General features: G+C 32.0%; 2 protein-coding genes and 1 long non-coding RNA gene across 4 annotated transcripts in view; 2 read left to right on the forward strand and 1 right to left on the reverse strand.

Moving 5' to 3' along the window:
* Positions 1–1605, forward strand: part of LOC143055575 (uncharacterized) — a 3476-nt gene extending 1871 nt beyond the window's left edge. Inside the window, exon 3 of the long non-coding RNA XR_012972093.1 lies at positions 1258–1605. This is a non-coding gene — a long non-coding RNA (uncharacterized LOC143055575). The remainder of the gene's footprint in view (positions 1–1257) is intronic.
* Positions 1606–25218: 23613 nt separating this feature from the next.
* On the forward strand, positions 25219–81297 carry LOC143054332 (uncharacterized). Its single transcript, XM_076227312.1, has 14 exons — positions 25219–25563; positions 35940–36032; positions 40314–40414; positions 44290–44335; positions 48313–48395; positions 50662–50713; positions 57104–57208; positions 60007–60145; positions 62353–62505; positions 63250–63383; positions 69575–69701; positions 74716–74828; positions 79850–79966; positions 81109–81297. Exons 2-14 carry the CDS (start codon positions 35979–35981, stop codon positions 81148–81150), a joined length of 1266 nt encoding a protein of 421 aa, XP_076083427.1. The 5' UTR covers positions 25219–25563; positions 35940–35978; the 3' UTR covers positions 81151–81297.
* A 15327-nt stretch (positions 81298–96624) lies between these two features.
* On the reverse strand, positions 96625–104590 carry LOC143055579 (uncharacterized). Of its 2 annotated transcripts, none has more exons than XM_076228734.1 (5): positions 104526–104590; positions 102971–103045; positions 101918–102031; positions 99615–99659; positions 96625–97104 (listed from the first exon to the last, which is right to left on the reverse strand). In XM_076228734.1, exons 1-5 carry the CDS (start codon positions 104530–104532, stop codon positions 96737–96739), a joined length of 609 nt encoding a protein of 202 aa, XP_076084849.1. In that variant the 5' UTR covers positions 104533–104590; the 3' UTR covers positions 96625–96736. The 2 variants fall into 2 exon arrangements, with proteins under 2 accessions (XP_076084849.1, XP_076084848.1); XM_076228733.1 differs by having other exon boundaries at positions 99591–99659.
* Between the last annotated feature and the right edge of the window lie 39589 nt (positions 104591–144179).

Consider the following 144179-nt stretch of genomic DNA (forward strand, 5'->3'; position numbering starts at 1 on the left):
ATTCAAAATAATCATGTTACATGAAAACGTTTTGTCCTATAATATATATTAATATATATATATAATATAATATTGGTAACAAGAAAAGAGAAAAGTTTTCTCAGATATGTATGAATAACTTTAGTTCAGAACAAATGTAGCTATTACAAATAGTAGCACAATAATACAGTAATGCAATGAAGTAACTGGACAGTCAATTTCCAACCTGCAATGAATTGAATATACAACACTTTAGCTTAAGAAAGAACTTTGTGCTGCCATGGTACCTGACCTATATTTGTGAAATATTCTTTGTATTCTTCCCGAATATCACGAGCCTTAGATGGACTGTGGTATCCTCCCCTTGCCATTGGTGGCATTAAATTGTTAATTTCAATATTGTCAGTTTCTTGTAATCCTAAGAAACTTTCAGGTCTTAAATAATTGTGCAAATCACAACATGCCATGACCACATGTGTTATTTTTTCAGGTGATAATAAAATAGGGGCACGCATTACCCTGAAACGATTGCAAAGTATACCGAATGCGTTTTCCACAATGCGTCGAGCTCTGGACAAACGATAATTAAAAAATTTCCGCGAATCATCAAGTCCTCCTCGTTGGGGATAAGGCCTCATGATATTTTCTTTTAATGGGAATGCCTCATCAGCAACAAAAACATATGGTGTTGGTTTATTTCGGCTTGGTAATGGTGTTGGTTCAGGAATGTTCAAGTCATTGCACTCTAAAGCCTGGTTCAATGAACAATTTTGGAAAGTACCCCCATCACTGGTTCTGTCATTGGTTCCAACATCTACGTAAATAAACATGTAGCTTGCGTCAACAGCTGCCATAAGTACTACACTGTTTGTATTCTTATAGTTGTAGAAGTACGACCCGCTATTATTTGGGGCTTGGATATTCACATGTTTTCCATCAACCGCACCCAAGCAGTTAGGGAAATTCCATTTCTCATTGAAATCTTTTGAAATAGTTAACCATTTATGTGAAGATGATGGAACCTATAAAACAAGACAAAAACAAGAATGACTGGTAATGATTGAAATTGAAGGACCATATGAAGAGTGGTCTCATTGGCAATCATAACACATTTTTTTTTATATTATAGGATTAAACACATTTTTTCTAGAAGTTATTGATGTGTAAACTGGGGCGATTAACTCACAAACTGAATAAAAAGTCCGAAGTTGAACGAATATAACAATAACTTACTAGTACCATAACTATTTTATTTACAATTAACTTTTCTATTTTCAGAACTTAACATTATTGAACGACAATACTGAAGTGTTGGAGGATTCCGACGTTAGCCCGTCACCCAGAAAGGCCAAACAAACAACTTGCGATGGGAAAAAAGTTAAAGTTAAGCTTGAAGACCAATTGATGTTCAAAGCCATTGAAAGCTTAAGTTCTACTGGAGAAGAAGAGACAGAGGACTATTGTTTCGGAAAGTTGGTTGGGAAATCACTCTCGGCAATGCCTAACACACGGACAAAGATGATGTTAAAACATAAGATACAAAATCTTATGTACGAGACACAGTTAATGTTTATGCCAGAGATTCCAAACAACCAACTTTATCAAAACCCGTCGTCCTTCAATTTCAATAATTACCAGTCATTTGTCAATGAAGCACCTTTCCCAACTTTAATCAACAATACTCCATCTAAAACACAACAACCACAGTATCAGGCACTTGCCAATCAAACTCCTCCAGGAAGTCTTTTTAACCAACAGTTTCAGTACCAACGACCGTACCAACCTTCCAGTTGCTACACGAGTGGTGAAACGAATGACATCAGTGAACAAAACGTATATACGGAACTTTAAATATTAGCTTTTGAAATTCATGTTTTTTGATCATTTTTGTTTTCTTAAATTTTGCCTTTAGCTGAAATATCAAGACTTTAGTCTTCAAAATGTACATGAAGTTTAGTAAAAAATGTGTAATTATTGTATGGTAAAGGATTAGCTGTCAAGAGATATTTTTCTTGTAAATGATAATTTCCAATATTGTATTAAGTAGCAGTATCAAAAAATTGTAAGACCAAAACTGACCATAAAATTAGAATTGTTCATATTTTAAATTATAGAAAATTACAAAAAATTAGTACACATCTATTTCATACAAATACAAACATTTTATTGGCACAAACACAATTACAATAATTGGCAAAGGCCCATATTACAGTGCATTACAACAATGAATACAGCATACATTTACGAGTATTTAAATATGTTATAAATAAGAAGCTAAAATATCGTTTCTATACATCAGACATTTATGTATATAAGAACTAGTCACTTTCAGGACTTTTAAAGAATTACTATTAATACGCCTATTAATATTTAGCTGATTTTCACTACAACATGTAGGAAGTATATTTAATATCTTATTTTTAAAGTTAAATCTATAGTTTGAAAAAAATTCACATTTCAGTAAAAAGTGATTTTCATCTTCTACCTCACCTGATTTACATACATTACAAACTCGTTCGTCGGTGGCTAAACCTAGATATCGCCCCTTTTCAATAGCAAGATTGTGTGCACTCAATCTAATTTTACACAGAGATGACCTTTCTAATCTATTACTTAGAACATCAACATAAGAACTACGCTGCTTTGAATTATGAAATTGTTGGTAAAATTTTAGTTTTGATGAATCATGAATTTTTGATGATTGATCCTGTGTGCACTGATCAATTACTCGTTGTTTAATACTTGGTAGATATTGTTTAATAGAAAAGTTTCCCCCAGCTAGGTTTGAAAATCCTAGATTGTTAAAAATAGAATAAAGTTTCTTTGTCCAGGGGTTATTTTTTTCAGTTGCCAGACAAACTTTGGATATAAGTGCCTTTTCAGACCTTAAAATATGATCATAAAACTTAATACAAGAAAATGATATTTTTGAGCATAACGGTAGCCTGCAAAGTTCAGCTCTACAAGCAGCATTAATTGCTTTACAATGAACACCTAGAATTTCTTTTATGAATTTCATATGGAATTTTTCCAAAATGGAATTGTCTCCCGAATTATCAAAAACACCCCAAATCTCACTACAATACAGCAATATGGGGCTTACTAATGAATCAAATAATTTTTCTAAAAGTTTACAAGGATTATCCAATCCAATTGTTTTTTTAATCTTAAAACATGCTTTCCTAGCTTTTTCCATTAGTAAGGATACAGCTAAGTTAAAGTTGCCATTACACTTTAACATTATTCCCAAGTAGCAATATTTGGAGACAGTTTGTATGACATTATCATTATAAAAAAACTCATTTAGATATGTTTTACCATTAGAGTTAAAAACTAAAACCTTTGATTTTTGAACATTAACCTGTAGCTTCCAATTTGAGCAATATGTACTAAGAGTATTGAGACTGGCTTGCAAACCAGTTTTGCTTTCTGATAGTAATACAATATCATCAGCATATAATAAACAATTTACAGACAAATCACCAACTCTAACTGGTTCACAGCTACCATTGAATAAATCTTTTACAACATCATCAATAAAAATATTAAAAAGTGTGGGGCTTAAAACATCCCCTTGTTTAACACCTCGCTCTGAAGTGAATGCAGTACTAAGACCATTTGAAAATTTAATTCTAGTGGTAGTATTTTCATACATTGCAGAAAAAATTTTAAAAAGCTTTTTAGGTAAACCTGATTTTAAAAGTTTATAAAATAAGCCTACTCTCCATATGGTATCAAAGGCTTTACGTAGGTCTATGAAAGCAGCAAATACTTTCTTCTTTTTACTTTTATAGTGATCAATAATGGTTTTTAAAGAAAATATGTGATCAGCAGTTCTACAATTTTGTTTAAATCCTATTTGATATTGACTGATGAGAGATATGTTATTAACAAATTTCAGTAATCTTGAATGAATGACTCTATTAAAAAGTTTTCCCAAGTTAGAAGTGATAGAAATGCCCCTATAATTGCCAGGGTCCATTTTGCTTCCAGATTTGTGTAAAAGGACTAGGAAACTATCATTCCATTTAGATGGGAATTGGCCAATATTTAGAATAAAATTAAACAGCTTTGTGAGAGGATTTAAAATAGCCTGACCTCCATATTTAAGCATTTCATTTGATACCAAATCCATTGCAGTACTTTTCCCATTTTTAAGAGCTTTGATAGACTTAATTATTTCATCTGTAGTGATATCTACGTCTAAAATGTTATTAGATGGATCATTATCTATATTATCTTTTAATTGCTGGAAATGTTCCATTATGGTTTTATGGAAACTACTACAGTTATCATCACTTTTGTTTAACTTTTTAAAGAATTGAACAAAATTGTCATGAGGTATGTCCTGAAAGGAGTCAGCATTGTCATGCATCTTATCCAACTTATTTAACATTGCCCAAAATGATTTTGGATTCTTTTCAATATTATCATTTATATCCTTACAAATTTTTTGTTTATACATTTTTTGTTCATGTTTACAAAGTCTTCTGAATTTTGATCTATATGTATAATATAATTTCCTATATTGTCCATTGAGTGGATTTTTATAAACTAGTTTCTCATAGCTTTTAACTGTATTTCTTAAGTCAGTACAGGAATGTGAAAACCATGGTTTCCTGTTTGATTTTTTCATTTTTTGTAAGGGCTTTTTATTTATGAATTTAGCTGATTGTTTAGCACAGTCTAGTAAAATTGAATTAAATGACTCGGTAATCGAGTCACTGTCATTAAAGCTTTTGGCTATAAAGTTTGCCAATTTATTTTTAAACATTTGACTTTGTATATTTTCTGTGTATGAAGCAATTGCTTCATCAGTCCAAAGAAATTTACCCGGCAAAGAGTCTAGTATATATAAAACCAATACCAACACCACCTAATTGCAGACCGGGGAATAAAAGTGTAATGAAATATTTCGGTGCAGTTTTTAAATATTTTTTTTACGGAAGCAGTTATAGTCCGCAATATCAAAGAAAGGATATATCCAAACATACACTTGTCAAAAACTAAGAAACAATAATTGATTGTAGTTCTTCATCTCAAAAGCTAATGATGTTTTCATAATAGAGCTAAGAATATTGTCTTCTAGTCAGTGTTAGTGATCATTTTACATTTCAAACTGCTATTATGAAAAGTGGGGAAAACAAACTGTCCCAATTAAGTCAGGAGCTTCGTATTCAGTGGTTGTCGTTTGTTGATTTATAACATGTGTGTTTTTCGCTCATTTTTTGTACATAGATTAGGCCATTAGTTTTCTTGTTTGTTTAACATTTGTCATTTCGCGGTCTTTTATAGCTGACTATGCGGTATGGGCTTTTCTTGGTACACCATAGAGGTCTACGATTTTAAGTATAAAAATACAGAACGATTCTTCGTAACTGTTTCAAGCTTCCATAAATATTGCCAAAAAAACAGGCAATTGACGGTCTTCCACGAGACAAAAAAAGTCATAATGTCGAAAGAATAGCATTGTTTATGCCATTACAAATTAATAAATAAACGAAGGAAAATATTTTATTCAGAAAAACTTATTCCGTTTTATTTTTATGATACTCGACATGATATTTGTTCAATTATCAAGCAAAAAGCACTTGTTCGAATCTGTTCAAAATCGGATGGAAAAACGTATCGTGTAAACAGAACGCTATACGATTTACCTGAGCGTCGGTATAAAATCGGATGGAAAATCGGATGGAAAATCGTACCGTGTAAACGCACCTTAAGACTAAGTTATCAATCAGTACACATTAAACATCCAATGGATTTAGTGTAAAGACGTCATAAACAGTCAGCTGAGAAAAACATAAGAATGTTCAATCAAGTTTAATTTTTAAACGACCGCAAAAAATATTTTGCGTCGTATATTGATGCTATCATGTCGGATTTACCTCCCTTACACTACTTCAAAATTATGTATAAAGAAAAGTTAGGTTTTGGCCTAATTGCAAATGAGAAGGTGGTAGTAGTTTTCCATTATTTTTTTCTCAAATTTCTCAAATTCCAATTTTTATTTGAAGTTTGAAAAAGAAATCTTTAATCGCACATTATTGCGAAATATATTTGTAAGATCTTTACATTTATTTGTGTCATAAACTTATATTATGTCAAAAATGTTATCACAATCCAAATTCAGAGCTGTATCAAACTTGAATGTAGTGTCCATACTTGCCCCAACTGTTCAGGGTTGTACTTCTGTGGTCGTATAAAGCTACGCCCTGCGGAGCACCTGGTTAAAAGATACATGCACAAGTGATAGTCCGGATCAATAAACTGAAGGTTACAGAGAACTATGTTATCTGGAAAAACGATTGGTTGAGGTATGTTTTGGTCAAGCTGCAAAATTTTATAAATATTCAGGACATTAAAATCAACCATGTAGTTTTACCCTGATTATATTTAGTTGGATTCATAATGTGCTATCTTAACAGTAACCCTTCCCTACTCAAGTCGTTACTCTTCCTCAAAATGCCGAATGCTGAACAGAAAACTGCAATATGTAATAAATAAAGTTTTCAGTCCGGTCGAGGAGACCACACAACCGACTGAACTAGAATGGGCATTACAGGGAACTGACGTTATTCGAATTGACTCATTACAGAAAGTTTTAAGTTATAAAAAACGAACTGCTCTCTTGAATATAACATAGGCAATAAAGGTAATCAAACAGCTGATTGTCCTGGATATAGCGAACATCCTTGGTGGTTTCGTGGTAGCTTGTTTGTCTTGAGTGCAGGAGATCGTGAGTTCAAACTACGACCGGTTCATTCCAACGACATAAAAACTGATATTTGCTGCTTCTCCGCTTAGCAAGCGACATTAAGGATCATTAAGGAGTATGAGCAAAGACTATGGGGGGATTTGGTTTGGAACACTGGCTTCGAATAATATTATAAGTCTTACAATTTCGTATAATTATTTGCTGTATTCTTCTCAGAGCAGAGACAGGTTGGCTCGGTATCAGAATAATAAGTTTGTGTATCGTGTCATGTTTCTTGCTTAACGTTACCGTGTGAATAAGCTGCCCTAAGATATTCCTCGCCGTGTTGTATAATATTGTTGTGCACGGCAGATGATTTGTTGATTCAGTATTGACCAGTATTGCTTGCTTAACGTCTAATGAACATTATTTTATACGTATGCAGGAAAGTTTTAAAACAACTAATTAATATGCAATAGGTAGGCTCTACAATTTAGGCAGACCGTGATGAATGGCGGGTAATTTAAACAGCAATTTGAATTTAAGGTACATATACTTGAAAGGAGAAGACATTTTGCCTGACAATATGATATTGACATACATAGTATGATTGTTTGGCATCATAGATATTCATGTGTGGTTGATCTCATTGAATCACCATATATATAGGATTGGATACTCTTAACGGAATTTATATTTGGGACTTTTCCTTAAAAAAAATGTGTTTTGATTAATGTGACAAAACAAACTTCCGAAACTATAATGGATCATTAAGCAGAAGCGTCTCAAACTTCGTACTACTACCAAGCAGGATGAATAAGCACAAATATTTCGGGAGGAGGTTGTTTAAATACGTATTTCTTTAAGTCCAACTGAAATATTTAACCAGATATAAGGTCTCTTTAAAAGGCATGTTAAAGGGACATGACAATTTCAATTCATTTCATGTTATATGAAAGCTAATCCGTTGTCACATTTACCAGTATTGAGTCCAAAAATTTAGATATCGTATGTAACGATTATAAAAACAAAATTAAGGAAATATAAAATTCCTAAATCGTCCAGTTTTTTATACGACCGCAATTTTTTGGGGGATCGTATAATGGTATGATGTCGTCGTCTGCGTCGTCGTCTGCGTTCTGCGTCGTCGTCTTTGTCTGTGTCATCCGAAGACACATTTGATTTCCGGACAATAACTTTAGTTGACCGTAAATAGATCTCTTAAGACTTTGAAATCTAATGAGAAGGTTCAATACCACAAAAGGAAGGTTGGGATTGATTTTGGGGATGATGGTCCCACCGATTTAGGAATAAAGAGCCCCAAAACAAGCATTTATTTTTTACTTTCAGGATAATAATTTCTGTATAAGTATTTCAATGCTCTGATATTGTACCACAATGTTTAATACCAAAAGTAAAAGGTATGGATTCATTTTGGATTCTACGGTGTCAACAGTTTATGAGTTAAGGGCCCAATAGGGGCCAACACAAGTAGTTTTTTAGTTTCTGGACTATAACTTGTGTGTAAGTGAATGGATCTCTCTGACATTGTACCACAAAGTAAGGCTGTGATAGAGTTTGGGGGTTGTTGTCCAATTCATACAGGAATAAGGCGCCATAAAAGGGCCAACAACAAGCATTTTTCTAGATTCCAGACAATAACTTGTGTTTAAGTGTATGGATCTCTCTGAAATTGTACTACAAGGTTACATACTACAAAGGAAAGGCTGGGATCGAGTGTTGGGGTTATTTTTAAAGGGGGAGGGGTCAAAAAGTTTCGGGGTTTCAATTCTTTTAATGGGTTTAATTTTATTTTTTTTAATTTTTCAACGTTCAAATTTTTGAAAAGTTTCAAGAAGACATCTTTAATTGCACAGTACTGACCAATTGGTTTGTAAGACCTTGACATTTGTTTTGTGTCAGAAACATGTATTATGTCAAAAATAAGCATCTGTGCATTTTCTGAGTGTTTCCATAAACAGTGGTAGATTTTAGTCAATACACGATTATTAAAGTGAGAAATAACTGTGATATTTTGAGAAAAAAATAAGTTTTGATTTTAGATACAAAAGCCAAAAGAGGAAAATGATATCAAAGGGACATAGAAACTCATCAGTCAAAAATAAACTGACAACGCTTCGGCTAAAAAAAGAGAAAATTACGATCAATAGACAAACAATAGAACACAAGACACAACATAGAAAAACTAAAGACTAAGCAATACGAATCCCACCAAAAACTGGGTGAGATCTCAGGTTCCCCGTAAGGGATATCAGATCCTGCTACAAATTTGCTGTCATAAAATCAAGCTGGCAGATAGTACTGGAATTCTTTAACATTAATTGACAAATAATAAGAAACGATACACGCTATGCTCGAGTAGGCAATAGCTCTAGTTTGGCCTCGAGCGTCACTGAAGAGACAATCAATGCGCATCTGTAGCAGAACAAATTGTACTATAAAAAAGAAGATGTGGTATGATTGCCAATGAGACAACCGTCCACAAGAGACCAAAATGACACAGACATCAACAACTATAAGCCACCATACGGCCTTCAACAATGAGCAAAGCCCATACCGCATAGCCAGCTATAAAAGGCCCCGATAAGACAATGTAAAACAATACAAACGAGAAAACTAACGGCCTTATTTATATAAAAAAAGATGAACGAAAAACAAATATGTTTGTTTTATAAATTGAAAATAAAACTGAAAACAAAAACTGTTTGTTTTATAAATTGAAAATATTCAAAACATTGTCCCTTGCACAATACCTTTTGCTTGCACATGCTCTCATAAATTGTGTAGATGTTTTTTTTTTGAGGAAAAGTAATTGACAATCAAATTCAATAACTTTTACTTTCGTATTTAGTCGGTATACATATTCGAATAGATATGTTTGTGACCATTCTACTCACTCTGTTCCTACAACCCCTAGGATTAAAAACAGAATTTTCGAAATTTCCTCCGCAAAACATAATAAAAATGTTAGCAAACACGAACCACTATAAAAACAAATTCAATATATGTTTTAAATTGTGTTTTTACAGCTCTTGATCATATACAAAGTAATATCTAGTATATTTTAGGATTAAAACAGCAAAGCTATGTGAAAAAACGGATGTCCAACGTTACATTTATGAAAAATTGTTTTTTAATTAACTCTCATGCATAGTCACTGATCCTATTTCTTATTCTCTGATCTTCGTGAAGCTCAGCAGGATCAACGACATGTGTCGGTTTTTTGTGGCGTTGAAGTCGTTTCTTTGACAAATTTCATTTTAATCGGTGGCTGCATATCAAGCTGGAATAAGAAAAATGTCCAACGAAGTTTTTCGTTAACTCAACGACTGAAAGTGAATATTAATATGAACAATTGTTTATTTAAAAACGAACGACAAATCTATGTGTACCCAATTCAAATCACGTTATCATCTTTATCAATGGATTCAAAAGGTCATCGTCATCGCAACACAATAAATAAATACGTATACACGAAAAATAATTGTGAAAAGAATCGACTATTTACGACAACCAATAACTAAACTCAAAATTGATGAACTTTTTCACAACCTGATTATACAACTGTACCAATGGAATAACAAGTAAGAAATACTATTACAGACGTTGCGCACGGTATTGGTGTCTCTTTTTAAAATTACGATAGATAGCCGGTTATTCCGATTCAAGCTCATCCTGTTCAATAAAAATCGATGTTCTGCATATCATTTTAAAAGAAATCCATAACTTAAGAAAGATAATTTTGCGCTTTGAAAATTACATGTATGTAATGAAAAAAAGCTCATTTCGATGCCTACAGTGACGTCATTTTAAGGGTGCCGCGCTGTTACAATATTGATTTGTGTGCGTCTTTGAAATCTCAGTGTGCATGATGCATTAGTTAGTAGAATATATATTACTAAATGAATAGAGTCACATTTTCTTCTTTCACATTAAATCCACGAATATTTTTTTATACTAGTGTAGTGTATTATGTTGTTCATTTCAAGATCTTTTGGGGGTAATTGGGGTTAAAATCCATTAATATAATTAGTTCGGATCGAATGTCCTCAACGACGTTCGGCTCTGAAATTTACGTACAATCTGTTCTGTACCACCGTTGTACAGGTATTTTCCTCTGATATATATATAAAGTAGCACTCCCACCTGGGATATATGGGTTTAATAGTAAAATCAAATATTTAAACTGGTATTAACAGTGTGGTCATAATGTACATGTATGCGCAGCAGTCAAACCGACAAAATGTGTTTGATACGAAAACATATGACGTACGAAAACATATGACACGACGATAAACAAGGAAGTCATAAAATTACATGTGTAATTCATTTCACCAACCAAAATAATTATGAAAAAAGCCGAATTACCACAACCACCAACAACTTAATTTGCTAAATTTGATGAAAATTAACGTGGCTGATATACTTTAATAATACAGGAACATCAAGTAAGACTTAATTGTAGTAGTAAGATATAAGTTCCCATAATGTTCATCATAATGAGTGTACACGTGTAAGTTGCTCCAAACGTGTACATATATATACATGTATGTATGATATGTTAGGATCTAGATGGGGTTTACCTATTAAAGAATTATGGGCAAAATACTTTGTTTTGGATGTTGGATTGCTGTCGCATCTGCATAATTTGTGCCTGCAGATCTGGATCGACTTTGTTACATGACTGTGACTTGCAGGTCTAACTGTTGAACAATATTTTATTCAGACAAGGCTGCAGATGAGGACATTTGTTTTTTTACCATCACATCTTGCATAGGACATTTTGTGCAAAAATAAATGTGTGGTAGATTTTATTTTGAGGAATCACTTTTAAGAATGTAATCTTGTGTGTTGTGTTGAATTGTATTACAGATCATACAATAAATGCCATTGAGTATAATAAGAATGTAAAAAAATGAGACCATCAGACGATCTGGGGAATCAAAATTTAAACCCTTAAAACTCGAAATTTTGACTTTTTTAAATTAAAAATTCGACTAATTAGATGTTGAAATTTCGACTATAAGAAACTAGATATTTCTACTTTCCTCAATAGTTCCACTTTGAAAAAGTCATTGATTGTAGTAAATTGACATGATTGAGATATATATTCATATAACTATTCATACCAAACTTGAATAACTTTAAGACAGAACAATCTTGATTTTCTGTAACATGTATTATATTCTTAATATATTTAAAAGTAAACGTACAACTTGCGGATCAAGGCAGTCCGGCCAGCTGACATTTATTTTGCCATACTCTTTTCACAAATTTTAATACTCTATTTACATGTTTTTTACCTAATCACAGAGTCCAAAGACATTCATTACCAAATAAATCATAACAGACACCTTTCATGCACCTAACTATCAGTCTTGTCACCTGTTCTATATGAAGAGGGGTAACTCAAATATATATTTACTTGAATATAATAATGACATATAATTAGTAATACTTATTTTTGCCTGAACCATTGGGTTCGGTTCAGGCTTCAGAATATTGGCGAGATTCGAAATTTAATATCCGGATGCTATGTGAAAAAGAAACAATGCGCATGTCTTGGAGGGAAAAAAATATTTGCATTTAAAAAAATTTAAAATAAAAATAATGACATGTCTTAAAAAAATAAATCACTTACTTAGTTTCATTAAGTAGCCGCATTTGAACATAAAAAAAATGCTATTTAAAGCAGTACCCCTTTCTGAAAACAGGCAAAATTTGGAAATCAGTCATGTCTATCAAAAGATCTTTAAATCTCATTTTAGTCTATCTTTATGAATGTTTTCTTATTCTTTTGATACTGTGAAGCAAGAAGAGTATTCTTATTTATTATTTTTATTGTTTTCCTTCTGTTTGATTGAAGCACATTCAATAGTTTACCCCTCCCCTTTTTTTCAATGAAATCTACCCAAGTGAGCCTCTTGTTTAAGTCAAAATTATTTTTTTTTTACCAAAAACGTTTTCATATTAAAGAATTTGCTACAATACAACTATCTGAACACAAGAAAGACCATATCTTTCTCTTTTTTGACTATGCTGGTCTTTAAACATGCCTACTATATCATGTTTTTTAGACTGTTCTTGACACAGCAATGCATATAAAATTGAAAGAAAATTCAAGAATAAAACAAATTGAAATTAAACTTGGTGTATTTGGTAAGAATATTGACTATTTGTCGCACCTAATCACAAAAATCCTTGTCAAGAAGTGGTCATTTTATACATATTCTACGTAAATGTCAACAATTGAGCCATAAAAATATTAACCATAAAGAAAAATATTACTTTTGTATGTAGCTGTCTCTTAAACTTTGCACTAATTTTCAATAAAACTGTGCAACTACAATTTTCATCTCAAGAAGAAGATTCCATTGAAAAAAAATCTCTTCTATATAAAATTGTGTTCTTTTTAATTGAAAATCATGTATGTAATACCATAAAAATCTCAATTTGGCTCAAACTGTTGTGCTTTGTAAATATATAAATATTTTTGAATAGTGTCAAGTGTAAAAAAAAGCCTAATTATTACATAATTTCATTTTTTTCAGTGTAACTTGATACCCCAAGATTATTTTCTCTTCAAAAGTCCTTAAATCATGATGTTTTATCATTCTGGGCACACAAAAGTCCACATGAGCTACTTCCTTGCAGTGAACATCTGAAATAAAATACCTTATGTAGGTTGAAGTCTTGTAATTGACAACTCCATAGGCTTACATGCAAAACAGCTGATCTTTAAAAATAAAAAAAAATAAAAAATACTACATAGAAAAAAATTCATGTTCATATCATGTAAGAACTAATGTGTAATTTGTGATTTAATCGAAAAAAGTGGGTCTTGCCACGAAGAATAAAAAGTTACGTAAACCTAAGGTCAAAACATTTTTTTTTCTACTTTCTGTTTGCCACTTTTACTAGGCCGCACCACTTCCAGTAAACATGATATCCTTTCACTTGCCTGGATTGATATCCCCAAAATATGCAAGATTGTTTTTTAAAGTCTATATATATATGTTTCAATTCAGCATAAACCCATAATCAAACAGACAAAATTGAGTTCAGAAAAAAATGCAATACAAAGAGTTTCAGACCTGATTTATAACCTTTTCAGTGTTGCGAGAGCTTAAGTATAAATGAAAAGGTTTTTTGACGGAAAAATTGAGTTCAGAAAAAAATTCAGAAGAAAATGCACTATTTGGTTTCCCTCCATGTTTTGACATGCACTGGAAACTGGAGTTGTAATACAAGACTGGTACCTAAACACATGTTATAGTAATCTTCGTCGCTAATATATTTGATTTTGTCGTCTGCATTTATTAAAAACATATACAGAACTAGTATCTCAATTGTTTGTAAAACAATTGAAAGGTCTTTCCTGTAAAATTGATGTTTTCGTAATGTACTTTGTACGACCTTTCGTTTTATATTCGACAAGCATACCTTCTGAAACTTTTCTCTTTTAACATTTAATGACCTCATCCGGCTACATTTTTGAGATTGGAAGTATGATATATGTAACATAAAGTAGATGAGCTTTCATTTGATATGCGACAACGCCTTGTTCTAGAAAGTTTGATTTTTGCACTTAATAACCCTATCCAACTAATTTTTGGAGGTCAGGAATTTGATATTTCAAATGTACACATCATGACCTTTCATTTGATATACAACAACCCTATCTTAAAAGAAAATTTATTTTTTGCACTCAATAACCCCATCCAACCCATTTTTTGGGAGACGTCAATTTGAAATTTGAAATGTACGCTTTATGTTCTTTCATTTGATATGCGACAACCTTACCATCTGAGAAATTTGAATGTTTGCACTAAATGACCCCACCCGTCCCCCTGGGATGAAAAGGGGGTTTAAAATTTTCATTTTTAAGTACAGTTTATTAAGACCTTCAATTTGATATATCAGATGACCCCATTTGACAAAGTGCAAATAATGATGCAATATCAACTATATAAATAGAACTTATGCAACTTACAAAGTCAATGCAAAACTTGAAAATTTCAAATTGATTTTTTGGTGTTTTTTTCCATGGAATCTTTTTGGTATTTGGTCAAACATATAACTATGTTAACCTCTTCAATTTCTAAAACGTTTTAAGTGGTAAGCTCTTGTTGATTCAGAAATACATGTCTCCGCTCGCAAAACTTCAAACTGCATTATCTCTAAAACGACAATAGATATCTCAAAACTGTTAAATGATAAATGATCTACAGTTGAAGGACAACATTATAGAAAAATAATTGGGACAATTTCAAAGTTCACCAAGGTCATAATTAATCATCAAATATATGATGCAATACCAAACTTGAGAACCGGAAGTCGTAGAGACATGGGACTATCACCATTCAACCCAACACCACTTGACCTTTCAAATATCACAAGGTCAAGGTCATAGTATAATGTGAAGGTCAAGGTGAAATTTCATCATGACCTGACATTGATCTCAAATTGAAGGTCTTGAACTACTGATCATCTTTGCAGTTTATAGTAGGTTGATATCTGTTACCTTTAAAAAGATATACACACAATACTATACTTTTAAGAATCATCCCGTCGTAACTTTTGAACAGATAGTCGGACTCTTTTGAGCTCAGTATATAAAATGTAGAGCTCGTCGAGAGGAACAGTTTATATGCTGTAAGTATGCAGCAAACTCTTATCGTTTTCTTAATATGAAAGCTTGAAATTGCAGCGTAATTTTTTTTTGCACTCAGTGACCTTTGACCTTGGATGCAAATAAAGGTCACATGAACTGAAGATTATTGGTGTAGGTCCCAAGTCTTTACGACTTCCGGTTCTCGAGATACAAATTTTCAAAAATTGTGTATATTTTTTCAAGGGAAATAACTACTTATAAGGGTTAACAACAAAATGATTGTATGTGTTAATTAACATTGCCATCTGGTCTTGTACATGTTGCCGTTTTCAAATGGATTCTATCTTGAATACTTTTTGAGAAAAATGTAAAAGAAAGAAATTGCTTCAAGGGGACATAACTCTCATAGGAAATGATGAAATCCTTAGCAGCCTCATATGGTAACACATCATGATGAGATCTAACTATTGTCCAAATAAGGTCATGATATCTTCAAAAACAACGAGGGGGGGGCCATGTCGAAAAAAACCAATAAAAGGGAGATAACTTCTAAAGGGGATGATGAAATCCTACACAGCCTCATCTGGTAATACTTCATGATGAGGTCTACCGATGGTCCATATTTGGTCTTGATAACTCAAATAGAAACGAGGGGAGGCCATGTCAAACAAATGCTGGATGAAAAAAAAAAAAAAAAAAAAACTAGTATCTCAATTGTTTGTAAAACAATTGAAAGGTCTTTCCTGTAAAAGTGATGTTTTCGTAATGTACCTTGTACGACCTTTCGTTTGATATACGACAAGCATACCTTCTGAAACTTTTCGCTTTTTACTCTTAATGACCTCATTCGCCTACATTTTTGAGATCGGAAGTATGATATATGTAACACAGGGTAGATGAGTTTTCATTTGAAATGCGACAACGCCGTGTTCTAAAAAGTTTTATTATTGCACTTAATAACCCCATCCAACCAATTTTTGGAGGTTGGGAATTCGATATTTCAAATGTTCACATCATGACCTTTCATTTGATATACAACAAACCTATCGTAAAGAAAATTTATTTTTTGCACTCAATGACCCCATCTAACAAATTTTCGAGAGACGTCAATTTGAAATGTGAAATGTACGCTTTATGTTCTTTCATTTGATATGCGACAACCTTACCATCTAAGAAGTTTGAATTTTTGCACTAAATGACCCCACCCTTCCACCTGGGATGAAAAGAGGTTTAAAATTTTCGTTTTTAAGTAGAGTTTATTGAGACCTTCAATTTGATATATCAGATGACCCCATTTGACAAAGTGCAAAAAATGATGTAATATCAATTATATAAATAGCAGTTATGAAACTTACAAAGTCAATGCAAAACATGAAAATTTCGAAATGATTTTTTTGGTGTTTTTTTCAATGGAATGTTTTTGGTATTTGGTCAAAGATATAACTATGTTAACTTCTTCAATTTCTAAAACATTTTAAGGGGTAAGCTGTTGTTGATTCAGAAATACATGCTACCGCTCGCAAAACTTCAAATTGCATTATCTCTAAAACGACAATAGATATCTCAAATCTGTTAAATGATAAATGATCTACAGTTGAAGGACAACATTATAGGAAAAGAATTGGGACATTTTCAAAGTTCACCAAGGTCACAATTAATCATCAAATATATGATGCAATACCAAACTTAAGAACCGGAAGTCGTAGAGACATGGGACTACCACTATTCAACTCAGGACCACTTGACCTTTCAAATATCACAAGGTCAAGGTCATAGTATACTGTGAAGGTCAAGGTGAAATTTCATCATGACCTGACATTGACCTCAAATTGAAGGTCTTGAATTAATGATCATCTTTGCACTTTATAGTAGGTTGATATCTGTTACATTTAAAAAGATATACACACAATACTATATTTTTAAGAATCATCCCGTTGTAACTTGTGAACAGACTGTCGGACAATTTTGGGCTTATTGTATAAAATGTAGAGCTCGTCGAGAAGAACATTTTATGCGCTGTATGTATGCAGCAAAGTCTTATCGTTTTCCTAATATGTAAGCTTGAAATTGCAGCGTAATTTTTTTTATGCACTCGGTGACCTTTGACCTTAGGTGCATATTAAAGGTCATATGAATTCAAGATTATTGGTGAAGGTTCCAAGTCTCTATGACTTCTGGTTCTCGAAATAGAACTTTTCAAAAAATATTTATAATTTTTAAAGGAGAATAACTCCTTATAAGGCTTAGTAACAAATTAATTGTTTATGTTTATAAACATTGCCATTTGTTCTTGTATATCTTGCCGTTTTCAAATCGATTCTATCTCTAATACTTTTAAAGAAAAATACAAATAAAAGAAATTGCTTCAAGGGGATATAACTCTCAAAGGGGATGATGAAATCCTATGCAGCCTCATATGGTAATACATCATGATAATATCTACCTATTGTCTAAATAAGGTCATGATATCTTTTAAAACATTTAGGGGGGGCCATGTTGAAAAAAATCAGTAAAAGGGAGATAACTTCTCAAGGGGATGATGAAATCCTACAAAAGTTCATCTGGTAAAAGTTCATGATGAGGTCTATCGATGGTTCAAATTTGGTATTGATAACTCCAATAGAAGCGGTAGGAGGGCGTGCCAAACAAATGCTGGAAGGAAAAAAAAAAGAAAAAAAAACATTAGAAAAACAATAAGGTCTTTCCTCGGGAAGAGGAAAGACCTTAATAAGGTCTTTCCTCGCGGAGAGGAAAGACCTTAAATATGTAACACAGGGTAGATGAGCTTTCATTTGATATGCGACAACGCCATGTTCTAAAAAGTTTGATTTTTGCACTTAATAACCCCATCAAACCAATTTTTGGAGGTTGGGAATTTGATAGTTCAAATGTACACATCATGACCTTTCATTTGATATACAATAACCCTATCGTAAAAGAAATTTGTTTTTTGCACTCAATGACCCCATCCAACCAATTTTTTGGGGACGTCAATTTGAAATTTGAAATGTACGCTTTATGATCTTTCATTTGATATGCGACAACCTTACCATCTGAGAAATTTGAATTTTTGCACTAAATGACCCCACCCCTCCACCGGGGATGAAAAAGAGGTTTAAATTTTTCATTTTTAAGAAGAGTTTATTGAGACCTTCAATTTGATATATCAGATGACCCAATTTGACAAAGTGCCAAAAATGATGCAATATCAACGATATAAATAGAAGTTATGAAACTTACAAAGTCAATGTAAAACATGAAAATTTCAAAATGATTTTTTGGTGTTTTTTTCCATGGAATGTTTTTGGTATTTGTTCAAACATATGACTATGTCAACCTCTTCAATTTCTAAAACATTTTAAGTGGTAAGCTCTTGATGATTCAGAAATACATGCCGCCGCTCGAAAAACTTAAAACTGCATTACGTCTAAAACGACAGTAGATATCTCAAATCTGTTAAATGATAAATGATCTACAGTTGAAGGACAACATTATAGAGAAAGGATTGGGACAATTTCAAGGTTCACCAAGGTCACAATTAATCATCAAATATATGATGCAATACAAAACTTGAGAACCGGAAGTCGTAGAGACATGGGACTATCACCATTCAACTTAAGACCACTTGACCTTTAAAATATCACAAGGTCAAGGTCATAGTATAATGTGAAGGTCAAGGTGAAATTTCATCATGACCTGACATTGACCTCAAATTGAAGGTCTTGAACTACTGATCATCTTTGCAGTTTATAGTAGGTTGATATCTGTTACCTTTAAAAAGATATACACAAAATACTATACTTTTAAGAATCATCCCGTCGTAACTTTTGAACAGACAGTCGGACATTTTTGGACTTATCATATAAAATGTAGAGCTCGTCGAGAGGAACATTTTATACGCTGTATGTATGCAGTAAAGTCTTATCGTTTTCCTAATATGTAAGCTTGAAATTGCAGCGTAATTTTTTTTTGCACTCAGTGACCTTTGACCTTGACTGCATATTAAAGGTCACATGAATTAAATATTATTGGTGAAGGTCCCAAGTCTCTACGACTTCTGGTTCTCGAAATACAATTTTTCTAAAATTATGTACAATTTTCAAGGGGAATAACTCCTTATAAGGGTTAATAACAAAATGATTGTACATCTTCATTAATATTGCCATCTGTTCTTGTACATGTTGCCGTTTTCAAATCGATTCTATCTCTTATACTTTTTGAGAAAAATGCAAAGGAAAGAAATTGTTTCAAGGGGATATAACTCTCATAAGGGATGATGAAATCCTATTCAGTCTCACATGGTAATACATCATCATGAGATCTACATTATGTCCAATTAAAGTCATGATATCTTTAAAACCAACGAGGGAGGGCCATGTTGAAAAAAATCAATAAAAGGGAGATAACTCCCAAAGGGGATGATGAAATCCTTAACAGGATCATTTGGTAATACATCTTGGTGAGATCTAGCGATGGTCCATATTTGGTCTTAATAACTTCAACAGAAACAAGAGGCGGGCATGTCAAAAAAATGTTGGAAGAAAAAAAAAAAAAAAAAAAAAAAAAGAAAAAGAAACTAGTATCTCAATTGTTTGTAAAACAATTGAAAGGTCTTTCCTGTAAAAGTGATGTTTTCGTAATGTACTTTGTACGACCTTTCGTTTGATATACGACAAGCATACCTTCTGAAACTTTTCGCTGTTTACAATCCGCCTACATTTTTGTGATCGGAAGTATGATATATGTAACACAGGGTAGATGAGCTTTCATTTGATATGCGAGAACGCCATGTTCTAGAAAGTTTGATTTTTGCACTTAATAACCCCATCCAACCAATTTTTGGAGGTTGGGAATTTGATATTTCAAATGTACACATCATAACCTTTCATTTGATATACAACAACCCTATCGTAAAAGAAAATTTATTTTTTGCACTCAATGACCCCATTCAACCAATTTTTGGGGGACGTCAATTTGAAATTTGAAATGTACGCTTGATGTTCTTTCATTTGATATGCGACAACCTTACCATCTGAGAAATTTGAATTTTTGCACTAAATGACCCCACCCTTCCACTTGGGATGAAAAAGAGGTTTAAAATTTTCATTTTTAAGTAGAGTTTATTGAGACCTTCAATTTGATATATCAGATGACCCTATTTCACAAAGTGCCAAAAATGATGCAATATCAACGATATAAATAGAAGTTATGAAACTTACAAAGTCGATGCAAAACATGAAAATTTCAAAATGATTTTTTGGTGTTTTTTTCAATGGAATCTTTTTGGTATTTGATCAAACATATAACTATGTTAATGTTTTCAATTTCTTAAACATTTTAAGTGGTAAGCTGTTGCTGATTCAGAAATATATGCCGCGGCTCGCAAAATTTCAAACTGCATTATCTCTGAAACGACAATAGATATCTCAAATCTGTTAAATGGTAAATGATCTGCAGTTAAAGGACAACATTATAGAAAAAGAATTGGGACAATTTCAAAGTTCACCAAGGTCACAATTAATCATCAAATATATGATGCAATACCAAACTTGAGAACCGGAAGTCGTTGAGACATGGGACTATCACCATTCAACTCAGGACTACTTGACCTTTCAAATATCACAAGTTCAAGGTCATAGTATAATGTGAAGGTCAAGGTGAAATTTCATCATGACCTGGCATTGACCTCAAATTGAAGGTCTTGAATTACTGATCATCTTTGCAGTTTATAGTAGGTTGATATCTGTTACCTTTAAAAAGATATACACAAAATACTATACTTTTAAGAATCATCTCGTTGTAACTTTTGAACAGACGGTCGGACATTTTTGGGCTTATTATATAAAATGTAGAGCTCGTCGAGAGGAACATTTTATACGCTGTATGTATGCAGCAAAGTCTTATCGTTTTCCTAATATGTAAGCTTGAAATTGCAGCGTAATTTTATTTTGCACTCTGTGACCTTTGACCTTGGGTGCATATTAAAGGTCACATGAATTAAAGATTATTGGTGAAGGTCCCAAGTCTCTACAACTTCCGGTTCTGGAAATACAATTTTTCTAAAATTGTACACAATTTTTCAAGGGTAATAACTCCTTATAAGGGTTAATAACAAAATAATTGTATATGTTCATTAACATTGCCATCTGTTCCTGTACATGTTGCCGTTTTCAAATCAATTCTATCTCTAATACTTTTTGAGAAAAATGCAAAGGAAAGAAATTGCTTCAAGGGGATATAACTCTCATAGGGAACGATGAAATCCTATTCAACCTCATATGGTAATACATTATGATAAGATCTAACTATTGTCCAAATAAGGTAATGATATCTTGAAAAACAACGAGAGGGGGCCATGTTGAAAAAAACTAATAAAAGGGAGATAACTTATAAAGGGGATGATGAAATCCTTAACAGGGTCATCTGGTTATACCTCATGATGAGGTTTATCGATGGTCCATGTTTGGTCTTGATAACTTCAAAAGAAACATAGGGAGGCCATGCCAAAAAAATGTTGGAAGAAAAAAAAGAAAAAAAAGAAAAAACATTAGAAAAACAATAAGGTCTTTCCTCACGTAGGGGAAAGACCTTAAAAAAACACTAGTATCTCAATTGTTTGTAAAACAATTGAAAGGTCTTTCCTGTAAAAGTGATGTTTTCGTATTGTACTTTGTACGACCTTTCGTTTGATATACGACAAGCACACCTTCTGAAACTTTTCGCTTTTTACACTTAATGACCTCATCCGTCTACATTTTTGAGATCGGAATTATGATATATGGAACAGAGTAGATGAGCTTTCGTTTGATATGCGACAACACCATGTTCTTCAAAGTTTGATTTTTGCACTTAATAACCCTATCCAACAAATTTTTGGAGGTCGGGAATTTGATATTTCAAATGTACACATCATGACCTTTCATTTGATATACAACAACCCTACCTTAAAAGAACATTTATTTTTTGCACTCAATGACCCCATCCAACCCATTTTTGGGAGACGTCAATTTGAAATTTGAAATGTACGCTTTATGTTCTTTCATTTGATATGCGACAACCTTACCATCTGAGAAATTTGAATGTTTGCACTAAATGACCCCACCCGTCCCCCTGGGATGAAAAGGGGGTTTAAAATTTTCATTTTTAAGTAGAGTTTATTAAGACCTTCAATTTGATATATCAGATGACCCCATTTGACAAAGTGCAAATAATGATGCAATATCAATTATATAAATAGAAGTTATGAAACTTACAAAGTCAATGCAAAACTTGAAAATTTCAAATTGATTTTTTGGTGTTTTTTTCCATGGAATGTTTTTGGTATTTAGTCAAACATATAACTATGTCAACCTCTTCAATTTCTAAAACATTTTAAGTGGTAATCTCTTGATGATTCAGAAATACATGCCTCCGCTCGAAAAACTTCAAACTGCATTATCTCTAAAACGACAATAGATATCTCAAATCTGTTAAATGATTTTTTTTCAAGGGAAATAACTCCTTATAAGGGTTAACAACAAAATGATTGTATATGTTAATTAACATTGCCATCTGGTCCTGTACATGTTGCCGTTTTCAAATCGATTCTATCTTGAATACTTTTTGAGAAAAATGTAAAAGAAAGAAATTGCTTCAAGGGGACATAACTCTCATAGGGAATGATGAAATCCTTAGCAGCCTCATATGGTAACACATCATGATGAGATCTAACTATTGTCCAAATAAGGTCATGATATCTTCAAAAACAACGAGGGGGGGCCATGTCGAAAAAAACCAATAAAAGGGAGATAACTTCTAAATGGGATGATGAAATCCTACACAGCCTCATCTGGTAATACTTCATGATGAGGTCTACCGATGGTCCATATTTGGTCTTGATAACTCCAATAGAAACAAGGGGAGGCCATGTTAAACAAATGCTGGATGAAAAAAAAAAAACAAAAAAAAAATATGGAACAGAGTAGATGAGCTTTCATTTGATATGCGACAACACCATGTTCTAGAAAGTTTGATTTTTGCACTTAATAACCCTATCCAAGTAATTTTTGGAGGTCGGGAATTTGATATTTCAAATGTACACATCCTGACCTTTCATTTGATATACAACAACCCTACCTTAAAAGAACATTTATTTTTTGCACTCAACGACCCCATCCAACCTAGTTTTGGGAGACGTCAATTTGAAATTTGAAATGTACGCTTTATGTTCTTTCATTTGATATGCGACAACCTTACCATCTGAGAAATTTGAATGTTTGCACTAAATGACCCCACCCGTCCCCCTGGGATGAAAAGGGGGTTTAAAATTTTCATTTTTAAGTACAGTTTGTTAAGACCTTCAATTTGATATATCAGATGACCCCATTTGACAAAGTGCAAATAATGATGCAATATCAACTATATAAATAGAAGTTATGAAACTTACAAAGTCAATGCAAAACTTGAAAATTTCAAATTGATTTTTTTTGGTGTTTTTTTCAATGGAATGTTTTTGGTATTTAGTCAAACATATAACTATGTTAACCTCTTCAATTTCTAAAACATTTTAAGTGGTAAGCTCTTGATGATTCAGAAATACATGCCTCCGCTAGCAAAACTTCAAACTGCATTATCTCTAAAACGACAATAGATATCTCAAATCTGTTAAATGATAAATGATCTACAGTTGAAGGACAACATTATAGAAAAAGAATTTGGACAATTTCAAAGTTCACCAAGGTCACAATTAATCATCAAATAAATGATGCAATACAAAACTTGAGAACCGGAAGTCGTAGAGACATGGGACTATCACCATTCAACTCAGGACCACTTGACCTTTCAAATATCACAAGGTCAAAGTCATAGTATAATGTGAAGGTCAAGGTGAAATTTCATCATGACCTGACATTGACCTGAAATTGAAGGTCTTGAACTACTGATCATCTTTGCAGTTTATAGTAGGTTGATATCTGTTACCTTTAAAAAGATATACACACAATACTATACTTTTAAGAATCATCCCGTCGTAACTTTTGAACAGACAGTCGGACTCTTTTGAGCTCGAGTATAAAATGTAGAGCTCGTCGAGAGGAACATTTTATACGCTGTAAGTATGCAGCAAACTCTTATCGTTTTCTTAATATGAAAGCTTGAAATTGCAGCGTAATTTTTTTTTGCACTCGGTGACCTTTGACCTTGGGTGCAAATTAAAGGTCACATGAATTTAAGATTATTGGTGTAGGTCCCAAGTCTTTACGACTTCCGGTTCTCGAGATACAATTTTTCAAAAATTGTGTATATTTTTTCAAGGGAAATAACTCCTTATAAGGGTTAACAACAAAATGATTGTATATGTTTATTATCATTGCCATCTGGTCTTGTACATGTTGCCGTTTTCAAATCGATTCTATCTTGAATACTTTTTGAGAAAAATGTAAAAGAATGAAATTGCTTCAAGGGGACGTAACTCTCATAGAGAATGATGAAATGCTTAGCAGCCTCATATGGTAACACATCATGATGAGATCTAACTTTTGTCCAAATAAGGTCATGATATCTTTAAAAACAACGACGGGGGGCCATGTCGAAAAAAAAACAATAAAAGAGAGATAACTTCTAAAGGGGATGATGAAATCCTACACAGCCTCATCTGGTAATACTTCATGATGAGGTCTACCGATGGTCCATATTTGGTCTTGATAACTCCAATAGAAACGAGGGGAGGCCATGTCAAACAAATGCTGGATGAAAAAAAAAAAAAAAAAAAAAAAAAAAAAAAAAAAACAGGAGAAAAACAATAAGGTCTTTCCTCGCGGAGAGGAAAGACCTTAATTAGAAAAACAATAAGGTCTTTCCCATGTAGGGGAAAGACCTTAACTAGCGTGTAGAAACAAATAGGTTGCATCAAGTAATTTTAACTAGGTGCGCCACTTTGTTTAAAGTTTGTGTAAACATGAGGTACTACATGGGTTAAATATAGAATTAAATAAATGTCGGATATTTATAATTTTGTTGAAACGCTAGTATGTTGTTTGATGATATAATGAAAAAATCAAAAAGTCATTTTTGATTTAGTTGTTGTCTGTTAATTATGATTACGGATGCGTTGATTTATTTCTTTATTCGATATTAATATTACCTTTTGGCGTCTCGTGACAGAATTTTGGAATGATTTCCAGTTCGCATCTATGATTATGATCAGTTGCCGACACAAGTTGACACAAGACAAAAGTCACAAAAATAGCAAATCACAGATCTACATATATTCAAGGTGAGTTTATTATTCGCAGATACATTGAGATCTAGATTAATATTTGCACGTGAACATTTGTAATGTTTTCTTTCGTTTTAGGATGATTTAAGTTTTAGAAATGCAGGTGCGCAATGCACAGCGATCACATTTTACACATAAGCGTTTGCATTTTTAAGCAGTAATAATTTATATACATCAGTTTCTAATAGAGGAGAATAAGTTTAATGCCAAAAGACTTAAAACTAATTTCCGATATTGACTCTAAACTTCACTTTGATATCCCGGGGGGGGGGGGGGGGGGGGGGGGCCACTTCAAACTTTTTTGGGTAGGGGTGAGCAACTGAGACATCAAGTACCCCACCCTTTTCATATATTTTGTTTATCAAAAATATATACCTTGTCATATATTAATGAACAAAAAACAGACCTATAGATATATTTGGATATTTTTCATCTTCTGATACATTAGAGTTTACAAAAATTTTGAGGTCCCGCTCATTTTACGTTTTTGTTTAGAAGTAACGCAGTCGCAATAATCACACATTGCTTTTCCAATAAATTCTTCACTCTTCTTTTTGCCAGTGCTATTTGCCCCTTTTATAACTTTAATTATGAAGAAATTTCAATTTGAAAAGACAATAGATAATGTTTTATCAGATAATTGTAATAACACTTCAAATAGTATCACTTTTACTGAGTTTACATTAATTAAAAACTGATTTGTCGTTCCCTCTTGAAGGACACTGAAACTATGCTATGGAATTTCTTCTAATGTTTCATGTATGCAATAAAGGCAACAGTAGTATACCGCTGTTCAAAACTCATAAATCCATGGACAAAAAACAAAATCGGGGTAACAAACTAAAACTGAGGGAAACGCATTAAATATAAGAGGAGAACAACGACACAACACCGAAACGGACCAAGCAACAGACAAAACACCACGAGAATAAACCTTTCAATGTTAATGAGGTGGAAATGTCAAAATGATTGGATTTATTGCTCCTATATCTAACCTCAGTGGAAATACCACATTGAATAAATATAGTTTAATTGGTTTGACAAATAGCTGATGCATTTACTACTGTGGTTTAACCGCATTAAAAATAAACAGGAACATTTGATTAGTTTCAGATACTTATAATATATATCCAGCAAGTGATAATATCAACCTATTGATATATTTAATCTGAATTTCTCACCCTTTTCATATATCATGAAGCATGAAATAGTGACCTATTCCAGCGGCTCATCCCTACCAGTCATTACATAGGAAGTGCCCCCCCCCCCCCCCCCCCCCCCCCGAGTTTGATATAAGTATGAATGAAAAGATTAAAAAAGAAAAGAAATTTAAGGCAAGTTAGTCTTCCATCTGAAAACAAAATTAATGAAACGAGCACTACAATGCATGTAAATGAGGATGAAGATGTATTACCATTTCTTTTATGAAAATATAGGTAGAATAGAGAGAGATAATACCAATTATTCTAAAGAAACGGTATTGGAAATTGATCATCGAAAATATCAAGATCCTGTGTATAGGTATAAGATAGAATCTGTTCCAAAGTTTGTTATAACAAATTGAAAAATAATATTTTGCCTTCTACAAGTGTGCATGGAAACAGAGTAGATCCCTGTAATATACCCTCATGTTTGAAAGAGCTAACATTTATGGAAAAAAAGTTAATTAGTAAAATTGCAATTGAAGAGTCCCTTTTTATTTTACACAATCAGACATTGAATGTGTCTTCTACACATTAGGAAAGCTCGTTTATTTCTGGATAGCAAAGCTTTGCTATTAGTTGTCCTTGTACACTATAAAAAAGCTTAGATTCCACTTTTTTCTTGTAAAATATAGCTTCAGTAAAATATTGTTATTTTACAAATATTTTACTTTTACAATCATTGGTAGTCTTAAAACTATGGTTGTATATTGTATCCTTAATGTTAATACTGTAATGTTAAGTTTATGATTAATCAATACTGCAATGCTAAGTTAATGATTAATCATAGTTGTACAAGTTTTGTAAAAGCAACAAATATCATCCTTTACACTATCTAGATTTTATATTCTTAATAGTTCATACACATTTTGGAAACATCCTGCAATAGTTACAAAACTTTAATACTTTTAAAAAATGTATATTTTTTATTTCAGAAATATTGGGCAATAGACCACTTTCGAGTTCATCCGTCACCGGCAAAAACTCGTCAATTATGCACGCCTTTATGACGTCATTTATCAGATAGAGGGGGTCGCCTGTATCCCTGCACTATTTACGTTCATCAAGCGTCTTAGTGATCGTCTTTGTGCAGGATAAACTAGAAATAATGGTTGCTCTGTAGGTACTTACTGACAATTCCCTAATGACAGCAGTGTTGATTGTCAATTTTGAGAATTCAATTTGCCGAATAATTCGTACAATATAGAATTATAGTTTTCCAACCACTCGCTCAACATTGGAAGGGAAGTGACGACGCCCCTAAACGCACAAATGACGGTGATAAAGGCGCGTATAACTGACGAGTTTTTTCCGGTGACGGATGAACTCGAAAGTGGTCTATTGTGGAGTCCCTTTTAAATATTATTCATTTTTTTGTATATATGTTTGTGCTATATCAATAGTTTAGAAAATAGTTCTTTTATAGAATTAGATAAATTATATACTATATCTGTACTCGACTGTACTGATTTTTACTCGGCCAGTCTGAATTGGTCTGACTTTTACTTGACATTACTCGACCCCAGTCTGAACCAGACTTGACTGTACTGAATCATACTTCACCCTTATCTGTGCCGTTGAAAATTGTCTGAACTATTACTCGACCATTCTGAAACAGTCTTAAACCATTCTCGACCTGTACTCGACCTATTTTTCCAGTCTAAACCATACTTAACCAAAGGTCTGAACAATAATACTCGACCAGTCTGAACCATACTAGACAAAAAAAACTCTACTTTTTTAACTGTTAAAATTATTTTCTTTTTAACTGACATATATAACAACAGCCAACAAAATTTATAAATTTTTAAACCTTATATTAGAAAAATATCTATGTTTATATTAAGGAAAAAAACTCATATTTTATATAATTTATATCAAAAAGGGATAACATTAAAGAAATAAATAAAATTGTTTTCTGATTAGTGGTGAAAAATATACATGATATAGTATAACCTCTGCTTGGGGACAGACTTATAAATAAGACCACACCTGGTCAGAGGTATTAATTTAAAATTCAAAATACCATTGATTCAAAATTTCAACATCCTGTTTAAATTAAATAAGAAGGCCTTTCGAATATACACGTATGTACTAGATAAGTAATACACGAATTTAAGAAAATAGGGCTGTCTTTTTACCTGTAAAACACACTGAGGTTATTATACCATATTTAAGTGCTTTATGTGTGCCATGTTAATTTTACAAAAAATACTTAAATAAATTGAAATAAATTGTTACTGTTACTTTGGCATACATTTCCTTTTTTTCAAGGATTGCTATGGAAATTCTATTATTATGATTATATTAAATTCTTTGTTTAATAAAACAAAACCATTAAGGATTTTTTTTTAATTTATTAAGTTGTTTTATATACTATTTTTTTTGTATATTAATAAAGAACATTCATTGCAGTATTAACCTAACTCAACTCGCACAGTAAATCTATTCTAGGCTTAAGTAAATGGTGAAAATAGTCCAGTTATGATAAAATACTTTTGACATATTCATAAAATTTTGAATAAGTCACAATTTATTTTTTAGATAATTTGATCAGCTTGTTTTTTTTCTTCATATTTTAAAAGTTGAAATATATTATTACGTAAGTGTTGATTGATATTGTGCTGAAGTTATATTATGATTGATTATTGTGAAATGTTAATTTCAATACTGTATTGATTACATTTTTAATTTTAAGTTAATGTTCAAATTTCATTTTAATCAAAAATATTTCCTAAATTGACAAAATTCAGTTGCTAGATACAAAGAATATGTATAGGTTGGTTAAGACATGGTCGAGTACGGTTTAGACTAGGTCGAGTACAGTTCAGACTAGGTCGAGCATGGTTCAGACTCGTTTAAAATGGTTAAGTACTGGTCAAGTACCTATTCAGACTGTCAAGTATGGTTCAGACTATAGTCGAGTATTATCAAGTAAATTTCAGACCAATTCAGACTGGTCGAGTAAAAATCAGTACAGTCGAGTTCAGATATAGGCCATTTCAGACTTTTAATGGTTTATAGTGGGAACGTCATCGTTGTCATCAATTCACAAGTCATCGTTACAGAATTATACGACTTTTCGAACTTTCCTTTTCCCATTTTACTTTCTCTCCTCTTTGTTCACCTTTGAAAGCTAGTATTATATTGTATAAACTGTTTATTTTATATGCATGTTCATTTAATTATACTATTGTTGTAACTTTAAATTGTATTATGGAGAAGACGTCATAAGTATGATTTACTTGTGTCTTATCCATTTTGTTTTAATCCAGCAAATAAAATATGTTTAAGCTAAACATTATATTTTAAAAAGTAAGAATAATTTCGGTTTTTTTTATTGGCATCTTTAATTTAATTACAACATTGACTTGATGTATAAGTCTTAGATTTCTTTTTAGATTTTAAAAATAAAATTTTACAGTATTCCTGTCTTATTTTTATCATCCTCTTGCAGCTTATACCCTATTCCACAGCTAGCCAAAATCACACTGACTTTTTTAACCCCTTGTCAATGCGCTTCCATCCCTTCGTAACTATTCTTTTCAACACCCTAGAGTGAATATCAGGCAAAGGACAATAGGACTTGGACAATTTAGGGGTTAGTGGTTGTACATTTATGTAAACACTCTGCAGTCAATATCCCTTAAATTTAGACCAAACTTGATACATTGCAAATATATATCAAGATCTTGACAACTATCGATTTTCGAGGCAAAGGTCAAAGTAACATTATCACTAAGGCAATTTAGAGGTTGTACGTTCTTGTGAAAACACTATAGTCCATATGCTTACATTTATATTGAATTTGTCCTTACTTGGTTAATATATATATATAAATGTAGCGAATTGGACACTTATTGATATTCAAAGTCACAATTGGACTTCCAAGATTTTAGAGTGTCTTAATGTGCATATGTTAAGGGGATTTACTGCATTGTACATTGCCCTTATTGCATCATGCTTTACTTCTTACAAATACGCCTTTTGGCAGTGTTTTTTTTTCAATTAAGATCAAATATTTGGATTCATTTCAATGATATTTTACACAAAGGAAAGAATTGTAAAGATATGTACAAACAAAAATATAATGATGGTTTGGCTGCAAAGAGAGATAATTGGACTGATACCGTGACCTTGTAAGAGCAACTCTTACAAAACATGACACTTCATACATATAAATTGAATAAAATATCTTTAAAGAGAGAAAGTTGAACTTAAACTTCCTGATTAACGCACCTTAATGACTACATGGATTGTAAATGATGTAAATAAAGCAGAAAGCACTCAATAATCTCTTAAGGGAAAAAATGAATTGTGCCTCAAGCTTTATATCTATAACAAACGTCATTGTCTGATAGCAGAAAAAGCTGGTTCAGGTATTGCTTTTTGAAAGAAAGCAACTTGTTTTATAATCTCGGAAAGACTCTGAAGATACTGGAACTCCACAGCCGCCTAATGATAACGATATAAATCATATAATTAAGGGTTGAGATATAACATGAAACTAAGCACATGTTCTATACTATAACGACATTTGACTACTAGTATAAACTAATCTGTCAATGCTATATCACTAAGATTCATTTATATACTTTAAAGACGTTTTGATATAATATTGAGCTACCTTTTCATACTCTTCTGTCATTTTACTTTGCCACAAAGATATCCTTTTATACTATGAAGACATCTTGATAAAATATGGACCTACAATAAAACTTAAATGAAAAAGGTTAAAATTTCACCAAAATGTATACAGACCTTGAGACCATCACCACATAGAACTGATAACTGTTAACTGGACAAGGAACGACAGGTGGAAACTGTTCCCTCCTTTTTGAATGTATAAAGTTCATAACACTGAATCGAAAAATCTAAATTTCACCAAAATATACAGATCAATAGACATCATAACAAACAACTGTGTAAAGTTTAAAGTTAATCAAGCAAGGCATTCTCAAAAAATGGTGCGACATGTTTCCCACGGACAGAAGGATGGACGGACATTTGTATACCACAACACGTCCCAACAGATATGTCATATAAAGAGGAATACATTTTGCTGTTAAGGAAAAAAGGAATATATTTTGCTGTTAAGGAAAAAAGGAATATATTTTGCTGTTAAGGAAAAAAAGGATATAGCATTTCTCTATCTGGAGAAATCATTCCTACCAATACATCTTATCGCTATTTGTCCGCCATTACTGGATATCACACAGGTTCCCGTAAAACTTTGACGTCATGAAACAAAATATCTGACCCACAATGGAAAAGTGATTGTTGTATGCGTCAAAAGTTCAAGCGGCCGGGTCAGGCGGTATTAGCGATAAGGTGTATTAACCACTTCCTCCTTGATAATCTTTAAATTTGAGAAAAACTTGAGGTACATGAACAAACTGGACCCATTTGGCAGTTCCTAACAAAATATATAAACGTGAAAGATTAAAAAAAACATATACAAAGTTTAGCCATGTGGTCCAATTTGGTCACCGGACACATTTTCAAACGAAAAATTAAAAAAAATTAAAAAATCTACTTTCCCGCTTTCTACCATTGATTTTGATTTTATTTCGAATGTATTGATATCAATGATCAAAGGACTGAAATTTAAAAAATATTTATATTTGGTTATATTTTGACCTAGATCAACATCTAAATTTTATTATTTGCTGAAAAACATTATTTGAGTACGAAGAATTTTCACCCACTTTGTCAAATTGAGACAAAGGTTACTTTTTTGGGCCACTAGTATGCCATATTTATGTGTTTAATCAGCCGATTCTCACATTTTCGGCAATATAAGTTGGCATTTAATATAATAACAACTCCTGGAAAGTAAATTGTTGAATACATCAACGAATAAGTGGAGCGCAATATGATATGGCTGTCTTCCCCTGGAAATATCTTTTTATCCCCGGCTTGGAATATTTCGATTGGTTAACGCACTTCTTAACAAAACCCATAGCTCCTGGGTCTTGATAACCCAGATAGTCTTGATAACCCGGATACCCGGACGTTGCTATCCAATACCATGGGGGACGACGCACGTTTTCCTTAGTTGCATGGCTGTTCTTTGTGAAATATAGAGTTCTGTAGATTATTCATGTTGTTTGTAATTAAATATTTAATCAACTAACGACTTTATCTGATTTTGTCGATCATTTGCTCTCATTTGAGCAAATGCATCACTTGGCTTTGTCTATGAATGGGAAAACTGACCTAGCTTTGACTATCTGTGATGTCACTCTCACAACATTGAGCCCCAAATTCGACCCATTCAAGTTTCTCTGTTTCCGTATTAAAAACGTCTTATATATTGACCACCTGTAGGGTTCTGCCAATGGTAGTACGCAACACTCCGTAAAAGTTATGTCAAATTCCTAAATTTCAATAAAAGATTTTTAGAAAATGAAAAAAGCGTTGCTTTCAAGTAAAACTTTGTGGTCGAATTTATCTAAAAATCGCCATATTTGGACTAAGACATGCAACAAATTCGTTAACTACGTTCATATTCGTACATATGGATATTGTAACTTTCTTCAGTGCCTTGTTCACCCTAAGGCTACGCCTCAGGGTGTACTTTGCTACTTCAGGGTCTAAAATTATCCATATCTACGGATACGCAACTCCGTATTTTCGTAAGGGTTATTTCAAAGAAGCTACATCATTTCATTTTACAAACAGGTAGATTGAAGGTGTTATTTCTAATAACAATACACACTTTTTAAAAATGTCCTGTACCAAGTCAGGAAAATGGCCATTGTTATTATACCCCCGCTTTGAAAAAGGGGGGTATACTGTTTTACCTCTGTCTGTCCGTCCGTCCATCAGTCAGTCCGTCCCATGAATATTTTTCTTCGCATTTTTCTCAGGAACTACAATACAAGGATTTCTGAAATTTGGTTTCAGGGTTTATCTAAGTCAGCTATACCGTGTGATCGTTTTCAGATTGATCACTTGAAAACTTCCTGTTTACCGAACACTTGTATGATTTTACACATGATAGCCAAGTTGAAAATTTTCGTCACTCTTTTCTCAGGAACTACAATACAAGGATTTCTGAAATTTGGTTTCAGGATTTATATAAGTCACCTATACCGTGTGATGCGTTTTCAGATTCATCACTCGACAACTTCCTGTTTACCGAACACTTGCATATTTTTACACTATTTATTTTTTCGTCGCATTTTTCTCAGGAACTACAATACAAGGATTGATGCAATTTGGTTTCAGGGTTTATCTAAGTCAGCTATACCGTGTGATGCGTTTTAAGAATGATCACTTGAAAACTTCCTGTTAACCGAACACTTGTATGATTTTACACATGATAGCCAAGTTGAAAATTTTGTCACTCTTTTCTCAGGAACTACAATACAAGGATTTCTGAAATTTGGTTTCAGGATTTATATAAGTCACCTATACCGTGTGATGCGTTTTCAGATTCATCACTCGACAACTTCCTGTTTACCGAACACTTGCATATTTTTACACTATTTATTTTTTCGTCGCATTTTTCTCAGGAACTACAATACAAGGATTGATGAAATTTGGTTTCAGGGTTTATCTAAGTCAGCTATACCGTGTGATGCGTTTTCAGATTGATCACTTGAAAACTTCCTGTTAACCGAACACTTGTATGATTTTACACATGATAGACAAGTTGAAAATTTTCATCACACTTTTCTCAGGAACTACAATACAAGGATTTTTGAAATTTGGTTTCAGGATTTATATAAGTCAGCTATACCGTGTGATGCGTTTTCAGATTCATCACTCGACAACTTCCTGTTTACCGAACACTGGCATATTTTTACACTATTTATATTATCCACTTGCGGCGGGGGTATCATCAGTGAGCAGTAGCTCGCAGTTTCACTTGTATTATAGTTTGTTTCTGTGTGTGTTACATTTTAACGTTGCGCGGTTGTTTTTTCTTTTCTCTTATTTTTTAATGTAAATTCACATTGCGATAAGACGTGTCACGGTACTTGTCTATCCCAAATTCATCTATTTGGTTTGGTGTTATATTTGTTATTCTGGGATTTTGTCTCATGCTCGGTCCGTTTCTGTGTGTGTTACATTTTAGTGTTATGTCGTTGTTCTCCCCTTATATTAATGCGTTTCCCTCGGTTTTAATTTGTTATCCCGATTTTGTTTTTTGTCCATGGGTTTATGAGTTTTGAACAGTGATATACTACTGTTGCCTTTGTTTCTGATTGAGTCCCTTAAATAGTCCCAAACTAGAGATTACAGACACCATATATTATGCTGCTTCGTCGATCAGCCTCTATTTTGACATACCCTGAATTTGACTACATATGTATTCTCAATAACATAGTCTATAACAAACGAGATGTTTGAAATCTTAAATCTATAATGTTCTCACTTTAGCAGAAACATACAAACTTCAACAGCGTAGGGAGAATACATTTCTCAATTCAAATGATTTTCACGAGCTTGCAGCTGCTACTCAAATTTTGTAAAAACATCAGTGTTAGGGCTTAAAAAAAAAGATATGAGCCATCAGAATGCTTGATTTAAAGTTTCGAGCATGATTTTTGTGCTCCGAGCACTGAGCAAAGTTTTATGACTTCAACCCCAGGTTATGGAAATTTGACAAAAGAAAGTCTCGTCGTATTTCTCAAAATTTGCGAAAAAATTAACAATCATTGGATAGTACCAAGGCCCAATACAAGATGGTTTCAATCATTATTTTACATCAGCTGTTATGTATGCTTATATTAATCTCGGCTTTACAGCACGATTTATATAAAATTTTCTACACAATTGTTTCTTGCATTTTGTGTAACAGAATATATAGTTTCATCCCGCTGAGTCATTTGGGAATTCATATATTCAAAATTTTGGAGTGTACGTATAAACCTCACTGTAAACGGTTTAGTTCTACGACTTCAATGGTCAATATTTGCAGACGCGTAAAGAATTAAAACTAAATGAATACTTATTTTTGTCTCTTTAGTATGAACTACAGGGAAAGTGATTATAAATCAATTGCCCACACCAGGTTTAAAATCTCAATCAATTTAAATAAGAAAAAAATAAATAAAACAAAAGTAACAAGTAACGAGAAAGAAACTTAAATAGTAGACACTGGTTCCATTTGTCGATTTTAATAAAGAGAACACTTTTATTTTATTTTTTATTTCTTAGAGAAAAAAATGAAGAGCGTAATACTATGATACACTTAAGATGGAAGTGGATGACTTAGAAATTGATTTGTCCATACGTATTACAGATTCAAAGGTAATTGTATATCGTGTCATTCAGTATGAATTGATGCAATTAACAGAATGTTTTAATTTATGCAATTAACAAAATGAATTGATATTAGCAATAGCTGAATTATTTGCCCAAAATATTTGATTTTTTTTAAATCAACTAATATATCAAAGAGAAGACCATTTGGTCATTTTAAGGGTCAAGAAAGTTGTTTTAATACGACCGCAAAAATTGATATTTTTTTGGTCGTATATTGATATCACGTTGGTGTCGTCGTCTGCATCGTCGTCGTCGTCGTCATCCGAAGACATTTGGTTTTCGCACTATAAATTAAGTATCAGTAAATAGAAATCTATGCAATTTTAACACAAGGTTGATGAGCACAAAAGGAAGTTTGGGATTGATTTTGGGAGTTTTGGTCTCAACAGTTTAGGAATTAGGGATCAAAAAGGGCCCTTATAAGCATTTTCTTTGATTTCGCACAATAACTCTAGTTAATATGTTGTAAATAGAAATCTATGAAATTTTGACAGAAGGTATGACCACAAAAGGAAGGTTGTGATTGATTTTGGGAGTTTTGGTTCCAACAGTTTAGGAATAAGGGACCAAAAAAGGGACAAAATAAGAATTATTCTTGGTTTTCGCACGATAACTTCAGTATAATTAAATAGAAATCAATGAAATTTAAACACAAGGTTTTTGACCATAAAAGGAAGGTTGGGATTGATTTTGGGAGTTTTGGTGCCTACATGTTAGGAATAAGGTGCACAAAGGGTCCAAAATTAGACTTTGTTTGATTTCATCAAAAATTGAATAAGGCCACACTTAAAAATATTTTGGTTTGCCCAAACCCTACCCAAAGGTGGAGACAGTGGGTAGGTAGGTAGGCATTTTCTTTTTTTTTCTTCAAAAAGAGAAATTGTAGTATCAAATGTTTATTAGTCTTCATGCCTATTTTATTAAAAAAAAAACTTCTTCAAATCAGGACATACAAGAATTTGAGTAGGCAGCTTTTTTCTGGGTTGGTAGCGTTTGGGCAAACAAACCTATTTTTTATTATGGCCTAATTGGGGTTCTTTGATATGCCGAATCTAACTGTGTATGTAGATTCTTAATTTTTGGTCCCGTTTTTAAATTGGTCTACATTAAAGTCCAAAGGGTCCAAAATTAAACTTGGATTGATTTTAACAAAAATTGAATCCTAGGGCTTCTTTGATGTGCTAAATCTTAAAATGTACTTAGATTTTTTTATTATTTGCCCAGTTTTCAAGTTGGTCAAATCGGGGTCCAAAATTACACTTTGTTTTTCATCATAAAATGAATAATTGGGGTTCTTTGATATGCCAAATCTAACTGTGTATGTAGATTCTTAATTTTTTGTCCCGTTTTCAAATTGGTCTACATTAAAGTCCAAAGGGTCCAAAATTAAACTAAGATGGATTTTAACACAAATTTAATTCGTGGGCTTCTTTGATGTGCTGAATCTAAACATGTACTTAGATTTTTTTATTATGTGCCCAGTTTTCAAGTTGGTCCAAATCAGGATCCAAAATTATTATATTATATTTAGAAGTGTGCAATAGCAAGAATTTTTCACTTGCACAGTATTGCGCAATAGCAATAAATATCTAATTGCACAATATTGCGCAATAGCAAGAAATTTTAAATTGGTGTTATCTTTCTTTCATGTCTTTGTCCAGAATAGTAGTTGAATCAATTTAAATCATTGTTTTATACAATATACAGTGTATATTCACTTTTACTACCAACTGATAAATTAAAACAATATTAAACATTCAGTGATAACAAGCACTTTTTTTACATTTTAATATTTTATGATGTATTTAAATGAGTAGTTATTGTTGCAAACCCCATTAGAAATTTTGAGTTGAGATCAGTTTTGGTATAAGGGAAAGGGGGATGTGAAAAACAAATTGGGGGGGGGGGTTCAATTTTTCTCATTTCAGATTTCATAAATAAAAAGAAAATTTCTTCAAACATGTTTTGGAGAGGATTAATATTCAACAGCACAGTGAATTGCTCAAAGGCAAAACAAAAAATTAAGTTCATTAGAACACATTAATGCTGTGTCAGAATTTTTTGCTGTGTCAACTATTTAATCACAATCCAAATTTAGAGCGGAATCCACCTTGAATGTTGTGTCCATACTTGCCCCAACCGTCAAGGTTCAACCTCTGCGGTCGTATAAAGCTACGCCCTGCGGAGCATCTGGTTTTACTGTTTGATTTCAATATATTGTACATGCTATGTTTTAATACACTGCACACTTTTTTTCTTTGTTTCTATTTCATGCTTCACGTGACTCAAAAAAGCACATATGAAAAACCAATTCTAGAACAATATCGGGATTCTCTAGTTTTGAGTTTAGCACATCGGTACAGTTCAAATTTTGCTATGTCAAAATTATCTCTCCATTCCGCCATTTCATTTGTACAATTGTAGAAATGAAAGCCATAGTAGGGATGAAGTGCTGCCAATTTAGCTCTTGTAAACAGATAAATTTATCCACATAGCACCATAACGATCCTTGTATGTCAGTCGTATTTTAAAAGACAAATGTATCTACTAGCTAATGAGCATCAGTTCATGTTATTGTGTGATCGGTTGTCAGGTGGAATTTTCGAAAATTCGTAAATATTAAAAACAATGCTTATTAAATAATTCTGACTTGGTACAGGCATTTTCTTATGTCGAAAATATAGGGTTAAACCAGAGTTTAATAGCTAGTTAAACCTCTCGAGTGTATGACAGTCTCATAAAATTCAATTGTATTGACAAGTGGTCAATTGGTAACTGCGAGTACTCTAACATGTTTTACCTATTCTGTGTACCACTCGCGTTTTTGTTGGGGTTTTTTATGCCTCTTGTTGATCTGGTGAGTGTAGTCTGTTTTTCGCAACTTTAATACAGCGTTATCGTTCGGGTCATACTTCCCTGTCTCTGTAAAAAAAAAAGCATAGCATGGTGTCACTACTGTTTCGGAGTAAGCTTTTTAAGCTGACAGTTGTTATTACGTGAAGCTGTGACATCACTGATCCTTTGAGAGGGACAAACATGTTTTACCTCGCGATATTTTCTATTTGTCTGCTGCAAGTTGAGCGCTTGTAGTTCAGTGGTTGCATACGGTATATCATTTTGTATTCATTGTTTTTATATAAATCACGCCGTTAGTTTCTCGGTTGGAGGTTTTACTGTTTCCTGATCGGGCGCTAAATAGCTTACCATACAGTATTAGTTTTTCACTCGTGTCTGAATGCAGTACGATGAATTATAATTGCCTACATTCATGAAATGTGACAATCATATCTCATCTTCTTATTTTTATATTCAAAATGTCTGAAAATAGGTAAAAAAAATATTAAAATGTGGTCTGTACTCCTCTTAAGGATGTATTCTTCTGACATTTCAGTCTCGTTCAGTCTCGTTGAAATCTCGTTCTTGAATTATTTCCAAAACATGTGATAGAAGTGGAAAATATCAATGAATTTTAAAAATATTATAAGCAAACATAAATCTGTGAAAAAATTGTGTATTTACAATGAATGGTTTTTGCGTAATCCAGTTTTCAAATTTTACGACCAATCAAGTCAGTATTTTAAGCCAAAATTTTGAGAAAATGGGTGAGGGATACAAAAAATGATTTTACAAGAATCATGTACATCCCATATCATTTTGGTCTTTTCAAATTTCTTAGATATGTCTTTTTTCATTCATTTATAACAAAAAAGTTGAAATAATATGCATTTTGTTCTTAAAACTGAGAAAAATCACAAAAATACAAAATTGACAGCATGGTAAATTTTACACAAAAAAGCGTCAAAATATGATAAAACTTTCTTATATTAACACCTACCTATAGTTTTTGTAAGTAAAATTTATTCAGATTGGTCCACTTCATCTTTATAGAGAGTATAAGAAAAAGTTTAATTGTGGAATTGTGATTTTTTTCATGATAATAGCCCAAAAATAGGTAAAAATCGATGAAAAATGGGAAAATCATCAAAATTGGGCATCTTCAAAGGGCCATAGCAAAAAAAAAAGTGCACCACCATATGATTTTTTCTTCACCAATTATTTTGTTACAGTCTTATAAACCCAAAAATCAGGTTAAGAAAAAAAGTTTAATTCTAGAAATTTTTGGCTCCTCAGAGGTGTACATCCTTAAAATGCATGTTAAATAAACACCTTATAGAATGCATGTTGAGACTTCGACTATTTTTTCCTAAAAACTGTTATATTACCATATTTTATTTTGTTTTGTTTAGAACATTTTTTTTTAAACAGGAGAGCTCATTGTGGTTTGTTTTTGTGAGCAGTAAACACAAAATTTCAGAATTTCGAGAGATTCTAGAAAAAAAAGAAAGGAATGTTGTGTTCGTCGACAGGTATGTATTATTACAAATAACAGACAGTACAACTGACCTGTTTAATTTATACAAAACCCGACGGAAACGATCTCACAACACTGTTTACTTGACGAATATTTCAGGAAAACAGTATGTATAAAAAAGAAATGATGATTTGTAATGAGACAACTCTTTACAGAGACCAAATGGCACAGAAATTAACATTGGTGTCTACCGGAGTTACATTTTATATTTCTAGCCTAAATGAAAAGTGTAATATTTTGTAATCAGTTAAGATGTGAGCCAAAATTATTGCATGCCAAAATTATGCATGCCAAAGTTACTGCAAGCCCCCTCGTACTTTTTTCCTAAAACATAACTACTTTATTTTTGGTCCCAAGACCATTGATTTACGGAGGATATTGGTAAAATTATGATCTCTTTGCGTCCGTCCGTTTGTCTGTTCTTCGGTCTAAATCACATCAAACTTATAGACTTTTCGACCGAAATCTTTCATACTTAGTACTTTTGTTTTGTTGTCATTTACAGTTGACCATATTGTACCAACATTTTTTTGGACTAATTTTACGGGCAAAATGAGATTTTGGTCATTTGTGGAGTTTTAACATTTTTATCTGATTAACGCAACCTTTTTAGACCTGACTGAACACTCTCATACGTGATTAGCTTGTTTTCCATCATGCGAGGTTGACCACATTTTACTGCCGTTTGATATGATCGACATTACTCGAGTGATAATTTAATTAACTATTTTACAACAGTGACAAGTTGTGGACGCAAATCCTCTCAGCCAGTTGGACATAAATATCTTTTATTATATACTTAGTAGTAAATACAGATAAACTGTAGGTGTAATGCAATCATTGACAAGCGTGCTGTATCAGCCACCCGTGATGATATCGATATCAGCACGGTTGCAAAGGCTTTATCACACCCTTAATCTGTATGACGTCACGTCATCGATTGCAGTCAGTCACTGGCACTGTTACAAAGGCTTTATCAAATCTAATCTGTATGACGTCATGTCAAACTTATAATATTTTTGACGTCATTTCGAACCTCCTTATCTGTATGACTTCATGTCACATAAAAAAAAACATCTACTTGAGGTATATGTATATATGATAAAGTGTATATGATATGGCTTTTCCAATATCACACATCGTATCAACCCTCAACCAATATAATCATTCGAACAGAGCTCTTGTGATTATAGTGGTCTCTCGGATTGATACGGATGCGATATTGAAAAAAAAATATGATATTCTCTATATACGAAATAGGATCGTTTGCCATATCATACCGTAGTTCTCATTCGAACATTTACACGGGAGTAATGTGATTGTGATTTTTTGTACCTTTTGCACGATATTTAATTTCTCTGAATACAAATCCTCTGACACCATTTATCAGTAATGTCAATTGGTTGTTGTTTTGTTTAGTCATTATGTGTTTTGCAATACATTATAATTACATTAGATGTATGTTTCATTATAATACGTTATTCTGATTTGGTAACTGCTAATCGCGTGTTATTCCTTTAGCAATTGTATTCCACAATAAAACTTATCAATAAGGATAACACGAGGTCCCACAATAAAATGCACAGACGAATTCAATATAAAAAAGTTGACAAAATTCGTGTTTTCATGATTCTAGCTAAAACAAAATGGAATTATAAGTGTTGAATGCTTCTTTTTGTATCATCATACGGTTGTACGGTTGATCGAGCGCACATATTTAGAATGAAGTGCTTCCGCGCTTCTTACAAAATGTACTTTGGTCAACTCTTTTACACCCCAATGAAGTTACAAAAGGAGGCATTCAATTCTTAAATAACTTTATTTTGTTCTAACAATTTTGTGGTATTTATGAAACATCAAGATACATAATTTAGTTTCTCATTTATCCAGAGAAGGCGAAAGAAATCTCGTTATGGGTTACAACCGTGCATTCATTCAAATTATAAATTGTTGATTTATTTCGATGAATGAATTGATTTTTCTTAATAATTTTGTACCATATGATAAAGCTAAGAGGATATACATGGCAAAATCCGTATCATATGTCGAATCATCTCGAGACATTGCAAAAATAAGATTGGTGTCATTATCGCCAAATTTTCATTTTTTCCATTATTATGTTTTTTTGGTCCCAGTTTTACAATCAATTTAACCGTCGATTACAAGATTTGGAACCTAGACACTTTAGACTGGCGAAATTCTACACACGCACGTGTATTTAAAAACATTAAATGGGGATCTTTAATGATGACCTGATAGAAATATAGACCGCGATAATTTTTCATTTATCTTTGAAATACAATAGACTATTTTCATAACAACGACTTTTGACTCAGGATTATATAATTTTTTTGATCATTGCCTTTTCTGTGGTTTCACATCCTAGATCAACCAAAATAAGTTAAAACAAACATATAGTTAGTGTGATTTGAGGAGAACGCTTACCGTTTTCCAATATTTTTTTTCATTAAACAAAATAGAAAGCACTTAATTTTTTAAACAAAAATGTACCGCGGGTATAAATCACTTGTTGTCCTAATAAAGGATTCGCTTTATTTTTCTATATTATCTTATACTTAATAGAAAAGGGGGAAAAAAATGGGGTCACCGTTCATTAACGCTCACAATCTGCCTTTTTTAAATTACTTTTTTTGTTGAACTAATAGGAGAAATAGAGGTAAATATCGATATATAAAAAAAGAACTAAATTACAGAAATCACTTAAATTTTACAATAGTTTAGATTAAATACAGCTTATTTGAAAATGGAAATAAAACATATAGGTCACCTATGAGTTAAAAAAGATATTTCAATTTTAATGTAAAAAAATTTGGCAGTTTTACACCAAAGGGAGTTAATTTGTACCTTTTTTAATGTTTTATACATTTCAAAGGTCATCTGGGGCCAAAATGAATTGATTTTTATTAATAATTTTTTACTATATGATAAAGCGAAAGTAACAACTAATAGAGTAATACAAAATGTGTAATATAAAAAAAAAAAAAAATTTAATGAAATGTTTATACCCTCGAGCCTCATTAAAAGATTGAGTTTACTTTTTTTTACTTTCTCGACTTGGTATCATAATATGCTAGAAATACGACAATCTAGTACGCAATTGACGTTTACGAAATCCCGTAGTGATCACATCATTCATATCGGAAGCTTTGTTAAGGATGTACTTAGGTGAGGTTTTGGCATTTGTGTTAAATGTTCGGAATCCTTATTTTTTGACTATATGATACAAGGTAAAATATTTAGCCTAATAACACCCATTTATCTTTATACAAGACTTAAAAGCTCATGAAAGGTCATGTGCCAAATTCCAAGCAAGTTCTTCATTTATTTTCTTTTGATTTGAGACCTAAATAATACAAATGCAAATATAAGGTAAAAGTCCGAGTCAGCCTTTTCCTACCACATTTCAAAAATCAAAAACATGTGTATCTCGAAACGGAGCTCCATGATCTATCAATATTTTTATCTAATTGTGTTTCATAACTAATGCTCTTCCGATTAAAAGTATCAATTTTGATTTCTTGATTTTTTTTTAATTTCAATTAATTACATCATGGCCTTAAGTAGATTAAATATATATGCATACATCTACGTCTTTAAATGTCTGACGAATAGTTGTCTAATTGTAACTCGTACCACATCTTCTGATTTTGTCAATCTTATAAAAAGACCCAGTTATACAAACTTCATATTCATCACAAAATATGCTTTTGTCACTATTATCCAAACAATTCTATATTTGTTTTGTATGAATCAAATGAGTAACTAATATAAGATGCCAAAGTAATGAAAAAATGATATTTAACAAACGTTTGATCTGTATTTCAATGTATGAATTTTTAACATTAATAGCGAAGAGTTGGATTCACTGAAAGACAATAATCACAGACCATGGGACGTAAGTACCTTTTATTCATATACGTTTAGTTTGATATCTCATTACTTACAAAACACTACAATTTACTAAATAAGAAAAATCTTTCCAAAGATCATAACTCTTTGTGGGTCAACAAATCTTATAGATATTACACGATTCGTCAAAGACCTAACGGATTGTCAAATGCATTGACGAATTTTGCCAAGCTAGTAAATTGATAAATTGATAAGAAATATTGGTATCTTTCGTTTAAACTTAAGACTGTTTTACAGTCGCAATGTAGAATATGCAAGTTTTGGAATATGCATGATCAGCAATTAAATAGGATAAAAAAAGACTGATCTTAAAATATCAAGGATTTATTCGGGGTTCGTGTAACTTTGTTTTTCATTTTCTATGTAGTGTTTTGTTGACTGGAAATTTTTTTCTCGTCTTGCTCTTAGAATCAGTATTTTCATCTGTTGACACCCATGGTCTGTCATGTCAGTTATTCGTTTGTCATGTCTATATTCGCTTCTGAAACTATAGAAGCCAGATGAGACCAAATTTGGCCACAAGAATCATAAGGGGTAAATAGTCGATGGTCCTGTCTGGAAGCTGACATGTCCAAATAGGCTTACAAAAGATCAGAGTCATTACATAAAATTGACAATAGAAATTGGGAATATGCCAAAGAGACAACAACCCGACCATAGAACAGACAACACCAGAAGGTCACAAATATGTCTTCAAAGCAGCGAGAAACTTTTACATCCAGAGACATCCAGCGGCATCCTTCAGCTGGCCCCTTAAGAAATATATATATATACTAGTTCAGTAATAATAGACGTCATACTGAATTCTAAATTATACACAAGAAACTTAGAAATTAGAAATAATACAAGACTAACAAAGACCAGTGGCTCCTGATATGGGACAGCCACAAAAATGCGCACAAATGCGGCAGGGTAAATCAAGTTTATGAGATTTCAACGCTCCCCCTATACTTTTAGAAAATGTTGAAAAGTACACGTTTACAATACGCATATTAAAATTCAGTTCAAGAGAAGTACAGCAATGTTTTTGTTGTAAACTTGAAACCCGCTACAGATAGAGAAAATCTAATATGGGCAGATTAATCTAGTTTCAATATTGTTAATTATCTTACATCCTATACATTTTTAGGAATATGATTGGTTAAAAGTGTCCGCATGGAGACTTTGTATATTTCATATTAGGTTAGCAGGGAGACGGGGCTTACTTCATACTGTTAGTAGTGGTGTTACGTCCCTTTATATTCCATATTAGGTTAAAAGGGAGACAGGGTTCATTTCATACACGGTTAGTAGTGGTGTTACGTCCCTTTATAAAAACAAAACGACACAGAGAAAAAATCTTAAAGAATAACAGACGAAGAAATTGATGATTAAGATTGAAATAAATTCATAAAACACATTTAAACCTAACACATTTTTATTGTGGGTATATGTCTTTGTAGGATCAAGGGAAGTAGTTTCTAAATGCAACCAGTATTAAAGACTTGCTCATCTTGATAGGTCACTAGTCTAAATTTCACACGTTAAGATAGTTGGTAAAATACATTCGTTACATAGTGTGCTAGGGACGTAATACTGTATAAATGGGTCGCACCCCATATGGAATTTGCTGACCCTATATATACCGTATTAGGTCACTAGTACACTATGTAACTAATAAAATTGTACAATGACTCATTCTAGGACCCATTGTTCTTAAATGACTACAATATTTTCACCATGCAGGTTTTTCGAAGGAATAATCCGGTCATAAAATAGTGAAGCACTTTATCATTCATTTATATTATATAAATTATCAAAATTTTGAAACGATTTAGGAAACTGAATGTGACATGGATATCAACATTTCAGGTTTCATATTATGTCTCAATAATACATAAATACTGCTGTTCAATAGTCTTAAACCAACGTAGGAATTCAAGTAATCCAATAATACTAGATATATATATTCCATTTAAAGATTTTAATTGTTCGAGTACTTTTTAGCATATCCATAATGCGTCTCAAATTGAGGAAATCAAAAGTTGTGTGTAAACAAATAATCCCTGTGTAGTGATATTTGACATGTTTCTATATTAACAAGCGATTGAGCTTAACCATTTGTGTGGATTTGAAAAGTTGAATTTTAAAAACTATGGAGTTATCAAATGTATTCAAAGTATTGAATTATAGAACTTATTGTGTAAAAAGGGATTTTTTACCAAGAGGAGCTGCATCACGAAAGAATTTTCGGGTTATTCTTATTTCCGGGAAAATGAATGACACTTCGTCAGGAATATGACAGTTCTTGTCTATTCGTTTTTGATGCGTTTTGTTCTTTGATTTTGCCATGTGATTATGGACTTTCCGTATTGATTTTCCTCTGAGTTCAGTATTTTTGTGATTTCACTTTTTTCGTACCGCGTTAATTTAACCACATATGTGAAAATGTCTCAGCTTCGTAAAGCGTCATCATACATATCAAAGATATTGACTGAGATTGGGAAAAATCGTTACCATTTAGCCTATGGAAAATCTATTGCCTATATCGCCCCACCTGCAACAGAAAAAGAGAATCAATTTGCAGTTATTTTAACATTCTTTGCAATGTTGCAATTGGATTGAAACTTTGCTTGATGAAATGCCGCTATTTAAGAGGCATACAACAGATCGAACACACGCTTCAAGAAACCTCTTTCTAAACTGTTCACCTCAAATTTATCTGAATTTTTTTCGTATGCTAGTATACAACATTTTGCTTCTCTAACCTGTATGCATGTTCACCCCATTATCAACTCAAAGCTAGTCCAACTGTGATCCATGTTGATATATAACTCAACGTATCAGTCCAAAACAGAGCAGGGACCATTTTTATATCATGTAAAATGACACAAAACAGTCATAGATCAATTCATCCAATTTTTCTAAATGATCTACTACAAACTTATACAAATCATAGGACTAACTTTCGCATAGAAATAGACATTTGATAGACAAATAAACATACTCTGTAGTTAATAAGGTTAAGAGGACATGGCAAGATTTACAAACAAGTCATATGGTCGAAATGGTTAAACTACTCCTTATACAAATTATTTCCCTGTCTTCAAGAATAGCATTTCGGTGCAGCTAAGATAACCCCCGGTGTTCAATGGGATTTATATTGCTGAGTCTGCCAATGCATTGTCATTGTTTTTTCTTTTGATTTAAAGTTTAACTGTTTCTTTAGTACCTTTCGCTTCTCTTTTTCACCAACTTTTTTTATTGTTTTTTAAGGTTTTTTTGCAATGACCAAGAGAGAAAAACTAAAGGAGTAGGTTCAGTAAGACCCCTTTTTGTCCCCAAAATATAGCAGTTTTACAAAATTGTGATAATGTAATCATGAAGCTATTTATTGGAAAGTAGAATGATTCTGCTACATAAATATGGGCTGTTTTAGACAATACAATGTACATATATTGAGTTCTAGCATCATAAAGTCATGTTAAAGTACTGAAATCTTCACAAAATTAGCATTTTAGTTTAATTTTAGACGGTTTCTGTCTAAAATTAAAGTGGCCGCATTCGTGTTCATTCATAATATTGAAATGCAAGTTGTATTTGACGATAATATAAAATATATCTAAAGGTTGAGCATGAACACGGTGGCGGCCACTTTCATTTTTGACAAAAACCACCTGAAAAGTGACGTTTTTTGGCAAATTTGATAGATTTTTCATATTTAAGCTTGAATCGGAGCGTTTTTAATGACTTAATCAGTTAAAATCTTTCACAAAAACTAATTAAATCAATTGAAATAGACACGTAAGTGTTTAAAAATGGTCTAAAATATTTCGTCAGATGAACTTAAAAAATTGAGGCCAAAATCGGCCCTTACCGGACCTACTCCTTTGTAGAACTGATTAGAAAAATGCAATCTGCAATCAAGTAATTTTTTCAGAATTGTCAACAGTTTGACAAGCACTTAGTGATTTATTTTTTTAGATAAAAACATTTTACGTCGGAATGCCTATCCCTCCTGAAGAACATGATGGACCTTTCTGTGACGGGACCAGAAACATGAACAGGTATGTTATTATTTTTTATAACATGAGCAAGACGACGGGTTTCACATGTGGAGCAGGATCTGCATACCCTTCCGGATCACCTGATATCACCAAAACTTTTTAGTGGGATTCGTGCACGTGGTGCTTTTTCTTTAGTTTTCTATGTTGTGTCATGTGTACTATTGTTTGTTTGTATTTTTCATATTTAGCTATGGCGTTGTCAGTTTATTTTCGATTTATAAGTTTGGCTGTCCCTCTGGTATCTTTCGTCCCTCTTTAAAGGTTATCTCATATACTTAGACTGTGTAAAAAAACACCTTTTTGGCAAACAATATGATTAAGTGTAACGATTTCTCTATTATAAATCTCTTTTCCTTTTTCACTCGATTTAAAAAAAAAAGCAAACGCCTCGCTGGTTTCGTTGTAGTGTGCTCGCTTCGAGTACGGAGGTAGGGTTACACCAAAGATTTAAAAAAAAATATATTTTGCTGCGTCTTCGCGAATAATGTGGCGTCTAGGAGCATGAGCAAGGAATTGTCGGCTCGAGGTCAAAATTATGTGTCTGAGTAGGGTTCTATGATTTCCGGCTGACTGTAATCTAGTCAACCAGCAAGAATTCAGTGTGTCGGTTTATTAAAAAGCCGGGGTTATTCTCATATCACATATCATTGTTCCCCTCCTGAATATGCATTTAATTTTCCACTGGACGATGAAGAGCCAGCAGATTCAATTCATCAAAAATCCCGAAGATAAAATATGGTGTTTAGTACGTCTGTGAAACAGGGATCGTTTTCTTCTTTTCAAACGCATCAAAAGCATGTGTCAATATTCCATAGACGTACATGTACACCTGTTTAATGCGTCAACATAGTCATAGATTAAATCGAAAAGTTGGCAATAGAAAAAAGGCATACGAAAAATCATTACAGGTAAAAAAAAGCTATGACACGACATCATACAGACCTAGACAAATCGTCTCATAAGTAACTTTTTCGTCACATCTTTATCAGTAACTACATTACAAGGATTTTTGAAATTTGGTTTCAGGGTCAATAAGTCAGCTTTACCGTGTGACGCGTTTTCAGATTCATCACTCAACAACTTCTATTTTATCGAACACATACATTATTTAAACATGACATTCGAGTTGAAAAATGTTCTGACATTTTTCTTATCACGCAACCACTTCCTGTTTACCGTCAAGTATTTTGGCGGGAGTATCATCAGTCACCAGTAGCTTGCAGTCTCACTTGTTATAGTTTTGTTTATATAGAATCATCTGACAAAAGGTATCTAGTCTATAGTACGCACGAAATGTTGGTAATTTATAACGAGTCAATGCATTATTCACAGTTTCTTTCTGTAAATTGAATATAAGGTCTTGTATGTTTAAACTGAGAATTCCAGTCAGATCGGTCAACATAAATTTGGCAGTGAATGCTCCTGTGAAAGTAAGAGTGTGATGATTTTTATAGATTTTATCGTGTCTTTTTCAGTATGTATATAACAAAAAGTTTTTACAGTCAAAAGTGAAGTTGGTATGCTTAATACGTCCGATTCATGATTGTAAATATAAGTCGATAGAATTACAACCGTTGTACAATACTGAATCCAGCCTGAGTAGCTAGTATAACATTTCAAACTAAATATTCGCATGAAAATGAAATAGATATAGGAAGATGTGGTGTGAGTGCCAATGAGACAACTCTCCATCCAAATATAATTTTTTTTAAAAAGTAAACCATTATAGGTCAATGTACGGCCTTCAACACAGAGCCCTGACTCACACAGAATAACAAGCTATAAAGGGCCTCAAAATTACTAATGTAAAACTATTCAAACGGGAAAACCAACGGTCTAATCTATATAAAAAAAACGAAAAACACGTATACATTACATGAACAAACGACAACTACCGTTCATCAGATTCCTGACTTAGGACAGGTGCAAACATTTGCAGCGGTATTAAACGTTTTAATGGATCCAAACCTTCTCCCTTTTTCTGAAACAATAGCATAACATCACAACATAGGAAAACACACGATAAAGTATTCATAAAAAAAAGCCCATGGATATTTGAATAATCTAAAAAAAAGTAGGTAAAATTTTTAATTTCTTCATTTTGTTCTGTGAATTTCCGCTATATACATTGAAGATTATCTGTAATGGCAATGTATGCTCTATATTTTTAAATATTTAATCGGTTATATTTTTTTCCCGATTTATTAACACTTATGAATCAAAATTGTTATTCATTACACTTAACTTATAAAACATGATATTTCAGCCAGACCATATCAGGAGGTAATACAATTGATTCCTCAGAAGACAAGTACAAGGTAAATTACCTTAAATCACCTAATAGGCTAATATTTAAACACTCGTTATTTTTTATTATCATTGGTTATTATTTTATCCCAAAACCAAGTTTGACGGTAATAGAGAATATATATGTCATAGAAAAATAAATACATTCGATATGATTGCCAGTGAGACACCTTACCACCAGATGAAATGATGTAAACTAGCTATAATATGTCCGCGCAAGCTATATATGTCCCTTATATGACAAATATTAAATTATTGACAAATATTAAACATAATTTAAACAAAGACAAACCTTGGCATGATTTATATTAAAAGCAATAAACGCAAACAAAGATGATACGGTAATGGACAAAATGCGGAAGTAAAACATGCAATAACATTTTCTTAAAATTGTATCAAAGATACCAGGATTATAAAACTACGAAGATAATGATAAATATATATATAAAAAAAAAGAAGCTATCACAACGCTACATACATTATCACTGGGGTAAAGCTGATGACCGTAACTGCATTCACGGTCATCCCAAGATGTCGGATGAAAAATTAGGTCAGTTTTTTTATTGTCTGTTAAGGTGTTTCTTCATCATTTTCTTTACAAAGCAAACTTTGATACGATGTAAATATATAAAAGATTCACACGGATGTCACAGATATCTACCGAGGAACGTGTATAAAACGGGAATTTGGATTTGAAAAATTCGCTAGGATGACCGTAACAGGATTAGCGATTCATAACAAGGCTGACCGTAATTGGTTAAAAGATGACCGTAAATTGTTAAGGATGACCGTAACTTTTAAAGGATGACCGTCAATTCTAAGAAAAATTCATATTTGTATTCATAACTGTTTGTCGAGTTTGTCTCAATAGGGGTTCTTTTATTGGTTATAAATATGTTTTATCAATTTCTTTTCAACTATTTGCCGTATTTAGAGTTTATGACAATGATAGTAAATTGCATATTTCTCGTAAATAATTAGATATTTAAAGAATGACTGTAATATTTTTTTTCTGTCTATGAAGAAATAACATAAAAAAAAAAAATTATTTATTGATAACAACGTTAAAATTGGAATACAAATCAAATATTTTATTTTTTCTAATCAGGGTCCCAAAGCGGGCATTTATACAATTACCAATAATGAAAGTATATGCAACAAACATTGAAAATTATATAACGTGACAGATATTATAATAGACAAATGACAATAAATTTGTTCATCTGTATAGGAGACACCAATTCAAGGGACGGTGCTGTAGGATATACTGTTGATTGCGATAGGCAATAACAGCAATCCTCCTCGTGTCAGAAGCAGATGAACACAAATAAATAGAGAAACTGAATCCTGTCACTTAAAAAATATTTTTTTTAAATAACAACAATAACTAATTTTGCGAAACATGGAATATAAATCTGCTATTTGCAGTGTTTAACCAAGAATATACACAACTCTTTTCATACAGTTGAGTTCTCACAAGACAGCAGCCGTAGCAATTTCTCTTGGGAATTTAAGTTAATGAAATTGGAACATGATTCAGATGTGATATAAAAAGTTTCTGTCTTCGTTATATTTTGTGCAATAAAAGAGAAAATGAACTTCATTTTCAATATTACTAGAATTACATTGCTGACATACGGTCTAAGGTTTGGAGGAGTACCCTGGTATCGTTCTTTTTTAATCTGCAAGTGGTGAGATGACACCCTCAATTTTTTTAATGATATCCTACGCTAAAATTTTGTTAAGATATTTATATAGATACTTTTCGAAACCATAATTATCCTTAACTGTCACATAAGTGCAGAGCTCTCCTTCTGATTTCTTGACCAGTTGATCCTTCCAAAATTTGTATGCACGTCTCTTTCAATATTTTCCTAATGGTATTATTTGAAATATTTTCCCCATCATTTAGATTTGCAAAACCAGGAAGAGTTTTTTAAATGTGTTGGAGAAAGCTACACCATGACGATTTATACTGAGAATATAGAGATTTGAATGCTGGTATGCATCTTGTAATAAAGGAAATTATTCTTATTTTTTAGTCTAAGCCAATAATTCAAAACAGACCTCACTAATTAAAAGTACAGTGGAAACCGACCAAGTTAAAATAAGGCTGCACAATTTGTGTTTTTATTTGTGCCGACCAGAATGAATTTACAAAATTTACTGTGTAGCTTTTCACAAGTTAAATTTGAATACATTTTATCCATGCAAATTAGTTGGTTTCCATATCTAAATTTTGCTATCAAGGGATTGAATGAGCTCCAAATTTCCCTTCCATATAGAGTAAAAGCTTAGTAGCATGCTCAAAAACATGCATACAGTACTAGTTTATTTAGAGATAATATGCCTATTAATATTTACATGGTCTAGAGATTTTTCCAAATAGTTGGGAAGGTCATTGATGAAAATCTTAAACAGGTTAGGACTTGTGTTATCTCCTTGTATAACTCCAAACTGTGTAGGGAAGAATATAATACAAATTGACAGCGATGCGACGAAAAGTTGAAGAAAACAAAAACATTGATTAAGCATAAGATTATCCAGCGGAATCAGATTAAAATCTTAACATCTGCCTTGAATACAAACAGTCTATTGACAACACCGGATCCGATGGAACTGCAAAATTTATTCGGCATTCAGTTGATTTGACTGAGATTAAACCTTCCGTAACAAATGAAAAGCAATATGTTCAGTATAAAATATTCTATTAGATAAGGATTTCAATACGGAAATGAAGTCTTCGTATCGCCCTATCTCTTTAGTTTTGCTTCAATATTTGGCAATAGTTCATAAATATAAAAAAAGATGTGGTATAATTGCTAATTAGACAACTCTCCAAAAGACAATTCTCCACTGGAGACCAAAATGACACAAAAATCAACAACTATAGGTCACCGGACGGTCTTCATCAATGAGCAAAGTACATACCGCATAGTCAGTATAAAAGGCCCCCTAAATAACAATGTAAAAGAAATTCAAACGAGAAAACTAACGACCTAATAAAGTTCATTTTTAATTCCGTTGGACACCCTTCTTGGACATAATCGCCACTGATTTTAAAATTAAAGGAACATCTTTTGAATGCTATAGTTAGTTCTTCTAAATTTATTATTTGGTTTTCACTTGTATAATTTAGATATATATGCAACACTATCGTGCAAAGCAGGTGCAACATATATACACCTGTTTCCTTTGGTTATAAGTTACAGGCAGGTTAAAATGTTTACATAGTAAGCACATTGTTTACAAGATAGCTCATGTTCAAAGCTAGAAAGATTCCTCTTACATTCGGATACGATTTAATACAGTTGGTGAACTATGTATTTGAAGCAAGTCTTATTTTCTTCTACCTATAGGATAATGCAGTCTTATAAATACGTTTTATACCAACACAATTATTAATTATTTGATACAAAAAAGGTAATACAAATACGGATATTTAAATTACGGTCATCCTTTACAAATTACTGTCATCTTTTTACCAATCACGGTCATCCTTGTTTTATGTTACGGTCATCTTGAAAATATTTTACTTACGATTTACGGTCATCTTAGCGATTTTTTCAAATCCAATTTCCTGTTTAATACACATTTCTTGGTAGTAATATGTGATTTCCGTGTGATTCTTTTATACATTTACATCGTACCAATGTATGCTTTGTAAAGAAAATGCTTTAGAAACACTTAAACAGACAATGCAAATACTGACCTAATTTTTCATCCAACATCTTGGGATGACCGTGAATGCAGTTACGGTCATCAGCTTTACCCCAGTGATTATGTAAGGCTGCGTGAATTACACATACCTATCAATGTGATTGATCTCCGATAGGGTAATTAAATCCAACTGTACAATTGGAACATTTTAATGGTAAAATGACAGGATCATAGATATGGAAATACCCGATAATTACGAATCATCATAATAGATTTAAACAACACTTCTATAACGACCTCTTGATGTCATCTTTATATTCTTAACCCAGTGTTAAATATATATATATATATATATATAGAACGATTTGGTATGAGTTCAAATGACACAACTCTGCATCCAAATAACAATTTATAAAAGTAAACCATTATGGGTCAAGGTACGGCCTTCATTACGGAGCCCTGGCTCACACCAAATAACAAGCTATAACGGACCCAAAACTTGCTAGTGTAAAACCATTCAAACGAGAAAACCAACGGTCTAATCTATATAAAAAAAACAAGAAACGAGAAACACATGTAAATTACATAAACAAACGACATATACTGTACAGCAGATTCCTGACTTAGGACAGACGCAAACATTTTCAGCGGGATTAAACGTTTTAATGGAACCAAACCTTCTCCCTTTTTCTAAACAATAGTGTAACATCACAACATAGAAAAACAAACGATAAAATATCAATTGAAAGGCTTAACTCAATCTAAAAAACGTAAATCAACACAATATGAACGAAAAAAATGTGATCTGCGATGCCTGAATGCAAATACATAGTTAATATAATTATAAGATATAAATATTCAAGGTCAAAAGTTAATAGACAAGTTCAAACAAAGCTATGGTTAGATACCACTGTGAAATATTTAAAACAAAAATAGAAACTCATAACTTTTAAAATAAAATTTTGTGGTTAATAGATATAGGAAGATGTGGTATGGGTATCAATGAGACAACTTTCCATCCAAATAACAATTTAAAGAAACGTCAAGGTACGTACGGCATTCAACACGGAACCTTGGCTCACACCGAACAACAAGCTATAAATGAACCGAACATTACTAGTGTAAAACCATTCAAACGGGAAAACCAACGGTCGTATTTATATAAAAACGAGAAACACGTATAAGATTAAGTGTGACTAGTAGGTAAACTAGTACAAAAAAAAAAAAATATGTTTTTTTTACTTAAGCTTATTTGGTATTTTATTTAAGATTAAGATATATGCTTCTTAAATCTATTAGTATAATATTATACAATGCGAGTCTATCACTAATAATTTACATATTTATACCCCACGCAACGAGTTGCGGAGGGTATAATGTTTTGACCCGTCCGTCCGTCCGTCTGTCAGTCCGTCCGTCCGTCAGTCCGTCCGTCAGTCCGTCCGTCCGTCAGTCCTGTTTCTTGTCATCGCAGCTCCTCTTAAACCACACAACAGAATTTCACGAAACCTTTTCAGATAATAAGGACATACTATGTAGTTGTGCATATCGACGGGAAATTGCGTTTCAATTTTTTTTTCTAGGAGTTACGCCCCTTTGAACTTATTTACTTTAATGTTCTACCGCAATAGTTTGTCATCGCAACTCCTCTCAAACTACACAACAGAATTTCACGAAACCTTTTCAGATAATAAGGACATACTATGTAGTTGTGCATATCGACGGGAAATTGCGATTCAATTTATTTTCTAGGAGTTACGCCCCTTTGAACTGATTTACTTTAATGTACTACTGCAACATTTTGTCATCGCAACTCCTCTCAAACCACACAACAAAATTTCACGAAACCTTTTCAGATAATAAGGACATACTATGTAGTTGTGCATATCGACGGGAAATTGCGATTCAATTTATTTTCTAGGAGTTACGCCCCTTTGAACTGATTTACTTTAATGTACTACTGCAACATTTTGTCATCGCAACTCCTCTCAAACCACACAACAAAATTTCACGAAACCTTTTCAGATAATAAGGACATACTATGTAGTTGTGCATATCAACGGGAAATTGTGATTTAATTTTTTTTCTAGGAGTTACGCCCCTTTGAACTGATTTACTTTAATGTGCTACCGCAACAGTTTGTCATTGCAACTCCTCTCAAACCACACATCAGAATTTCACGAAACCTTTTCAGATAATAAGGACATACTATGTAGTTGTGCATATCGACGGGAAATTGCAATTCAATTTTTTTCTAGGAGTTACGCCCCTTTGAACTAATTTGCTTCAATGTACTTCTCCAACAGTTTGTCATCTCAACTCCTTTGAAACCACACAACAGGATTTCATGAAATTTTGTAGATAATAAGGACATACTATTTAGATGTGCATATTGGCAGGAAATTAATTTTTCTTATACAATTTGTTTTTCTTACACTTATTTAATTTCTCCAACATCAATGTGGGGACGTGGGGTATGTGAGCGTGCTCACTAGGGTTCTTTAATTTCAATTATTTTTGTTTGTTTGTTAGACAATTGTTAGGTTTTAAACTAGGTCAACTAATCAGCCATACTGACATGGCTGCCTTTTTCGGATTAATGGTATTGTTATTCTTTTCCTTTAATTTAACCAAAATATTCGCGTATTTATTACTTTGCATTCTACACTTTTCTTAATCTGAAAAGAAAAATGTTTAAAAAGGAAAAAAATATCTTAGATGAATGCATATTTAATTTGCAGGTTCCATTTGTGGAAATGCATTCAAAAGGTACCTTAGGTAAAGGTGCAAGTGGTGAATGTGCACATTTGACGGACGGATATTCGAAGGATGTCGCCTTCAAAACAGTAAGTGTCTTATTTTGTGTTTTTAAGTCTCCCAAAGAAAGTTTTGAGACTTATTGTTTTTGCTCAATTCTTATTTCGTTTTATAATTATGGCACCCTCAACGGCGTTGGGATGACGTAATGTTATTCTACGTTTGTTTTTATGGCACCCTCTACGGAGTTGGGGTGACGTATTATTATTCTACGTTTCATTTTTTATTATCATTATGGCACCCTTAACGGAGTTGGGGTGACATATTGTTATTGTTCGTTTCTTTTTTCATATATTTATTCTTCCTCACTTTTTTGTCCATGCTATTTCTCAGAATTGGCTTAAACAATATTGATGGAACTATACCATAATAAGGACCACTATATGAAATTGTGCAATCGGGGTATCGCATCATCATCATGATGCCTGCCGTGATCATGGAAACTAATCAAATGTAAATAATCAGGATTCTTAAACTTTCGTTATAAGAGCCAGCCTAATGAAACTTTATGTAAATGTTGGCAGTTTTGCCCCGAGGTACTTAGCTTCTGCAAAAGGGCTGCCTTACCATGGAAACTGAAAAAAAGTTTAACATTGACCCTACGGGAAAAACGGTCAAAGCTTCATTTTCTTGAGGAATATCAGACCAAACTCAAAGAAACATCATGAATATGTAACATGGCATAAGTCAATGTGGTAACTGTTGTTGGAATTTTCGAAATGGACACCGTTACCATGGAAACAGCAAAAATATCAACAACAAAAAAATAGTCCAGACTTAATGAAACTTACAATTGATGGTAACTTACAATTGGAGATAAGACTTATGATTTCAGAATTTCCAAAATGGCCGCCGTTGCCATGGAAACTGAAAAAAAGAAAAATGATTCAAATTTGATGAAAATTTACAGAGTAATACATTCTTATGTCTTTGTGTACATTAGCTGTTTATACAAAATGGCTGCAGTTCAGAGGCAATGTGGGAAGGGTGTCATCCGCTATTTATTACAAGAGCAAATCTAGTTGTCTTTCTCATTATTAAAACCTTCTGAAGTATTAAAAAATATTTACTTCCTAATAAACATTTTTATTAAGTAATTGCTGTGACTTTTTCTACATATTTGTTGTCATATTCTATAAATTGATCTTTGTTTTTTATTATTTAAAAATATATATTTACAGAAAAACATTTACTATTTAGCAATTTAGAAATATATGATTTTGATAATATGAAATAAAGCAATTGCAATGTAAGTTTGCACATTATGACTAATTTTTAAGAATCTTAAATTAATTCGTAAATTTTTATTAGTATTTAATCATAAATCATATTTTTTATATTAACTTATTTTTATTATAAAAATCTAAATATTCATTTATATTATAGACATGACAAAAACAGGAAATTCATGGATAAGGGTGAGACATTCTACTATTTAGTTCAAATCAGAACTGTTGAATATCAAATGTGGATAATTATAAACAAAACAAAGAAGTAGAACATTCGATAATGCAATAGATATTTCAATCTGAAGTTGTCTCCTTTTTGCCTCGAAAAAAGGGGGTATTTTATAAGAGTAAAATAAAACAAAATACGAAGGAAAATTTTACGAAAGGTCCCAGAATGGCCAAATTAAAAGCTCAACCACATCAAACGAATGCAAAACAACTGTCATATTCGTAACTTGGTACATATATACCTTAAATAGAAAATGATGGATTAAACCTGGTTTATAGCTAGCTAAATCTCACACTTGTATGACATTAAATAGCAAACGAAATTGGGCTCAATGTCTAATAAGATTGGTTTACAAATTGTTCTTTTAACAATAGAACTTTTCAGAAACAATGTTCTTCTCAGAAGACGAATTAATTTCAGATCTAATGAAATTATTCATAAGTATTTCAATGAATATGCATCAATACATCTTATCTTCAAAATGATATTTGTGTTTTGATTTAATACCTATTGGTTTGCACATGTTTGTGTGAAACTGATTGTCAAAAAATTGAAATTATAATATTTTTGTTAAGAAAACAGGCTTGTTAAAAATACTGATTTGTGGTGCCTATGCATTGTCCCTTGAGTGAGAAAAAGTGGCAGTCAATTTGGCTTAATTACGTAAAAATAAGTTAAAACAAATATATTATTGACATTTTATTGATTTGCAAATCTATGATTACATTTTTTGCATGGGTAGTTAAAACCAAGTGAAATTGCTCTCTGTAAATATTTCGAAATCACGAATACAAGATTCCCTGATGATATATGATACTTATCACCAGATCTATACGTGTATGTGCAACACGCCGGGTGCCAGTGAGCAGGACCTGCTAACGCTCATGGAGCATCCGAGTCCCCCTCCCTCCCCATGCAATTATTAAGGTGGTGCTTGCTTAATCGGAAATAATCTGTGGAATATTCTTTTGGTTTGTTTCCTCTTTTTGTGGTTTTCTTTTTTGTTCTTTTTTTGGCACGGTATTGTAAGATTTTTTTACTGTTAATATCCACTTGGTTTATTCTGCTTTTGTTTTCTTAAAAGTTCTGCTGAGAAAGGACGAATGAGCGTAATAATCTCTATAATTTGTCCTGACTTTTGTCGTCGAGTTATAGTAAATTTACTAGCTTCCCAATTTAGCAAAGCAAAGCACAGCTAATAGTATTTTTGTGATTTTCATACATATCTCAATGATTAATTGCGTGTTGATGTTGGTTATCTGTTTGATAATTCTGTTCATTTCATTTATTCTAAGGTGGAAATGTTTCTATATATATATACCATTCATTTGTGTCTGTTTATAACCTTGTTTTGTACCGAATATTTCAGATTAGCAGAAAAGATAAATTCAAAGCCAAAAGAGAATTGGAAACTATGGTCAAGTTCAGGGGCAGTGGCTTACCACGGATTTTTACTATAAAAGAAACTGACTACTATTACGAAATATACATGGAATTGATATTTCCCTGTAAGTGCAAAATAAGATATAATGATTTGTATACACTCTTATAAAAGTAAACAATTGTAGCTAACGTTGACCAAATAATAATATAGGATGGTCTTCGTTTATCCGATAATTGCAGAAGTTGTTCAACTGGTAGCGCGAGATCGGGATATGATTATCGACTAGATTTAATCTTCTTGGATATTCTAACAACAAATCAAAGTGAAAGATAAATATAAAAAATAATTAAGAATTATATCAGTATTATGATTCTTTTATAGATACATGTAATGCGAAATTAGCAAAAAAAACAAATATTATCTCATCTATACACCTTACAAACGTCTCGATATGATACGGTTATGATATCGCAATCAAAATTGTTCGGATAATTTTTGCATGTTAACTAAATTATTGCAGACTACTGGCCACGAGCATCACTGAAGAGACATGTATTGTCGAAATGCACATATAGTTCAAGAAAATTGGTACCGTTAATTGTATTATAGATAACTACGTTTTTAAAGATTGTTCATATGCTAGAATAAAATACGTTTGTCACTTACAATTTAGGTAAACATTTTTGGCCTACATTTTTTCCGAATTTGTACTTATTACTTCAAAAGTATTTTGAAGTCATCTAGACTGGCACAGAATCCAGATGAAGTCCGATACCGCAAAATGTAATTTTTCTAAATAGTTTCATTGGTCAACATTGGTATACAAGAGGTTAATTCGAAATGAAATTTGTCTCTTTGAATTGAGTAAGGGCTTCCTCTCTTTTGTCAATTATAGTACAGCCGATTTTTTACCGTTTTTTATAGAATGACTGATTTATTTTTGTCCGTGATACTAAAACCCCCTCTCCTTAGAGAGGAAGCATGTTTGATAATGAGACAACTATCCACCAAAGTACAAGTGAAGTGGTTGTAGTACAAATAAAATCTTGAAAGCGATTTGAATTAAAGATAAATTATTGAATATTATTTTATCAAAGTAATAATTTGATGTAATTTTCTCAAATATCAAAATTTACTGAAAGACACAATTGTTGTCTTAATTTGTACAATATATATATATGTATGTCAGATATATGGTTACAGAAGATACTGTTGTGACAAGAATTCTAATTTGACCATTTGAGACAGAAAATGTGAACTTTAATTGACAAATAGGCATACAGTAAGATGTGGAACGGTGACAGAGGCAGGATTGGATCTTATGTAATCTTGAATGTTGTAATGATTGACTGCTAAACATTACATTTATAGTATTCTGATATGCTTTTAATATGTAATCAAAATGGTTTTAATTAGTTATCAAAAGTACCAGGATTATAATTTTATACGCCAGACGCGCGTTTCGTCTACATAAGACTAATCAGTGACGCTCAGATCAAAATAGTTATAAAGCCAAATAAATATAAAGTTGAAGAGCATTGAGGATCAAAAATTCCTAAAAGTTGTGCCAAATATGGCTAAGGTAATCTACTCCTGGGGTAAGAAAATCCTTAGTTTTTCGAAAAATTCAAAGTTTTGTAAACAGAAAATTTATAAAGTGACCATTTTATATCAGAAAATATGCAAATAGGATAAGCAGGCAATATTTAAAGTCTTGTTTTCAAACTCTTTTAAAAATTGAAACAGGGGAGGGGGTATAAATGTACAGTAAAGAAAAACTTAGAGTATATGCAGTGATTTCTTAATGGCTTCAATTCTGATAAATGAGTTTTAATGTGAGAAAAAACTGATTTTAGAGAGTTTTCTATTTGCATAAATGTTTGTGTATATTGACAACATTTTATATATATTTAAAAAAATATTATCGTTTTTAAACTAACTATATGTATTCTATAGTTATGCCTGGTAATATATTCTTCGCTCCTTATCGCCTTTAGTTGAAAATGAAAGACACTGGAGTTCTGTGAATTTACTGCAGATGCATTGTAATATTTTAATGCTAAGACAGAATCGATAGAGTTTAGAACAATTTTTTTAGTCAGAAGTTATAACTAATATATTATAATGTTCTAGAAAAATATGTGTTTAATACAAAAAAAAAACGGATATTTTTATGTTATCTGTATTATATCATTATTATGTTTTTATAGTATGTACATTAGATAATTATGTATTGCTTTGTAACAATAAAAAAAGATTGAGGACGTTTGCAGCTGACACGTATATATTTGGTATTTCTTTTCATTTTAATTCTTGTTTCTTTATTCTTAGGTATATCAATGACTGACTTAACAAAGCGTTTGGCCTGCATAAGAAATAGTGTTGAAGATCGCGGAAGACGATTTTTTCACTATTTTTTTTATAAGTTATTGGGCGAGATACAAAAGTTTCATGTTAAAAAACATACCCATGGAGATTTGGGAGGTAGGTGTTTTATACTAATTGCTTTGATATCAAAGTTATTCATATTAAAGTGGGTTGAACATTCCAATATCAGCTAATCAATCAAACGTTACTATAAAGCAAAACATCTTCATTTTTGTCTCGCTTGACGGAGTCAAAAAGCGAGACATAGGTATGCTGTTTCTGGCGTGGGCGGCGGCGATTAGGTTTAGTTTATGGTGAACCACTAATGGTAAGTCAAAGCTATTTGGTATGCAGGTGGACAATACAAAAATTAAAGAAATATTAACAAAAGCAAGATAATTTTTAATTTAAGTTTCTTGTATATAATTTGGAGTTCAGTATGGCGTTTATTATCACTGTACTAGTATATATATTTGTTAAGGGGCCAGCTGAAGGACGCCTCCGGGTGCGGGAATTTCTCGCTGCATTGACGACGACCTATTGGTGACCTTCTGCTGTTGTCTGTTATAAGCTCGAGTTGATGTCTATTTGACACATTCCCCATCTCCATTCTCAATTTTATTATAATATTTATCATTATAAAAACAAATAACTATTTCAACAAAGAAAAATAAAATGGCATATAGATACTCTACAAAGAACATTCAAAAATCAAAATATAAAAATGTTTCTCATACTTTTGTTTCAATGGGTTTTTTTTTTGTTTTTGTATGAAATGATTGTCAACTGTTTGTATTTCATATCGGTTCAATTATTTCATTCGATTTTTTGTAGTTGTTATGCTTTACAATTGTTTTGTAGAGTCAAAAAACGAATCTAATATTCTCCTTCAAAAAACGGAAGCGCATTCGGTAGCTGTGCGTTTGATTGATCCTGGAGATGTCAACCACAGGACAGAAATAGATCTTGCTGACATATCAACTCATATGTGCACGGTGAGTGTCTTATTTTTATGCAAGTTTTTCAAATGTTATAATAATCTACTTGACTTTCAAAAAAAGCCTAAAAACGATATTCTGATATGTTCATCAGTCCTAATAAATACATTCTTTAATTTTGAAAAGCATTTTAACTTGAGCTGTTTGGTTTTCTTATCAATAAAATAAGGTCTGAAGATCCGCTGCGTTTCTGTTTTTTCCGATTTCGATATAAACATAAGCAACACTACGGGTGCCACATGTGGAGCAGGATCTGCTTACCCTTCCGGAGCACCTGAGGTCATCCCTAGTTTTTGGTGGGATTCCTCTGATTTCGATATATTGCAGTTCTTTCTGTCACGTTTTCAGAAACTTTGACCGAACGTTATTCTACAATTATCACATTGATAGCATTCAAATGACCAAATGAGATTGTGGCAGTTAAGTAGTACACCTGACAAATCTAAATTAAACAATTTCGGGACAGTCGAATTTTTTTCAGATTCAACCAGCATGCTAAGCGTAGATCCGCCCGAACATTTCCTCTGTGTATTATGACATGTATTCCATAAACGTATATTAACTATATAAAATTGGGTTCATAAGTACAATGTTGAAATCAATTCTGGTTATTTGTATGAGTTTTGACACTTTTATTCCCTTTGCTCACTTTAAAGTTATATTACATTGTCTCAATATACGGATCTTTTTCTACAAAAATGAAAATCGAAGAACATATTCCTTGTTTTACATCATGAAAATCTTACACTGTGAAGAACCAAAGTAATTTAGACAACAAATGCATCGAGGTTCATCGAAATGCTTGACTAATTGATCGACACCGTATCTGTTTAGTTTAGTGGATTGATATCCCGCAGACAATCGATTTTATTTGAAGCTGATTTTGCAACAATAAAGTCGGACTTGTTTATGTAATCATATGAAGTTAAATTTGACTTTCAAATATATTGATGATTTTCTGTTATTTAATAACCCACATTTCAATACGTACATCAATCTCAAATATCCTAGTGAATTGGAGATTGAGACAACTACCGATAATATAAGATCCGGGTTATATCTCGGTAAGTCTTTTATTGATATTGACACTGAGGAACGACTTCAAATTAGAATCCCTGACAAATGTTGGGATTTCAACTGTCAAATTGTCAACTTATTATTTGTCAGCAGGAAAATAACCTCTTGGACGTTTACATATCTCAGGTAATAGATAACACTCATGCATGCAATTTTAGACTGTACGAAGCTCAATGAAGAGGTATGATTCTTAAAAAAAATGTAGTTATGAGGATGAACGTTTGAAATAAATACTACATATGTTTTAAGGTCGTTGATCAACATGATATCGCGGTTCTCGGTCCTAAATTTACTTTATACAAGTCAGGATTCCCGCAATCCTAAGGGCTACTCGTTGTTCTCTTCAACAAAATACAAGATATGTATACAAATCTAAATTGAAAACAACGTTCAAACCTTGATCGTGTTGGATAATACAGAAACATAAAATATAACAACAAAGCACAACAATTAGATACACATTGAACTTAAACACACAATAATCAATCACGCTTACAAGATAGTCAAAACCGATGTCATTATTTTTTATTTACCCTGGATTTATGTGATCACTCTGGTTTTGGGGATGGTGCAGAATACTAAGTTAGGGACATATCAGGAAGCTCATCAAATGTTTTATGCCCCATTTATGGGAATTATGTTTTTCTGTCCATTCGTCCGTCCGTCTGTCCCACTTCAGGTTATTGATCAAGGTAGTTTGATTAAGTTGAAGTCCAATCAACTCGACACTTTGTACACATGTTCCCTATTATATGATCTTTGTTATTTTAATGTCAAATTAGAGTTTTGACCACAATTTCATAGTCCACTTAACATAGAAAATGAAAGTGTGATTGGGGCATCCGTATACTATAGAAACATTTTTGTTCTGACTTGCAGTAAGTTTATTCATCATTTTAATCATCAACTGACAACTTTTGCCATATTATTTGCTTTTAAAATACGAAAAGATTGGTCGAACAACCCTTTTTTTTTAAATCGAAAAATTAAGGCAACAGTAGTATACCGCTGTTCAAAATTCAAAAATCAATGGAGAAAAAATAAATCCGGGTTAGAAACTAAAACTGAGGGAAATTCTTAAACTAAGTAGTAAATAAAATACAAATGTATTACACTACATTTAATCATTCGGCTAAAAGAAAAGACAAAAATGAAAATAATATGTTCAATATTCAAATTCTAATTAATTGATTACAATTCTTAGAAAGGAGTAGGACGATTTTGGCCTCAAATTTAAAGTTCATCTGATGAAAGATTTTGGACACTTTTTGAACACTTAAGTGTCTATTTCGGTTAATTTAATTAGTTTATGTGAAAGAATTAAAGTGATTTAATCTTTAAAAACGCACGGAATCAAGCTTATACATGAAATATGCCACAAAATGTCACTTTTAAGATGTTTTTTGTCAAAAATGACAGTGGCCGCATCCGTGTTCATCCTCAATCTTTATATATGTTATGTATTATCATCAAATACAACTTAAATTTCGATATTAAGAATGAACACAAATGCGGCCCCTTTCATTTAAAACGGAAACCGTCTAAAATTTAACTATATGCTAAAATTGTGAAGATTTCAGTAATTCAGCATGACTTAATGATGCTAGTACTCGATATATGCGTATTGTATTGTCAAAAACAGTCCATATTTATGTAGCCGAAGCATTCTACTTTTTAATAAATAACTGAAAGTTTACATAATAACAATTTTGTAAAACTGCTATATTTTGGGGCCAAAAAGGGGCCTTACTGGACCAACTCCTTTGTTGAAACGATAAACATAATTGGTTTGCTTTGACCTGAGCATTTTCTGCAATAAAATTTATTTGTTTGTTCTCCATTTATATCCCATTATATTGCCATTTCACAGTAAATAGAAGTATCTCAGCATTAGGTATTGGTAAATTTTTATATGAATACAGAAAATGAATTTTCTTAATGAAGAATTTAAATGAACACAAATTTAGATAAAAAATAGTTAATACTTTTTGGACCTATGTTTTTTGAGACAGTGCATGTTCAAGGCCTCTTTCTGGAAAATATTATTATCTATGGCATATAAAAAAATATATTACAGTAAAATTATTGAAATGAAAAGGTAAATTCTTATTGGAAAAAAATATGGTCAGAAAAAAATAGCAGACCATATATATATCAAAGCATCATCGATGCTTTGATTTTCCATATTGTCAAAAACTATCCTTTCAGCTGTTAAGGGCATACGATACAGTTTTGATCCCATATTGAAATTTTGCTGACAATTTGCACATAGGATATTTTTTGTCCGTTTCAATAAAATATGTAATAAAAAAATATCCCTTCATGTGCTACTTTTTGTAGTAAAATGAGGTCCAAATGTTTTTATTTGCTAAAATTCTGATTTATGGACGTATTTTTCCTTTCGACAGAAATACATAACTTTTTAAAAGATAAACACAAGCTGTTTTTTTGGTTAAATTATTTGTAAATTTTGTTTTATATAAACAATTGAAAACAACACGTTTAATATTTGTATGCGTCCGAGGCGCTTTTCTGGACTTACCTTCATAAATATCCTTTGTATTTGTTCAATTTGTTTTTAACATAACTCATATTTATCAAACATTCGCGGATGTAGTTAAAAAACGTCATTTTTGCTGCATTGTTTCTTTAAAAAAAAATGCACTATTTACGTTTTCATGAAAATTGGGACACATTATCTTCTTACGTAATCAAATCAAATGGCATTTTAAAACAGAGGGGTCCATAAACTCGTTTTCAAGTTGGATAAGTTGAGTATCGATGATTAGTTTATTTGTTTCATAGGCCTCACCCCCTATGGATTTTACTAACCCTCTATGGGTCCGTAGGGGGTCAGTAGCGAACCATATAACTTATAACGTTAACAACGTCATTACTTCCTCTGTAACTATATCGTATGTTTTTACACCAGGAGGCATAAGCTTTTGTAATTTGACATGTGTTTGATGAAAATTCTAATAAAAAAAATTGAAAGTATGAAATTGTTCTTCGAATGCCATAATAACAGCGATTGCAGTTTTGATTTGGTTTCAAATTATACTGAAAGAGATAATTTGTTAAACGCTCAGTCCTGATAAAGTTTCCAAGTTTCCAAGTTTCAATGAATAGTTATCAAAGGTAATTAAGTATGCAATAATGTAAAGTATGAACTCCATAAAAGTAATTACATTGATCCTTGAAAGATACAGAAAGAGATATTCAAGCTCTTTAAAAAGTTGCCAGGACAAACACGATGATAAGAACATATGTGTTTTCGATAGAAGAGATGACATATTATGTTTTCGTTTTAAGATTATACATGGCTATGATATGATTCATAAGCTGATAGGTATTCTGTAATTAGATGGGTATTTCAAATCTTTAATTTTAAAATAAAGAGCCGAGAATGCATTTTAGAATAGACAATGTCATAAAATCTAAACGTCAAATGGCTTTCTTATGCCATCTCAAATATATGTTAAATATTTTTTGTTAAATACTAACCAAAGTGAAGATCGACTTTGTCAGTCGACAAAATGTATTTTGTTTTGTTCGTACTAAATTTAACACGCATTTAGAAAAGAGGTCATGGATTTCGTTACCACAAATAACTTATAACCTTGATAAATTCTTCAATAGATGCAAAGATTTAGTATGCAAATTTTGCTGAACTTTGAGAAAACTTATTTCAAACTGAATAGCGCAATATCTAAATTTTTGCGGGTATGTTGTAAACCGAGCCCGGACATTTAGATACGATCCGGGTAAACTTATCAATCCTTTAAATAAACTTATTTTAAACTAGTAACCTATAAATTCAAATATCAAATCTTTGAAAATTGTTCGTATTGGGATAAATATTGATTTTGTTATCAGAAAATTAAAACCATACTAAATATTACACATACATACTTTCACAGTACTACAATCTATCTATACCTATAGTTTGGCATTGTAGAAGGTCATGTTTTTCACTAAGTGTTAATGATTTCTTTACACTGTATCCATTGAATGTTTGATGTGAACTGATTAATATTTTAGCCTTTGATACAGTTTTTTTTATTCGATATAATTGGCTTTAAACTAGCTGGAAGTAACTGCGAGTACTCTCGGATCTGTACTTGGTGTCTTTTTGCTGAGAGGACTTATAAGTGTCCATCTACGTCCACTCTGTGTTTTTGCTAGATGTATTTCTGTTTGTATCTATCTGATGAGTTCAGCCTTTTTCAACTGATTTTATAGTTTGTTCTTATGTTGTACTGTAGCACCTATGTCACAGGGTAGGGGAGGTTAAGGCGCTCACAAACTTATTTTACCCTGCCACATTTGTTATGTGCTTGTTTTAAGTCAGGAGCCTGTAGTTTAGTTGCTGTCGTTGATATTGATTTTTCCATAAATTGTTTTGTAATAATTTTTCAATTGAGTTTATTCATATTTTTCATGTCAGGACCTATTATATACGATCATACGGTATTGGTTTGTCATATTGTTGAAGGGCGTACGGTTGCCTGTAATTGCTTACATCCACTTTGTTTGAACTTTAATGGATAGTTTTCTCATTTGCAATCATACAACATCTCCCTGTTTTAATATTGTTTCATTTTCCCTGTAGAAAAAAAAATCTCTTTGTTTTGCAACTTCTAGCTAACAATTTTTGTTATATGATATGACAACATTAGCGGTATTAATTGTAATTCTCCAGAAGCGCATTTTGACAATTAATGTTTCAACAGTGTTGCTTAAATTCATAGAGGAAACCCTGTAGAGTTCATCAAATCAAACAGGACAAAGATAAAGCAGAAAAGATTTATGTTTTCTTTATCCCTAATGTTGAATGTCTTCTACCTTTTCATTCAATTTCAGGTTTTACATATGGCTGTATTGTATGCGTTATATGTAAGATCGATGGACTTGGCGTGTAGAAGTCAAATTAGACTTTATTATCGACTGTAGCAATATCAGGTTAAAGAAAAAAACAGCTTCAACGAATGTTACTTTTACTTCTAAATAAATTAACCTATATAAAACTCAATTGACAAGCCGGGGATGTTATCTATTTATACATTGACGTCTACAGACTGTTGTTGAATAAAAGTTGCAACTTATTTCAGATTGGTCGCGAATGTTCATTTACAGAGGATCCAATCTTTAATAGATTTATAAAGGGGAAATCAATATCGACAGAGAAGCAAGCCGAAGACTTACGACAAGAATTGTCAAAGGAGGGAGAAACCTTCGGTAATGTTGAATTATACAATTATTAAATGATCTACACATGATAAATTAAACAGCAAAGTTTAGTAAATTGCAATATTCGTTGTTGGTAAGCTATACATGGCAGATAGAATACTTGAACTAAATGTGCAATACTGTTTTCTGAAATGACTTTTCTTTACATTAAGGTTTTTTATCGTCCGCTTCAGACTCTTTTTGTTGTGGTCAAAACCAATCCTCTTAAACTGTGTAACAACTGTAAATCAAATCCTTTAGAAACGAAACATAAAGTTCGTGTATTTCCACTTTCTATTCCATCTTAAGTGAAGTTTTGTGAAAAGTTAAAAAAAATACGGTTACAAGGAAATTATTACTGATCTGCTTTTATACGATGCTTATCGTAATCTGGCAATATGAGAATTGTCAAATGAGTAACGCATCGACTGTCATTGGTCAAAAACGCACACTAAACCCTTCCGTAATGGCTTATCCATTACCAAATCTTAAATTTAATGTGATAGCAAAAAAAATATTGATCATTTTATATCAAAGTGTACGACATTAGAAAGTACTAGGAAACATTTTGCTAAAAACTTAGAAAATTTGATGTCAGTATTGACAGTTGTTTATTAAATCATGTGAATATATGAATATGTGTAGACTATTAGTGCAGTTGATACTAGACTTTTAACATCCGTTAATTCCACTGGCACTAGAAGGTATCTCAGCAGTTTTAAAGAATATTTTGTGTTGCCTTGCACCATGATTTTTTTTAAGCTTACCACATACATGATGGGTGAAACTATCTCATTTTTGACAAATTCGTAAATTGATATAACTGAATAAATCATGAAGCATCTAAATTAACTTGCACACATATATAATAGACAGTTTATAATTCTACGGATGTTTTACAATGTTTTAAACTCAAAGAAAATGTAGTGTCACATATCAAGTGAACGCTACAGAGAGAACTTGATATAATGAAAGGCTAAATATGACAAATGTAAGACCAGTTTGCTTTAAATCAAATGTCAAATATACTTTTCATTTGCGAATCAATGTGAATTGAATAAATAGACTTTCAACCAATGGTTAGCTGTGGATTTAGGAATGATGCACATTGCGTGTATTACAGGTAGTCGATTACTTTGTTCATATATATATATTTTTTGTTGTGTAGCGAAATTCGACCAAATAGCTACGCACATGCAGACAAAGTTTGAAAGCATTAAAAAAAAACATATTTTTAGTTCCGTTGCATCCTTTTACACAGAAATCATGTAGTAGTTCAATAATGGAGGAAATTACTGACAAGAACTGAACAATGACTGTTCCCTCATTCTTATATTGACCACTTCAGATATTTCACAGATCGTTTATAAAAGACATAGAGTTTAGATACACAGTAGGAATCATTTAACAATATTTTACAAGTTCAGTTGCTTCTTCCTCAGTTTTTTGTCTGTATGACAAGTCACATAAATTTTAATGTTCTATCATCGGTCATAGCATTGGTTTAAATAGACTCAATATTGCATTCCTATATTAATCTAATGATGAAAATTCTTTGTTTGATAGTAATTTCTAATGAGAATCTTTGGTGCGCACATACTTTTCCAATCTAAAATATACTTAAATTTGGATGAAAAACAAAGAAAATCATTACAATTTACAAATTATATACCAATATAGTAACAGTTTTTTGCCACGTTTACTTGTAAGATGTGGGAAATTGGCTGAATGCTAGTACCTTGTACCTTATTTTAGTAAGGAAAAATTTACGAATATGTATATGACAACTTTCAAATTTCCAGTTATTATCGTTAATATTTGGGCCGCATAAATACTCTATTGTCCCTTCTTTTTTGCAAAAATCAAAATTGTGATGTTGTGCTATCTTTACACGTTTATAATTAGGTGTTTGTCCAGAAATGATCCATAACGTTGTTAGAATGTTATAAAAAAAAAGTCAAAAAACTAAAATACCGAATTCCGTGGAAAATTCAAAACGGAAAGTCCCTACACATATGGCAAAATAAAATACTCAACACACCAAACATGTGGATAACAACATTGACGTTCGGTCAAATATTGCATTTTAAGCATTTCAATCATTTTATTCATTTATAACCACAACATAGCATGTAAAAAAATGAAGATTTTACAGAGATTATACTAACAATAGTAAAAACACAAATATTCAACACAACTTTATTGTGTTTGTGCTGACGGTACGTTAATTTTTTTTTTATAAATTGTCAATCCTTATCCGCGAAAATCTGAAGAAGTTGGAAAACATCCTACTTATCAAACATCTTCATCTAGCCTAATACTGGCTTTCGGCAGGTTAAGAAACATAAAAGACTTACCAGAAGACTCTTGTAACTATTGTAGGAACATACGAATCCGAACAGCAAGCGCATACTGCATCAATAGACTTACGGTAGTTTAAACCATTTCTTTCAATGTCTTTCGTTTTTTATGTTGTGTCTTCTGTACTATTACACTCAACGTCTCCTTAGCGGTTGCACAGCAACTTGTCGAAATCAATTTTATTTTGAATCAGTAGGCCACAGATTCCACAATAAAGTATATTACCTTTTAATGTTGATGTAACTGTGTCCTATTTAAATTACATTATTTCGACTACCGTCGCACGCCAATCTTTATAATAAAGAACAGTGGATAGGATAAAAGTGATGGATAGCCACGCCTATATCAAACTGAAGTGATAGAAAATCAATATCTCTTTATAATGTTGCAGTATTGAAAGTGTTGAACGGATGGACTGTCTTGCTTTATATGGATTCTTATGCGGCACATTAAAGCTTAGATTAATTTACACATCGTACTTTAAAATCACAATAAAACTTAAATTCACTTGAATGCATTGATCTGTTATCTTGTCGAATTCTAAGCCCGCTAAGACAGATGGCTTTTATTTTGAGAAGAAATCTTGATAAAATTTGAAATAGGTTTAACGGGAACGCTGATTTTGTAAAAAGTAACAGTGATTAGATCATCAACGACGTATATGTAATTCAAATAAAAAATAAGACGCCAAGGTCGAAAATACTCATAATGAAGTTAATGTTAACCGTCTATTATTTTTGTCCATCTGATGAGTTAAGCCTTTTTCAACTGATTATTATAGTGCGTTCTTATGTTAAACTGTTAACCACAGTCCCAGGTAAGAGGAATGGTTGGGATCCCGCTAACATTTTAACCCTGCCACATTCTGTATGTATGTGCCTTTCCCAAGTCATGAGCTTATAATTCGGTGATTGTCGTTTGTTTATGTGTCACATATTTGTTATTTGTTCATTTTTTTTAACTAAAAAAGGTCTTCAGTTTTCTCGCATGAATTGTTTTACCTTGTCATTTTGGGGCCTTGTATAGCTTACTTTGCGATATGGGCTTTGCTCATTTTTGAAGGCCGTTCGGTGACTTATAGTTGCTAATTTCTGTGTCATTTTGGTCTCTTGTGGAGAGTTGTCTCATTGCCACATCTTTTTTTATATGATAGTCAGAAGGTCTTTGCATATGCCAGAAGTTTCCGTGCCTGTCTTGAGAAGAAATCCAAACTCACCTTCTATGAAATAAAGACCTCTAAAATTCTTTCCGCTAATTCAAACTAGTACTTAGTATCTTAAAATGTCAAAATAAACAAAAATGATAAATTGTCTTGAATTCAATCAGCTTTTCTGTTGTACAAGTTGGACGTGGGTGTTTATAACAGTGTAAATGACATTGTCATAGTTTCATTACATTATCATTTTACATAAAAGTGCTTTGCAACCGCAAAGGAGTCGTTAAGTGTATTTTTCTGTTTGTCTTTTTATTTTTAGCCATGGCGTTGTCAGTTTTATTTTCAATCTATAAGTTTGACTGTCTTTTTGTATCTTTCGTCCCTCTTTTACTTGCAAGACGTCCTATGCTGTGTGCTGCGGTATATAACAAACTTCAATCAATCTACCAAGCCTTCGTGTATTTCTTTGAAGCTTACATCTGATATTCAGTATGTGGGAGAGTTGAAATATCCATTTCTCAAACCTATGAATGATCAAACTATCCCTTTCTCTTGGTATTTATATGAGCACCCATGAAGCCTAATTTTACTGAAGGTTGCCATTATTGATCATAACACATTTTGGTATAGAGAGGGAGATAATTACTTAGAACATTTAATTCGCTTGCAACAAATGGGATTATGAAAAGATGGTAATGAATTTGTGTTGTGCTCGCCACAGAAGCAATGTATATAGTTAAATATAAGATGTATAAGTACAGATTATATTAAATTCCTTATTTATAAAAACTTATGAAATTTGAGAATTATGTAAGTTAAATTTTCGGTCTGTTTTTGAACAACTTTCAAAATGAAACAACTAGATTCACACGCCCTTTTTCATCCTAGTTCATGTAGTGGTCGTATGTATAAATATGATTTGTTATCCGAAATATTTTCTGATATTTTTTAACCATTTAATATTCTTTCATGTTTGCTTTATTCTGAAATTTTCATTTTCATACAATTTTTGCGAACGTGTACAATAACTGAGATGACAGCCATAATTTGTTTTTTTTTCATAGTTTTTTGTATTGATTTTAATCTTTCTGATCTGTCTATTTTATCTAACTTTCGCGTTTGTTTAATTATTCTGTCATTTCATTGTTGTACATTTGGATACCTTTGGATAAAATATATGATTATCGTTCTAATTTTTTTTTTTTTATTTAAACCTGTATATAAAAGGTAAAATAACAAAAAACATCGTCAATGAAAATTCATTACGGAAATTCTTGGTTTTATAGCTAGCTAAACCTTACACTTGTATGACATATTCATCAATATTATTTTAATTTGAAGGATCATAAGATTAAACGTTACGAACTAATTAACGATACATATTCTTCTCTGCAACCTTCCCAGAATTTTGATGATCGTTTTGTGCCTGTCCTTTACACGAAATATTCTACATATGATGTGGGGGCATTTTTTTCTGCCTAAATTCAACTCTTAATTTTTATTTAGAGTCAGATAGGGTATACAGCAAGAAAATAATTGATGCAATATTTGACGAACCCAAGGATGAAGCTCCAGTACAGTCTCTGGGAAACATTAGAGATATGGTCAGTGGTGCACAGGTAGGTTATACATATGTTTAAGTGGTTAAGGTGATAACCAAACAGACTGATGGGTGTTAAACAATTAAATATATATATGTGCATTTCGTTGGTTTAAATGGTTGCGTATCGGTATGTGTTTACTTTTCTACATAAGCGGTATAGGCGGAGGGTTGAGATCTCATACACATGTTTAACCCCGCTGCATTGTTGCGCCTGTCCCAAATCTGGAGTGGCTAGCCTTTATGAGTCTTGTATTTTTTTTAATATTAGTTTCTTGTGTATAATTTGGAGTTTAGTATGGCGTTCAATGTAACTAAACTAGTATATATATATATTGTTTAGGGGCCAGTTGAAGGACGCCTTCGGGTGCGGGAATATATCACTGCATTGAAGACCAATTGGTGACTTCTGTTGTTGTCTGTTCTATGGTAGGGTTGTTGTCTCTTTGACACATTCCCAATTTCCATTCTCAATTTTATTTGCTTTTTTGATTCATTATACTACCGTTTAAAAAAAAAGTAAGGAGTATATAGTTTTACCTCCGTCTTTCCGTCCCTCCGTCCTTCCGTCCCATGGATATGTTTCGTCGCTTCTTTTCTTATGAATTACATCATACGGATTTTTGAAATTTGGTATTAGGTTAATATATAAGTCGGCTATACCGTGTGATACGTTATCATATTCGTCACTCAGCAACTTCCTGTTTGCCGAACACTAACACACTTTTACACTATAAAAAGAATCCATATTTGGGCGGGGGTATCATCAGTGAGCAGTTTTACTTGTTTTGTATACGACCGCAAAAATTGCTGTGGTCGTATATTGGTATCACGTTATCGTCTTCGTCGTCAGCGTAGTCCGAAGATGAATGGTTTCCGGATAATAACTGTAGCATAAGTAAATAGAAATCAATAAAATTTTAAGACAATGTTTATAACTACAAAAGGAAGCTTGGGATTGATTTGTGGGGTTGTGGTCCCTAAGGTTTAGGAATTAGGGGCCCAAAGGTGCCGAAAACAAGCATTTATCTAGTGTTGCAGACCGTACGGTGACCTATAGTTGTTCATGTCTGTGTCATTTTGATCTTTTGTTGATAGTTGTCTCATTGGCAATCATACCAGATCTTCTTTTCTATATCAGTACAAAAAGTTGTGTATAAGTGTTTCAATTATTCTGAAATTGTACCACAATGTTTAATACCATAAGTAAAAGGTTGGGATATATTTTGCGGGTTATGGGACAAATAGTCTAGGAATAAAGGGCCAAAGGGGGCCAAAAACAAGCATTTTTGTAGGTTCAAGACAATAAATTGAAGTAATCTTTCTTTGTCCAGAATAATAGTTGAATCAACTTAAATCAATGCTATATACAATATACATTGCAATATTCACTTTACTACCAACTGATAAAGTAAAGCAGTCTTTACCATTCAGTGATTACAAGCACTTTGATTACCATTCTAGGGTTATGCCCCTTTACAAATGAAAAAATTGAAGATTTTTTTAGTTTCTGTTCTATTCACTTAAGTGCCAGTCTGCCTAAGAATCAGGCAGTGGTGAAAACATGACCCAAAAAAAACACCCAATTTGAGATTGATTTCAGTTCATAATATGTAGTAATGCACAAAAATAACTTTCATTTCCATTTTCTGTTCTGGTAATAGAAGATACAATTTGGTTGAAATGCACTAGCTCGGTGGGTTTTTTCTAATCATGTTTTTATTTTTACCTAAATTGCCTGATTCTTACAAAGACTGGCACTAAAAGTGTGTCTTAACTATGGGAGTAGGTTCAGTAAGACTCGTTTTTGGCCCCAAAATACAGCAGTTTTAAAAAATTGAGAAAATGTAATCTTTAAGCTATATTTTGGAAAGTAAGATGCTTCTGCTACATAAATATGAGCTGTTTTTGACAATACAATGCACAAATATCGCGTTCTAGCATCATTAAGTCAAGCTAAATTACTGAAATCTTCAAAATTTTAGCATTTCGGTTAATTTTTAGACGGTTTCTGTCTTAAATGAAAGTGGCCGCATTCGAGTTCATTCATAATATTGAAATGTAAGTTGTACTTGATGATAATACAAATCATATATAAAGGTTGAAGATGAACACGGATGAGGCCACTTTCGTTTTGTGCAAAAACCATCTGAAAAGTGACGTTTTGGGGCATAATTGATAGATTTTTCATGTTTAAGCTTGAATCAGAGCGTTTTGAATGACTAAATCAGTTGAAATCTTTCACATAAACTACTAGAATCAATTGAAATAGACACTTTAGTGTTTAAAAAGTGTTCAAAAACTTTCGTTAGATGAACCTGAAATTTGAGGCCAAAATCGACCCTTATCGGACCTACTCCTTTAATGAAATGTATGAATAATGCTTATTACCTCTAAACTCAGTTTAAGTTCAAGTTTTGGCAGCTTCACTTTTACAGTTCTTGAGTTATGTCCCTCTATAACGTTATATGCTAGCGGGGCACCATTTATTATTTTTTAAATTACTATTAATTAATATTAATTTTAACCATGACGGTACGACATTTTATGTTTTAATATTTCATGATGTATTTAAATGAGTAGTAATTGCTGCAAACTCCATTAGAAATTTGAATTGAGATCATTTTTGGAATAAGGGAAAGGGGATGGCGAAAAAAATTGGGCAGGGAGGGGCAATTTTTCTCATTTCAGTTTCAGAATTTAAAAAGAAAATTTCTTTTAATATTTTTTTCTTTTGAGAGGATTAATATCAAGTGTAGAAAGACTGCAGTGTAGAAACACAAACATTCCAAAAGTGTTTATGCTCCAAATTTCCAGCGTCTTCAAAAATTTGCATCGTGCTTCTTCTTTTCCATTCTTAGATATTAAAGAAGCATTCATTATAACATGATATTTGTAATACATCCACTTAACACATGGTTATATGATATATTTTTCTAAACGTCAAGACAGACACATTCTTAGTATGCCCCATTTATGGGCATTATGTTTTCCGGTATGTGCGTCCGTTCGTCCGTCTGTCCCGCTTCAGGTTAAAGCTTTTGGTTGAGGCAGGTTAAAGTTTTTGGTCGAGGTAGTTTTTGATGAAGTTGAAGTCCAATCAACTTGAAACTTAATAAACATATTCCTTTTGATAAGATCTTTCTAATTTTTATGCCAAATTAGAGATTTCACCCCCTATTTTACGGTCCACTGAACATAGAAAATGATACTGCGGATGGGGCATCCGTGTACTTAGGACACGTTCTTGTTTTTTACGCATCAACAGTATTGCACATGCTGTTGACAGGTTTCTTCACTTGTACAGCTACTGCAGTAAACATCCCTGTGTATTAGTACCTAAATTCTTATTTTTAAGATGTCAGCATCACTGCATTGTCTGTCATCTCTAAGATAAAATATTTTTTGCAAGTAAGAAAAACGATAAGAAAAAAGATTACCAGTAACAAATCAAGTGCGTGTTACAAATATAATAAACACCTACTTTTTACTATCAGTAAAAATGATAAAACTGAGTAGAAATTTCGTAAGTGTTTTTTCTGACTGGTGTCATATGGTATTTTGAATCCTATTTAAAATTGACCCTGGTGTCATATGGTATTTTGAACCCCCTCAAAAGTGAAGTCGGAGTCAAAATACAATTTTAAAAAATTTATCCCAGGGTCATTATACCGCATGGTATTTTGACCTCATAGTCCTTTTTCCCATATGGTATTTTGAACCCAACAAATGGAAATTAGACACAGCTGTTTTAGATAAATATCATTGCAGATTATATAATTTACAATTTGTTGGGTTTTTTAATTGGAGCTATAGTATGGGGTTTCAATATACCTTGGCAGGAGGTCAAACTACCATGGCAAAGTAAAATTTTCAAAACCTCTCTTTTCCAACGTGTAATACATACAAACTTCTTTGGGAGTATTATAACTATATAAAGGCGTCAGAAGATATAGAGGTTCATAATACCATAGCAGGGTGGTCAAAATACCATAACTAAGTGAAATTTTCAAGAAAGTAAAAAACATACAAACTACTTATTGGAGTATTATTGCTCCTAGTATATAAAGGAGTTATAATAGCTAGAATTTTTAAGAATTAAAGGTCTATATTTATTGGTTTTATTGATTTTATATTTACATTGTATCATTGATCAAATGTCTTCATTTAGTGTATGCCCACTTGTGTTAATATGTTTTTTGATTTTATTTCAATTAATATTTTATAGTGTGTCTTTCTATGTTGTGATTTTTCACTGTTGTTTCAGATAAGGTGAAGTTTTGGTACCATTAAAACTTTTAGACACGCATCAATTGTTTGTGTGATGGAGGTTAATATGCAACAGCATAATTTATTGCACATTTTGGGGGGGGGGGGTAGTTTGTAACAGCCACAGGTATTGCACAAAAGCAAAAAAAGTGAATATAAATTCTAATCATTTAACCAATTGTAAGTTCTTTGTTCTGTGTTAGAAACCTATTCGTGTGTCAAATATTTAATTGCATTCCAAATTCATACCTGTACAAAGCGCGAATAGTGTGTCCATATTTGCCCCAACTCTTCAGGATTGAAATGTTTTGTTCCATTCAATAGCTGACAAACTATAAATTGCAATATAGCAGCCAATTCTTAAATTGTAACAAACTTGAAAATGAAAATATAGCACTGCATACAAATTTTATATATATGAAGTGCTTTGATAAATCAACCTTCATAAGGAATAGCCAAAGTATGAATAAGTATAGAAATATGTGAAGAGGTATATATTTCCAAACAGGGCGAAAAATAATTATGAAATCCATCCAGAGTCAACTTTGCTTGAAGTTGGTGAATTCGACAACCATCTTATTTTTCTATTATAAGCATTAACTTTCTAAAATAATAAGCTATTTTCAATTGAATAAATTGTTCTTGGTTTTTTTTAGGTCCAGCCATTGCATGGTTTGATTAGGATTTTGTTTTTGTTTTATTTATTCCTCAGCACAATTAGGCAGATTTGTATATCATCATAAATCATTTATGTCTCTATACTTCACACAGGGAGAAAAGGGTGATACTGGAGAACCTGGACCAATGGAAGCAGAAGACTCTCAAGGACCAGTTGGACCAAGGGGATTTAGAGGTCCGAAAGGAGACATAGGAATAACTGGACTACCTGTATGTTTAGATTACAGTGATTATATGTGGATTCATATATCTTCGTGGGTACCAGTGTGGCTGGTACAGCTTGTCCTCAGAGTGGGACAGTCTGCTCTACCAACTTCCTATATAAGACCAACTTGTACCCAGTACAAGTTGTCCTCGACAGTATCAATTACAGCTATGTAACCTGCCTTGTCTTGTACACTGGTCTTCCTCTGTAAGAATATCGACAGAACCCGAATTGTATTCCTCACACTCTATGTCTGCAGTAAGAGTTTCTAAAGGAAAAAGATACTAACAAAACAATCTCTGAGCAACCTTAGATATCAAGACTATAACAAAAACAAAAACAATCTAACGGACAAACCACTGTTAAAAAAACACCGAAATATTCACACAAACACTTAAGCTAGGAATGATTTCATGTGTTCGAGGCGAGTATTCAATCTTTCACAATGATAATGTGTTAGATTATTCAGCATATTAATTCGAATATTGCACCAGATTAAACTTCTTTACACATTTGATGACTTACATTTGTAAAGCAAAAAGAAGCAACATAACTTCTAGTTAATCAATATCATAGAAAATACAACAAGGTGATTCGAAACGCATTTAACTGAATTCAGTTTTGCCACCTGATAAAGAAACGCACAGTAATTTCTAAAGGTCAAAAGTTCTGCTAAAAAACTCATACTTTTACTGTTTTTATCTGGTATCTTCTTTTTGTAAATAACTTTTTTTTATTATGGCAAGTTATTGATACCTGATATGAACAATAACCGATATGTTATCTAAACAAAGAATTTCAAGATGATTGCTGTTTGTAGATGGTTGTGCTTTGGGCAACTGCAAACATTGTATGTTTGCATAACAGTATACATAAAATGCAACTGAAGAATTTAAAAAAATCTTAAACTAAAAACTATACATTTTTTGTGTTATATAAATATCGATCCCCCTTTTTATCCCTGAAACATGTTGCTTTTAGTGCAATTTGTTTTGAAGAATGTAAATGTTCTCAGAATATTGCACAACGTATTTCCTTATCCGCGTTTATTTGAATAAGTGTATTATGTTCTATAACGTTTATTAATAGTTTGGAAATTTCATACAAGAAAACTATCGGTCTTATTATCAAGTTCCTTTTTTTTTAGGACAGAAACTCCAGAAAAGTGGACTATGGAGAGGACAATTGATTAATAACAACTACGTAGATCTGCTGGTAGGCAGTGCTTCAGTGGCAGGTGTTTTCTTCACCAAAAGGATAGATGAGAATTTAAATTTAATGCATCATTTTCTTTAATTTCATTTGAACTATGATTTATTAAATACTTATAACTTAACTTGTTCTGTTAATAATCTAATTACAAATGCAATTTTTGTTTACGACATCAATTGCTGCCTACGTGAATGAGAAGAGAATAGGTAATATAACTTTATAATTGAATCTGTCAAAACAGAGGTAGTAACTTAACTAATAACAATTTCTATGTTTAGCTAGCAACACAAAAGCAGGTCCGCAATAAGTGGTGCACCGTTAGTCATCATTGCAATTCCGATGACCTGACGATATACGGAATTTCCAAAGGAGACAAAAATGTTATCTGGTAAAAATTTAATGGCAGATATAGTATCAAAGCATGTCTAATTGACATAGTTCTTCTGTTTATTGCTACTTAAAAAATATCTCAAAGATTTTTGAACATATGTATTCACCTTATGGCTTTTTTAATGCCCACTAGATGTGTGATTTTTTTCTTGATGAGAATGTGAGGCAATGTGGTATATAGGATAGAAAATTTTAAACACATCAAAATCACCAATATAAGCATGCAATTTATCAAGTATTTCCAACGATTTTTTGACACTCCAAAAGTAATTTATTCCACTATTTTCAAAGGCCTTATTTGAACAAGTTATTGTCAGGTTTTTGATTGTACCAAGTGTACTGGTAAGAAGAATCGACAATTTAGATTGGAACAAAGACTTGAAGACGAAATACATCTATATTTTTAAGGTGTTTCGTGTAGCTTCGAAAGGCAGTACGTTGTTGGGACTTTCATTATATTTGGTTTTGCTTGCAAAGAGGTAGCTTAAAGTTGATATTTGTTACAGATGTCGTTTTCTGAAAATAGAGTCAGTTGGAACGTTGATGAATTGGTGATTTGTTCTTTTCAGAACCTTAATGTAAAATTTTCGTCAAACAATAATGATATTATTATCAGCTTTATCGGCCGGAACAAAATTCCTTGGCTAGTTCTTTTAGTTTATGTTTGGTACGAGAAATAGGTTTATTGTGGTTGTTGTTATTATTATTTATAAAGCATGAAATCATGAAATATTTTCATGCTAAAAAGCAAATTAATTTAACCATACTGCACTTCAGTAAGGGACGACATCAAAAGTTCAATGTAGGATAAAAAACTTAATTCACATAGTTTTTTCGCTGACCCCCCTACCCCCCTTCTTAACTTAATTTGGGAAAAATTGATTTACCTATAAGGATATATGTAAAATCGATTTTAGATTAACAAAACTTGCAGCAATGTTGACCCCCCCCCCCCCACCCCCAAACTATTCGATTTAAGTTTTTTATCCTACATCGATCTTTTGATGTCGTCCCTAAGGCATTTGACACTGTGATTCATCGGAAATGTCTACACAGATCAAAGAACTATAGAATTGATGGTAATATAAATGCATGGATTAAATCATTCCTAATGCATCCTAATCACAAGTACGTCTGTTTGCCAACGACTGCCACTTGTATAATACCACCGAGAAAACAGGACCAACTCCAAATACAGAAAGATCTAGACTCACTTGACAACTGGGCAAAGGACAGGGGCATGCGTTTTAATGCCATTAAATGATGTGTCATGTCAATTCACCGTAGCAGGTCCTCACTCACATACAGTTATACAATAAGTAATCACGTATTAGAGCAGGTCAGTGAAAATCCATACTTAGGTGTAATCATTAGCGATAGTTTGAAATGGTCATCACACATAAACACATTTTGCAACAGAGCTAATTCTACACTGGAATTCATCCGAAGGAACCTTAAACCCTGCAACAAACATTTTAAGGAAAGCGCCTACACTTCGCTTGTTCTCTCTGTCTTAAATTACCAATATCTACAAAAATACATTAATCGCATAGAGAACATATGAAGAAGAGCAGCTAGATTTTTTAAGGACTATAGACGTACTATTAGTGTCATCTCCATGATGAAGGACGTTTGAAACCTCTTTAGGAAAGAAGGCGAGAACAACGACTGGCACTACTGTAGACAATGGTGAACGACCTGGTAGCCATCCCCACTGAACATCACATATTATTTATTATCTTGCCTCCTATACATTTTCTAGGAATGTGATTGGTTACAGGGGCGGATCCAGCTATTTTAAAAAGGGGGGGGGGGGGGTCCTAACCCAGGACAAAAAGGGGGGGGGGGGTAACGTTCCAATTACATGTCCCCATTCAAATGCATTGATCGTCCAAACAAAAGGGGGGTTCCAACCCCCGGAATCTCCCCTCTGGATCCGCTCCTGGGTTAAAAGCGTCCGCGTGGAGACCATGTATATTTCGTTTTAAGTTACTAATGATGAGGGGCTTGTTTCATACACGGTTAGTAATGGTGTTAATCCCCTTTATATTCCATATTAGGTAAGATAGGAGGCAGGGCTTATTTCATATACGGTTAGAAGTGGTGTTACGTCCTTTTATAAAAACTAAATGGTACTGAAAAAAAATCTTAAAAGTTTCAACAGACGAAGAAATTGATAATTAAGATGGAATAAATTCATAAAACACATTTAAACCTAACAAGTTGTTATTGTTGGCATCTGTTTTTGTTGTATCAATGAAAGTAGTTTCTTAATGCTAACCGCAGTATTGAAGATTTTGGTAAGTCACTTGTCTAAATTTGACGCGTTAAGATAGTCGGTAAGATAAATTCGTTACATAGTGTGCTGGTGACGTAATATAGTAAATATGGGGTCAATAAATTCCATACCGTATTCGGTCACTAGCACACAATATAACTAATAATACTAGATCAACAAGAACTTATAACAACAAACAAATAAAACTATTATCAGGCTAGCAAATAATGACTTTTATAAACATTAATGTTTTGCACAAAGTATGATTTGAACTTACTACATAATACTGCCGTAAACTGTAAAACTGTGGAAAGTTTGAAGGCAGTTATATCGCGCGACGAGTTACATAAGAGGCGCACACACGCTTCCTGGATAAGTTTTACTCAGTATTTTGAGTTAATTTCGAGTATTATACAGATACAAATTTAATATGGGAAAAACGGAGTAATATAAAAGAATGAAATTCAAATGTAAATACACGATTTATTTTTTAACACTCATCTCAAATAAAAAGAATATCATGATTAACAATAACTACCTAATCCATTTGTTTTGAACAATAAAATATGTTTAAACTAATAACTACCTTTCTGTCATTAGAATTCTGCTTTATAATGTATGGTAATGTTGTCTTCTAATTTGAAATTGCCGCCAACTAACTAATAGACTATTGACGTATTTAATACGTATCGATGACAAACAATATTACTACGATTTTTACCATTTGGGAAATATTAACGACTTGTCTTTAGAGATTTTCGGCGTTTAAATATTTCATACAATTGTTCTTTGACGTCTAAGCCAAAGGTACAGGGGAATTTAAACTACATAAGGATTTCTATTAAGCTCTAATTCCTATGAGCAACTTCAAAACTTTTGAGTGGTTCGCCAATCATTTAAGATTTTTCTTGTCATGTGTTTTGTAATCCAGAATTAAAATTATAAAAAAAGCGTTCAATTTGTAATAAATAACATAATACCCAGCTAGATAATAACAATGGCATGTATTCAGCATTTATTGGGTAGAAAACATGCCACTAGGGTGCTCGCACAAGGCAGCTTTAAGTGCCTTAAAACAGACCAAAACACAAAAACGTATATATATAACCACTGAACCATGGAAAAAAATCAAGGTCAGATGACAGCTGCCAGTTGGACATGAACACCTAACAGTCCTTCCATAAACCGAATATACTCGACCTATTGTTTATAGTATCTGAGATATGGACTTGACCACCAAAACTTAACCTTATTCACTGATCCATGAAATTAGGTTAATGTCAAATGAGAACTGTCTGACGGCTGAGACTACTATTACACAGTAATAATCTCAGCTGACGGGTATGAGGACTTTGCAAGGTACGCACATACCAAATATAGTTCACATATTACTTATAATAAGAGTGCATATTATAAACGAATAAAAATTTACAAAATTTACAAAAATTTATGAAAATTGTAAAAAAAAATTACTATGAAGGACAATGAAATTTTGAGTTATAAGCCAAGAACTGCCTTTTACCTCTATGTTCTATTTTTAGCCATAACGGCTATCTTGGTTAGTTGGCCGAGTTAACGGACACATTTTTAAACTAGATACCCCAGTGATGATTGAGGCCAAGTTTGGTTTAATTTGGCCCAGTAGTTTCAGAGGAGAAGATTTTTCTAAAAGAATACTAGGATTTACGAAAAATGGTTAAAAAATGACTATAAAGGGCAATAACTCCTAAAGGGGTCAACTGACCATTTTGGTCTGGTAGCTATAGACGTATTTGTAAATCTTACTTTGCTGAACTTTATTGCTTTTTACAGTTTATCTCTATCTATAATAATATTCAAAATAATAACCAAACACAGCACATTTCCTTAAAATTACCAATTCAGGGGCACCAACTTAACAACGGGTTGTCCGATTCATCTGAAAGTTTTACAGCAAATAGATCTTGACCTGATAAACAATATTATCCATGTCATATTTGCTCTACAAGCTTTGGTTTTTGAGTTATAATAAAAAAAAAACTGCATTTTACCTCTATGATCTATTTTTAGCCATGGCAGCCGTCTTGGTTGGTTGGCCGGGTCACCGGACACATTATTTTTAACTAGATACCCCAATGATGATTATGGCTAAGTTTAATTAAATTTGGCCCAGTAGTTTCAGAGAAGAAGGTTTTTGTAAAAGTTAACGACGACGGACGACGGACGCCATGTGATGAGAAAGGCTCACTTGGCCCTTTGAGCCAGGTGAGCTGAAAAATCTTCAAGAGGTCACTGAACTATAAAAATGAGGTCAAGGATATTGGACATGTGACTGACGCAAACTTCCTAACAAGAGGCAACCATATACAAGCATCCAGGTCTTCCACCTTCTAAAATATAAATTTTTTAAGAAGTTAGCTAATGCCGCCGCTGCCGGATCACTTTCCCTATGTCGAGCTTTCTGCAACAAAAGTCGCAGGCTCGACAAAAACTAAGACAAGTAAAGGAAGATACAAAAAACAGCCATTGGACTTCAGAGTAATCTCGGACTAAATCTAGGTACTGCCTGGATTTAAAACTTTCAAAATTACACATGAACAGTTTTGTCTGCATTCAGAGAGAACTTCAATGAGGGGGATATTTTAACTTCATGTGCAGTCGTGAAAAAGGTTTGCTAATCACCCTGTTTATTGAAATCGGTAAAACCAAGATCATGATCAACGTGCAAGACATTTTTAATTGTTCGTTCATTGTGAAATGGTAATTTTATTTCACGTTTTTTCAGTGCAGATACCGGTCTTTAACCCACAGGCACCACCCCTCTTCAATACGATACAATACAACACAGCCAGTTCTTCTGTGCAGATACACACCCCCTTTTTTTACCCACAGGCACTTGTTTTTGTTTTAGTGAATTGATGAACCTTAAATCTGTATTATTTCACTTACAGACTATTTGTGAGTTTTATTTCCGACAAATCATTTCTTGCCAACATCAGCATTGTTTGTTTTAAATTAATCACCTGTTGCAGGTAAGACATGTAAAGCACGTGCTGTCAAAAGTTGGTACAACTTGAACTCCAAAACCAAAATTTTCGATGACAAAATAATTACCTTGAATTTTGCAACATAGTCTCTAGATTGTTTATTTAAGTTTTTTTTGGAACTTGAAAATTTTACTTTTCAAGACACATGATGCAGGTCAGCCGGTATCATAATATTTTGACTGGAAGTTGAAAGTCAGTGATTTTGCAATCTAGCCAAAATACTATGCATTAGGAAATGCTTCAGATGGTTATTTTCTATATAATGTTGATAATCAATGATATATGTTTGCGTTATAAGAGTTAGTTCTACATTGTACTCAAATTTTAAAGTCTTGCAGTACATACTTTCAGGCTTGTATATATTGTGTATATTATAGTTTAGCAAGCAGATATTAATGTTCTAAATAGTTATGCATAAACATCACACTTAAGATTTTTAACGGAAACTATTTTACTATTTATGAAATATATCAGATAGACACATGGTGGTAAATATTGTCATTAGTGTCTTTATGGGGAGCTGTGATACATATAGGGAAGTGTTATATCTCGGCTGATAGTCTCTTTTTGTGAATTTTATAGCAGTACATTCTGAACATATTTTCAATCTTTCCAAGTATTTCTGTGTTGTTCGGTATAATGTTCAGATTTGCGAAGCTTTGGCAGTCTACTATAAGTGTACATATTGCCTCACAGTTACTGAAGTGAGTTGCCCATGTTGATTCAGATATAATACTCATTATAAAGTATATTTAATTGGAGTATGTAATGTTATCCTGATGTTCATATACAATGGACAAGTTGTTAACACATGACATAGGTCTTCGTTTTCAGTTCTACAGTTTGGACGAGTCGGGTCTACTTCGGCCTGGTTAAATCTGTGTCTATGAGCTTGTAATAGATAGGTTCCAGTTAACATGCGGCTTTTTGTAATTGCTTTTCTATTGTCCGAGACTGATGAAGAAACTGTAGCCCAAACAAGATGTGTGACACCTATTGTTAAGTTCGAAATTGCTAAATTTTGTAGAGTTGATTTGTCTTCACATTCTAGGCGTAGTTTGTTAGTCCAATGAACGGTTATTGCTGATTTTGTCCGGTTTTTTCCATTCTGTTTTTGAATTCTTCTTTTCGAATAATTCCAGAAAGATATCTAGATTGTACATCTCTAAACATGTAGAGATGTACAACCTAGATACATAAACCGTTACATAAATTTCACACGGTAAGATAAATTCGTTACATAGTCACGGTGTATATTGAAATTCATAACGCTTTCTTTCCGATAAAATCGGCGTTTTTTCTTCCTTTCCGAGTCAGACAACGCGTCCTTTCCAATAATGTACACAGGAAATGATTACATCGATTGAATGATAGTGTCCTTTTATGACAATTTACTAATGAAATACTAATATTCTTGAAAGAATTGATAGGTGACGGAACAAAGTACATAAACAAGAACCCAAAAATAAGATTTGCTAATGTCTACAATCGATTACAGAAAGCATACTGGTTTACACAACAACAGCGTCGACGAGTACAACAAGTGTATCCAAAATAAAAGTCATGAACACTTGACCGTTTAACACAATATACAATTAATTAGATTATAATATAAGTTCGGAGTTTTCATTTTGTATATACAAGGAATTCCTTGGTATATATTATAAGATTCCTAACCTTTCCATGCATGCGATACATATGGGGTCAGTAAATTCCATATGGGGATTCGCGCTTCGGAATTTACTGACCCCATATACCGTATTAGGTCACTAGCACACTATGTAACTAATGAAATTCTGCCAATATAGGCACACCTTCAGTACGAAGTAATAAATCCAATATGTATCCAATCACCAATAGAATTATAATACCGTCTGTACGTATACACAATAAAAGTATGTCAATATATTCCTTCACCAATATCACATACTAGTATCAAGTCTTATTCACGGAATTTAGATCATAGTTACTTTTAATTAATCAGTACACACACAAATTCTACTTAGCTAAATTTGACTTTATTAAGTTTTTCTGGTGTTTAGCACAGGTATTTGGGGCATGGACCCCCCTTTTTTTACCTCACTAAAAAACGATTGTTTGGTGTTTTTTTAATTTATTTACAATTTTCTACAATGTATAAACATATATCAAGTCTCAACAATCCATTGCTAGTCGATTACAATTGTTGAGACTTGAATATGTTAAGACATTGTAGAAAATTGTAAATAAATAAAATAAATACACCAAACATTTTTTTGTGAGGTCCAAAAAAGGGGGGTCCATGCCCCAAATACCTGTGGTGTTTAGGAGCTTGTACCTGGGCATATATGCAGGTTATTTATAAGTGTTCTACAGGCAAGTTCAACATGTGAGCTAATAAAGCTACATAAATCACTAATTTCTAAATACCACTATCTATTGTAATCGATTACATTAAAAAATAAGTGTAATCGATTATTAATCGATTGCACAAAAATCCTTCATGTAATCGATTATTAATCGATTACGTTTGTCAGTAATCGTGCCCAACCCTGGTTTGTGTCTGAGGAAATAAAATATTTGGTCTTTGTCTTTGTGTTGTCTAGTTGCATATATATATCCATGCATGTTGGAACAATTGTGGTGATGCCGATTTCTTCCTTTATTAGAGAACAAATTAATTGAAACATAAATCTGTGATTTTTCTATGTAAATAACTTCGATGAACCAAAGCAAGTTATTTATCGACCTGTGTTACGTCAAATTGGTTCTCTTTTTTCCTCTTCTTTTGGTATACAATAGTCTATCGACAATCAATGATAACATACTGTTGGCATACGTGGACTATACAAAAAAAGAAGATGTGGTATGATTGACAATAAGACAACTATCCATAAAAGACCAAAATGACACAGACATTAACAACTATAGGTCACCGTATGGCCTTCAACAATGGGCTAAGCCCAGTCTATTTACAAAACTTATACCCCAATTTACACAAAATGTGTCTTTCTTTCTTATGTTAAATGTATACATGTATATATTTTAAGTTGCGCTAAAGTTCCATTTTCTATCCAGGCGTATAAACGACAAGTGTGTACATTTTTTTAATCAATATTTCTGTTCCAATCTGTCCTTCACTATTGAAAACGAGTATATACTTACATTTTCCCAATTTACCCTCGAGAAAAATATGCAAATAGATTTCTATTTTATCAAATCTTTTTTTTTTTTTGGTATTAAGATTTTTATAAATAATATTATAGGTATTATATGAAAAGATAAATGAGTGTTATAGGGCAAAATATTTTACCTTGTATCATATAGAAAACACAAATGGAGTCCGAAAACTTAGCACAAATTCCAAAACCTCACCCAAGTACATACTAAGGCTGAACTTAAATTTTAGCTGTAAAAACATGACAGTAGCATAGGAAGGTTTTTATCAGCTTTCTATTTTAACACAATAGGCTTCCCATGATGATTAAATCCATTCAAAACAATAGAACTGTTTGTTGATGTAAATATTTAATATATCTAAGAGCAATAACTCAAATATGTTTTCGTGATTTCTTGGACACTTGGTCATAATTGTGCTACAACACATATATGAATGATATTGCTTATGTTACTACTTTTATTTACAAAGGGCATTACTCCTTTAAAAAGTTGATCTGTTTTGATTATTAAGTTTTTCTAAAAGTTTGCTGGTTTAAACATAAGATATGAATTTCGAAGGAAAATAATGTTCCTGAGTGGTTCCTCTTAAACTGACCCAGTATCGTAAACTATGCAAAAGTTTTAAATATACCATGACTGAGTGGGGAGTCAAATTGTCTCCATAGATATGATAATACAAATCAATTCCAAACATCAGTGAATTACCATTAGTGAATCGCCTTAAAATTAATTTTCAAAACTAAGAAAAAAGGCTGACAATACCAATAGAACTTTCAAACTCACAAATCAAAACTAAACTGCATCAAATTGCAAAAATAGAAAATGTTGAAAAATTAAACAAAACCTAAGAATGAGAAACAGGAACCCCACACATAACAGGGTGTGAACTTAGTTGTAAATGAAGGGTAGGCTGTTTCTGCTCGGCATGTGGCTGATCTACAAACGTGGTGATGTTAACACCTAAACTAAACAAAAGTTTCACAATCACTAGAAAATGACTGATGAGGTAGGACCAAAATATCTCCATTGAAATGAGATGACAGATTTACATAAACCATACTTATTATTAAAGGGAATGAAAAGTAAAATGTGGCTGATCTACAAACGTGGTGATGTTAACACCTAAACTAAACAAAAGTTTCACAATCAATAGAAAATGACTGATGAGGCAGGACCAACATATCTCCATTGAAATGAGATGACAGATTTACATAAATCAGACTTATTATTAAAGGGAATGAAAAGTAAAATCATAAAAAATACTTAACTCCGAGGAAAATTCAAAAGGGAAAGTCCCTAATTAAATGGCAAAATCAAGTGGTACAACACACCAAACGAATGGACGACAACTGTCATATTCCTGACTTGGTACGGACATTTTGAAATGTAGAAAATGGTGGATTGAACCTGGTTTTCTAGCACTAAACCTTCCACTTGTATGACAGCATAACATTCCTTTATATTTACAAAGGATTGATATGTCACACTTCTGCTACTATGTCCCTGGGTAAAAATGTCATCCTAACAATATGCACATAGCTGTAAATAGTTTTAATTTACAGGAACAGTATAAAGTCATTAAAATACAAAACCATATCATAATTTTATTTTAATTCAACATCGTACATCATGAAAGATGATTTATAAATACAAATGATTTATTCAATGCAAATCTCACGGCCATATACTTGTATACACTAATATCTCCAATATCAAAAAATGACAGTAAAAGAAAAGAAGAAATGTAGAAAAATACAAATTTTATATACTCAATGTATCAAAAAGGAAGACTTTTAAAATGACTTTGTCTTAATAGTGCCCTACAAGGGGTATAAACAACAAAATTTGCCCCTTGACCATAATCTTCACCATTTATCAATATCCCATAAACTATAGGATCTTAAAAAAATCAATACATCTGTCTGTTTACTAATAGACAAATAAAAATTGCATTGATGTTTGTAGCTTATTTTGACAAAACTGAACTAAAGTGATATTCTAATTATAAAATAAAAATTTTAAAAATTGTACTGGCAAAATTGAAGCAAATGCCCCTTTAAATACTATCTATAAGTTCTAAAACAGTTGTAAAAATATAAAATAAAATTATTTATGTAATTCATTCCGCTAGAAAAGATTAAAAATTTAAAGCTTTAATAATTGTATCACATATTTACTGATAAAAAAGACTGTAACATTTAAATATGCAGTTGAAAATTCTCCTACATGTTTTTTTCCCTTAAAATCCGAATAATTTTCAAACAAAAAAATACTGGATATCAACACAGCATTGGTTTTTAAAATAAAACATAGCACAATGGCCCCTATACATTCTATAATAAAATTATTCAAGATAACAACATGGAAGAAAATATAGCACCAGTGTACCACAGGACTTTAAGGACCTAGGGTGAAGAACACATAGATAGAATATTTTGATAAAAGTGTCTTTAAAGAAACAAAGATTTAGAAGTAATCAATAAAGAGAAAATAACAAGAGTAAACATTGAAATAATAATAACAAACTTTTAATTGTGGATTCATTTACTTTAATGGATATATTTTGTTGATTGAGGAGAAACTGTATTTTCATGAATATTTGATTTCATGGTTTTGGCAAAGTCTGAATGACTTAGGCCACACTTAAAAATATTTTTGTTTGCCGACACCATACCCAAAGGTAAGAACAGTGGGCAGGTAGGCTGGAATTTTTTTTCAGTAAAGAGAAACCAAAGTGTCGGATGTTTTTTACTCTTCATGCATATCTGATTAAAAAAAAATGTACATAAGACAATAAAATATGTTGAGTAGGCAGCTATTTTCTGGATAGGTATGGTTAGAGCAAAAGAACACATTCCTTTTATGGCCTAATCCTATTAATCTTTTGTACTTTGTTGTAAATTTGAATTTTTCGTCACATTTAACAGCGAAATTGTTAAAAAATTGTCATCCTAATAAAATAATGAATCCAACATATAAAAAGCATCAAAACTTAACAAATAAGCACTTAAATATTTTGGTAATTTTTGTTTTTGGTTTCCTGTTCAACAAAAAAGCTAAAACTTGAACAAGTAATACTTTTACACTTAACATTCACTATCATACAACCACTCATTTCATCATAAATACATTCACACAAACAGATGCCTTGTTACACATTTATTCAAAAACAGATTCACTACTTACTATCTGCCATATATTACATAATGTTGAAAAAAAATATCACTTGAAGAATTGCACATTGCACTGATATGAATAGTGTATAGCTGAGGGTTTGATAGAGCAGACTGTTACCCTGAGAAAACATTATCAACTGAGGCACAGCCAAGGTTGACAATGCTTCTGCAAGGGCCAATCTGCTCTATAAATCTCTCCGCTATGTGTTATTCAATTTATTATACTGGATATTCAATCATTATTGTCTTTAAGATTTTTAATTGAAAGTACTTTTAAGAACTTTGATGTCATATGCATAACGTTTGTTATTAGAAAAACAGCAAAAGCAAAGCAAGATGTACTTTTTTTTTTAATTTGGACGGTCCATGAAACAGTTCTGAGGCCACAAATTGGCTTAACATAAAACAGCAGCACTTTCTTTCAAAATATTGATGTAAATTGTCCTTCAAATTATTGATTTTTGATTGGTCTTCTAGAGAGCGTGACATTCAAAAGATTGTCTACTGCTCAGCAATGGGATAGAGTAAATTATGTCCCTACTATTTACCAATCAAAATCTGGATTTCTAATAAATAATACTAGCATATAACAAGTCAGATTCATATATCCATTAAAAAAGATAGTCAACTGAAAAAGTCTTTTTTTTTTACCAAAGTTAATTATAGTTTGATATAAATTTTGTGTCAACACTTCTGCCATTTCAGTTTACAACAATAATTTACCCTTACAACATTAACTTTATTGCAAATTACCCGTAATCATTGTTGAGGGGGATAGGACCTTTATCAGGACTCCCAAATAGTGTATTTTTAAGCTCAGGATTTTGGGATGGACCCTTTTGGAACCCAGTAATTCTTTTTTTGAAGTTCCGGATGTCAGGATTTAATTTTGTTTAAATTCAGGACCTCAGGATTTCGTGTTTTTAAGCCCAAGATTTTGGGATCAGGACCCCTCCTACCCCCCTCATTGTTGAATATCCAATATGTTTTATTAAGTACTGTATTTACAATTAATCTCCATCTAGTGAAATATATACACAATGACAAAACCTTTCACTCTAAAACATTTTCTCATGAAATATTATTGTGATATTTCACTTGCTGCCATTTTATTATACAAAACTGATAACTGTATATTTCTACTTATGGTATAACATGAGCTGCGTCGGATAGAAATCGACCTTGTGCAAATGTGCGTTTACAAGTTCATGTATATGTCTTTGAATATAAAAAATGAATTTTGGCCTGATTTGTAGAATATATGTATTAAATCAATTATGAAACAGTTACCAACTTTCCATATAGATTTTGTCAACCTGAAATAAATTAATTGTGGTATTGACAATTATTTGCATAATGTCAATTTCTATCCCACACAGCTCATTTGAACAATGATTTATCAACTAAAAAAAATATTACAAAGAAACTATAATGTAGTGTCATACCACATTAAATACAGGTTGGTTTATTTTAACATTTGCTGCCTTATTTTGTCATGATGTGATGATATGAGATAATTTTGTTAAATGTTAAAAGACCTGAGATTCATTTATGTCTAAAGCAAATTTGGACTTTGTGTAAAAAAAAATAAGAATTTTTGTCATTTCAAAATAAAACACTAAAACAAGATTACTAGTATTTAAGACAAATAAATTGCTTTGGTGTTTACCACATTGGTAAGAATCCAAATTCTCTTAAATAAATTGTTACAATAACTGGACATCTATGTAAAGTAAAACAGTAAAGACTGTTCTAATTATATGAATAGTGTTTTTACATTATTCATTTAAAATCTAAGGTATTGCTCTATTTAAAAATAAATGGAAAAAATACTAATATGATAACCTAAAGACTATAAACAGCTCTTAAATAATGATTGAAAATTGCCACAAATTAAAGAATGACTGAACAAACAAATATTACTTTACCTTTTCAAATACAAAGTATCCTTTAACAATTTATATATATATGGAAGTGTTTAACGACCGTGACTGGCTTTTCAGCCCTCGCACGGTCGGTTAATAATTTATTATAAAGTATCAAGAATATTATAACCCAAACTAAAACTAAATTCAAGGGCAATAATTTTGGAAAGTAGATCAAAATGTGACCCTTATCAAATTGATGATTATAATTCCTCATTCATATTCAATGTGCTTCAGAGTAAAGCTTGATTTCATTTTACAATATAAATTTTAAAATCAAACATTGTATTTCTTTAAGCCAAATAATATATTTTAAATTTCAGTTATCTCCCTTTGTTTATAATTTTACATTTTAAGATTAAAACTCAAATTTATTATTATCATACTGGCTTTTTCAAAGAGGGGACTCAATCAGCATTTACTAATCTATCTTGAGGTATACAGAACAAAATATTACAAAACAAAATATTACAGATATTACAATTATTTTAACATAGTTAAAATTTTACACGGTCTGATTGTCTGCAGAAAAGAAAAGAAATAATACACAATAATTGGTACAGTCACAGGTAATAAAATTATACTCTGAATTCATTACTGCATAAAAACATTTATTGTTTAGAGAAATTATACTGTATGTGATGTTGCATACTTTAATTTCTTTATCACTCTTCTTACACAGTAAGATTGGGAATGTTTTGAAAAATTATTGTTATCCATCTTCTATTTATATGCAAATTAAGTAGGAATTAAGCTTACACTATTTGCCTTACTTTTTTCATTTTCAAGTCATATAAAGAAGCATTACACAAACATATACATGATATCGATACACAAGTATAGAGCAATCTACCATAAAAAGTGTGTACATCATGTACATTGAAAATTTATGTTTTATTGGTGTTTAAATCATTTCTTACATTAACAGGCAGATATCAAAAGGTTTAAAACAAAAAATATCAAATGTTACAAACATTATTTAACTTATATAGATTACATAAAATGAAAATTATCAATAATTGATTTTTTTTATTTTAAAACTAGTACATGTACAAAAATACATCATGTACATCATCATTAACAAAAATTCTTGTATATATTATAACAAATATAAAAATATACAACAATCACAATGCATAGGTTTTTATAAGAAATGGCACATTTGGTAGAATTTTATTTGTTTCTTTACATTTGGTAGATGTGTTGATATGGATACACCATATCTCTTTTAAATCAAAGTGTAGTTGATTGTATTAGCTTGAAGAAAATCAAACTGATCATGGCATTTAATTACAGGTTTAGGAGATCTTTACATAGAAATAAGCAATAATCCAAAATATCATTTACAAAGTTTATAATACAAAAATCTCATTAGCACTAGTACTATATTTGTCCAGTCAAATAATAAGTAGATTCTTGGATCAGTGTCTTGTTTTATATCACATAACCTAATCACTTTGAAAACGTTTCTTAAGATCAAGTTTTAAAAAGTTTTCAGAAGTATTCCTAATTTCATATATCCCTTTTACTTAGCTTTTTTAAATAAATATTGGTCTTCTTACTCCCTTAACATGCTTAATGACAAGGAGTTATCTCAATCTTTTTAGGGCTAATCTTCAAACCTCCTGATAATTTCTTCCTTCCTGTTGTTTTCTTCTATCAACCTCCTGATGATTTCTTCCTTCCTGTTATTTTCTTCTTCCAATCTCCTGATAATTTCTGCCTTCCTGTTGTTTTCTTCTTTATTTCTGTTAATTTCTTCTTTGTTTCGGTTATTTTCTCCTTGCAACCTCCTGTTGATTTCATCTTTCCTTGCACTCTCCTCATCTTTCTCTTGTGAATACCTAATCATATCTTCATTTTTCGACTGAATTACTCTAAATAATACTTCATTTCCATGCTGTTTCTCGCTTTCAATAACTTGTTGAAGATTTTTCTTTGTGTCTTCCAGCCTAATTATATCTTCCTCAAGCTCAACTAGTAAAAAAATAAAACATTAATGAAATTTTAGTTTTAAAATTTGAAAATATTGAGCTTAAGGTTACAGTTAGTGCGATTTATACCAAATGTATATAGTTATATGGACTGTTTTGAAGATGGTATATAATTTTATAAAGGGGCATAACTCAAGAAAGGTAAAAGTCATGTCACCCAAGTTTAAACTTGATCTGTGTTTTATGGAAATAAGCAATGAGAATAAGTTTCATACCATTTGGTTGAGGCAAAATAAAGAAAGAAAACTGAAACGAAAATTTTCCATATATATATATATATATATATAAAGTACCTAAATAGAAACTTGATCTGTGTCTTGTCAGAGAACAGAAACTAATTTTGAAACCTATGTACTGACTGATGTATGACATGAGCACAGACAAATGGGAACACTTAATGTCCCCTCTACCACATCGCAAGCATAAAATACTTTTACATTTATAATTTCCCCTTATTTGATTTAACACTTCTTATTTTGACCAATTATCATTTTAAAAGTCTGCAAGGTTAAATTGAAAACTTGTTTTGCAGCAAGTCTTTTATAAAGCAGGTGAACGTTCCCTGACATAAAGTATTCTTTCAAAAGAACATATATAAATATTTCAAAGGAGTAGGTCCGGTAAGGGCCGATTTGGCCTCAAATTTCAGGTTCATCTAACGAAAGTTTTTGGACACTTTTTAAACACTTAAGTGTCTATTTCAATTGATTCGATTATTTTATGTGAAAGATTTTAACTGATTTAGTCATTAAAAACGCTCTGATTCAAGCTTAAATATGAAAAATCTATCAAATATGCAAAAAAACGTCACTTTTCAAACGGTTTTTGTCAAAAATGAAAGTGGCCACTTCCGAGTTCATCCTCAACCTTTATATATGTTTTGTATTATCATCAAATACAACTTACATTTCAATATTATGAATGAACACGAATGCGGCCACTTTCATTTTAGACGGAAACCTTCTAAAAATCAACCAAAATGCTTAAATTTTGAAGATTTCAGTAATTTATCATGACTTAATGATGCTAGAACGTGATATTTGTGCATTGTATGTGGCAAAAACAGCTCATATTTATGTAGCAGATTTTACTTTCCAAAATATAGCTTAAAGATTACATTTTCACAATTTTCTAAAACTGCTATATTTTGGGGCCAAAAAGGGGTCTTACTGAACCTACTCCTTTATAGTTTTCATTATATTATTTTTTTATGTATATACCATAAAAGTAATAAAAGCATCAGTGTAAAAAAATTTAAGAGCTTTTTGTATCAAAGGACATCAATGTTTTCTATGACCAAATAATATATGTGTGCTAAACAAATATTTCTTTATTTCAATCAATATTTCATTTCTTTTAAATTTGCAATGAATTGCATTAAGATACTTTCAAAAGTATAAAAAAAATCAAATTATAACATACTCTGCGTCTTATTCAAATATTCGACCAAATCTCGATATTAAACTACAAACTTGATGGGGGAAAAAAAAAAAAAAAGCAAATATAGTTACTCAAGGTTGCAGTCTCAGTTATCTAAGTGTTAACAAAAGTTTTAATATTTTGAAATCCTGCAACATGATTTGATTTGTCAGGTAATGTGTTTTGCTTTTCAGATCTATTTTTATTTGTTTACTTGAGCATACCAGGCATCACAGTGGTCGATCCAGAACTTTTCATATGGGGGGAGAGGGGGTGCTCCGGTCATGATTCAGTGATTCCCTATATAATCAACCAATTTTTTCCCAAAAAAGGGACCAGGGCCCCCTCCCCCTGGATCCTCCTATGCATCAAGAAATAGATTTAGTCGCTTTATGCTCAGACGCTGGAAATGTAGGATCAGTTTAAGCCTATGTCTGTGACTTTCATCACAGACCTTAGGATAGTATTTCTAACTACTTTACTAGTAACTTTTGAGTTAAAAATTGTCTAAAACAACACATGTTGTCCAGTAAACGTCATTTAAAAAAGACAGCCTTAGCTCCTTTAAATATGAAATGCAGTTGTTATAAGGAATCCAATTTATTATCCAGGTTAAAATCACTAGAAAAAAGTACTTATGCATTAAAAAGCTATTTAAAAAAAAATGTTTTTTTAAAATGGTATGTATTAAAAAGCTATTTAAAAAAAAATTGGAAAATATAAGTTCTGAATTGCAAGGCGAAATTTGTCAATATTGAACTTATCTTCTGTATTGTATAATGTGACAGGGTATCAGAATTTGAAACACATTCAAATTAGTTGACAAGGTCATAAGTAATTGCTCTGAAACTGTTGGCAGTCGCCTGCATGCTCCCTATATTTCATCATATCATTAACCAGATTGTAAACCTTATTGGAATGCAACCTTAAGTAATTAAACTGTTATCAAAGTTTTCTCAGGATAGTCGTTATGAATCTAGATCAGTTCATTTAATACAAATAATTTTTATGAAAGAGACAAAAATACCCCACATATATTTTGGGTCATACCAAATTTTTTTTTTCTTGGTGTACCTTGTGTTTCATCAAGGCTGTTCTCAAGGTCTGTAACGGTTGGATCTGAAAGAATAAAAGAATATTTTCAAGCATTCTAGATAATCCATTACTTGTGTAATTGCTGTTTCAAACACACTATAAATAGCTATATACTAAAATGAATATTACAAATCATTAGTTTTTGATACTGGATAGGTAGGTCAGTGTTCCAGCTAGGATTTGAAAATAGAGGGGCGCATTTTAAAAAGGGCACTTTAGCGCGTTCTCACCGAAAAAAATCAAATACTTAATATTACCACATAAAGACATATTTCTTGATGCATGGTGGGTCTAAGATGAATATGCAACGCGATGAGCTGCGTTGTTTTGTAGAATTATTTTTATTACACTTGTGAAATGAATTGTGCATGTCAGTTTAAAAACTTCACATAAATCTGCAATACAGTCAGGAACAATACTTAACATTTTCTCTGAAGGCCAGCCTGGATCCAAAAGTTTTTTCAAGGGCCCTGTAGAATTTTTTTAGGCCTTAGGCAGCAACCATTTGATTTTCTGGGGGGGGCTATGGTTTTTTTTTCTGTACAAACTTTTTTTTTCGCCTGTGGCGAAAAACCAATCTATTTTTTTCGCGACAAGTGGAAAACAATTTTTTTATTTCAATTTTAGCATTACATATAGTGGTAGCTGAGGGTGAAACAAACAATTTTTTTTTCTTAGAATCAAAAACAAATTATTTTTTTCTCCAAAAACTGGAAACAAACTTTTTTTTCCAAAAAAAACCATAGCCCCCCCAGAAAATCAAATGGTTGCTGCCTTACCAGGTTTGTTTTTACTGCAGGCACATACATATTAATAGTCTTAAATGTTTTTATATAAAAGCCAAAAATATATGTTTGAAATACCTTATACATGTAGCTTGTTTCTTATTATGATGGAAATAATAAAGGAATTAAATTAATAAACATGAGTTTTTCAGAATTAAAATCCATTTAACCATGTATTTTCAGACTGGTGAGCTTTATATATATTTGTAATATTATTGAAAAAAAAACAAAAAAAAACAGCCCCCCTTTCCATACCCCTAGATGCAAATTATTTTAATAAATACAGTATTATCAGTTTCACCCCAAGAAATTATTATAATTTTTCATGAATAAATCTTAGCAGTTGTAATCAAAATGATTTCCAAAATGAAATTCCTACTGTCTATAAATAACAATGAAATGTAACTGTTTCCTATTAATACGGGGTTTCCCGAATTTTCCCGCCAAAAAGCACCTGGCTTTCAACAATTGTAAACAAAGCATTCAATTTGTGATCATGGATTACAGTTTTAATTAATTTAATTTGGATATAGATATTCAACTTAAGGTACAGTCAAGCAATGTTTTTACTTTCTTCTGGATTAAAACTAGTTTGAAAGATCAGTTTAAAAAATAAAAACATCAAAACAAAAACGATCTGAATTGTGAATATTCAGTGACCCATAAATTTTTTGAACTCTGCTACGGAGGTCAAAGTTACATCATGTTTCATGCATTTTGCGTGTTGACCTATTGGAATGATTCTTTTTAAATGACATAATAAATAACAAATACAATAGAAATGAACACCGTTCACATTTATTTTATAAATTATATTTTGCATCGTCAGGTGTTTAAATAATCAATTCATTTAACTTCGATGTTTGGTGCTTCAGGGTAAAGGGATTAGACAGGGTCGTAAATTTCACCTGATTAAGTAATTGACTCTAATCAAATAGGTAATTATAATCAGGTAACAAGTGTCAACAATTTTAATCTGTTGTCTTAATGAAGTGTGTGTATAAAGAACTCAACAAAATGGCGATGATATGAGGAAAAAAGATTGTTTTTTAAACTTTTTTTCAAAAGGGCACAGAGGGGCGCAGGGGCGCTTAAAAAAGGCAGAGGGGCGCAAAATTTCGGGGGCGGGGCGCGGCGCCCCTCCATTTCATGCTAGCTGGAACACTGGGTAGGTGGTTATTGAAATGGAACTGACAAGTGTAGAATGATTTTGACAAGGGAAAATACAAATCAAATCAATCAAATCAAATATGTTTATTTCCTAATCAAAGGGCCCTTATAATACATGATTTGGGCCAAAATTGACCTATCAAATCAACTGTATTTCAGAATTTGAGAATTAAATGTTGAATATATATACTTTAATCAAAAATATTTACACTCTTTATAATGTAAAGTTTTAATATAAATGGGATTGGGACACTGTGTTATTAAATCAAATTATAAGAAAAGGAATTAATTGAATTGTACACTGCATTAAGTTAAACGTATACATACTATTTGATAATCTTCGCACTTTGTGGTAGCATTCTTCAATATCCTCATTGTGGTATTTTACAGATATTTTTCGTCTTTTCCTGGAAGCTGTTACCAAGTTGAGATTCCCATCTCCTGTAATGATACATTTAACTGAAAACAAGTATTTCTTGCTCACTACAACAAGTTAAAAAAAAAAATAGGGGACTAGATTTGTAATGTCACCATGCGTAGTCCCACAGAGTTTTAAAGTTTCTTAAAGGAACATAGCTCTGACATGTCTGATATGGAAGAAGAAGAAGAAGTTGATAAAACTATAAGAAATTGATCATATATAGAAACATTTTGATAAGGGATAGCCCTTATAAGGTCATTCACTGAAATATCATGCAAGTATGTTGATCCTTCAAGTGTTTATTTGCCCCATTAAATTCTCTTCACTGCACATGGACCAATATGGAATATTTATGACATTTCACTGTTTTATGGTAGAATTATGATACCAATAAGAAATTGGCATTATTGCCTGGACTACAAACTATTTATAATGATAAAACAATGCCTAGTGGTTGTTGATGGTTGATGTCTGTCATATGCTGTAGTTTATAAGATATTCTTTTGCTGATAAGAATTTGTATACAAATCTAATCATCAAATGAACAACTCATTAAGAGATTTGTGATGTACAGTTATTTTTATAATAAAAAACATGAATATTGTATTTAAAGGAATTAATTGAATATATATTTGAAAGGAATGATAATAAATTGTAGTTACTCCCCTTTGCCCACATGCTATTAAATATACTAAACATGTTCACCATTAGACAATTGTTTGTTGTATTTTGATGCAGAGAAAATACTTTTACGATAACCACAATGGTGCTTGTTGTACAAGGAGCAGGGTCTGATTAAGGGAACACCTAAGATCACCCCTGGATTTTGGTGGAATAGCCTGTTTTTATGTAGTATTTGGTAGACTGTTGTTTGTCTTTCAATTGTTATTATTTTAATGTCCTGTTGGTATCATCTTTCTTTTTTTAACAATTGGATATATTAGATAAATCTATCTTACGTAATGTTTCCAAAATATTTCTTCCTTCAATAACTTCAAATTCCTCAGCAGTAGTGCTACTCCTTGGGAAATTATCTGAAATAAAAATATCAATAAATCATGTACCAGTACATATATCTTTTTATAATAACAATGTATATCATACAAAAGTTAACTAACGGTTAGTTACTTTTGTAAGATATACATTGTTAGTCTAACCCATATTTCTAAACTACATGTAATTAAAATCTAACCTTTAAATGTTTGATTTTTTTATTATATGTACAATGTAGCACATCATATCAGAAATTGATATAAACTTTTCATTATAATTTGATCGCCATATTTCTACATTTTACTAAAATAAAATAAAAAATTATGCAAGAGGAGGTTAACTTTTCAGATCACTTTTTTTAATCAAAATTTTCTAAGCAATCAGTTTTCAAGATGATCAATGATGATTAAAATTGTTCGAATACAACAACAAATCTTTTTTTTCTGCCTACTTCTGCTTCTATAATTATTTGAATAAATATATCATTTTGCACTATTTATTTGATCTCTTTTTAAAATTAATATAGTACAGTCGACTCTCGTTATGTCGAAGTCAGTCGGACTAGAGAAATATTTCGAGATACAAGTAGTTCGACTCAAACGAACATCGGAAGTTCGACAATCTAAGGGACACAACTCTTGCTTAGCTTGGTAAAGCTAAAATAAATCCGGGTGAATATGGCAAGGGGATCGATATTCTAGTATCAGATCGATGTATTTGTTTGTCACAGTCTTTTATTATTATAATGACATTATTTTTACTTATTCAATTGTTTCAATTAAAAAAAATCCTATGACTTTTCCAAGAGAGTAATTTCCAATCGACAGTTTCGTTATTCAGGTCGGTTATAGCTGACAAAATTGTTTATTCTCGGATACAAGAGATTTAAGAAAATTTTGATTTCTATTCATTTTGTTTTATCTCACTCTTTCTTTTCAAAAGAAAATATAACAAGGTTAAAGACGCCGTTTGAGTAGTTTTTAGGTGATCATCAACGGAAGCCATAATCCTCACTTTATACACACCCAAGCTCATTAGTGTAAATCACAAATTAATTGTTTTGTAAACATTTTAAATACTTTTTCATGAACATTAACCATGTATCACCAATTATTTATCAAAATTCTATAAAAGATAATCTTAGGTAAACACTCATGGAAATAGCATGTCATAAATCAATACAGTGGGCAGTGACCGGAAATTTAATTACACGTGTATTGTCAGATTAACTCTTCAATCAATTTAAATCCCGGAGGTCATGTTTTGACATATGTGTATTAGTTCGAGATAAAAAATTAATTTTGAATGCTTTTGTTAACCTTGGGATCGTAAATTTAGTTCGACTCAACCGAAATTTCGACTCATCCAATTTCGACTCATCAGGAGTCGAATTACATACTTTTGTATGGAATTAAGTTTGGGACCACGTGAAAACTTCGACTCATCCGAAATTTCGAGTCAACCGAGTTCGAGACAACGAGAGTTAACTGTATATATAAAGTCAAATATTGAAACACAAACCTGCCATTATCCCAGTTTATCTTTCTCTTGTTTAAACGTTTTCTGGTAATGTTATTTTCTATCTGAAAAAAAATACACAACATGGTTAGAATCACTGACATCCCTATACATGCTAATTTCTAAATTAATTGCCTGTAAATTGAGAAAGAAATAAAACTAACTAAGATTTAATATACAAGTTCAAAATCTTGAATGGCGTGTTGGTCTTTTCACCATTGACCAGCACAGCACACATTAAAAACATTTAACACACCCGAATATCTTGTTTTATTGTGTTAATTTCTTACTTTATCATGTTTACATGTATATATTTGATTTATTTTCTGAACGAAAAAAAAAGTTATTACTGTACATATTATTATACATAAAATTAATAAAATGATAACCAGCTAACTAAAAAGAAAAGTCTTACAAAGAGCACTTTTAATCTAACAATATTTTTATTCATATAATCATGATAATTATTGTGATAACCTCACATGTATTTTCACTAATTGCTTCATAAGCACCCATACAGGGTCGTTTATTTGGGATCCTAAGTTCCTAACTCTACTCCTATGGCAATGTTTGATGAATAAAATCTTCATTTGATATGCTTAAGGGATACGAGGGACATTGGTCATGTTGGTTGATGATTACACTTACATTGGTTTCAGCAATTTAATTTACCCATTAATTATGTGTTTTTAAATACCAGTACTCTTCATCTGTTTATTTCATATTTGAAAGATATAAGAACACAGAATTTTTAGTCTAAGACATTTTTCTCAGATACATACTGTATGATTGTTATTGGCTTTGAACTATTTCTTTAGATGAAACTTAACCCCACACACAGTTTTTAAGTGCCTGGAATCTGTAGTTTAGTGGATGTCATAGATTCATTTCTGTCATATTAGTTTTTTGTTGTTTTGTTATAAATTAGCTAATAGTTTTCTAAATTTGGTTGTATTGGGGCCTTTAACATCCAACTATACAGAAGAAGTTTTACTTATTGTTAAAAACTGAGCTGTTCATGCTGTTGCTTATGATTACTTGCATCCACTTTAAAAAGAACTGGTGGATAGTTGTCTCATTGACAACCATACATAATCTCCTTTTATAATGGACAGTGGACATATATATTGTATGGTTTGTCACTTGTTTAGACTTGTTTGTATAATATACTTATTTCTATTGACTGTATAATGAAATGAATCATGATTGTATATGATATATAAAAATTATTGAGTTAGATTGCTGACAAATGAAAAATACATTGTGTGTAAAAATATTAATATAACATCTACACATGCTTAAAAAACAAATGTCTTATGTCTATCTCTAGATTCGCCTTCCGTGACAAGGTAACACTACGACTATTGAAATCATATTTTTATATAGAGGATGTGGTCGAGTGGTCCAGAGCGCTGGACATGAGGCTAAGCGATTTGTGCTGTAGTGTATCAAAGGTGTGAGTTTGAATCCCGCTGAGGGACGGACGAACATTTGTCAGTAGAAAATCCTAATATTAACACTGTTTGATGTAATTTTCAGACTTATATACAGTATGTAGGACTTGGAGGTGGGATGGGGAAGCTGAAGTGCGATGGTCACGCTGAAGGGTGATGTCTATGCTGAAGTGCGATGGGTTTGCATTAAGTTTGGACAATGTGACCTTTTTAAATACAAAAAATTATAAAATTAAATGGCTCAAGATCCATGTTGCAGATTGTACTTTGACCTATAATGGTTTACCTAGATGAAGATTCATATGTACAAAGGAAAGAAAACACAATGAAACAAACGATTCAAATCCCAAACAGTTTAAAGCATTAGAGGTGGGGATTACAAAAATGTCAAACTAAGATACATGTATACAACGAACCATGGGGAAAAGGCAATTAAAAGATGATCTTGGTCTGCAGATGAGCTAACCAGTGTTTGCAGAAACATGTATTATGCATGCCGAAAGCGTTTAGCAAGACAAATAAAATTAATTGATATTGATATACACCACATAATTTTATGTGGACAACTTAATAATAAAATAAAATTAATTATCAGCTATAATTTTGTTAATTCTTGAGATGAAACCTGCAAAATGTAAGAAAACACGCAATCTAAATAAGTCTAATGTGTGTATATGTACAGTATTCGTCTAATCTTCTGTAATTGGTTAGGCAAAAATAAACCTGAATCTCAAGGGTTTTTTTAACAGAAAAAGTCAAGCATAAATGTACTCAATGGTTTTTATTTCTTTTAAACTCTGATGATATCAGATAAGTAGATAAATGAGTATTGTGAGCAATTTCTTAGCTATGACATGAAAAGTACAAGTTAATAGTGTATTTGACAATTGTGTCCTGCTTAATAGTAGTACTATAGACGTTAAATTAAGACCATCCCACTCCAGTCTACCCAACAACGCACTGCAGTGTATCTAACAACAAGTTAGCGTCACAATGTCCCCATCGCACATCAGCGTGTTTACCAACACACTTCAGCGCAAACCATCCCACTTTAGTATGACCAATGTGTTTCGGAGTACCATTGTGGTTCCGAGTCCTACAAATATTGATATATGTACATAGAAAATTAATAATTTGTTGATGGATCATGTTTTTGATCAAGAAAAGTAACAAAAAAATATATGCAGAATGAAAGTGCATGTCTTGTTTGATTTTTTTTTAACAAAATAATATACCAATAATAAAAATTAAAAAGTTTTTCCTTGCCTGGCGATAATCATACTGTATGGGACTTGTCAGAAACCACAAACAACTTCCAAAGCCAAAGCTTAAGACCTTATCTAAAATTTAGCTTTTTTTCGTCAACACATTCAGCACATGCAAGTCTGTTATATTCTGCAGATATCGCTCTTGACACAAGATAGTCACTCATGTAGTTTAAACGTCTCGTTGATAAAAAAAAAATAATAATCCGGTCACAGCCTCATCCTCATGTAATAATATTGTTACCGGAAGTTTATGCCACTTACGTCACCGCGCGGAAATTTACGTCTCCACACCGATATATTTTTTTTTATAATGGTCTACATAGAAAGAATCTTTTAATAGAACGGGTGTTTTCCATAAGTTAAAAAAAAAGTTATATATAATATACCACAGGCGCTTGGGTATATGATACAATTTTTTTTCTTTTTTTTTTTGTTGATTAAAATATTCAATTTTCTATATTTATAATGCATATCTATCACTTCTGTGCATGTCTGTATAAATATAGAAAATTGAATATTTTAATCAACAACAAAAAATAAAAAAATTTGTATCATATATCCAAGCACCTGTGTAATATACTGGTACAACATTGTTTGAATAGATAACCATAGTTGTATTTTGCAAGTTTTTAGAAACTTTTTTGTTATCTTTACTAAAGTGCTTCTGCTGCTGTGTGCTAAATTTAGAAACTTTGTGTGCTTTTAATTAATGTGCTTTTTATGTGCAAACCATTTTATTTTGTGCTTTTGTGTTTTTATCTCTTAATTGCATCAGTATGTGTTTAACTTTTAAGATACTTAAAGAACTCTTGTGCTGCATGTTTATATACTGATATGAACTCTTGCTTTATCTTTATATGTTTAATTTTGTGTGCATGCACTCAATATGTATGTTTTGTTTTACTTGTTGTTATGTCGGTTTTAAAAGCTCATCAGAGCTTATGTTTGTAATTGCATTGCTTATACCGACTCTAAATAAAGCTTTATGTCTTATTATGTCTAGGAATTTTCGGTCATCAATGCTCTTCAACTTCGTACTTTATTTGTCCGCTCTTCAACTTCGTACTTTATTTGTCCGCTCTTCAACTTCGTACTTTATTCGTCCGCTCTTCAACTTCGTACTTTATTCGTCCGCTCTTCAACTTCGTACTTTATTTGTCCGCTCTTCAACTTCGTACTTTATTTGGCCTTTTTAACATTTTTTTTATTCGAGCATCGATCACTGATGAGTCTTTTGTGCTCGAAACGCGCGTCTGGCGTATATACATAGTATCATGTGACATATGGCGAGTGGTTGAGTTTTTCTCGGAGAACAAAAATGTGAAAAAAAAAATGTGAAATTATGCCACCAAAAGGTGTTAAACGAACTAATATGAGTGATAGAAGTATACAAAATGAGTCTGGAAACCAAGAAACAAAGAAACCATCAAGAAAGAAAAGTAAACAGAAGAATAAAACCGATTCTCAAAGTAACAACAAAGGTGAAAAAGGTGAAAATACAGGTGACAATATAAGTGTAAACAAACAATTCAAAACACCTATCAGTGAACGGTCACCGCCGGTTACGGTGAGTAAACGCAAATGTTAATATGAGCCAGCCAAATTTTTCTCATGATGCAAGCCTTTTTACACACAAATTCCAGGTCTTAATCCTATGTTCCCGACACAAAACCAACAGTTATGCTCAAGCCCGCATCCCGGAATGTACCCACCACCCGGCATGCAGAATATATCACCCTTTACCCAACATACAACTTTACAACAACGACCAGTTTGGATCGATGATTTTTTTCAGAGAATGGATCAAATGGATACAAAACTAAATAAACTTGAACATATTGACTCTTTTGTTTCTTCATCAAACGCAAAAGTTGTAAGATATGAGCAAGGTGTAATCTCGTTAGACGATCGCTTGGACCAAGTAGAGATGAGTACCCAGTCGATGAGCAACGCCCACGATACACAAAACAAGAATTTTTCCGATTTGAAAACAGAGTTAGATAAAATATCGAAACAGTTAAAAAGTAATAAATCTAATGCACCCGAAGTTGATCAAAATATTATATCATCTATCAATGGTATGAAAAAGGATAACGATAGACTACAAAACGAGTTGATTGAAGTTCAATTGAAATCAATGTGTAACAATCTTATTTTCTATAACATTCTTGAAACTACAGATGAAGACTGTCCTGAAACAATCAACGCGTTTTGCCATGAAAAACTTAAAATCGAAAATTCTGTTAGATTTAATACATATAACAGATGCATACAGTTTGGGCAAAAAGGGTGAACAGATTAGACCTATTCTTGTAAAATTTGCTTCATTTGATAGTCGAGATCTAGTAAAAAGTGTTAAAATTTTGAAAGATTCAAATTACGGAATTTCGGAGCAGTTGCCAGTAGAGATCCAAAAAGGCAGAAAAGCAAAACTACCGACACTGAAGCGACTACGCGATGAAAATATCAAAGCCTATTTTGTGAGAGATAAAATTTACGTTGGTGGAAAAGAATACGTTCCATAGGATTCGTTCAGAGAACAATTTGAAAACTTGAAATGTTTGTGCTGGAATGTTCATGGACTCAACTCGATCTATAATGACAATGATTTTTTGAATTTAGTAAATAGCTATGATGTTCTTTTTATTTGTGAAACCTGGTTAAATGATAATAACTTAGTAGAAATAGATGGTTTTGTAAATATATCTTGCATTAATCGTAGCACTAATATAGGTACAAGAAATGAAGGTGGAATTGCAATTTATTGTAAACATTTTTTATGTGGTGGTATCTCGATAGAAAGAAAATTACACTGTAGTATTGTCTTTATCAAATTGAATAAACAATTGTTTACCATTGCTAATGAATATATATATATATATATATATATATATATATATATGCTTTTCCTACATTCCACATGAAAAATCAAAGTATTATATCAGATCTGTGACAACGATTTTCATGAAATTATTGAAAACACTGTTCTTGAATATAAAGAGAGGGGATCAGTATTTGTATGTGAATAGTCGAGTAGGTGAACTTAATGATGTTTTGTGTGATGATAATTTAGATAAATATGTCGAGAGCGTTGAGTTCGTAGAAAACCCATATAACATTCAAAGTAGACGTTCATTGGACTCTTTTGGTCGTAAGCTTATTCAACTTTGCTATACTACTGGACTTACTGTCGCCAATGGTAGACTTGGTGACGATTCAGATGGAAAGTACTTTTTGTACAAGTAGAGGACGATGCGTGAACGATTGCTTACTGGTATCGCCGATCGACTATAAACTTATTAGTTACTTTAACGTGCTGCAATTTAATGAATTCTCTGATCATTCGCCATTATTTTTTCAACTTAATTTCTCAAACAATCGTCCACAGAACAAATATCACAAGCTACACAAGTATATCAAATGGGATTCAAATAGGAAAAGTGATTGCATGGAAGTCTTACAAACAGAGCGTAGTGCGTTGTTCTCATTGGTGGACAACATCTCTTCTAAAAACGATTTGAATACAGCTGTAGGGGAAATCACTCGTATATTATATGAAAGTGCTTTTAAAATTTTTGGCCGATCAGTCCTAATGAAATAGGAAAATAATAATACAGATAGAAAAAAACAATGATTGGTTTGACGAAAAGTGTAAATCAGAGCGTCATATTTTTCACTAAGTCCGAAACTTCTTTACGACTCCCCACTGATAATCGTATATAGATGCTAGAAATGATTTAACAGGATAAAACGGCAAGCCCAAATTAATTATAAACGGCAAATGGGTATTGAAAGATTTTGCAAAAACTGATCCACGAAAATTTTGGTCCACTATTAGGCCTACGAAAAGTACACGATGCACAGTTGAAAATGATGTTATGTTAAAACATTTCGAAAGAAATCTCGGCGAAAATCCACCCGATCTTTGTGATGAAGTATTGAACTTAATAAATAATGAACATTTTGAAAATATAGGCATAGATATTCTAGACACTGAAATTACTGAAGATGAAATTGTGAAGTCGATTAAAAAACTAAAATTTTTGCTCCAATTCTAAATAAACTTTTCAACTATACTTTTGAAAGTGGAACTTTTCCTGATACTTGGGCAGATGGTATCGTTATTGCTGTTCCTAAGAGTGGAGATTTGACCGATCCAAATAACTATCGACCCATTGTTTTAGTGGCCGTCTTATCAAAACTGTTCACGTCTATCCTAACTACTCGATTACTAGAATGGCCGAAGACGAAGATAAACTAATCGACAATCAATTTGGCTTTCGTCCTGGACATTCAACTATTGATGCTATTTTTGTTTTACATGGTATAATTGTACATATTCTTCAACTAAAAACGAAACTATACTGTGCTTTCGTCAAGCGTTCGATAAATTAAGCAGGAGAATTTTGATTTATAAATTACTTCGCAATGGAGTCAGCAGTTTAAATCAATTTATACGTCTGTGCGTCTCCGAGTAAGATTTGGTGGACTTTTTTCTGATGCCTTTGACACTTTGTTAGGAGTGAAACAAGGCGAACCTTTATCTCCTTTATTATTCCTCTATTTTATTAATAATATTATTGAAGATATAACTGTTTCAGATAATGAAGATGTAGTGAACCTGAACGGTCTTTTAATTTATTTGATACTTTTTGCAGACGACACTGTCTTATTTGCCAAATCTGCCAAACTTCTTCAACAGCTACTTGACAAACTATCCAAACACTGTAGAAAATGGAACATAGAAGTTAACACTGATAAAACTAAAATAGTTGTGTTTAGAAATGGATGGCAACCTGTAAACAATCAATTCATGTATAATAATCAAGAACTTCAAATTGTGAATTCATACGTTTACCTTGGAATGTTGCTGCACTTTAACGGGAAATTCTTACACACGCAAAAGCGACTATCCCAACAAGGATCAAGAGCTCTCTCATCACTCTTAAAATGTTTAGATAATATTTACATTTCTACAAAGCAACAATGTCTTCTTTATGACAGTATGGTTGGATCGGTACTGAACTATTCTTCCGAAATATGGGGTTTTCACCGTGACAACGACATAGAGATTATTCATAACCGTTTTTTGTAGGTTTGTTTTAAAATTAGGTAAACGTGCTCCTATTAGTTTTCTTTGTGGCGGGCTTGGTCATCTACCTATGTATATTTTGAGAAAACAATTAATCTTAAAATATTGGTTACGTATTGTTATATATAAACCAGCTTTTGTATATGATGTATATAAAATATTATATGACGATGCAAATCATGGTAAAATTAATTGGGCATCTAAAGTGCATGATTTTTTATTTAGTCGTTTGATGTTATAAAGACACGCATTAAAGACCAATATCTACAAAAATGGTAAGCAGATATATGTGACTGTCAGAAATTAAGTGTGCATAGAAGTATAAAGTTTGATTTTTGTCTTGAGAATTATTTTAGCTACATTAATAATATTAACATTCTTACAAAACTACGAAGTGGTACATTGAAAACTTAATGTTGAAGTTGGTCGCTTCTCTGATATACCAAGATAAAATGCGTCTTTGTGTATGTTGTAATATGCAATGTGTTGAGAATGAATTCCATTTTGCATTGGTATGTCTAGCATATAGGGCAATTAGAATACTGTTTTTGCCACGCTATTATTGTTCATGGCCTACTATTTTTAAACTATCTTGTTTGTTGAAAGCTAATTCTAGACCTCTAACAATTAAGCTCTGTAACTATTTGAAGAGTGCATGGAAAGCTAGATCTGACATTATTGGTTAGCTACAACATGTATGTTATTATTGCATTGTTGTCTGTTACCAGTCTTTTGTCACATTATGTATATATTATGTATTGCCATAGCATGTTCTATATGCTTTTGCAAATAAAATATTCATTCATTCATATAAAATTTTAACCCTGGTATCTATGATGAGTTTAGTTTGATTACCACATCGTTTTGTATGACATCTTCGTGAAAATTAATGTTGTAAAAAAAAAAGTAAAATCACAAAAATACTGAACTTAGAGGAAAATCTAATAGGAAAGTCCATAATCACATGGCAAAATCAAATAACAAAACACATCAGAAACGAATGGACAAGAACTGTCATATTCCTGACTTGGTACAGGAATTTTCAAATGTAAAAGAAATATACCAATAATAATAAACATGATAAAAGAACATATAAATAAAAGCTATTACTTAGTTTATGTGTAGGTTTTATGGCCGTTTATCGGGTTTGAGTTTAAATCTTACAAGCGCAGCCAATTGTATGTCAAAATTATGCTTTGCCTAGCACTAGACTAGGGATCAGAGTCGGATTTAGGGGCCCCCCTTATCTGGAAAAACATTGGTGGATTATATAGGGAATCACTGAAGCGTGACCGGAGAGGGCAGTCAGTGGGCCCTCACGTATGAAAATTTCTGGATCCGCCACTGGGGAATATAAATCTTTGGGAAAAAATAGAAAAAAAGAATGACCATCCAATAATAGAAATAATTGTTGATTAAATACGGAATAATTGAATCATGACTGGAGCATCCCCTCTGATGATTGTCATTGTCCCCTTTTTCTCCCATTTATAGAAATTTCTGAATCAGCCTATGTTTCCTATGTCTCCTAAAGTTGCTCATATTTACAAAGTTCTCAGTTTAATATGATTTATATGAAGAGTTGTCTCCTTTGCATTCATACCACATCTTATGTTAATATTGCAGTGGCATGGGCACTCCAATTTTTTTTACAACTAATTAATTGAAATCGTAATCTTTCCATAAAAAAGATAATTTCACAAGATGACTTTACACCTCTAATTAAAAACAATTCATATATAAAGTCTAAATTGAAAACTACGTTCAAATCTATGATTGCGTTGGATAAAAACCGCAATTTTTATACGTGTGCATGTAAAACAAATTTCGTTGTAGACTAGAAGGGTCTAAATACTGCACAAACAACATTTTCAAAAAGACCAAAAAAGTGAAAAAGTATATTTAAACATATATATATATATATATATATATATATATGAATTGAAGAAGGCTATTTGTTAAGCCGAAATATTTGTCAACACCATTTAATAACAGCATTTTCGTATAATAATATCAGATTATTACACGGCATTTTTCATATCGCATGTATTATCAGCCCTAGGCTCAATATCAGCCCAAGAGCCGCGTGATCTTTTTAGCATATATATATGCTTCAACAATGGAGAAAAATAACAGATTCATTAAAATGACCCTTTTACGTGGTTCCAAAATAGAAGTTCAAAGATTGAAAAGTTCACTGACGTCGGACCCCAGATTTAGTACATTCGATATGAAATCTTTCTATCATAAGCCTCAACAGAGAAGAAAAATATTTAAATATGGACGTACGAACCGACTAAACTAATTAAACAATATATACATAATGAAGACTGTCAACTTTTTTTAAAGAAACTTTCTAAATTATGTTTGAAACTTTCAAAAAATGAGTTTATTTAATAAGTTTATAAAAAAAAATCATTTATTTTTTTACACAATATACTTTCCAGTATTCAAATAATTGTTTTGTTCACAACTTTGTAATGTTTCTCACTGAAAACGTAGCATTGAGGTGTTTTTTCCGGAATTTGTCGAGTATCAACGGAATGCCATGCGAAATCGTTACAGAAAGGCATGTGATAACAATCGAAGCATGTGATCAGGCCGCTAAGCACCAATTCGAAAAAAAAATGAATTTACGTTAATCTTATGTTATTATCATACAGTAACAGTCATAGGTTATTTAGTCTAAGTATATGATAACATCTTATATCTATGGTGGCCTGATGCGGCCATTTCGCGTTTTCGCGTTTTCGTGTTTTCTCTTTTCACTTTTCCAACACGAAATCGGGAAATCGAGAAATTGAGAAAGCGAAATCGAGAAATTGAGAAATCGGGAAATCGGGAAATCGAGAAATAGGGAAATCGAGAAATCTGGAAATCTGGAAATCTAGAAAGCAAGAAAGTAAAAACGCGAAAACACGAAAGCTTTCTCTATTTCTCGATTTCTCGATTTCCCGATTTCCCAATTTCTCGATTTCTCGATTTCCCGATTTCCCGATTTCTCGATTTCGCTTTCTTGATTTCTCGATTATATACATATATATAATCTACATTGCTTTTCAGAATAACACTTTATATAAATTAGGCCATAAGTTTTCTCGTTTAAATTGTTTCAGGGCCTTTTATAGCCGACTATGCGGTATGGGCTTTACTCATTGTTGAAGGCTGTACAGTTACCTACAGTTATTGATTTCTGTGTCATTTTGGTCTCTTGTGGAGATTTGTCTCATTGGCAATCATACCACATCTTCTTTTTTTTTGTATATGGTACTATATGCTACAAATTGACTGATTTGGATACCATTCAGTATACTTTTAAAAAAAAAGTTTGTTGAATTTAAATGTACAAAAACAATGTAAGTTTACACAGATGGTCACTATTGGCTAATGAGAAAGCATTGTTCTTCTCTCTTGTTTCATCTTAATCAGAGTTTCTTTTGACACTTAATCATCAAAAACAAGAAGGTAAAAAAGTTAAGACCATTTTAAATGAATAATTTCACATACTGACGATGTTCTTTCAAATTACAATCCAAACTTATCAGATTGGATTTAATGATATGTAGTCCAGAACAAGAAACTGAAGAACAACAAACAAGGTTTCCTCTGTTTCATTTTAACCTCGAACTTGACTTGAGTGGCCATCTCAATACTAGATATATTACAAACTTTAATGACTTTATAAAACAACACCAGTGTCTGAACGCAAAGGAAGTTAACGAACCATGTATTTTTTCAAAGAAATTCTCTTCCTTCTTCACAAAATTTTATCAGCAAGTATATAAATATTCATTGTTAATATCACATAAGTCCTTCACAAATAAGGTCTTGCATTATAGACTTCAGAGACTTATGTTTTGTATCAATTTTACTACTTTAACAGCTTTCATTTTATTTGTCATTGCCAACTATCACTATAGGTTTGTGGTGTATTTGAGGCATATCTTGATATTTAAACATTCCACCACGTGCACTATGTTACAGTGTTGTGGCTATTCTGTCATCTTTAATTGTTGTTTTTTTTATTACTTTGTACTTCATAAGTAGTATTTGTATATGTTGTCCGTTTGGTTTGACATTTTTTATTTGCATAGTATTTGATATCAGTAACAATATTGACTATTCTTACTTTTTCAAGTGTGTTGTGCTCACCATGTTGTCAATATGACGGGGTATTTTGCAACTGTCTCAGAATTGGGAGACTAAGCTTTTTATCAAACCGGGTTCAAACCAACAACTATAGCTTAACCATTTTTTAAAGGTTCTAAGTTTTTTAGTGGACAGATTGTGTCTTAACACATGCCAATTTAATTACCAGCTGTTTGCATATAATTATAAAAGTTTTTGAGAATAATTCTTCTAGTAGTAATATAATTATAACTGATGAAATTTTAACAACATAGAGCACAAAGACCAGTTGCTTAAAAACTACAATAAATATTCAATAAGAGACAACATAAGCACAAACTAATTCTACGATATTAGTTTTGCCACTAGATCTGCTACACAAGAAGCACATTTTGTAAAACATTATATATTTTGACCAAATGCTCTGTAGGGCACAGCTTTATTCATACGACCGCAGAGGTTGAACCCTGAACAGTATGGACACAGCATTCCAGCATGATACAGCTCTGAATTTGGATTGTGATTAAATAGTTGACACAGCAAAGGTTTCTGACACAAAATGAATGTGGTCTAATGGACTTTTTTTTGCAGTTGAGCAATACACTAAAATCTGAAATGAGAAAAATTGTATCCCCCCCCCTTTCAAATTTTTTTCATCTCCCATCTCCCCTTTCCTTTATTCAAAAAATAAAAACACATTTCTAATGGAGTTGGCAACAATAACTTCTCATTTAAATACATCATAAAATATTAAAAAATAAAATGTCATACAGTCATGGTTAAAATTAATATTAATCAATATAGTTACTTCTAAAAATAAATTTACAGCTACACATCTCGAGACAATCATCATTTTTTAATACATAATCTGGAAGCAATGTAAGGGAGGTATTCAAACATATATATAACAGTATTCTTTAAATCTTAATTGAATTACCTTTCTTACACTGCTTTTAAATTGTCTAAATTGTCCCTTAACCTTCCCCCTTTTGTATCCATCTTTTGGCCCTTTATTGCTAAATGATTTGAACTTTAACCCCCAATAACCATCCATTTGTAGTATGGAAACTTGTGGTATAAATTCAGAGAGATTTAAACACTTGAACGCAAGTTTTTGACTGGAAACACAAAAATGCCTATTTGGGCTCCTTTTTTGACCCCAAACTTATTAAAATAAAACCTTGGAGCAAGAACCCCAAAACTCTATTCCAGCCTTTCCTTTGTAGTTAGAAATCTTGTAGTATAATTTCAGAGAGACATGTATACAGTTGACCACAAGTTATTGATTGTAAACTAGAAAAGTGTTTATTTTTGGCCCTTTTTGGGGTCCCTTATTCCTTCATGTTTGGGGAAATAAACTCTAAACTTAATCCGAGCCTTCCCTTTGTTATATGTAACCTTGTGTTACAATGTCAGAGAGATCCATACAATTACACTCAAGTTATTGTCAGGAAATTAGAAAATGCTTGTTTTTACCCCTTTTTGGTCCTTAATTCCGAGACTGTTTGCCCCATAACCCTTAAAATAAATCGAAACCTTCTAATTATAGTACAAACTAGTGTGGTACAATTTCAGAGCAATTGCAATACTTATACACAAGTTATTGTCCTGAAACTGGATAAATGCTTGTTTTTGGTCCCTTTGGACCCCTTATTCATAAACCTTTGGGACCGTATCCCCCAAAATCAATCCCAACCTTACATATTGTTACCAGTCACATGATGAAACACGCGGAGCCAAACAACATCCTTTATCCACTACAACATAGATTTCGAAGTAAAATGCATTAATGACCCAACAAAGTACCTTGAATTGGGAAAAACAATCTGACCTACTGATACTGGACTTCTCAAAAGCATTCGACAAGGTATCCCAATGCATACTCAATCACCACGGAATCAATCAGGGGAAAGATCAACAGCTGGATAGAAGCGTTCTTGACATATAGAACACAAGTAGTAGTAGTTGAGGGGGACAGTCATACAGAGCAAAGGTAGAATCTGGAGTTCCACAAGGGTCAGTCTTGTGCCTTAGTCTTTTTTTGTTTTACATAAATGACCTAGCGAATGACCTAAAATCAACAGTTCGTCCCTTTGCTGATGATACAGAAGCCTACCTTACCACCATCTCAGATACTGATTGCCAACACCTACAGTCAGACCTTGTTAAACTTGCACTATGGTGGACTGGAGAAGTGGAAGATGGTGGAGTTTCAACCAGAAAATTGTAGCGTACTAACTGTCTCCAGAAAGAAAAAGCCGATCAAATGGGACTATGTATTATACAGCCATGTACTAAAACATGAAACATCAATTAAGTATCTGGGTTGCACCATCACAAGCGAACTAGAACATCAACAGCATTACCATCAAAGCCAGTAGAAGTCTTGGTTGCCTCCACAGAAATTTACACATCGGTTCTAAAAGCATCAGAAAGCAAGCTTATATAACTCAACTAGAATATGCCACAACAGTTTGGGATACATATCACCAGAAACACATTGACCAACATGTAAAAGTTCAAAGGTGGGCTGCGCGATACGTAAGATCAAGTGTCAAAGACATGATTAACGAATTCGGTTGGAAAAGTCTCCAAGAACGACGCAGAGAGGACAGGCTCGCCATGATACTAGTATACAAGATCGTCAACGACAAATTAACCATTAACAAAGATATGTACCTCCAAAATCCTACCAGAGTATCCAACACAACAGCATGGATACATGATACAAACAATAACTATAAAGACTGCAGGAAATGGTCCTTCTTTGTCAACACCACCAAAGACTGGAACAAGCCTTCCACGGAGATCGCCACAGCAAAGTCAATATTAAATCTATAATGACCAACCTTTAATAAAAGATAAATTTGAATATTTGTTTTTAGATATAAGAAGATGTAGTGGGAGTGCCAATGATACAACTCTCTATACATTTTAGTCTGTTTTAAACCATGCAGAACCTATTTCCCAGCATATTCAGAAAGTTAAATGTGGGCAGTATATGGGAGAAGAAGATCTACAAAAAAGTTAATGTGACCAAAATTGTCAATTTACCTCTTAAGGAGTTATTGCCCTTTATAGAAAATTTTACACAATTTGTTCATCAAGTTTACTAACATTTAAAAAATCTTCTCCTCTGAACCTATTGTGCCTAATACAAGTAACTCCTTTACTTTAAACGAATGTTCCTTCAGGAATTTATCTAATTTAAATTGTGTCTGAATTTTCGATCCGTCAACAAACATGGCTGCCATGGCTAAGGGGGCTACCATTTGATTTTTATGGGGGGGGGGGGGGGGCTAGGATGAAATTTAAAAAAAAATAGGCAGGACAAGAGTTTCGGGTAAAAAAAAAGGCAGGATGAGACACTTGCAAAAAAAAAAAGTCAGGACGACAATTTAGGTAAAAAAAAGTCAGGATAAACTAAAAAAATAAGGCAGGACCGAACAGAGTGAAAAATAAAAAGGCAGGACAGAGATTACAGCTAAAAAAAAAGCAGGAAAAAATTTTTCATCCTAGCCCCCCCATAAAAATCAAATGGTAGCTCCCTAAATATAAAACGTAGGGATAAAATGCAGTTTTTGGCTTATATCTCAGAAACTAAAGCATTTAGAGCAAAAAAAATAATTTGATATACGACTGATATATTCAAAAGGTTAAGATCTATCAGTCCTGAAATCATCAGACAAACTGAACAATTCGATGTGTTTGAGCACTTGATTTTGCCACTAGATTAGGTTTTATATCTAGAAATTGACTATGAGGGTCGGTTGAAAACAAATCTTTACGACGAAAGAGATGATTTCGGCTTCCCAATAGTGACGTTTTGAGAAGCTGAAATCATCCCTTCGTAACCTGTACGGACGCCATCACGAGTCGGTTCACCGTTATGGAATATATGTGATATACTGTATAGTCTAGATATAGATGAAATCGGATATGTTCTTTATGTTGTAAATGCAATCCCGGTCCCTTTTCATGAATGTGACCTACCGAATTAGACTTTTTACTTTTATTTGTGACATTTTTACCGATTGTGTCTGTTTGTTTTATTTCACGCATCATTATTAAAATTATTAAATTTGACGTGACTGTTGTACAAGTGAGAGGCTTAGCGCTGTAAAATCATTTTCATGGCTCAGTGGTTATAGTAAAGGTTTTGTGTTTTGGTCTGTTTTTCTTATACTGTATGCAATAGGTCTCCTATATTTGGTTTATTGAATGATTCTAAAGTGTACACTCTAGCTGGCAGGTGTCATCTGACCTTGACCTCATTTTCATATTTCAGTGGTCTAAGTTTTTTTAGGTGATTTTTTTCTAATACTATATGCAAAAGGTCAACTATATTGGTGTCTGTTAATATTTTATGATGCACATCTATGCGGTATCAGCTTTGCTCATTGTTGAATGCCATACAGTGACCTATAGTTGCTAATGTCTGTGTCATTTGGTCTCTTCTGAAGAATTGTCTCATTGGCAAGCACACCACATTTTCTTTTATATATAATTTTCTTGTCTTTTTGCTATTAAAGTTTTATTTATCTATTACACTTTTCAAGATATTGAGCAAAATTGCCACAAAAATGTGAAAATTCATCATCGAAAAGCAATAACTTCAATAAGTATATAATTGATTAAAGAATTCAGTAATGTTAAATGTTTTGCGTAGAAAGTTCTGTCTTTCTTATAGATACAATACAAAAAAGTCATACATCAAACACAAAACAGACAATGTTTCACTATCACAAGAGTCAAAGATCAAATTCAAGGTCAGATTGACCCGACTTTGATATGTGATACACCCCTGATTACATGATGTATCAGCATTCAAAGTTTGGTCTACCCATGTTCTATGGTACAGAAATTATGTGCAGAACACAATCAGAAAAGGTTTTATTAGCTTTGGGGTCCAAGGTCAGAGTTACCCGACTATTGAATAAGACACATCCCAAATATGATGCAAATGCATACCAATCGTGGTTAGTGTAAGTTGTACAGAATAAAAGTAATGCACCTAACAAGATTTTGACAAGAAGTGGGGTGGATCAACGGACAGACGTGGCAGTTTTGTGATACCATTTATATTTTTTTTTTTATAAATAGAAACAACATAGTTAGAATTGGTTGCATTCTGTAAAAATCTTATATACTAGTAAACTAGATGCCCCTCATGATGATGTTGGTCGATTTGATCTCGCAGAATGAAAGAAGATGTTCGGCATGTGTTACATAGACAGATATTGTATTTTCAATACCTATGGTTTCTTCTTAAAACAAAATTCTTATTTTCATTTACAAATAGTGTAAAGCAAAGATGAAAGATTAAAACTCTTGAATGAAGATCACTACGACTGTCATGTCTGATGCAGTCTTGGATATAGGCCTTTTGTAATAACTTTGGAATGTCACAAATTTTAAGATACAATTTTAACCATATTTTTTATAACAAAATTCGTTTGATACCCTTCTCTAACAAGGAATAATCCTAGACATGGGCGGATCAAGCCATTTACTAGTATATAAGGGAGTTCCAAACCCAGGATAAAGGGGGTCCCAACTATATGTCCCTATTCAAATGCATTGATCGTCAGAAAAAGGGGGGTTCCAACCACCAGAACCCCCTGGATCCGCCACTGCTAGACATACAATCAATTCAAAGAAAATTCTTGCTCTGATAAACACATTAATAATTTAGGCCATTTTTTTAGAGATTAAATAGAAAAAATTCAACTGTTCTCTTACTGTTGCTTTTGTGTTGTTAAGAGATGTCTCATTGGCATATTTCCACATCTCCTTTCACTTATACAAGCTGTTATTTCAACATAGAAAATTATAGAACCTTAGTGAGCATGCTCAAATACATGTACTCTACGCCCCAACATTGTCATTGAGCAAACAAAATCTCACCAGATTCTTCAATTCAAAAACTTATAACTCATTCACAAGTTAAATGATAAAAATTTCGTATGGTTATGCACATCTTCATATGATGTGCTCATTAACTACAAAGTTTCATGAAATTTTAATGTGCTGTTTCAAAAGAGTAAGGATGACAAACTGTTGCAGTATTAAATATATATTTAGACCAAAAATCTAAGTTGTTACCTGGTTCAGTTGTGTAACAGAAAGATATTAGAACTGGCAGTAAGAATCAGTTTAATATATATTGAGTCTTGCAGTATAATTATTTTACAAGACACATGTATTGTAGTGTCTGAATGAATCTATTTATATCCTGGTTGGCTTAATATGTTTCAGTTTGGTTGTCATATCAACATATTGTGTGTATTGCTAGGTGTTTCTTTATCTTACATTGGTTAAAAGTATTGAGATCTCACAAACATGTTTAACCCTGCCACATTTGCACCTGTCCCAAGTCAGGAGCCTCTGGCCTTTGTTAGTCTTGCTGTATGTTTTTTTTGATTTGAGTTCATTTATATTATTTCACTAAATTGAGGACTCGTTGGTGGCCTCCGGCTGTTATCTGCACTAAGATCAGATTGTTGTCTCTCTGATATAATCCCCATTTCCAGTCCAAATTTTATAATCATGACGATACAGAATGCAAATAAAAAGTGTCTCAAAATAAGCTACAGAAAGAGAACAAAAGAAAATGTTGCAGTTATTATTATTCATATGAAATCAGTTAATAACATACAAGTAATTTGCCAATACAATTAATTGATTATTAGATTGTCTATAACTTTTAACAAGTTACTAATATTTGACATGTTCAGAAATATATACAATAACAATTAATCTGCCTTATAGTTCAAAGTTCAGCAAGTCCATATGTTTGTATAATCCACAGTGAACAGAATATAAAAAATATAAAAATGTCTACAGTGGAATAGCTTTCATTGAAGTCCAGCACCAATATATAGATATGTATCAAATCAATTTCTAATGTTCCAAAAACTTAATTTAAACAGATTGCATCAATTTTACCTGTGTCTGGATGGAGTTAACAAAATATAGAAGATAATGTGGGGGAAATAAAGAATGCAGAAAAACATATAACGCAAAAGAATAAAGAAAAGACAAAAGACAAAAATACTAACAAGGTAAAAACATAATAAATCTACAATAATGAGCTGCTAAAAACAAAATAAGGGACAAAAATTTCTGAATAGAGAAAAATGTTAAAAAAAAAAATAATACATAAAAAATTGCCCACAACCCTGACACAAATATTCCACGAGTTTCAGAAATATTCATTCTATGTCATTTTTGTGAAAGTTGTATCTATATTTCTAAATTAAGAGGTTCTTATTTCTTAATAACAAGAAGTAAAAGCAACTTTATATCTAATATAGGTAAATTTTTCAGAGTTCTCAAAATCTTTTTTTCCATGGTGGTACTTGAAGAAAATTTGCAGGCTCTTGCTATTGTTTCTATTGCGAAATTGCAAAATTGTGTAGGCCCTTCCTAAAAAAAGGTCAAAACCCTTGGACAACCACTTTTCGAGAACTCTATACTGTTGATTTAAAATTACAACATTCCATGCCCTTTCATTTTCAACATGATTATTTTTACCAATAATTAACAAGTTCCAGGAGAAATCTGAAACTGATACCAAAAGTATATGTCACATGTAGTTTCTTGACATTGTAGTAGAAAGCTAGGGTAGGTCCAAGGAGAAAAAAATTGAAAGCAGAGAAAACAGTACACCTTATGATCAGTATGACTTTATCAGATAATATGAAAAAGAAGATGTGGTATGATTGCCAATGAGACAACTATCCACAAAAGACCAAAATGACACAGATAGTAACAACTATAGGTAACATACCAATTCTCAAAAGCCAGGCTTAAAAAAAAGACACATGCACTTTAATTCATGGACCAAAGATATTGAGGGTGTGTTCTAAATTACATCTATTATATACAGTTCTTAACATTAATATTCTTCACATTTTTTAAAATTTTTAAATCCTTTATTTATAAAGTCATTTCCTGATTAAATATATAGAATAACATATAAATAAAGATCACTATGTACAATGCACTTAGCTTTAATATCTATAAACAAATATACAGAAAATTAAAGAATATAACACTGATTTTATTCCTGCTATAATGATAAGTTTGGGACCACAACACAATAGAATAATACTTTCGGGTAGGAGGAATTGTCTCATTTTTTAGTAAATAAATGACAAAGAGATGAAAAGGTGATAGTGCAGTTTATTACCCCATGATAACATTTAAAACAATGGCCAAGCATTTTTTTTTATTATACTGAATATGTTGTTGTTCTTATCTTTTAAATTTTAGATTAAAAGTAATAAACTGTAACATCAAGTACATAAAATCCATCTGAAATTGAGTTGCATCAGATAGAAACCTGATGCCAGTGCACATAAACATGTAGTAATATACCTTAAAGGGGCACTATCTGTCAAATTCATGATCACAGATTTGTTTCAAATTCTAGTATTTGATTAATAACAATGTAATAAAATTAACGGTACCAATTTTCTTGCACCAGATGCGCATTTCGACAATACATGTCTCTTCAGTGATGCTCGTGGCCAAAATATTTGAAATCCAAAGCTTATATAAAAGATTAAGAGCTATAATCCAAAAGGTCCAAAAAGTATAGCCAAATCCGTGAAAGGATTTATCATAAAAAGTATAAAATAAGCAATTTGCATGGCATAGGATCCAGAATATACAGCTTCGTTTCGTGTATATGTTAGTCTAGACGCCATCTAAGTAATTATCAAGTTGGCTTCTGAATACTTCCAATGACCATATAAGTGATATAAACATTAATAAAGATATAAATAGATAAAGCAAACTGGTGTAATTGAATTTTTCTATGTCTGTTTAATTCTATATTAAAGATTAAAAATATAAGTTAATCATAGTTTTTAACTGTATAAGAACGAGCTTTTGTGGATGGAATAAGTCAATTAAATGATTTACCTTTGTTTCACTTTTAAAGCTGACATTCTTTTCCTTTAAATAGCTATACACACACAGTTCATGTGTTATTCATCCCTAGCTAAGGGTTCACATGAATATGGATTTAATGAGGTCAAATTATTCCCTTGCAAGTGAATAATACATTATTGATATTTCTTCGCTAATTTTGACCCAAAAAAAAAACAATTGGCTGCTAAGGCCAACTAAAATTAATTAGTAGATTTTCATCCAAATTTTTGAAAAACATGGGGCGGGTGGGAGGATTTTATTTTTTAAATTTTATTTCATATGAAACCCTTGTCACAAGTTCTTCATACCGCGGGGTATATGCTAGTGGAGTACAAGCTTGTATAATGTATATACATGTTGTATAAGGAATCTGACACTATTTTTTAAACTCTTAAATAAAAATCCCTGATTGGCAACCACTGTTATACATGTAATTGCCGCTTTAGAAACCTATTTATAGTATACATCAAATGGAAGAGAAATGCTCTCTTCAGTTGGACTAGACCTACACCAAATTTATTTTACTTTCTAAGCAATGGTTTGTAGTCCACATAAAATCAATAAAATGTATTGGTACAATTGTATGCAACACAAGTATTATGAGTACAAAATAAAATGTAAACTCAGTATGGAAAGTAATTATGTGATGTAAAACATGAAGTTAACCAAAAAGTAGTTGTTGTTTAATGACTAGATTTAGGGTATTGGGACAGTTACAGAGTCATGTCTTTTGTACCAATTTGTTCTACGATTCTTGCGCTTTGGATATCATTTACAGTCCAAATTTCCTGACACAAAGTCATCGTATAAATAAAGAAAAAACACAGTTTTCGATTCACTTGTGACTACCGCAATTTGCGTTAAATGACAAGGCGTTTTACTCGTTACTGGAATATTTCATGCCCTTCTCGTTATCAATCTCTATTCTCGGTAGATGTTGTCATCATAGAGCAGCATAATATGTCGACTCAATCATATCGTTATTAGATTACTCGGAGAAATACAAAAACGAAATTTGAAACAGGAAGTGTTGAATGAAACGAAATTATCGATGGTTCCCGGTAACGGACATCATAAAATCCGGAAATCGTATTTTTGTTAAATAAAAAAAATCGGGGCGGGACGATTTCAGAGGGGCGGGCGGGGATGAAAATCTAGCAATCAATTTTAATTGGCCTAAAAGCAAATTATTATTTCACTATTTCACTTTTATTAATGATTGAAAAAAAAAACAACTATATTTTAAATTTTTGATATATCTCGTAGCTTGTGCCCCTTTAATTGATTTTTTTACATTCAAACACGAAATCAGAGATGAAATAAAAGATGAAATTTGTACCATTTCTGTAACAACTAAATTTTCAAACAGTTACACACTTTTTATAGAGTTTTCCTATCTCAAAATTATCTTTCAAAAGTTTTGTAACAGATGCATTGATATTCATTTGCAAAAAGTTGATTTCTATAGGATGCAGCTCAATTAATAAAGAACACTATAAACGTAATTCAGAAATTAATGCAAGATCATTATTATTGCGGAAAATGCGACAGTGTTGTTACCACTATAATTTAAACTTGCATTTTTAATATTTCATATGAATTAAACAGGATTTTTTCTTAAAGTCATAAAAATTGAAATTGCATTTACAAAAAATGTTAGTCTAAAATGACCAAATTGCAATAATAAATGCATATGATAATTTCTGAATTTACAGTAATCAAGAATTGTGAAATTAAAGTTAATAAGATTTTAGGGACAGACGAGAATATCTTCTTCATATTATAAATAAAGGCAACAGTAGTATACCGCTGTTCAAAACTCATAAATCCATGGACAAAAAACAAAATCGGGATAACAAACTAAAACCGAGGGAAACGCATTAAATATAAGAGGAGAACAACGACATAACACTAAAATGTAACACACATAGACAAAATCCCACGAGAATAACAAATATAACATATATATATAACATCAAAACAAAATACATGAATTTGGGATAGGCAAGTACCGTGACACGTCTTATCGCAATGTGAATTTACACTCAAAAATAAGAGAAAACAAACGACACAACGTTATAATGTAATACACACAGAAACGAACTATAATATAACAATGACCATATTCCTGACTTGGTACAGGGCATTTTTAAAGGAAAAAATGGTGGGTTGAACCTGGTTTTGTGGCATGCCAAACCTCGCACTTTTATGGCCATATGAAATATAACATCAAAATGACAACACAGGACTACAATATAAATAAATTGGAGAACACAATTGACAAAGAATCACACGAACAACAGCCAACAAAAGGCAACAAGTTCAAAATTTTAATACGCCAGAAGTGTATTTTGTCCACACAAGACCTATGTGTGACGCACAGATACAAAAGTTTGAAAGCCGAAACGAGTACAAAGTTGAACAGCATCGAGGACCAAAAGATCAAAAAGGTTGTGCCAAAAACGGCAAGGGTTTTCTGTTGAGTTACCAGAAAATCCCTATAATTTAGAGTAATTTATACTTTTGCAAACAGTAAATTTAATAAAATGAATATACAAAAGATGTACATGATAAAGCTGAAGTATTAACTAATTACAGGAAACAACTGAAATACATTTACATAACCAGACATTTGAAACACAAAAGTAGACACATCCGAATACGTTTAAACCTCTACGCCAAGTGACGTCCTATTTGAAACTGAAAAATGACGAAAAAATGACGTCATTTGAATTAGTAAAACAGAGCATCAAAAAATGAAAAATGACGTCACATAAGAATGAATAAGATAGAATTAGGATTAATTTAAGATTATATATTTGAACTAAATACTGATATTGCATTTAATAACAAAGCACATTTTAATTCTTATTAATATAAAACTGAGGTAGCAATTAACTATATTATAAAACTATGTCAGGTTTGTTATGAATCTAACTTCAAACGTAAAATATCGTACTGATTACTTTGAACGAAATCAAATCTGATAAATGAAGGCGGTGATTAATTTTCTTTACCATAACACATAAATATAATAGAAAAGACGTCAACACATTTGACAAAATCCGATGAGAATTACAAATATAACATTAAACATTTAAACTAAATACATGAATTTGGGATGGATAAGTACCGTACCACGTCTTATAGTAATGCGAGTTCACACTCGGCAAAACAGTCACAATCGGGAATAAGTCACGTTTGGTAATTAAAAGATTAGATGACATTATGACAAAACACAATCTACCATGTGGTAAAAATGTCCTTAGCTAGTTTGGTCAACGAAACATCGTATGGATCCACCAAATCGTGATGGTGTCCATAAAATTTACGGAGTGTCAATTTTAATCTGTCCTCCTCATAACTTTGTTGGAGCAGTTTCTGCGTAAGGAGCACACTCCTGTATATGAAGTCCGTATAGTGTGAACAAGCACGAGAATAACGTATCAATTGTGATATGTAAACACCATATGAAGGGGTAGAGGGTATGTTACTGCTGAGAAATGGGAAATTGATAATTGGGAAGTTGAAATCGTCCCGTTTATCATAGATTTTCGTGTGAAGTCGTCCATCTACGTCAATATTGAGGAAAAGATCAAGGTATGAAGCAGTCCTTCTAGTATCAGTGGTATCCTTAATTTCAAGTTCACTTGGATATATGAGATGTAAGTATTGGCTGAATTATTGGTTATTCAATGATAGAACATCATCAATATATCGGAAAGTAAAATTAAAGAATTTCGCAAGGTGCTTTTTCTTTTTGTCTTTTAGAAGGTTCTGAATGAATTCTGCTTCATACGAGTACAAAAACAAATCAGCCAGCAGGGGTGCACAATTATAAACCAATGAAAAACATACATTTTAGCATAAAGTATAACTAGTGAACATTATTATAAACTAATGGCAATTCCATTATAATATTGGATGTGCAAGAATACAAATGGAAGTTTATTTTTTGAATGGGTTATTGGTCATTTATGATTGTTTATCTATTTGATGTATGTAAAATTATTTTAAAAAGTATGATGGTTGTAAGGAATAATGGAAGTCTCTTCTTTATACTCACATCCGTTTAAATGGAATAGTCCTACCCACATACATTTTAATTGGAATAGTCATAAACAATTATCTAAAACAAATATAAAAATAGATATCTATGTATAAAACACAACCAAATTATTTTCTAAATTTTAAAAGAATAAAACTTTAAATAACTGTCGAGTTCTGTGCTTGTGTGAATTTGGAATAACTCTTAAATTGCAAGCTTTAACATTTGGTAATAATTTTTTATCATAAATAAAACTACTGTGTTGTTCAAAGCTTTAATCTTTTTTGTTTACATTTCATTCTATAAAATAATTTAGGGCAATTTTACAAAATACAGAGAGGGTTTACATAGCTTACTATGACTGTTGCCCAATCCAACTCAATTAATTTGAATAAAATACTGTTTAAACTAAACTAAACTGCCTTACAATTCTTGCAGGCATTTTTAAAAATGCCTAGAAAAATTAGTTATTATGTAAAATGCGTGAATCTTACAGGCATTTCAGAAAATGCCTAAAGTTTAAAGGCATTTTACAAAATGCCTGAATTTGGAAAATGCCTGTAACAAGAGAGTTATCTGCCTTTTGCCTTATCTTTCTTTTGCCGAACTGACAATGTCGTATATATATATATATATATATAATCTTTGGACTCTTTTTTGAATTCAGTAATGAAGAAGTTGATATACGTATTCAACATTTTAAAGAACATTTTACTATTAACAATAACCACAATAAACCTATTTCTCGTATCAAACATAAACTAAAAGAACTAGCCAAGGAATTTATTTTTGTCCCGGCCGATAAAGCTGCTAATAATATTATTATTGTTTGACGTAAATTTTACATTGAGGTTCTGAAAAAAGAAATCACTAATTCACCATTCATTCCAACTGACCCCATTTTCAGAAAACGACATCTGTAACAAACATAAAATTTTAGCTACCGCTTTACAAGCAGAACCAAATACAATGAAAGTCCCAACTATGTATTGGTTTCAAAGCTACACAAAACACCTTACAAATATAGATTTATTTCGTCTTCAAGCCATTGTTCCACCACTTAATTGTCTATTCTTCTTACCAGCACACTTGATACAATCAAAAACCTGATAATAAATTGTTCGAATAAGGCCTTCGAAAATAGTGGAATTAATTACTTTTGGAGTGTCAAGAACTCGTTTGAAGTACTTGATTAATTGCATGCTTATATTGGTGATTTTGAATCTGTTCAAAGTTTTGATTTTTCTACTCTGTATACCACATTGCCTCACATTCTAATTAAGAAAAAATTCGCACACCTAATTAAATGGGCATTTAAAAAGTCAGAATGTGAATATATATGTTCAAACTCTTTTAGGTCATTTTTTAGTAGCAATAAACAAAAAAACTGTCAATTGGACATGCTTTGATACTATATATGCCCTTGAAATTTTACTAGATAACATTTTTGTTCGCTTTGGGGATTTCGTATATCGTCAGGTTATCGGAATTCCAATGGGGACTAACTGTGCACCACTTATTGCAGACCTGTTTTTGTATTGTTATGAGTTACAATTTATGACAAAAATAAGCAAAGAACCATCGAAACTACATCGGATTAACAAATTTAATAATTCTTCTAGATATTTGGATGATATTTTGGCTCTCAATAATGACGACTTCAGTATGTATACTAAAGAAATTTATCCTGTTGAACTTACTTTAAATAAAGCTAATACTAACAATGACCAGTGCCCTTTCCTCGATCTTGATATCTATATCAATAACGGAAAGCTGAATACTAAAATTTATGATAAAAGAAATGATTTTTCATTTCCTATAGTTAATTATTCATTTTTAGATGGTGACGTTCCCTTGTCCCCATCTTACGGTGTTAATATATCTCAACTTGTACGATTCGCTCGTGTATGTAACAATGTTTTCGATTTTAACGAGAGAAATTTATGTATTACTGAAAAATTATTACACCAGGGTTTTCGATATCACAAACCAGTCAAAACATTTACTAAATTTTATCATCGATATAAGGACATCATTCGTAAATATAGCTCAACATGCAGACTTCTTATACGTTCAGGTATTTCACATCCATTTTTTATGGAAATATTCTTTATAAAGCACAGAGGTGTCAGTATTCACCTCAGAAACTAACAAAACCTTTGAATAGACTTATTAAGAAGGGATATAGTTACGATACTGTTGTCAGGTCATTAAAGATTGCATATTTTGGCGTTAATATTGATTCACTTATAGGGTCTTTGCATCGGAACTAAACACATTTATTCAAAAACCAGTTGTTGGCATGACACGGGTTATGTTCTTCTCATATATGTTATGATGGTATGATACTAAACCCCTAACGGGAAGGATTGTGCCTGATGTTCATATGATGAATTCATAATCTTTCAGTCAGTTTAGTTGAAGTCTGGAGCTGGCATGTCAGTTAACTGCTAGTAGTCTGTTGTTATTTATGTATTATTGTCATTTTGTTTATTTTCTTTGGATACATCTTCTGACATCAGACTCGGACTTCTCTTGAACCGAATTTTAATGTGCGTATTGTTATGCGTTTACTTTTCTACATTGGCTAGAGGTATAGGGGGAGGGTTGAGATCTCACAAACATTTTTAACCCCGCCGCATTTTTGCGCCTGTCCCAAGTCAGGAGCCTCCGGCCTTTGTAAGTCTTGTATTATTTTAATTTTAGTTTCTTGTGTACAATTTGGAAATTAGTATGGCGTTCATTATCACTGAACTAGTATATATTTGTTTAGGGGCCAGCTGAAGGACGCCTCCGGGTACGGGAATGTCTCGCTACATTGAAGACCTGGTGGTGACCTTCTGCTGTTGTTTTTTCTATGGTCGGGTTGTTGTCTCTTTGACACATTCCCCATTTCCATTCTCAATTTTATGTTCTTTTGATTTTAAAAGGAATCATATTATAATGTTTAATTTCATATTAACATGTATGAGGGTTTAGAGATGGGGTTAAATGATTAAAGAATAGTGCCCTTAAAAAATGAGGATTAGAGAATAACGGCAAAAAAAATTAAGATTAGAGAAATGCGTGGTCTAATTTTTTGAAGTTTAAAGTAAAAGGGGTTAATTTTTTGAAGATTAGAGAAAAAAGTGAAAATTAAATGTTTACAAAATAACAGATCCCCCATCCATACCCTCATGTATTTATGTTTTGTCTATAATGATTTATTTGTTTTAATTAATATGCCTATAAGGGCCCTTTGATTAGGAAATAAACATATTTGATTTGATTTTATTTGTAACAGATACAAATAGTAAAAGATGTTCTTGACTCTAGGTGCTGAAGTCGTGTATCTTTTTATTTTGGTTCAACATGTTTAACTTCCCAGTTAATTATCTCTGTGCTATTATGTCTTTTTATCTCGTGCGTTCATGACTCAGTATATATGCATTGGTGTAGGTTGATCCTGAGGTGCAATTTGGACACACAGGATTTTTGCAGTGTTGATAGTATTGTGTTTAACCTTAATATTTACTTATCGACAAAGTGTATACTATATATGGTATGCATTATCAACGACAAAAACTGTAACAGTTATTGCAATTGTAACTATCCACATTTGTTTGGTGGTCGTCTTTTTAAGATCAATTTGTATGTTTGTTAGATTTTATAGTAAGCTGTGTTTGTATGTCTGTGATGTATGTTTACTCAGTTTTATTCCAATTATTGTCACAGTAACTTTTTAAATCTGTTTTGGATTGTTCATCCAATTGTGTTGATATAACGGAACAATCAACAACTTCCATACGAGTGAAAGGCTTACCTAGTACTAAAACCAGGTTTACATCACATTTTTTCTTCGAAAAATGCCAGTACCAAGCAAGAAATATGGAACCTTTATTTTTTTTTACTTGATCTGTTGATTGATAGTATTCGGTTTTGCCAGTTTTTATTGACGTCCACCGTTTTGTATTTGCCTTGGAGTTCGGTATTTTAGTACTACATTTTTTTTTAGCTTTACTTGACAAAGTAAATAGGAGAAATCGTATATCTTCAGTTAAAAATGTTTTTTTTATGTGTACAAAATTTTGAGCTTTTTCCCTGTAAAGCAAAGCATGATAGTAGCATAGGCAGCTTTTTTTTTATCAGTTTTTCTATTTCAACACAACTGGCTACGACGGTGAAATCCTTTCATAGAAAAATAAGACTGGTTATATCAACAGCAAATGCACATATTTTATAATATAAGGGCAATAACTCAAATATATTTTAGTGTATTATTTAAAAACAAGAAAAGGAAAATAACAAAAATACAGAACTCCAAGGATAAGTCGAACGGATAACAACTAGCATATTCTTGACTAGGTACAGGCAATTCAATTAGTAGAAAATGGCGAATTAAATCTGGTTTTTAAGCAACCTTTCACTGGTATGACAGTCGTATGTGTGACCAAACCCAACAGACATAATAGGTATCAATGTAAAAAAATAAACAGACATAAAAAGGAATAAATGTCAAAAATAGGGGTAAAGCCGTCAACATTGTCAACATTATCTTAATCACTACAAAATAATAAAATAAGTCAACAAAGAAAAACAAAAAAAGATATACAGACAATGCACATTAGCAAAAACGAAATTAATACAAGAGTACACAAAATTTACGATTGCACAATAACACAATGACGGGATGTACAAGTACCGATCCACGTCAAATGAATTACTACTAAAACAAGCAAATATGTCAACATGGACAAACAAAAGCCTTAAAGACACGCACATTTGCAAAAACGAAAGACAAGAATACAAAAAAATACGCTTGCACAACAACACATGACGGGATGTACAAGTACCGAACCACGACAAATGGATACTTCCTAATGTGATAAACAATAAATTACAAAGACAAATGAAAGATAAATACTATCTCACGTTATTAAGATGACAAACAAAATCAATACCTAGAATTTATACTTCAAGACAATCGTGAATTATTTAAATATTGCGGAATATATTCCACTTGGTTTTGGTATCTTCAGATGAATTTATTTTTAGAAAAAAAGACGAGACGTTCTTTGACATACCATTGATTCATCAACTCTATGCTTAGACATTGGTGATGTTTTACAATGTCAGAGTAGCAGCTATAAGATCTTGAACACTGAATGGTTTGGGTAAATGTATATCCCATATGCAGATGGAGATGGTATATTGCTACTAAGGAGGGGGTAATTGTTAATTTTTTAAAATCAAAATCGTCTCATTTGTCATAGATTCTAGTACTTAGATGTCAAATTCGAGGTATAAGTCTTAAAAAAGAGGCAGAAGAAGCCATGTCTGTTGGTTCTTTAATTTCTAGTTCTGGAGGATATATGTCTGTTGCTTCTTTAATTTCTAGTTCTGGAGGATATATTTATCAAACTCAATCAGAAAACTATGGATTGCTAAGGCAAAATACATCTTCAATATATCTGAATGTGTAAATGATCTGGCCTCTTTAATCTTCTTGTTTTTGAAACAAGTGTCCGAAACAACTCTTACTCGTATGAAAATGGGCAGAGGTATGCAAGTAGAGGTGCAGAGTTCGTTCCCATTGAAATGTCGACAATTTCTTGAAAACGTCTACCTCAAAGATAAAAAAAACAACTTTAGCGTACTGATCACTTCTCGTCTATGTAGCATATTTTACCTTTTTGTACAGTGTTAAGTTAATATGCCAATTGGTATCCTAAAAGATAAATTTATAGTGTATGCTATTATTTTTAATCCACCATTCATACAATGTCATGTAAGAAAATGCCTGTACCAAGTCAAGAGTATGACAGTTGTTATCTGTTCATTTAATGTGTTTGAGTTTTTGATTTTGCCATTTGATGAGGGACTTTCCGTTTTGAATTTTCTGCAGAGTTCACTATTTTAGGTATTTTTCTTTCCCATATACATGTACATGCAACTTTGATTAACAAAGAGCATGACTCCTTTAGTTCATCTATGCTAACTATAAAGGTTTCCCTAATGTTTGCTGGTTTAAAAATTTGATATGAATTTCAGAGCCAAGTAATGTTTCTAAGTGAATCCTAAGTGGTTACTCTTAACTTGACCTAACAATCGTAATCTATAGAATATTTTCAAATATTAAAATTAGACCATGACTGAGTGGGGAGTCAAATGGTCCTATGGATATGAGATGTGCAGTTACAATACAGATCTAGTACAAATACCAGTGAATTGCCATTAGTGATTCCCGTTAAATTGACAATCAAAACCAAAAAAAAAACCAAGAAATACATGTACACCTTGCAATCATATGATTCACTAAATATAGTTGCTAGTTTCTCAGAAACAGACTTAACCATGAAAATGAGATCAAGGTCAGATGCCAGACAGACATGTACAGCTTACAATTCTTCATACAACAAATAAAGTTGACCCATTGCTTATAGGTTTAAAGAAAACACAACCAGATGCTCCGCAGGGCGCAGCTTTATACGACCGCAGAGGTCGAACAATGAACAGTTGGGGCAAGTATGGACACAACATTTAAGCTTGCTACAGCTCTGAATTTGGATTGTGATTAAATAGTTGACACAACAAAGGTTTCTGACACAGAATGAATGTGGTCTAAGAACTTAATTTTAAAAACTTAAAAATTTTAAATTGGACATTTACCTATTATGGTCCAATATCCAAAATCTAAATACATGGTTAGATTCAGCATATCATAGAACCCCAAGAATTCAATTTTTGATGAAATAAAGGTTTAATTTTAGACCCTTAATACCTCAATGTGGACCAATTTGATGACCGGGCCAAAATATTAAAAATCTAAATACATGGTTAGATTCAGCATATTGAAGAACCCCTTATATTCATTTTTTGTTGAAATCAAACAAAGTTTAATTTTGGACGCGGATTTGGACCAACTTGAAAACTGGGCCCATAATCTAGATTCAGCATATCAAAGAACCCCGAGAATTAAATTTTTGTTGAAATCAAACTAAGTTTAATTTTGGACCATTTGGACCTTAGTGTAGACCAATTTGAAAACAGGACCCAAAATTAAGAATCTAAATACACGGTTAGATTCGGCATATCAAAGAACCCCAATAATTCATTTTTGATGAAATCAAACAAAGTTTAATTTTTGACCCTTTTGACCCCTAATTCTTAAACTGTTGGGACCAAAACTCCCAAAATCAATCCCAACCTTCTTTTGTGGTCATAAACCTTGTGTTAAAATTTCATATATTTCTATTTACTTATACTAAAGTTATTGAGAAAAATGCTTATTTGGGACCTTTTTTTGGCCTCTAATTCCTAATCTGTTGGGACCAAAACTCCCAAAATCAATCCCAACCTTCCTTTTACGGTCATAAACAGGGTTTCCCCTGGGTTAATTATTTTTTTCGCCACCTCTTTCGCCAAAATTTTTTTTTTTTTCGCCACTTTATTATTTTTTTCGCCAAGTAACACAAATATATTTTTCTTTTAAAATTTTCCATCCCCCCCTCCAAAACAAGGAGTGGTTTTTACAACAAAACAACACATTTTACCACTTGAAATTTATCCCTCGTGTAAGGTGTAGTCATTAGATTGAAGTGTTACTGTCATGCCAACCTAACCTTTTGAATAGATTTCTTCCATAACGACAGTTTTCTTTTCTAGACCATCGTAATGCTTGAAACATTGAAAAACGGGTGTCACTGAAACGACTTTAAAGTACCCACTCAAATCAATTATCTACATCAAAGTTAAATGATAAAGTTTTAAATCAGAGACCTTCTTGCTTTTGAAGATTTTTCGTCATAACAACAGTTTTCTTTTCTTGACTATCATTAAAAGAAGGATCGAGAGGAAGCGTCAACATTTTGCTTCAACACGTGCGTCGCAAAGTGGCAAAATCCCATTTGTGGGGTTACACTAATGACTGGACCGAATGACAGGACCGAATGACAGGACCAAATGAAAAATGCTAATTAACTTTTTTATTTCTCAAAGGATTCATCTGAAATTTGAAATATAATAAGATTTCATCATTTGATAAATAGATTTAAGAAAAAAATTTAAAAGTTTTGTAAGAAACTTTAGAAAATGTGACATGACCAACTTTGATAATGACAGGACCAACATCGAGAATGACAGGACCAAATAAAAATGCTAATAACTTTTTTGTTTTTCAAAGGAATTATTTCAGATTTGAAATATAAAATGGCATGTCATATTTTGAAACCAAAATGTTATAAAAAATATAGATTTATTTTCAAAAACTTTCGAAAACGTGACATGACCATCGCTGATTGACAGGACCAACATCAACAATGGCCGGACCAGATGAAATTGCTAATTTCTCTTTTATTTCTCAAAATATTTTTCTGAAATTTGAAATATAATAAGATTTCATCATTTATCAAATAAATTTTTAAAAGAAATACACCAAAAATATGTAAGAAACTTTAGAAAACGTGACATGACCAACTCTGATAATGACAGGACCAACTTCGACAATAACAGGACCAAATAAAAATTCTTATAACTTTTTTATTTTACAAAAGAATTATCTCAGATTTGAAAAATAAAATGATATGTCACATTTTGAAACATTTATGTTATAAAAAATAAAGATTTATTTTCAAAAACTTTCAAAATCGTGATATCATCCCATCGCTGACTGACATGACCAAGCTCGACAATGACCTGAACAAATGAAATTGCTAATTATTCTTTTATTTCGCAGAATATTTCTCTGAAAATTAAAATATGTGAAGATTATACCATTTTATACATAAATATAAGAAAAAGGTATAAAAAGCTTGCTGAAATGTGATCTGGTTAACGTTGTCAATAACAGGACAATCCTCGACAATTAATGACACAGACAGGACCAAATAAAAATGCTAATTATGCATAACATTTGTCAGAATATTCCTCTCAAATTTGAAATAATGACAATTAAGACCATTTTGCACATCATATAAGAAAAATATAGAAAAAAAACCGTATTGAAAGCTTGCGGTTGTGAAACCTGACCAACATCGGCTATGATCTGGCCAATGATTTTACTGAAATTGTTCAATTCTGATCCATAATTAGTAAGATATCTTATAAATTCAGGAAAATATATTCTATGGTGGTTAAAATTCTTGACCTAGCTACTAAACATGCTAAACGTATGTTGGCAGAGAGTCACAGGACATGCAGAGTCACAGGACATGCAGAGTCACAGGACAAAAAGACACGAATGATCACTATATATTTAAGAAAGAGATCTTGAAATATTTATATGTAATTACAAATAATCATTTTATAGTTTAAGAGATTGTTCATTAAACTATAGATAAATTCAGATTTATTGAATTGTCATCATAATATTTCTTGACGTCATGAAGCCCAATTTAAGCCACTTTACTTAGGTTTACTTAGGTTTACTTAGGTTCTTTTACTGATACAGGAACTAAAGTTCCTCTTCATCAGTCTCTATATCTAAATCTTCTCCACTTCCGGTGATTGGTGATTTATAGTCTTCGTACATCATTGTTTGGTTCTTCCAGTATTTGTCTAGTCTATTCTTAAATGTATTTGTGGTTGGTGATGTGACTATAATTTCGGGTAGTGTATTCCATGTTTTTACCACTCGTAGAGCAAAGGCATTCCTCCTTAATTCTGTTCTTGCTCTCTGTGGAAATATTTTTAGACTGTTGCCGCGTACCCCTGTTCGTGTTGTCATATCCTTCCATAATTTAACAAATTGTGCCGCCTCTTTATCATATTTTCCGTTCAGTATTTTATATAATTCAATCATGTCACCTCGGACTCGTCTAAAATTTAGAGATGGTGTAACATAGTCAGTAATTGAATAAATATATTTTATTATGTAATTACAAAGTCAAGAATGTTTCTAAAGTTCAAATGTTCGAATGTTCACAAACTGTCTTTAAAGTTGAATAGTTCGAATGTTCAATATCTCACACGGGCACGTGATCGTATAGTGATATAACTGTTCGTTCCTGTTAGAGTATTTCGGATATTAAGCGCATGAGTTCCAGCCTACCCGCGAGGGGGGAGACCTTGGCTAAATCTCCGGTACCAATCTCTTGTACCAAGCTCTCCCTTCAAGTCCAAAGCTGGATCTTATATAGTCCAGTAGTCAATTTACAATGGCCCATAGCTGATGGCCGGTTACTTAATAGTCTGGATGTTAGATAATTCTAGTCTGTGGTTAATTGTCAAAGTATGCAATTAGCCCCTGAAGGATACATGTTATTTTACAGTAGACATGGTCATTTATTGGCTGCAGGGTATACATGGTATGTCTATAATATATGAACAGATCGTTATTTAAAAGTGTCCAAAGCGTACATGATTGTCATTGAATTATTCAATTCCTTTTTAATAAATTCCTAATTAATACTCCTTGATAATTAATGAATGGTACACAATTGTGTAACAATGGTAGTTTCAATTTTTGCAGTCTTTCTGAGTATGTTAAATTCTTTAATCCTGGTAGTTGTTTAGTTGCCCGGCGCTGCACATTCTCAATCATATCAATATATTTTATTTTATATGGATGCCATACTGAGCTTGCAAACTCTAAATGTGTTCGAACGAGTGTCTTGTATAGTGGTACAAAGGTATCTGTATCTAAATATTGGAAAGTCCTTCTCAGTAGTGCAAACATGGAATTTGCCTTATTAACTTTCTCACTTATATGTTTTTCGAAATTTAATTCAGAGTCAATAATTACTCCAATGTCTTTTTCTTCAGTAACTTTTTGTAGTATTGTCGATTTTAGTGTATATTTTGAGTCTGGTTCCGGTCCCGGTTTACCTATGTGCATATGTTTGCACTTGTCAGGGTGAAACTTTAATAGCCAGGTATCACTCCATTGCGATAGTTTATTTAAGTCACTTTGTAATTGAGTTTTATCTTCTTTCTGGCTAATTGTATTAAAAATTTTAGTATCATCTGCAAAGAGGTATACGTCGGAATCAACCAGGTTTGGAAGGTCATTTATGAAAATTACAAAAAGTAGAGGCCCAAGCACAGATCCTTGATATTTCACTTTAAAGTTTAAAAGTAGTCCGTGAAAATGTTTGATTCAGTATATTTTATGAAAATATTTGAAACTACCAAGAAATCATGCATGCAAGGGTCGGGCATACTTCAAGAAATGTTTATTTGTTTATTTATTATGAGGGGGGGAACTATCAAGATATACCCTGCATATACTCAAGCATACATGGAAATAATTATTTAATGTTCTGAAAATATTGAATAAAACAAGACATGAACTATTATGTGTTTTTAATTACTGTCATCACAATCTTTATTGGGTTTATCAACTTATTTATGGCTTATGTCACACCTTTTGTTTGTTATATATAATTACCTTATAATTGTTTTCAGACGTGTCAGATTATGTCCGGTAATTAATATACAAAATAATCTGAATGAATGAATGAATGATCTTTATTCTCAACCCAAATACATAGTTAAAGAGTTAAGATATAGCATGTGTGAAATATCAATTAATATGATAAATATTTACACCAAAGATAAATAAAGTTAGCTTTTTCCCTTATTTTCTAAAAACTTATAAATCATTCAATCTTAATGTGTGTTTTTTAATTATTATTATTAATTTCAACCAGGATTTCTATAGTAGGAACTATGGTCATTTCACGTTTTCGCAATAAAAAAAATTTAGATTTTTTTTCTTTAATTGATGTTTTAAAAGATGAGATCACATTTTATTTTAAATCTGACATAATTCCTTTTCAAAATTAAAAAGTGAATGGCATTTTTATTTGGTCCTGTCCTTGTCAAGGTTTGTCCTGTCATTGTCAGTGTTGGTCAGGTCACATTACAGCAAGCTTTTAATATTTTTTTCCTATATTATTCCTATTTTTATGTATAAAATAGTTAAATCTGACTATATCTCAAATTTCAGAAAAATATTTTTTAGAAATAAAAATTAATTAGCAATTTCATCTGGTCCTGTCATTGTCGAGGTTGGTCCTGCCAGTCAGCGATGGTCATGTCACGTTTAAACTTTCTATATTTTTTATAACATTTATTTTTCAAAATATGACATATTATTTTATATTTCAAATCTGAGAGAATTCCTTTAAAAAATAAAAAAAGTTATTAGCATTTTACTTTGGTCCTGTCATTGTCGATGTTGGTCATGTCATTATCAGAGTTGGTCATGTCACGTTTTCTAAAGTTTCTTACAATTTTTTTTTATTTTTTTTTTTAAATCTATATATCAAATGATGAAATCTTATTATATTTCAAATTTCAGAAAAATATAAATAAAAGAGAAATTAGCAATTTCATCTGGTCCGGTCATTGTTGATGTTGGTCCTGTCAATCAGCGATGGTCATGTCACGTTTTCGAAAGTTTTTGAAAATAAATCTATATTTTTTATAACATTTTGGTTTCAAAATATGACATACCATTTTATATTTCAAATCTGAAATAATTCCTTTGAAAAACAAAAAAGTTATTAGCATTTTTATTTGGTCCTGTCATTCTCGATGTTGGTCCTGTCATTATCAAAGTTGGTCATGTCACATTTTCTAGAATGAGATATAACGAGTCCAGAACCAATCCTATATATACCAATACATATTCTTAGTATTTGACTTTATTTCATAATCTATTTTGTTCAATTCAATATTTTATCATAAATATTTGTTGTTTTTTAAGGTGTTTCGGTTAAGGTTTAACTACCAAGGCTTTTCCTCATCAGGTATCCCAAGCCTCTAACTAATAAAATAATCAGTTTCAAAGTAAAGTTCAAAGCATCCATACGCATAGAATTTAAAAATTCTGCATACCGGGATACCAGAATGAGATATAACGAGTCCAGAACCAATCCTATATATACCAATACATATTCTTAGTATTTGACTTTATTTCATAATCTATTTTGTTCAATTCAATATTTTATCATAAATATTTGTTGTTTTTTAAGGTGTTTCGGTTAAGGTTTAACTACCAAGGCTTTTCCTCATCAGGTATCCCAAGCCTCTAACTAATAAAATAATCAGTTTCAAAGTAAAGTTCAAAGCATCCATACGCATAGAATTTAAAAATTCTGCATACCGGGATACGACACCTGGTAACTTTGTATTGATGTATTGTATTCTAAATTAAATCAGTTTATGATTTGATATAACTATTGTCTTTTATGTTGTGATTTATCCTATAACTTGGAGGATGTAAGTAGATCCTTCAAGTTTTTGTGTCTTTTATATGCTATGATCGGAGGTTTTGGAAACATGGTTTTTGTGCTATCATTTTGTTCAATTAGGTGCCAATGTTTTTTAATTGCTTTATTTAGTCCATTGAAGGAAGGATTAAATTTGGTGGCTAAAACTAATGGAGGCATTGCTCTTTTGTTTTTAAGCTTGTACCTTAGACAATCTTTTCTTTCCTTATGAAGTGCATTTGTTATAATGGGGTTGATATCTTTTTCCGAGTATCCCCTTTGGAGAAGTTTTGTTTTAAAAGTTTCAATTTCTTTTAGTGTATCTTTTTTGTTATTTGATGATCTCATAAAACGCAATATTTCCGCAGTAATAAATCCATTGAACACCGATGATGGGTGAGCTGACGTTCGTTCAAGATACTGAAAGTTATCAGTAGGTTTACGGTATAATTTTACGTCTAATATATTATGATTAAGGAATCTGTTTCCTTTAAAAATTGTGACGTCAAGGAATTGAATGCTAGATTGTGATATTTCATGCGTAAATTTTATCAACGGGTGTATATTATTAGCAATGTTAAATAATTCAGTAAGATTATCTTGACTAGAATTAAAAAGAATGAATCCATCATCTCTGTATATAGATAACAGTGCTAAGTTATCTTTAAAAGGAAATATATCAAGAATATTCGTTATAATCTCGAACATTCTTAAATCAGCCAGGGATGGGCTCATTGGGGCTCCCATTGGGATTCCACATGTCTGTCTGAATATCAAGTTATTAAATTCAAATTCATTATTGCATAGAATGAATTGAAGTATTTGTAAGAAGTCCTTTTTTGGTGGTAGAGGTATTTCATGTTTATTACGACATATTTTGTACCATGCTCTGTCAACTGCTTGCAGTATTTCATCGTGAGTTAAGGAATTGTACATACTAGTAATATCAAAAGTGCACATAATTATGTCATCCGGTGCCCTTATTTGTTCTATTTTGTTGATAAATGAGGTCGTGTCCTGTGTATAAGTCCATAATTGGCTAACTACCGGTTTTAGGAAGTGGTCTATAAATTGACCAATTTTTTCAATTGGACTATTGCATAATGATACAATTGGTCTCCCAGGAATATCTATATTTTTAAGGAAATCTTTGTTAGTTTTGATTTTTTCTCTATCTTCATGGTTAATTTTGTGAATTTTTGGCAACATATAGAGTCGTCCCACTCGTATATTGGCATTATTGGCTAGGTATTTATATGTTATATCGTCGATATATTCTTTCTTGTGTAGTTGTTTGATCATTTTTTGAATAGTTTCGGATATTTTGTTCGTATTAAATTCATGAATTTGCTCATAGCATATACTGTTGTTCAGGAAATTCAGTGTTTGTTTAATATATAGATTTTTTTCCAGAACAACAGTAGATGAATTTTTGTCAGCTTTCTTAATAATTATATTATTATTTGAACGTAAGGTTTTGAGTGCCGCTCTCTCATGTTTAGAAAGATTATTTCTAACTTTGTTTATTTTAAGT

Source organism: Mytilus galloprovincialis, chromosome 12 (genome assembly GCF_965363235.1).
Source record: "Mytilus galloprovincialis chromosome 12, xbMytGall1.hap1.1, whole genome shotgun sequence".
NCBI lineage: Eukaryota > Metazoa > Mollusca > Bivalvia > Mytilida > Mytilidae > Mytilus > Mytilus galloprovincialis.

Bases quoted from the DNA above. Each gene is read 5' to 3' on its own strand.
- LOC143054332 (XM_076227312.1), top strand. From the start codon at position 35,979: ATGGAAGTGGATGACTTAGAAATTGATTTGTCCATACGTATTACAGAT. The intron at 57,209-60,006 runs GTAAGTGTCTTA...CGAATATTTCAG, and splicing joins AGGATGTCGCCTTCAAAACA to ATTAGCAGAAAAGATAAATT. The intron at 69,702-74,715 runs GTAATGTTGAAT...ATTTTTATTTAG, and splicing joins AAAGGAGGGAGAAACCTTCG to AGTCAGATAGGGTATACAGC.
- LOC143055579 (XM_076228733.1), bottom strand. The intron at 99,660-101,917 runs GTATGTATACGT...TTATTCTTTCAG, and splicing joins AGTGCGAAGATTATCAAATA to ATCCAACCGTTACAGACCTT. The intron at 97,105-99,590 runs GTATGACCCAAA...TTTTTTTACTAG, and splicing joins ACCAAGAAAAAAAAAATTTG to TTGAGCTTGAGGAAGATATA.